A 118,243-nucleotide genomic window follows, 5' to 3' on the forward strand; every position below is an offset into this window, starting at 1 on the left:
GCAAAACTAAAAGCGAAATACTGGTCTGGTTGTGTTCTTGGGTTGACGCTGACCTGGCTTGCTGGCAAGACAAAGCGGGCAACGGGGGGTCCACACTTGAAATTTCCAGGCTTGGCCCATTTTCATGTGCAATCAACCTTTGCTGTCAAGACTCCACTGTGACTGGAACGGTACTGGCGACTGCTGCGCTGCAATTGAATCGAAATGCCAGCGTTCAGATGAGAATGGTACGGTAGAATCGCTTGAGGTTGATTGTAATCAGTTGAAGCGCCTGTTTGCGGCGGTGGAGAGAATACGACAGAGCGGCGCAAATTATTGACATCATAACGACGTTGGTCGCCTCTGTCTATGGATGATCCAGATGATAGGAGTCATCCCTTTCTTACGGACTTTTTTTTTAAAAAAAAAAAAAAAAAAAAACCGTACCGTGGCGGCGCATTGATCCTTTGGGATGGAGACCCCGGTCACCAAAACCGTAACCGGGGTAGGAAAACCACATGCGCCATCGACGGCGAGCAACAACTAACAGGACTCGAAGCAAAGAATGGTTGCCCCGTTCAAAAACGAGCTGAACAAAAAGTTTGAAGACCATGAAGGCAATCTCCACGAGCTGCAGGATAATACTTTTCTATTTGCATTTTCGCAACTGGTGAAAAAACTCCTCCTGCGTCTTTTTTTTTTATCTTATTTTTTTTCGGTCGGAAAAAATTGTTCACTGTCCAGTCAGGAACTGGGCAAGCTCGGGCTCAGAAGATGCTAGTGCGATATCCGTGACCTCCCTCCACTCCAAGGGGCGCGATCTAATGTCAGCTTTTGGGACGCCGTCAAGGATGCTTCTTGCGAGATTGGCGATAGTGTTCGGAACAAGTCCGGGCCAGAAACAGAGCAAATTTGACAAAAGAGACACCCGTGATCCGAAATGGGTTGGTTTCTGTTGCAAGAGCGGTGAGATCAGAGATAAGATGTTCACGAATTCCCTTGTCGTCCATATCAATACTGACGACTATCTTATCACACCAACACGCAGAAGTGCTAGTGTACGTAGGCCTGACCCGGCTCTTGTCGTATTTTGTCGTTTGTGATTGCGGTTACAATGATAGGTTCGGTCAACCCAACGACTTTTTTCTTGTTGGTCTTGGTGACAGGGCCTTTCCGCGCCATGTTTAGCTTGACCAAACTGTTGCCTTTCCTCCAGTCATTTGAAGGCCGACTGTTCGCCATTGTTGTTTTCGAAGAGCTCTTCCAGTCACGCAACGACTCACATGAGTTTGCGCAAGATGGGGTTTACCCACGGGCTCCTCTCGTGGTCTAATGGATGCAACCAAGAAACAAATGCTGGACCATTTGAGAGGTCGATGGCGTTCCCACACATGCAACCACCATCCCGTACGCATGATCTCTTTTGCAGCTGGCTTGAGCGGGGTTTGTAGTTGGCATGTAGCGCCTATACTTTTCAGTGGGCGTCGCCGGACAACTTTGGATGATGGTTGCAATGCGCCGCGCGCCCTCTTCCTTCAGCCCTTCCTAACGTGTCGGTGTCGAGAAAGCTGTCAAGCTCCGTTCCCAGATTTCGTCCGATAACGGCTCCGCGCCGTATCCGGAGAGCATGCTGATGGAGCAACAAACAAAAGAAATGTTTTGGATTAGTGCTGCAATTGCCATTTCCCCGCCGTCGCCGGTCGTGATCCCGAACTTGACCGTGGCAGCCGAGTCTCCAGACGGGTACCATTCGGCTCTGGACCAGGCTGTCCTTGATAGCTTTGACCGCTGCTCTCTCGCCCAGGCTCCAGCAACCGGCCCGATCCACTTTTCCTCGAACACAAGCGAGGTTGAGGACCTGACGGTGAGTCGGTGAGGTTCTCCCCTTGCGTTACCTACAATGCTCCCATCCGAGGTGGAGGTGGATGAGGCCTGTACCGACAGCCGACAATGGTGACGGGCAACGAGCTCGAGCGGGACGGGAAAGCCTGAATGCGCAACCTGCGACCTGCATACCTGTCCTTCGGGGTTACAAACAGGTGTTCGTCAAACCAGAGTCGGGCCCAAGAGAGGAAAAAGAACAAGCCACTTGTTCGCCGCGCTCCCGCCCATTGCTGGCCACCTCATGTTTCCGCATCTTTTTGTCGTCTTGACATTGATAATTTGACATGATCTGTTTTGTCGCCAAAACTCTTTCCACCTCGAGGAGCACAACCTGGAAAGTGCGCCTACGTACATGGTATTAGCGTCAGGTACAGAAGGGCTGCACTGTGGATTCGAGCATGGTCCCCCCTGACATTCGGTTCAAAGCTCCGTTTCCCTCTCGATGAACTCCGACAGACGGGGCGTGTGAGCGATTGCCGGGAGCATGATCACCATCTACATTTCGCTTCGCCTACGCCTTGTAGGTCAAGTCTTACTACGAAAACTGCTCTGACATGCTTCTCCAGTGTTCTTCGACTGCACACACATTTCACACATGATGTTGGTGTCATATGGCCAGAGTCACGGGCGGGTCCGGGCCCGTTCGCATGTGGGGCCTTTTTGATGGGTTTGGGTTTCTAGGACGGCGTGGACGGGATCTCGCACACCCTCGCCAAGACATCCACCTACCTCTTTTATCATCAACATGAATATACCAGGCAACGGCGACTTGGACCTCGACTTCAACAACCTACTCAAAAACCAACAAGATTACCACGTAAAAATCCGATGACCATTGAAAAGAACCGACGGTAAAGAGGGGGCGTTATCGTTCTCCGATGTCCGATCCTTTTCCATACCCAGAGAACTCGTTTGGGGCGATGTCGGATGGTATCTCGTGCCTTCCCTTGTCCTCAGACCTCCTGTGCCCCTCTCGTCGAGCAACCCAACCTGTCGATCAAAGCGATCACTGCTCTCAACACACCCACATCTCACACCATGTGACCTGGCACCAAAGACGCACTCAAGACACAGGCGTAGGACATCACGTTGATAACCAAAGATTGCCCGCCGGTGATTGGATCTACAATGAAAACTCCCGCGCCTTTATCCATCTCGACATCAACCACTTTGACAAAACTGCTCATTCACCTTTTTCCGAGTACCCAAGCCTTATCAATCGTGATCATAGAAAATATGACGGGATCTTGCTGCGCTTTGAGGACCCGGAGGCGGTCTCACCAAGACGCTCTTCAGGATGGTTGAGGGGAAGGCTAAAGTACTGACGATAAACGCTAGGGTGGTGGCACAACCTTAGCTTCATCTATAATCGTAAGTCTACTCGATTTCTGGGTGCACGTGCTATTTCGAGATTGTTGCTTGAGTCGCCTCACAGACATACTACAACGTCCGGATCTCGATTCAATCGCAAGCTATTTTCCAACGAGCTCTTTCCGACTATTGGTACCTTCAGGGCAATGAACCGATATCGTACTTTGGCCGGGCGGCGTCACCACTTGTCCTATCACAATCTTTCCTGGGAATCTTGAGCTTACGTTCACCTGCCTGCTTTCCTTTCCATTGTTCAACCTTGAAGTCCGGCAGGCACCTGACATGTTTTGCCGCTCGGTTCCCGTCCAGGCAGTCCACCTCCATGTACCTCAAAGATTCCTGTTCCGCCTGCGTCCGTTTTCCTGCCTTGAGCTTACTCTTCCAGTCAAGGCGTGCGGGTAGCCGTATTGTGGGCGACCTTATCTTTCCATGGGTATGAAGGCGTGGGTTATACAGGACACGCCAATCAGTGCAGATTGCAGGTCACCTAATAGTGTGTGTACTTGGCGGATTATCCTTTCCAGATCCTTTCACACGACCGTTTCTTGTTCGGCGGCTCAATTCTCATCGAAAATCGAACAATCCAGAACCGTTCAGCTTTGGCCAGTTGCATATTGCCTCGAGACCATTCGTCTCCCCTCACTATCTGTCGTCGGTAGCTCAATTCAAGGTCGTTTGCATCTGTAGGGCCTGCCAATCATGGGCCTGATACCCGATCATTTTGATACTTCTTTACACTGCGTTGGAAATCCTTGGATACCATTCTGTACATGAAAATGCATCAGCACATGCGGTCTACCACTAGGCGCACTATACCGAATCGAGGGCAGCTAATCGCAGAGTGACTTGAGTACATAATGATTGCGGCGACCACTTGCCCTCTTTCTTCCTTTGGTGTGCTTTCCTCAGGTGTCTGTGAGGACACTGGAGCGGTGATGGGTACGGCAGATGTACACCGTATTACGGCGTGTGAGACATATAGGATGGCTGCGGAGAGTCCCGGTTCCTGTCTGTCTTGGATATCAACCAGCGTTGGCCAGACGGTTCTTCAGCAACTAGCACAACTTTACATGAAGACGCGAGGCTACCCGGTTGCTGTAGTGAGGATAGTGGTTGGTAATTTGTCAGGGGTTTGGTTCAGGCTCGTCGGTAGATATGAACTACAGGTAGAGCCTGGTGGAACGGTGTTAACTCAACTCAATATATGTTGCGTGTCTGGAATTCTAACTAAACTCGTACATTAATAAAGCTATCGTTTGCAAAGTGCGTCCCTATTCGAGATCTTCGGTATTTGGAAGCTTGCGCAAGAACAGTTTGGCTCCGTACAGTGGATGTTGATTGTTATCAACACCAGCAAAGTCTTGATGGGGTCATCATCGAGGCGAATGGCCAGTGCTCGTGGTTAACTTTGGAATTCATTGCATCTTAATGCGAATTAGTCATGATGACTGCTTCAGTATATCCTCAACTCAAGTAGATAATTACATGTGGTTTTTGGGAGAAATATCCGCGGCACTCCAAAAACGGGATAGGTTGGAAATTATGCCTTGATATGTTGCCCTACTAAGACACTCACATATATCTCACGTCAAAGTCAACATTGAGGTGGACTATGCAGTTCAATACCTAGGGAGTCGATGATAGATGCGGTTCCTTTATTGCGGTATCTGTTCTCACCTCAAAGTGCCGTTGAGTGTCTTCCTTCAAGCCATCAGATCCTGCACTATACCTCCATGCAAACGAGACCGGACCAACCTTGATGGCATTCTTTTTTATTCTATTTTATCTTATTTTTGTGCCTAGATTTCGCAAGGAATAATTATTCCTCCGGGAAATACCGGAGAAACTCGCGAAACTGGTCAAGCTCTCCATCCTTGAGCGCCGGGTAGATGGCAGACCTGTACAGGCAGCTGGCATGACAAGACCGGGTCCGATAGTATACTCAAGTGTGCATAAGTCCACGTGGCGGGTAATGTCCTCGAGTTTTTCACTAAATGACACACATTTACTGGAATACCGCAAAGACTCGGGCCATTGATTTTCAACTTTCCTAGAAATCATACATCATCAGACATACATATACCCAATTCTGTACATTTTATGCCCGCAAAGAATGATAGGGGAGCCATGTTGCCATCCCGGAGCACTGTAAGTTTGATTCTTCTAGTATTCCGCCCTTTCCACTTTTTTTTTTTTTTTTTTATCCAAGGGCGCTAGAGGATACCGTAGAAACTCGCCAAACTGGCAAACCTCTAACGCATCAAAAAGAGGTTTTTGGGGTATATTACAGGCAGATCTTTGGTGCTCAAGTCCGAGCCTGTGCTTTGGAACGCAGGTAGGATAGTGTTGGCCAGTATTTAGAGCCTTCACTAACTGAGCGGAGATATGTACGGGAGTATGCCGCTTCCTGTGCTTACTGTCGGGCGCTCAAAGAGGGTTGGAGGTTTGCCTGTTTGGCGAGTTTCTACGGTAGGGACATCTAAGATCATTGTCTTGCATATAATTTCTGGCGGGCATGAATGTTGCAGTATGCTTACAGACTATGCATGATTTCCAGGAAAGTTGAAAATCAATGGTCCGAGTCTTTGCGGTATGCGTTTGTGGGAGGCATCATGATCCTTTTGGCAGATTTCTGCCATTGTCCGGTGCGCAGAGGGGGATCGCGTTTGACCAGTTTCGCGAGTTCTTGATTGTAGACTACGGGGTGTGCTCCCGTCCTTCCGTCTGACCTTACTGTGGGTATTTACCTACCTACCTAGGTATTCAATACGGGCAGGTTCTCGCAGGCAGCCGGTCATTGTGCCTTCCATGTTATTGTCAGGTATAATAAACCTGCAGTGCGGTTATTGGTGAATGCCCGTTCAGTGAGCCGAAGGCATCGGACGGATTCTATTGTTGCCACCCGTCTCTCCAGTCATCTCAAGCTCGACTCGTGCCAGACCTGTTTAAAGGTGTACCTCCCACTTGGAATTGGTCACCCGAACTCAACAAGGCAAACAGTGCTTGGAGACTAGACGGTGAGCAACTACAACAGATGAAGGGCCTATTCTGACTCCAGGCTAACGCGGATTGCACCAAGCTGGCCATTAAAAGGCGAAGACCCCTCCATCAACCTCATCTTCAACACACTACTAGATCTTCGAGAGACCAAACCTTGATTCGACAACCTCCCATTCACGCCATTCGCACCATCTTCCAAACGCAAACTTGGGACACACCCTCTTCCCCCATATCAGCTCCGACTTCCCTATCCATAAACTTCAGGCCTTCGCCATCTCTTCCCACTCTCACTTACATCTTGCCCTTCTGCCGGTTGGAACAAGTCCACCTTTGTCCCTTCTGTGTGCACGCACAAACTGCGCTGCTTTCTACCGCCAACAAGCGCTCTCTTGCATCATTCGACAATCACCAACAGAGATCCATCAGCCATCCGCTGTTTTCTTTCCTGAACTTTCGGGCCACTCGCTCTCAGAACCATGGCGAAACCCCGCAATCGTAAGGCCAAGGGCCGGCGAGGAGATAAGTCAACGCAGGCCACCGGCTTCACAGACTCGATCGAAAATAAACAGGTTACTAGTCACGGCAACGCGGAGTGGCCAAGCCAAACTGGTTCCGGTGATGGTGACGGTAATATTGATCGGTGGGATTCTTTGCAACCGGAGAATGTCAGCGATACGTCGAGGACATCCGCTGTCCCGCTCGAGAAAGATTGGAACAAGGAGAATACCTCTGTCAACACCCAAGCTGGCAAACGCTACCCTCTCCCAGGAACAGTCGTCGACTTTTCCGGACCGAGATCAGACTTCTTCCAGAAGATTGAGCTTCTTCGGAATCACAAGCCTGCCCGTTACGAAAGCCTTCTTGACTTGACAAACACTGTACGTAAATCCTTGTTCACGAAATCTTGTGAAGCAGCGGCTGATTTTCCTTTTACATAGACATTTAGCGTCAAAACGTCCAGCATACGCTTGTTCAACTACACGCGCGAATGGGTCTCTTTGGGTGATAAGAAGCCCGAGGATGTGTACGACATGGTACACGAGCGCGATTTCGTCCGGCAATTCCCCCGTGTGCACAAAGAGACTTCTGAAGCCGAGTGTTTAAGAATCAAGATGTTTTACCACAAGATGAACCAAGACAAGGCATTCCGCTTGATGCAAGCTACCAAGGATTACGAACCAAGATTGCTACTGGCACCTACTCCGGATGATGGTATCCTCAACACATCCAAGCCGATCAAAACTGAACTTGGGAGGAACCCTAACAACAGAAAGAACGGACTGGTACATATTATGAACATCCCGGAGATCTTCGATAATGTAGTGGACTACATCGAACCCGCCGTTGCCGACCTGACATCGTTGGCAATGGCTTGCAAAGACACCGCTCGATTGATCAGTGGTCGGTTTGCAGTTTGGGACTTCTCTTCGGGTAACTTCCATATTGAGAAAGGCTACAAGAACGAAAAGGGCGGAATCCGCATGAATACCTTGATCATTACACCAATCACCCAAGTTGCAGCTGCTAGCCCTCAAGACAAGCCGTTTGAGCAGGAGTTCAAGTTGTTGACTAAGATGGTTTGTAAAATTTGTATCAGTCTCACGAGTTTCCGAGACTTGATGCTGGACCAGATCCCTTACCTCAACACCAAGCTGGTGAGGTTGATGATCAAGTCAATGCCCAATCTTGAAAGCATCGCCATTACGCGCTGCAAACAGCTTGATTTTACCAAACTTGACTCCCTCCTTCGCATCATTCAGGAGAAGAATAGGCTTGCAGCTACCGGCCGCCACAAGAGGGTGCGCTTGGATTTCTACCCGTATTTCTTCGAGGGTCCAACTTCTGCGCCCAACACACTGGGATCTTTCGGGCTGACCTACCACAAGCCAACCTTTGACGTGCCGAAGGCCGTCTTTGCTCGGATTATAGCGTGCTGGGATCTTGCCGCGACACTCGGCGTCGACCTTCTCAGTGACAGCTCAGGGATTTGGCACTTCATTCGTCGTTTACCTGGTCCAGATCCATTCTGGGCTTACAAAGCTCGTGAAGCGGTCTTGACATGGGAACGTGGTCGCTATAAGGCCTGTTCTTATCGTACTTTCGACGCGAATCGGGAAATCACCAGGCACCTGTGGAACGATTTAGGCGCCGCAGTCTGTGGCGATACAGCTGAGAATATATCTCGTGAGCCGAAGGAGAGGGAGTGCAGTGGATGCTATACGCTTCTCCCAAATTACTTCTTCTCCAACACCAAGAATCTGGTCTGCTGGGGATGTAGAATGGGTGCTTTTGTGGCGAACCATGAAGACAGCCATTTCCGTGACCGCACCAATCGCGTCATGCAGATCTGGTTGGGTAACCGGAAGCGTTGGCTTGTTCAAGAACTCTTTTATCTACCCAATGACAGGGACGAGGAGAGAGATGCCCTCAAGATGGCCAAATTGACAGACAAAGCTTGGCGTTACGAATTCTTTGATTTCAAACCAGGCATGCCCCGATTTCCGCAGGCGATACACTGGGAAACGCATCTATCCTCAACCAAGAGGACAAGACAGCTTTTGTGGCCATTGACCGGACGGACAAATCATCGTGATGGTGGCCCTCAGTATGAGAACGCATACCTCGAGGCTGGACTGAATCCTATGTGGGATGAGCGGACGAAGAAGAGATATCGAGACGTAGACAGAGCAAATCGTCAAGATTTCTTTGGCATATATGTCTCAGATATGCATGCCATGCCTGATTGGGAGCCGTATAATCGTAACTGGGAGGCAAGAGAAAGGGGCAAGGCGGCTTTGGAGAGGAAGCCTTCGGCGTTTTTGGGGAATTGGTAGGAACCACATTGTCACGCTCAGGACGCATCGCTCAGATCCGGAGACGATAGTCGATGTTGAGGACTGAAGTTGATCTCGGCGGGCTTTCGAGGTGCTGGATGGTGTGCCCTTGACGCGTTTTATTACGCAATCAGATACTGTATATCATGTGCACCGTTCAATCGCCCATCTAGGTCGCGGGATATGGAAAGTTCGTTGAGAAAAACCCACAGTTACCCCGTTCTGCGGATGGCTAGTGCGAAGAAGAGGAGAGCCATGTCATCACAGATCTGGCCTCTGGTGCAGTTCGTGAAAAAGGTTTTTTTTTTTTTTTTTTTTTTTTTTTTTTTTTTTTTTTTTTTTTCCGTCAGATTTTGTCAAGCATTTGTGAGGGGAGAGGTTAGGGGGTAGGAAAGGGACTTGACACTAAATCATGACTGATGGGTTATATAGGGATGGGACTGCTTTCTCTTTTTTTTTTTCTTTTCAGGTGCCTCATCAGCTTTTCAGACTTTCATAGTTTATTCGAACTCCGCTCCAGGTTTACCATCCAACCTTTCTTACATTGGAGGGGTTTTGGTGTTTCCATGTTAGCAGAGCACTCAGTAGCCACGAAATTGACTCAGTGTCAAAAAGAAAAGGAGAGATCTCCGAAGATACCTGAGTGGCACTGTTATGTTTTAGGCCACTGCACGACAAAGGGAAAAGATTAAACTGAATGATAGCATCATCACCAAGGCTCAACCGAAAATATGCGACTAGGTATCCATGGCCTTGTGAACCCGACGCCTACTGGACAGCACTATGATCGCGTCAGCGACCACCGCCAGCAATCACTCACATGAAAGATATGACGCGGGAGCTGCATAAAGATAGGGGTATCATATTTACCTGGGCAGGCAACACTCGCTAACACGCTAATCATACAATGATACATACAAACAACACAAAACACCAAGGCAAACTGCGAAATCAAGCCTCACCGTCGGAGACATCCATAACCTCCTTCTCCTTCTCCTTTCCCTTCTCCCGTTTCCTCTCCCTCGCTCCCTTCTTCTCCATCTCATCCATCATCTCCCTTGCCTTTTCCTCATCCTCAGCCGTCCTGACCGCTCCAGGAACGTTCGTAACATGCCTCAAGTTTCCAAAACTCAAACAGTCACTAATCCTCTTTGTCCCGCTAAAAAGCATCACCATCCTTTCAATCCCACACCCCCACCCGCCCGTTGGCGGCAGTCCGGACTCCAGGGCCTGGACGTAACTCTCGTCCACCTCCATGGCCGACTCCCCTTCATCGTTGTACACACCGGGAGCTAAACTAGCCTCGCGCTTGGCGGCGTTGAGCTGGTCCACGAACTTTTGCCTTTGCGAAGCCGGGTCGTTTTCTTCTTCGTACATGTTTGCAAGCTCCTTGCCGTTGATGAAGAGCTCCGTGCGCGCGGACACGTGTTGGCCTGTTTTGGGGCAGACAAAGCTCTTGGAGAGAGGGGACATACAGACTGGGTGGTGGGTGATGAAGAGCGGTTTTGTTAGGGAGTAAGGCTCGAGGAACTCGCTGGCTAGGTTGTCGAGGAGCTTGGCGAGCGTGATGTCGGGTTTGTTCAGTCCCGGGACCTCGATTTTGTGCTGCTTGAGAAGAGCGAGGAGGTCCTCGCGCGATGAGGAAGCGGAGAGATCGGGGAGCTTGAAGCCAAGGGCGGATTCGAGGGCGGGTATGAATTCGAGTTGTTGAAAAGGCCGCTGATACTGCGACATGTCGATGGCAGGCAAAGAGTCGAGCTTGGTGGCGATCAGGTCGCGGCAATGCGAGGCGGCGCCGCAAATGAGTTCCTCGGTGAGTGTGATGAGGTCGTCCAGGTTGGCGTAGGCGTTGTAAAACTCGCACATGGTGAATTCGGGGTTGTGCGTCTGGTCGATGCCCTCGTTGCGGAAGGCAGGGCCGAGCTCGAAAACTTTGTCGACGCCGCCGACGACCAGACGCTTGAGCCAGAGCTCGGGGGCGATGCGCATCGCAAGGCTCTTATTCACCGAGGTCTCGGAGGCGGTGACGGTGAAAGGCCGGGCGGTGGCACCGCTGGCGTTTTCGGCGAGGATGGGCGTCTGGAACTCGAGGAAGCCACGCTCGTGAAAGAAGTCGCGAAGGTACTTGATCAGGTGCGATCGCAGCCGGAGGGTATCGATGGTCTTGCGGTTAACCAGCATGTCAATGTGACGGTGCTGGATCCGGACTTCCTCATCTTCTAGCTTGAAGGGCAGGGGAGCCAATGCTGGGGTTAGGAGCTCGGGCAGCCTTGTGGCTTCGATACTCAGTTCACCAGTCGGCGTTTTGGTTGCTCGGCCGGTGATGGCTGTGTTGGAAGAAGAGGTTCACGGTCAGTCATGCCACTGTCATATGATTGATGGGCAAAGAACAAGGGAAAGAAGACATATGGGACCAGAGTCACGTACAGACAATATCGCCTCTATTCAACAATTTGGCAAGCGCCTTAAATTCTCCTAGCTCGACTCCTGTAACTTGCAGCTTATTGAAGTTACAGAGTCCCTGAACATGCTCGAACTCGCCTTTGAGGTCGAGGAACATGAGCTTGTTGCCGGCCCGACGGACAGACTGTACCCGGCCATGAATGATGACCTCTTCGTCGGCATGCTTGCCCATCTCAACATCCTTAAACTTCTCCCGGAAGATGGGGATCCGCATGGGCGCACCGCCTTCATGGCGAATGCGGGGATACTTGAGGGCATTGGACTGTATCAACTCATGCTGCCGAGCCAGGTGGTAGAAGCGCAGGTACGCCGTGTTACGGGCGCCCACTGGCTTCCACTTCCAGGCGTACGGCCGCAAGAACTGAAGACAGGGAGTAGATGAATTCATTATTGCTTCTATTAAGATTGTCATGGATCAGTTAGCATGGCGGGTTGTCCTGGACCAAGAAGAGCTGTTGACAAAAGTGGTGGGGGGGGGGGGGGGGGGGGGGGGATGGGTAAAAGTTCAGAAATGGAGCATAGTGTGATCATGCACGCGCAAGCGCGTGTCAGTCGCAACGGTTCTAATGTTTTGGCAGATCATCATGAAGAGTAGTACATATGGGCATGTGATTGTATATCGGAAGAACTGTGTGTTGGTAGACTTACAATCATGATGGTTGCCCTAGTGTGTTTTGCCCACCTGGAGCTTGATGTATAGGCGAAAGATTTGTCTCGCCACGGTCCATGCCGCCTTTTATGTCGTACTCTTTTTTTTTTCTGCCGCTCGGGCCGTTGTCTGCGAACTCAGCCGAAACTGGAGCGGCTCTGTGTAAGAGGGGTCGTGGCCAATCAGAGCCCCCAATTGGCCTCACCGAGCGTTATCGGTTCTTCACCTTGTGTCCCTTCTTTACCGAACTTGGGCCTCCCGCTCACCGTGAGAGCGCGGAGGGCCGCAGCCGAGCATTAGCCGCGCCCGTACCGCCTTCTAGGTGAGTGGGTCAATGGGCAGAAAGCGGATCCAAAAGTTCTGTAAGCCAAGAGAGAAGCTGCCTGGAAGCTTGTTGCGCCCGCCCGCGAAAGAGGGTGTCGTCGCTTCGCTGCAACGGAGCCGCTGACATCAACCAACCCGCGACGCATCACCTTCCACGATCCCAAAAGTATGTAGGTCGCCTCCCCAAAACCCGGTCCCAGATCTACAACTAACAATACCAACAACCAAAAGCTCCTCTAAACACCACGAGCTTTGTCTATCCACAGCGGCACGTGAACCTTTTTCTTTCGAGTCCCATCTCACCAAATCCATCCAAAATGTTCGGACTCGGCAGGCCGCAGCCCACTTCGGCCGAGAAGATTGCCGCCGTTGAGAACGAGCTCAAGGTTGTCGCTGAGATGCACTCTCGGTATGTTTTCTTTCCTGCATTCTATACCCCCTCCCCTGCCTTTGCTTTTCCCATCTTCCTCACTTTCATTGTACCCCTACATTAAACTCTCTTCTTTTCCCATAAGCCCATTCCTTCCTTCCAACTCTATCAATCCAACCGTCCCCTACCAATACCCATCATACCCCATCACCATAACCACACCCATGACCATACCCACCGAGGCAACTAACTAACATGACACTCCAAACAAACAGCATGGTCAAGATCTGCACCCTCAAGTGCATCGACAAGACGTACCGCGAGGGCGACCTCAGCAAGGGCGAGTCCGTCTGCCTCGACCGCTGCGCCGCCAAGTTCTTTGAGACGCACCAGAAGATCTCGGACCAGCTGCAGAAGGAGACCCAGGCCCGTGGTGGAGGTGGCTTCGGCATGTAAAACAGCCTTGTAGGATTACTGGAACGGGGAAGGACACGACGACAACAAAACAAAAGAATAAAAAGTTATACCCACCCGCTCGCATTGATCCGGCTTCCCAACCCGCCCGCCGGCTCTTGGTTCTCGGCAGAGGATAAGAAAGACATGGAGCAGGAGAGGACATGAATAAGGTGCTGGGAGAAGCGGGGGGAGGGAGGGGCGCAGTGTCTATGAAAGAGGGTCGAAGGACTGCGGCCCGTGTATTATACACCTCAACGCCATGGCATTGTGACTTTGGAGATAGAGGATACTGTGGATAGGGAACACCGCACATATGCGGTAACTGATGGTTGAACATTGACGATATACTCGATTCATCGTCATGTTACGGTTGACCTGTGATGATTATCGATGAACACTGACGGTTCTGACTGGGCATTCAGCATGATCTGGAAATCAATGAGAGCAAGGATCAGATACGATTACGAAGCCGCTCGGATGGCATCAAGAGTGAAGACCATGTTCAGTCCCTTCTTCCACGGTCGCCCCATATACTCGATCGGTGTTTCAAGCACCGAAACTAACCAATAAATTACCTGCTGTAGCTATACCCAACTCCTTCCATCCCCAATATCTATTGATATGTATGCAAAATCCAGCCTCTTCGACAGCCAAAACCCGGGTATTGTTGGATTCCTGGCTGCAACAGACCGGAAAGTTCACAACACAAAAGAGAGCAAAAAAAGCAAAATCCAATAAAAAGATAATAAACAAAGGAAACAAAACAAACAAACAAAAAAGGCTCCGTGCATCCATTCATGACCTCCCACTTCCAGCATCCATACTTTTCTGAGAGAGAACCGACCTATGCGAGCTCCCCCGATATCCACAAATGAAACCGCAAACCACGCGGCACTGACTTCTTTTGTCTCTTCCAGAGACACCTCTATTATCCAAAAAAAAAAAAAAAAAAAAAAAAAAAAAAAAAAAAAAAAAAAAAAAAAAAAAAAAAAACCTAACCATGTTCCTCAACCTCCCAATCTCACCTCCAACAAACAGCCAACAACACACTACAACCACAACAACCACCTCCCCACCCCAACCACTCCCCTCCCGACCCCCAACAACACCCTCGCAATCATCACCACAAACCACACATACCACATAAAGCCCACCAGCACCCACTCAACCGCCAACCACCCAGCTCTCCTCACCCACCTAAAGCGCCTCCGCCGTCTCCTCACCATTCGGTCAATCATATCCACCACCCTCTTCACCTTCAGCCGCTGGTGCGTCATCAGATCGCCGCCGGCGTCATCCGCCTCCTCGGCCGCTCGCCTCGTCATCTCCGTCAGCTCGCCGCTGATTCGGCTCCGCAGCGCTTCGACGCGGTTGGTCATGCGCGGGGCGGTTTGTGTTTGGAAGACGGCGACGGAGGACTGGAATGCCGTTGCAGAGTTTTGGATGGAGGTGGAGAGGATGTTGGCGGCCAAGGGGAAGAGATCGATCTGGGCAATGGGGCGGACAAGGAGCTGTTGACGAGCGGAAGGGTCGGGGGAGAGGGCGACTATGTCTGGCCAGGAGAGACGGGAGTTGTTGTTGATGTGGCTATTAGCTGTTGTGGTGTTGGCGTTCTCGTCGGTCTTGTTGGAGGTGTTCAAGAGCTTGTCGGCTTTAGCGCGTCTGTCGATTTCCATTGCGTGGATGCCGGAGCTTAGGAGAAGCGCACGTAATCGGGCAATCTCCCGCTTGGACACGATGGTCTGGGGAGGGACGGGAGTGGCGTTCGCTCGGTCGGCGGCTATGGACCAGCATCCTGCCGAGGCACTGTTGACGAGTTGACGTCCTTTAGCCATGGATAACATGGCGTTCAGACGAGCGTCGGCGTCTTGTACACCACCAGCGTCTGTATTGACGCTGCTCTTCCGCGAGCCTTCCACGTCAGGTACGTCGGAAGGCCCCCATGGACGTAAGGAAGTGATCTCCAGCGGACCTGGAGATGACGTCGGCGATGCATTCTGAACGTCGATTTTGGGCGGTTTCAAGAGTTCAAAGCGGGAGGACCGACGGCTGAGCGGTTGCGAAGGGGGACTAGCGCTAAGCAAACCGTTCTGGTCGATCGAGCCGCCAACGGACTTGGACTTGCTATGACGCTTTTCCGCGGTGGGTATAAACTGTGGCATAACATCCAGGTAGTTCTTCTCCCCGTTCGCCTTCCCGTGGTTAGACGGACTACGACTGACTTTTCGTGGTGGCGACCTGGGTAAGGATCTGGACCTTCCTCGACTCTCCGCATCAGACTCATCCGAAGAATCATACTTGTCCAAGGGACCTGGGGCAGCCTCTTTTCGCCAGAACATATCGCTGACTTTGGAGACACCACTACGCAAAACACTATCAATGCGTTGACCCCGGAATAGCCCTTTCAGGCTACTGTTACCATCCTCCCGAAGTTTGTAAATCCCTGTGCTCTTATTCGACTTTTGGCTAGAGTCGGTTCCTTTTGTCACTATTTTGCGAAGAGGACTACGGGAGGTCTTCCGCTTGGGAGGTGAAAGCATGCCAGTTGCAAATCCTAGTGTGGTTGGAGACTCTACTGGTTGCCGATCGTACAGAAACTGCGTTGATTCGGGGTTCTCGTCTCTTCCGATGTGTGATGGGAGCTCAGCCAAACGCTCGTTACTGCGATCTCGGAATATGCTCCTAACTTTGGTCAGGGGGTTTTTGCTCGGTGAACTCGCTATCGGTGAGCTTGGTCTCGATGACCTTGCCGACATGTCCGTGCTTAGTCTAGGAACTAGTACGTCATGCACTGGCCGCAAGTCAGGCGAATATGGCGGTGATGTATCGTAATCCGTTGAAATCCGCCCATCGCCACTCAGTGACCCAACACCAGCCCGTCCAGCGAGAACCTGTGCCGGGGTTGGCTTGGCTTGGTACTTGGTATTAGAGCCTTCCCAATCAGCCGGCTCAGAGCGAGATGCCGGCCTGCGGCCTTCAACATTGTCAGCCCCGTCAGACGTCGATGTAATCCGCGGCCACTCCTGACCCTTTTCGGGCAGCGCTAATCCAGCATCTGGGAGCTTCAGCTGTTGCGTATCCTGGTCATGAAGAGGATGTGCTTCGATATCTCTTTGCTCCTGAGCGATCATGTCTTCCATCTGCCTTGCCAGTATGTCCTTACCACTACTGGAGATGGTCCCGTGTCTGCCCCGTCGCTTCCGATCGCTGTCTGTATCAGACGACTCTGAAAAGGAGCGTCTATGGATGCGAAGAATATCGCGATTGTATATGGAGCTGTTGGCTCGATGGTGGGATTCCCTGATCGCCCGAAGTTTCTGTTGTGCTTTGTCGCGAGCCCGACTGGCACTAAAGCCGTGCGGTTGCTCGTGATGCGCCTTTTGTGTTGTCTTTGGTTCCACAACTTGGGGTGACTGTTCCGTGCGAGCCTTGTCTAGAGTCGTAATGCTGTTGGAGTTGGAAAAGATCTTGCTTGAGCCTGGAGTATCATCTCTTGAGAGCGAACGGTAAATTTCGGCACCACCTTGAGGAAAGAGGCGTTTCCAATTCCTATCCTCTACAAGGAACTTGTTGTCGTCCTGTTCAAGCCAATAGATGTCTGCGATCATATCTGCCGGATCTACGGCCCAATCAACCCGTGGTCGTTTCAGTTTGGGTGTTGCTGTTGTCGGCTTAGAGCCAAGGGACTGGGGCGGGATTTCCTGAGAGAGAATACGAGTCGGAGAGAACGGAGGTATCGAAGGGTTTCCCGGTATTCGGTCCTGGCCCTTGGCGATCCATTTGGCTACTTCGTCAACCCATTCAGAAACCCTTTCAACATCGTTGAAGCCCTGACCCTCTCCATCCAAAGTCTTTTTCTCACGAGCCCGAATCTTCCTGTTGCGGATATACTGCAGCGGATTGTAAGGACGACCAATTGTTGTTTCGGCGTCATGAGTAGTTGGTCTTGTGGGGAAGTTAGGGCCACTAGGCGTCAGGGGAGGACTAACGGTGGAATACGTTGCTGATCGGGCGGCCTTCAATGGGGGTAGCAGTTCTAATAACCGTCTGTATTGTGCCATCAGCCCCAAGTATTCCCTTGCCTTCTGCGCTCTCGCCAAGGTCGACTGGGAAAAGTGGTACTGGTATGCTTCGAGACCGGCTGAAGCTTGCAGTGACCGTGCAGATGCGATGCGCGGGGAGTGGTCCGGTCTAGGTGACATATTCCGCGAAACTTTTCTCTGCTGCTGCAGGTGTTGTCGAAGACTTCCTCCGGTACTGTTTTCCGGCACTGGTCCTAGTCTTGGAGGCACTGGCTGAGAGATGATCCTTCGCGACGCTATCCTTCTCGACTCGCTCAGGTTAAGAGCCATGTTCACGATATGGGCCGACTCCATATCCAGGAGCGCCATGCTGGTTCGTGGGGATGGATTTGTTCCAATGACCGTCTCACCGGCCGGAGAGCCGCGGTTCGACGTGACCGTACTATCGTTGATGGAGGTTGGTTGTCGAACAGATGGCTCAGCTGTCGACCCTGAGCGCTGAACAAGCCCCAAGCCTACTTCGTTTGAGGGGCCCGTAAGTTTGTTCCGGCCAGGCGACCTGTCCAGGCCATTCTTAGTGATCCTTTTCCTGCCATGCTCTAACAAGCTCTGCCTCTTAGGTAACTGCAGCTGGGTATGTTGAGTATGCGCGCCGAGGGCGGGATCCGAAAGGAGAAAGGCGCCATTCGTTCTGTGCTTATGAGCACGGAGGGCGCCTTTAGAGGAATTTCGGTCATCGGCGCGAGGGTGATGGGAACGGAGTTGTCGCTGATCAGGCGGTATACTGGCGTCGTCGTAGTCATCCTTGACGTCGTTGAGATCCGAGGAAGTCACAGAGACGTCAGGGAGGTTCGTCGTGACCTGGTGGTCCTGGCGAGAGATGGCTGTCGAGGCATGATCATGGCGGTCAGAATCGAGGTCGGGTTGTTTGGTTGCTCGGCGCGGACGAAGGTTGGATGATGGGCTGGCATCTGGGTCGGTCATTGCTGTGCTGCGCCGTCCACATGCCACGTCTTCAAAGGAAGCGGGAACGGAGGAACTAGAGTCGCATGGAATGAATAATGACATGCATCGTCGTCAGTCTTGCCGTCGTCGCGTAAGTATGAAATGAAAAGGATGCAATCCGTCGTCTTGGCGTCCGAGGCGTCGTTCGGCTCCTCTTGTGTCCGGTTGAGGGTCGTCGCCAAAGTCTATCCGTCTTGTCGGATCGGTTCTCGTGATAGTCGCAGTGAGGTATCTGTAACGGTCTTGGTCTTGGGGAGGTCTGGCTGGCTGCGGCTTCAGTCTGCCCATGTGAAGACAACGGGCCAACGACGACGTCAGACGGGCAAGGTAGGTACCGATGCAGCTATGCTGGGTCGTGGGCTACTTTCTATTCGTCGTCGGGTGCATTATACTACTTCTAGCGGCGCGTGTAAGGCAGAGAACAATGACCCAGTGGAGTGTGACAGTAACAGGCCGCTGAAAGGAGTGCCTGCTTCGATGCGTTGGGAGGGACAGATGATGGGAACACCTGACGAGGTTGAAATCGACGGGAACGTCAGGTCCAGGGCATCCATACTACAAGGTCTACGGGGCTGTCTCTCCCGGACACTTGCAGTCCTCCGCCGCCATTACCTCCATGTAGGATCGTTCTCCCCAAAATGCCCTGTTCAGTGGAGTTCCACTCGTGCTCCCAAACCCGTCATGAGTGCCACTGAGGTGGTTCCACGGCGAGCATCGCCCTGCAAAGCCCACTGTTTCCTGCTGTGGCCCGTTGAAACGGCGCATCGTCCTTGCTGTGCAGTGTCATCGACCTTTCGGCGGCAGTTCCATCCATCATAGGGGGGCCCCCCTGGCATCCAGCCGAGCCAGAGCCTGCCTGCAGAAAAGCCAGGAAACGAGGAAGTGGGGCAGGGGCAAAGGACCCCACTGTTACCCGCTATGGATCACGTTCCGTTGGGCTTGGGGGGCACTGCCGACTGGAAGCGCAGCTCCCGTCCTCACAGGGCCTTGACTTTGACGCATCATGTCAGCACCTACCTACCTAGCACCTTAATCTGCATTCTTGCATCTTCACATGGTGACATTGTAACGTGCATGACACTGCCTGATAATTGGCCATCATCTTGTGGCTGATCATGCAGTAAGTACCTGTACAGTGGTATATTTCCATGTGGTCAACTCGGTCCTCTTCGTATACCCAATGTTAGGGCGTGTTCCATTCGTCTTTTTTGGGTCTTTTCACCGGGATTTTGGCTACTTTGGGTGAAAAGGTCGCACAGACCAATTTTCACCGGGTTACAGCCTTGGCATTCAGGCAGCTTGGTATTCTGGTGAAAATATGGGTGAAAATTGTGTTTCATATACTTTTATAAAATCTGTGAGCGTATGGCGATAAATCGGCGGTTCCAGTAGATGTGCGCTGTATTTGGGGGGTGTTGAGGGGGGTAATGTGTAGTATTTGCAGTGTTGAAATTGCATTATATATTGGGGGTAGCGAGTTTGGGCATTAAAATCTGCAAAAATTTACTTGGTTGCGACTTGCAAAATACTAATTTTTCTATTCACCCGGTGAAAAAGTGGTTTTGCATTTTGGTTGGCTAGAATGTTAAAAAGCGGGGATTTTCTTTTCACCGGGTTGTAAAGACGTATACGGACGGTGTAACCCGGTGAAAAGGTACAAAATTGTCCATGCCACTCGGGGAACACGATTTTCACCGGGTCTTTTCACCCGGTGAAAACGCTAAAAAAAGACGAATGGAACACACCCTTAGTGGCGAGGCAGGGCTGGTCTGCGAGAAAGAAAGAAACCCCACAGCTCTCGTTGCGATGTGATCAACAAGGGGTATTCCCAACCATCCAACCATCCTTTAGCAGTGAACTACAATACTATGGAAGCCATTGTTCCCGGCAGGGATGGCGTGTTTCAAGCAGAACAAGGCAAATGGATGATATGCCCAGCGTGTTTATCACTTTGATTCATAGGACGGGGCGTGCAAGAGATCAATATGTAGGCATGTGTGTAGTGTATGTATGTGCTGGACCAGACTGCCGAGTTCAACGCGTGTTTAGTACTTAATTTGTATCTTGACCCTGTGTTGGACAGTACTATAGGTTTAGCTGAGATTAAACCATGTTGAAAAGCAATCCGCTTATGTGTGAAGTTGTAAACGCAAATTAAACAATACTGGCGAAATGGTCCATCCCTCCAAGACCCATGTACCCATTTACCATCATGTACCCAGCACCACCAATATGAAAGATCAGTGTTGTGTTTTCGTTGACATCATCAACAATCTGTCCCGCAGGACCAGCTGTGTAAGTCGATATTTGCTCCAAACGCCCAATGAAAATACAAAACACTTTCGTAACAATGCAAAAAGGGTTAGAACACTGTTACCGCAGTGACAGCACCGTTCTTCAACACCTCAAAAACGAGTCCCGGAAATCCATACAAAGTAGTTGTGGAATCTGCGGGCCCATCAAACTTCTTGGCCGTGCCACCGGCGTCTGGTGCTGCCGCAGCGCCGTCTCCTTCCCAGCCGCCGAGAAACTCGATGCTGCTACCGGGACTGTCTCCCCAGCCCCTATTAAGAACCATGCCCCTTTGCGCCTTGCGCGCCTCATCTTCAGAAGGGTAGATGGACTGCCACTCTTTGCGCAGGCTCTCCTCGATTTGCGGGAAATCCGACTCTGAGTTGATCACAACGTCCGAGGCAGATGAAAGATACGGGATTTCCCATCGGCAGCGACGGTGCCGGTTAAAGGGATACGACCCAGGCACATTTCCGTGCAAAACAATCTTTGTGGCAACAAGGCTGTCGGCATTGGCTGTGAGAAGCCAGTCCCTGGGAACGTTGGGTACATTCTTTCCCTGCTCCTGGGAAGGCGGTACCGGTGATGGCGCCGTCGGCTTCGAGACCAACACATCGAATCCATGGTAGAAATAGTTGTAGAAGCACTCGCCTGACACGTGGCCTTCCACGCTGACATCACTGGTTTCATCATCGCTAGAGTGATAACCATCCGACCCAGCGTTTGCCGATGATTGATCTGTATCTGTAAGGTCGTCCTGATGCTTCAAATCAGCACTGTCTGGTCGCTTCAGGGCATCGCTACCAGTCCGCACTTTGTGGGCGAACATCTTATGGTCGTTTTTCCGGTATATGGCATCGGGAGGACCCAAGTGGGATACAAGGTCTTGCGGAGTTGTCTGTCCAAGCCTGATCCAAAAGTGCTGATCCGTCCACTTTCGAAAGACCTGCAGTTTCCCTGCCCCGTAAATCTTGATCAGAGACACCTCGTCAGGAAACACCTCCTTTCCCTTAGTGAGTGGCGTGAACGTCTTGAGACTGGGCAGCACATCAGTCCACAGCGTCTGTCGGGCTTGTGTCCACGAATCCCCACTGAAAATGCCCATGGTCTCGGGGACTTGCGTGGATGGCAACAGATCAACCACGTTCTTCTTGGCCGAGTAGCTCGCTTTCTTCATGAGGAAACTAAAGGCCACACCGGGCCATGACAGAACGTAGAGCCCATATTGATCGACGGCGTTGTCTGGCGTCTTCGGTCCATCAATGAACTCGCCATCATAGGTGGGACCAAGAAACCGCTGGTAGATGTGACGGAACGTAGGGCCCGCGGGGTTATCGGTTGACGGGGTGGATGCTGTGGCAGGGCGGACAAGGTCACGCTCCTTGTTGTCGGCTGCCTTGAGAAAGATATGATTCTTGGTAAAGTCCACCACCTCGATTAAGCGTAGTCGCTGCTCTGGGGCGTCGAATTGTAGACGAATGCCGTTTGCAGGGAGATCGATAATGACAATCGATTTTGTCGGCTCGATTGGGCTGTACTTGACATCGAGATTCGGGAACCGCTGGGGCTCTGTCTTGAGGCGAGTCAAGATATCGTGCAACGACGCTCCAAGGACCAACCAGCCGAGCGCTCGGCCAGGATAAAGCTGGGCGGAGAAGAGAAGGGGAGAAATCGGCGGCGAGGTAGGTGTCGACATGTTGAAACTTGTATGTGCTGATGAAGATGTTTGAGGTTGTACACCGCTTAAGGTGGTATATGGGAACGACGGAGATGGGACGAACTCGTACGTCGAGTCTCGTTCATCCAGTTGGCTTAGTGGCAGGACGGACGGTTAAGAACGGCGGAGAGCGATATCATCTGTTCGTATTGTAACTTGGTGTGTGGCTATACTGACTTTGTTTCAGAGAGCGAAGAAAGCAAAGATGAGAGGATGAAAGTTGTTCGTTGGTCGTCAGATGGGTGGTTGTATCATCGGCTGGCGAAGCGGCGCTTGCTGGGTGTTGTCCGTCAAGGTCCCCTCGTGATCTGGGGGAGGGCGGCCCCGACCATCGGCAGCTGCTCCAGATTACGTAGGTAGAAGTACCAACGTACCTACCTCGAATCACATGAAGGCGAACGGCAGGCGGCGGTGAAAGCGGCAGGCAAGACCTGGGGCGGATGGGGTCAGCACTACCTAGGTATGTAGTGTACGTTAAAACATCAGTGCTGGACTCTGGAGACGAGAGCGGCGTGATGGGATGGGGAGGGACACAAAGAGGGGCCAGGGCATTGAGGGGAGGTTGTGCTGACTGCTGGCCGCTGTCCGCTGTTGCTGACTGGTCAGCGTCACGCTCACAGCGATGATTGCGGACGGCAAGAGAGGGAACAGCGCAAGCCCAAGCTCAGCTGTTGAAGATCAGTGGTCTGTGCGTTTAGTTTACTTCCACCGGGAAGCGGTTGCCGCAGCAATCGCCCAATACGCTTGCAGCAGTGTGGACAGTGGAGACCGATGTTGATGCCTCCTGTCGCGCCAAAGCAGCACAAGGCAAGTAAGTACCCAGCTTGAACAAGAAGCAGCGAACGCTAACATTGGGAAAAGTGATATCCGCCATCCGACAAGACCACGGCACCTACCCAGGCGAGTCGCTCGCATAATCGACAAGCAAAGGCTGGGCTCGCGACGTCCAGTCGCTCATTCCCGACGGCGTGTAGATTCTGACACGCCAATCTCTTCACGACGACGCTGCCGTCTTTCGCATGTTTCCAGCTCGTCGCACATAAGAAAAAGACATCGACCGGCCGATTGAACGACCCACGATTTCGCTCCCTCTCCCTCTCTGCCATCAGCTCTTCGATCACCATCACCAATGCTTTTTGGATTGATTCTGGCCCATTGTGTACCTTAGCCCAACAGTCGTCACTTCGCATCTTTTCGTTTCTCGTCCCTCCTTTGGCCCAACTTTCTCCCCGATTTCGCGACCTCGACCCTTCGATAAAGCATCGTCCAATTGCGCAGCTCCAGCATGGAGCGTAAAAAACCATCAGCCATGTCGCGTCCACCATCCGCCGCTGGGACGCGTAGCAACAGCAGCATGCGACCTCCTCCTACCAGAAACACGGCATCTTCAACAGGCCGACCATCAGCCCTCCGAAATGCCTCCGCACCGGGAGGATCTCGCGCCGAGCGATCGGGCGCCGCCTCCCCCGCAGACTCACAGGTATCGGCAACAGCAGGTGCGAAGCGTAAGGAGCGCGATTTCGACCCGGAGGACGAGGGCACCACAAACATCAATGTTGTTGTGCGCTGTCGAGGACGCAATGACCGGGAAGTCAAGGAAAATAGCGCCGTTGTTGTCAAGACGGAGGGCCTCAAAGGCAGGATAGTTGAGCTATCAATGGGTCCCAATGCAGTGAGCAACAAGACGTATACCTTTGATCGCGTCTTCTCGCAGGCCGCCGATCAAGCCATGGTCTTTGACGAGGTGGTGAAGCCTATTCTGGAAGAGGTAAGGACTATCAAACCGATCAGGGCCTGTTCATGGCTGACTTGAACTAGATGCTTGCCGGTTACAACTGCACCATATTTGCTTACGGCCAAACAGGCACGGGCAAGACATATACCATGTCAGGCGACATGAATCAGACTTTTGGCATGCTTCCCGACACCGCAGGCATCATCCCCAGAGTCCTGCATGCTCTCTTTAATAAGCTTGAAGTGGATGACAAGGAACACTGCGTGCGATGCTCGTTTATCGAACTTTATAATGAAGAGCTGCGTGATCTGCTTTCGGCAGAGGACAACACAAAGCTCAAAATATTTGACGACAACTCGAAAAAGGGCCATGCCACGACTATTGTGCAAGGTATGGAGGAAAGACACATTTTAAGCGCGGCAGACGGCCTCAGATGGCTTCAAGAGGGCAGTGTGAGGCGTCAGGTGGCCGCGACAAAGTGCAACGACCTCAGCAGTCGTAGTCACACCGTCTTCACCATTACCGTTCATGTCAAGCAACAAACCGAGAATGGGGAGGATTATCTGATGGGAGGAAAGCTGAATTTGGTTGATCTCGCTGGCAGCGAGAACATTCAGCGCTCTGGAGCCGAGAACAAACGTGCTGCTGAGGCTGGTCTCATCAACAAGAGTCTGCTTACCCTTGGTCGCGTCATCAACGCCTTGGTCGACCGCAGCCCCCATATTCCTTACAGAGAATCGAAACTTACACGTCTACTCCAAGACTCTTTAGGTGGGCGGACAAAGACGTGCATCATTGCGACAATATCCCCGGCCAGGAGTAACATGGAGGAGACGATATCCACACTTGATTATGCTTTTAGGGCTAAAAACATTCGAAACAAACCGCAGATCAACGCGCTACTCAACAAAAAAACATTACTTCGCGAGTTTGCGACCGAGATCGAGAAATTGAAAAGCGAGCTGATTGCCACTCGTCAACGAAACGGTGTCTATCTATCGAACGATGCTTACGAAGAGCTGACTGTACAAAATGAATCGCGGCGGATCCTTACGGAAGAACAAGCGGCCAGAATCGAGACACTCGAAACGAATCTTCGAAACAAGCTCCAAGAGCTGTATACGATGACATCAACATTTATGGGGCTTCGAAAAGAGCACGAAGCCACAAAAGCACAGCTAGACGAGACCAAAGATGTGTTGGACCAAACCGAGCTGGTGCTGGCAGCTACCAGGAAGTCGTTGGCGGAGGAGGTGCACCTCCGAAGGGCGCATCAAACAACCGAACAGAAGCTTGCCAAAGTGGGTGATGAGCTTATCTCTACCGTCAAGCGGACCGTCCAAGATGTCGAAGGGCTCCACGCGAAGAACAGAAGAAGGTCCGACCTACATGCGCTCAATCGTAGCACGTGGGCCATGTCGCAATCGCAAGTCACAGGTATTACTGAGCTTGTTGAAAGTCGGATTGCAGAGTTTCGCAAGGGGCAGGAGAAGCATATCTCCAGCGTATCAGAGCGAATGCAAAGTTTTGTCCAGGAGGAGCTCGACAAGCTGTCCACAACCCAAGCCTTCCTCGATCAAAACTTGGAGCATTTCGCAGAGTCTAGGACACAGCTGTTGGAGCAGAAGCAAAAGTCTAAGGAGGAGATGGACAACGTGCTGGAAGAGATCAAGGTTGTTCGGGACACCGTGAAACAGCGCGTTGGAGAATCGCTCCAGGCTATTGCCTCGGCGGCTGAGCGGATTGCAGGTGATGTCCTGGGCGAACTAACTACTTTCCACAGTCAGTTACATGCTTCGTATAGTTCGCTTGGGAAGGAATGTAAATCCATCTTTGGGGATCTGCTTCAAACAATTAGCGCCCAAAAAGCCGAAGCTGAAAGACTCCGGCAAGAGCTCGAGGGTGCTAGTCAGACCATTGTGGAATCCAACGCAACTGTGTCAGCCCGAATTCAGGAGGTTTTGGAGGAGGAGCGAAGACAAGCGGCCGAGGAAAGGCAAAACCTTCTGCTACAGATCGGCTCCCTCATCAATTCGCAAGCGGAGATGCAAGAGTCTCGCTTGGCCGGGAAGACAGCACTTATTCGACAAGCGGTTATGGATTCGAACGCGACGTTTGAAGGCAGTATGTCCGAATATCTGGATGGCATGAACGCTTGGAACGAGAAGGACAGCAGACTTATGGAGGATGTTGTCAAGTCTCGTGATGCGCTCAAGAACAAGATGAAGGACGACTGGGCGGTAAGCTACCTGTGCTGTTTCTCATTTGGGAGACTCATTTACTAATGAAAGCTGCAGACTGCCGACGAGCACAGCACCTCTATACAGAATACCACAAAATCTGTCCATGCCGAGACGGTTCGTGTAGTCGATGCTCAACTCAAAGATCTCGATATACAGATGCAGGATCTTGACCAATTCGTCTCTCGCGCCCGCTCCGAAAACTCCGCGCATCATGAACAACATGTCGTCTCGATGGAGAACCTCACTTCAACAGTCGAAAAGTCATTCATTAACATTGCAGACCATTTTGGCGAGCGCTTCGACCGTATCCGCGACCTTAGTGGCGACATGGATAACGATGCGAAGATCCTGCGAGAGTCTCTTGAGCCGCTTGACGAATCCCTCCGTCAGCCCCTTGCCGCCCTTCGCGAAGACATCCAGAGCACCAAGATCCGCGAGTACGAGCCCACGGGTGACACCCCCGAGAAGAAGCGCTACGAATATCCGACGGACCTTCCGCGCACCGCGGGCCATGAGACGCTCATTGCAGGCATGCAGGACAAGCCTTCGACGACGCCGACGACAAGCCCAGCTAAACGTGCAACGATGGCTGCAGTATATAGTGATATCGTCGTTTCGCCTTCACGTTCACCCTCCAAAGTGCCATTGTCCATGCCTGTTTCACCCAGGAATAATCCCTTCGGCACGCCCGGACCCGCCACGAGCACCCGAATCAAGTCACATCCGATAGACCCGAGTCTACGAGAAGTGAATCCGAACCTTGGTGGTGGGACATTGGTTTTTGGCGAGTTGTCTTCCAGCACAATGTCAATGGCGCCGCCATCTGCACCAGTGATCGGTTTCCATGCCAACAATACGGAACACACTGAAGAGAGTGCGACGCAAGTACCACTCTTTAGAAGAAGTAATCGGAGACAGTCACCTCGCGGAATAGCCAAGAAAAAGATAACGGGTCATGCTGGCGGAATCATCACGGAGGGCTTGGAAAACATTCCGGTGACAACAGATGCCAGTGTAGGCATTGCCGGAAACAGGAGGAAGACTCCACGGCTAGGTTGAGTTGGTTTCGGATTCGGTTTGTTGGTGGCCTGGGAGTTTCGAGAGTTGGGTTAAGGAACAGGAGAAGTAAGGTCAAATTTAGTGGGAAGCGGTGTTTTGGCGTTGGGTGGACCATTAGGGAAGGATGCTTTTCATCATTCTTATTTAACCATGTTGGTTTGGTTGTTTGGCTGCTAAAAGAACATTCCCGATGACGGGACGGGTTGGTTGGTTTGGCTGTTGTCGCTTATGTTGTACTCTTTATCGAGCACTGATACCCTCATCATATATCAACTGGTTTCTCCATTGACAGTTTTGTGCTATCCGCTTCATCGCAGTGGTTTGGTGGGTTGGGAGAATTAGCCGAACCTTGCAATACAGGTTGTTGTGCGTTCAACCTACTTTGTCCAATATCTTTGCGTCATGATAATGGTATCGATATCCCATTATCAGGATCTTGAAGCTACAGATATAGGCATGACAACTCTTCAGAACCTCACACTCAAAAAGGAGTTAGAAGGGCAAAGCAGAGATCCTCAACAACGGATTCATAGTTCAAAAGGTTAGGGGAAGAAAGTATCGAAAAAAAGGAGTGCCCACCTGAGCGAAGGTGGATATGTTACTGACTAGAGTGAGATTTGAACTCACGCCCTTTCGGACCACGGATTTCTCGAATTAAGGGTTTACCTTAACGTGGCGCCTTAGACCGCTCGGCCATCTAGCCTGATTATAAATACAAAAGATTCAGTATCTTGTAAACGACCTCCAAATTCTGGTTACAGGAAAGGAGGAGATGAGGGAAAAGATTGTTGGGTTGCAGGGAGTTGGCATAGTTGGAGGCCGGGATGGGACGCGTATCAAGATCTGGAACTGGTTGCAGTTGACTGAGGAGAAAGGATGTTGTACCTTTTGGATGTTTTGAGATGTCTTGAAGATTCGCGCTATTAGGATCCAAAGGAAGCTCAAGTTGGAGACACCCGCTTCACTCAGTCGCATTGGGTAAGAAGAAATACAAGAGTTACATTCAAAAAATGAAAGTTTATGGAGGAAATAAAATTAGGAAAGATCGTACCCTGGGAGGGTTGCCTGAAGACTAAGAGAGATGGCAGTGGTAAGTGAGACTTTTGTATGGTAAAGAGCATCCGCATCAATTTTCCATAACAGCAGTTTTCCCAGTTCAGATTTTGCTATTTCTCGAAATCTTCATAAGATGGATATCAAGACTAATCTGTTTCAAAGGTCGATCTCATGTCCTCTAGTCTCATCATCCCCAAGCTTCATGTCCACATCCGACCCATACTCCGGCCTAATTTTCCCCCTCCCTCCTTCCCTCTCCCTCTGTATTAGATCCCCTCCTCTCCACCCCTTCCGTACCTTAATCGGCTGCAAAAACCCGTCCAAATGTATACCACCCTCCATCTCATCCATACTATCTTGATCATCCCTTCCCACTACAGAGCCTGCGGGAGAAGCAGGTGGACTCCGCCCATGAACAAGCTTCAAATGTCGATGCATGTTCGCTCTTCTCCCAAACCCTTCCACAGCTCTCGCACACTCAGGGTACGGGCAGAAATACACATCCCCTCCGGCCGCCGGCGTGACCGACCGTCTCCTCACCCTAAGCCCGCCACCGAGTGCGGGTGTACCCGCCCTTCTAGCTCTGCTCCTGCTACGGGCCGGGCTTTCGCTTCTACCGCGTGCCCTTTCTGTTTCTGTTCCAGCTTCAGAAGCAGCTTCAACAGCCTTCATGACTTCCTCGTCTTCTTGCGCATCATCGACATCAGGTGAAAACGTCCTCACAAGACTGGGCTGTCGACTAACCGTCCGTCTCTGCTCCAACGCAATATCAGTGGCGTCCACCTCCTCTTCAGAAGAGTCGGGGAGCGGGTCACCGGGGTGGTAAATCATCGTCTTGACACGCCTAGAGGAAGAAGAACAAAGGGTATGCATCGCCATGTCTTCCCCGAAAAGCGTAGCGCATCTCTGCGTCGCGCGAGCAATCACGCTCTGCGAAAACCCGGCCAGGGCAGCTGCCCCGAGGACGTCGCGCCAGTCGCGGAGACCCCAGCGTGCGACGCGGCCCATGCGGTCTTTTTCTTGGGCGGCGGTCAAGGCGGCGGTGCTGGTTACGCTTCGGCTTCTGCTTCTGCTTCTGCTTCTGGCCCTGTGCCTATTGGGACGTTCCGTTGTCTTCTTCTTCTTGGAGGAGGGTAGTTGGTATGACCTTGGTGGCCCGCGGGCTTCGGCTTCAGAAGCTGTTTCGTCGGCGTCGGCGTCGTCGGTAGTGTGGAAAGAGGAAGCCCGAGAGCGAAAGAAAGAGGGTGTCCGCTTGTGCGTCTCGCGGGCGACGCGTGCAAGCATTTCCTGCTCGGTCTCGCCCTCGAGGGGAATGCGTAGCTTTCTTTTACGCCCTCGCTTGCTGGTTCGTCGCGGCGGATTCGATTTAGCCTCGGACGCTGTCGCTTCTGCGGAAGGTGATGGGGAGCGCGCACGGGGTCTTCCCCTTAGTGTGCGCTGCTGCTGCTGCTGTCGATCAGGCCCTTCCGTCTCGGCGTCGTTGTCGTTATCCTCAGTGTCACTAGCAGAAGATTCGGACAGGTCGCGAAGACCGGCGGCGCGGGCGTTGTGTAGGATTGTCAAGGTTTCGTCCAGCTTGGAGAGGATGCGCCGCGATGCGGGACGGAGAAGTTTGTAGGACCTGTCGTCATCGACTGACGGGCCAGGAATGTAGGTAGGCGTAGGAGCTCGATGACGTCGACGTGAAGAGCTGAGGGTATGCGAAGCAGAGCCGCCTTGTTTACTGCTCTCGTCTTGGGAAACCGGCTCACGTTTGACCGGGCTCGAGAGTGGTACGCTATACCGGGCCGACTCGTCGTTGCGCCGTGGCGGGCTGGATAGCAACTGACTGGATTCGGCATGGTGGTGATGGTCGTTATCGCGCTTTTCTATCGAGTCCACAACGCCATCGTTCCCTTCGCCCACCGCGTGTATGGCGGAGTAATCATCCTCGTCGTCTTCTTCGGGGAAGCCTCTGCTTCGGAACTTTTCCTTGGCACATCGTAAAATTGTTGCCGAAATTTCTTCCTCTAGATTCTTGCTTGGGTAGGTCCGGACGGGCGGACGCAGCGTGAAAGCCTCGTGCTCGTCTGCGGTCCGTGGGAGGAGCTCATCATCAACCACCTCACCAGTCCTCAGTGGCCAAGCCGTCCATCGGTGGCTCGGAGCCCATTCCTTCTCTCTGCGCCGTGAACCGTCTTCGTCTTCAGCTTGATCGTTGGTCGCCTGAGCAATTGTTAGTTTTTGCTTTTCTAAACCGCCTCGGTAGACTCACCTCTTTGGTCTCCTGCCTTTTGGCTCGGGTTCGCAATGCGTGCGCGTTGTAGAGATGTGCTGACAAGTCTCGCCTGCGCAAGCCCTCTAACGCTTGGTAGGCCTTTCTTTCCTGCGCGGTGAATGTGAGCCATGTGGAGGGGGGCCCGTTCCACCGATTGGGGCGGGTTTCGTGCAGTTCATCTGATGCGATGGAATTGATCTCTTCAGTGTCCTTATCCCAATCCTCGTCGCCGGAATCCTCTTGATTTAAGTGTGAAGACATTGTATTGCCCAGTTTAGTGGGTGCTCTTCTCGCGTTGGCAGGGTTGTTGGGTGCAAATTCTGGTGATCAATCACTAAGGACGGGAGTGACAAGAGATTGAAGGTCGAAGAACCGCACTGACGTACGAAAGCATCCCAGGAGTAGTACCATAGCAACAAGGATGGAGATACTGATGAACCTCTGACTCCTCACTCAATTTTTTTTACTTTGTGCTCTCACCTTTCGTTGGTCCTATTTTCGGTTCGTTCCAACTTCTTTTGGGCGTTACGGTTTGGTTCGTAGCGACCCCTAACCCTCGGACCAAAGCCTCGTGGACGCTCGTTTTTATGTCACGATTATGTTCACATTTGCATCAGTTCGTAGGACGACGAGTAGGATTCAAAACTTGTCGATTACACAGAAAGGAAAAAGAAAAAAAAAATGAGCCTCTGGTATCCCATTTCAAAACATCAAGTGCTAAAAAATTACGCCTTGCCAGTGTTTTAACCTTACGCCTTCTGCGCCTTTTCCTTCTCCAGCTTTCTCCTCTTGGCGCGGAGCTTCTCGTCCTGAGCGCTCTTCTTGTTGTTGGTATACTGCATCTGCTCAAACAGCTTGCGCTTCTTCTTGCTCAGCATTCCCTTGGCGCGCTCCAGGTCCTCCGCCTCCTCGCGTGCCTTCTTTTCAAGGGCCTTGCGCTGTTCTAGCTTGGCCTTGGTCTTGGAGTCTACCTTTTTATTCTGCACCTTCTTGCCTTGGAGCTCGGCTTCTAGCTCAAGCTGACGCTGGAGGGTCTTGGACTCCTCCTCGTCTTCCTCAGCATCCTCCTCCTCGGCCTCCTCGACCTCCTCCTCGTCACCCTCCTCCTCTTCCTCATCGTCCTCGGCCTCATCAACATCCATGTCGTTCTCGACATCGGAGCCATCCTCAGCATTACCCTTCTCAGCATCCTCGAGGTCGGCTTCAATAGCCTCGGCCTCGGTTTGCTGAGCCTCAAGGGGCAGAGTAGGATCGTACTGGCCAGGGGCGGCCTTGACGAAGGGGCTAAGATGGGGAGGGAGAGCGGCGCCAGGAGCATAGAGCTCAGGGCTCTTGAGTTCCTCGTCGTTGACGCAATCCCATACCCATTGGGGCTGGACATATATCCTGCCGGGGTATCTCTGGTTGGGTCCGACCTTCTGGGCCGTCTGGTTGTCCTCGCCATCGCCATCCTCGTTGGTAGCGGCTTGTACGACTGGCCTGTCAATGATGTGATGGGTGATGGAGGGATCCGACTCGTCATTTGTGAAAGCACCCTCGCCGAGGACGGAATCCCAGCCTATCCTCTTGCAGCCAAAGGCACGAAGAATGAACTCGAGAGGCTGGCGGGGGGTCTCACGGGAGAGATAGAATGTGAAGTTGGCGAACAGCTGCGAAGGGTCACTGCTGCTGTACGCCGGCTGAGGAAGAACATCACCACCAGGGGCAACTGGCTCGAACTTGTCGATGGAGTCTGTGGGCTTCTCCTCATCGTCGGCCTCGGCATCTTCCTCGGTAGTCTCGTCGCTCTTGGACTCGTCCTCCTTCAGTTGCTTGATAATCTTGTCAACCTCAGCCTGAACCTTGGGGTCAGGACCCTGCTGTTGTTCCTCTCCGTTTGTGACGGCCTTGGTCTCGCCCTGGGTGGCCATGTTGACACCCTCGAGAGAGAAAGCGCCGAGCTCAGCACCGTTCTCGTCCTTGAGCTGGTCGAACTTGGGAGGATACTTGAGGCCGATGGAGCTGTAAAGTCGGTAGTTGACGAATCCGAGAAGAGTCATGTAGAACTCGACGAAAGTGCCCATGATGCGGAAATCGACATCGCCGACGATCCTCTGGTTGAACTTGTAGGGAACGAGCCAGAGAATGTCCTCGCCCTGGATGTTGGCCTGGTAGTAGATACCCTTGATCGACAGGAACGACTTGCGCAGGCTGTGGGAAACAATAAGGTAGTGTTGGAATTCGAGGCAGAGGCGCTCGCAGCGGGCGATCATCTTGGCGGGAACCGCGCTCGTGGAAGGGAGGTTGGCGAAGAGGAAGAGCATGGACAAGCAGTCATCGAGATCGCGGAGCGCGTCGTTGAAAGTCGGGTAGCGCTCACGGATGACGTGGTTGAGAGTGTACCTGGGCTTGCCAGTGGCCTCGGGGCGGGCAGCATGGCGCTCGAAGCGGGCGGCATCCGAAACATCACCTCTGCCAAGAGCACGGGAGATCTTCTTCTCGAGCACCTTCTGGTCACGGAACTTTTGAAGAAGGGGCTCGTGGAGGAGGTACTGAATGTCCTTGGTGTAGTAGAAGGTGGTCGAGGCAGTGGCCGACTTGGAAACCTTCTTCTTGTTACGGGGCTCGCGCGGGTAGATACCCTTCCAGATGCAAAGCTTGCGGAAGTCGGGAAGGCTAAGCTGCAGCTTTTTCACAGCCTGTGTGCGGGTGATGTAGTTCTTGGCCGCGCCGGCCTGGCCCTTCTTCTTGATTTTTGGCATTTTGGGGTGTGGTGGTGGTTGTGGTTGTTGGGTGTAAGTGGGAGAGTGAGAGAAGGAGAAGAGGACCAAGGATGGATCTCTTCAGTCTGCAGACTCGATCGTTATCGAAGCCAATTGTAGGTGGGGGCGCTCTGTGCACTTGCAATCAACTTTTTTTCTGACCATCGCGGTCCTAAACTTTTTATGCCACTTCTCACCGCCTGAGCTGATCAAAGATAAGATAACGTAGTGGATGGAAACCTAAGGGAAGAGGAGGCATCAGCCAGATAGGCAGATGAGGCTACTACTGGACCCGTCTGGCCCAGATTCCCGCTCCCGTCTGGAATCCAGAACCCCTTGTCCTACAGGGACCCGCCAGCTGTGGAGGCCAGCTGTCAGTCTGCCTTTGGCGGGGACAGCGATTGACAGGACAACTTAACGTAGCGCAACTGGACGGGCATGTCGCTAGAAGTAACTTGACCCCGGGACAAGTTCGACATCACAGCTCCCACCTCGTCGTATGGCGAATTGAACAATGAATGGCGGCAAGGTAACGTTAAGGAGGACGGCTGGCTTATACGCCGGTGCTGCCGTCCTGCGACTTGCCCTCTTTACTCTGTTCCCCGGTCTTCCAGACCTCCTGACTGGCCGTGTCGAGATCTCAACGCCAGTAACAAGCTTCAAGCGCCGTATGTTGTAGCTTTTGTTTTTCTCTTCGGCATTCGTCGCATCGTCTTCGAGGAACACAGGTTTGCTAACTACCCAAATCTAGTCCAAGAAGGCCTCTTCCTGTATAACCATAACGTCTCTCCTTACGATGGCGGCGTCTACCACCAGGCGCCTCTCTTGCTGCCCATCTTCAACTTGCTCCCGAGCTTCTCGGCGTTTCCCATCTTCACGTACCTTCTCTACATCGCTATCGATATTCTGAGCGCCCATGCTCTTTTAAGGATCGCAGAGTCTGGCGAGGCCGGCTCGTCTGCGCGCTTCACCTCCCCGCGCCGTGACAAGCGCTGGAGTGGTGCCATCATTGCCGCGCTCTTCCTGTTCAACCCCTTCACCATCGCGACATGCATTGGGCGCTCGACCACCGTCTTCACGACGTGTGCCATTCTCCACGCCATCGCCAATGCCATCTCCGGCAGACCCTTTCACGCCATGGTCGCCCTGGCCTTCGCATCATACCTCTCCATGTATCCGCTACTCCTCCTCCCGCCTCTCATTCTTCTTTGCTATGACAGGCAGAAGCTACCCGCTACCGGAGCGCCCAATGCGTGGATCAAGTTTACTGCGACTATGGTTATGGATGTACTCGGTGCTCTGGCAGTGCTTTTCCAAATGTCGTTCTTCCTGACCGGCTCATGGGAGTTCCTTAGTTCCACCTATGGTGTGCAACTTACACTGTCTGACCTGGCCCCCAATATCGGCCTGTGGTGGTACTTCTTTGTCGAGATGTTCGACTCGTTCCGTTCATTCTTCTTGGCCGTCTTTTGGCTGCATTTATCGTCATATGTTGGCGGGTTGAGCGTGCGCCTTCGCCAGCAGCCGCTTGTGGTGATCACTCTGCTGCTGGGTATCTTCAGCATCTTCAAGCCATACCCTAGCATCGCGGATGCGTCGTTGTTCTTGGGCATGGTGCCGCTGTATAGACATGTCTTCCCGTTGCTGCGGTATTCGTTTGTCATTGCCGCCATTATTATTTACACGACCTTTCTCGGTCCTGCGTTCTACCATCTGTGGATCTATGCTGGTAGCGGAAACGCAAACTTCTTCTATGCTATCACGCTTGTTTGGGGTCTTGGACTGAGCTTGTTGGTCTGCGATCTCGCCTTTGCTGTCCTGAGGGATGAGTGGGAGGTTGAGCGACCCGAAATGGCCGGCAAGGAGATCCGGCAGATATGAGAGGGCTGCAACAAACACAAGGGCAAATGTAATATAGCAGGTTCATACGTTTATTTACATCATTCTCATCAAGTATGAACGAACGAAAGACTCATGATCATCATGTCACCGATTCCGCACTTTGTCTCAGTCCACAACATCTCAGCACTTTGCGCACATACTCATCGATTCGTCACGTCTTCCAACGGTGCAAATACGTCCCCTTCCCACCTGCCCGCGTCGCGCATGCCCTTTCAAGATTACCCCTTCATGCTTTACTCCCAGCGCGCAAAAGTGTGAGGGCTGTTGGTGCATGCACGCAGCCTTCAAACTCATTCCTCCACTCGCGCTCATTAAACCCATAGGGAACCGAAAGGCAAGTCCACATGCTAAGTGTAGAGTAAAGCCATGTTGAGCTGGGACCAAAAGTGAAGGCCGCTGATAGAATGGAACATATCCAGACAGATAATCTGTGGTTGTCAGCGGCGAATGAGAGAATCCAGAGAAAGACTCGCACGATGGAAGAAGGCCCAGTAAGACTCTTGGGGTGAATTCAGGGTTGGCGTGAGGACCGTTTGGTGGAGGTTGCCGCTCTCAACTCGGTACGTTTCAATGACCACCTCCCCCCCTCCGTTTATTTTTTGCTTCTTCTTTATTCTTCTTTATAAGGTGTCGTTGAACTGTGGTCGTCTGTCAATGATCTCTCTATTCTCTTTCATTTACATCTCTCAATTACAATTGATTATCTGCTAAATGGCATCAGTTGCGCATGAGCTTTACAATGCATCGTATGGGATCTTCTTTGCTGTAACCAACTTCACCCTGTATCGCTTTCCCATCGGGTATCCTCATCCGTTCTCGTATCATTCCAAGTTTCCATCATAGGCACATATCATACACTCCCCCAAGGTTCTCCACCCTCAACGTCTTCATGCAAGACCAGCGAACATGGCTCCTGCCGCTCCAAAGCTACCCAAGCCTACCAGTGGCCTATGCCACGTCTGCAACGGCGCGCCCAGCAACCCTCGGTATCGGTACCAGTAAATACCAAGGCCGACAACGTTGATAGCCAGCAGAGTCAACCCGGCACCAGCCAGCAAGAGACTGCGTTCACTCTCACCAACGCTTCTCCTTATAACGAGCTGTGTCTCGGTAGAGTTCTCTTCAGCTACCCTTCTTTGCCTCAACGCCCACCACCTGCTCCATTCCCGTCCAAGCATTGGGATATCGTCAACTACGGCCCTCACAAACCGCCCAACGATACTGAACGCCGAGTCGCAGGCACTGACAGCGGGATCACTCTCCCTATCCGCCCACGGAAGCACCTTGCCGCTCTCAGGGAACGTCTTTCTCCTGTACTCCAGCACAAACTCGCATAATCCGGCATACTTTCTCTGCAACACCTCCTTCAACCAAGGTCTCGGCACGTCAGGAAGCAGCATGAGCGCCAGGTAAGCAAACGCAAGACACTTGGTCTCCAGCGTCACCTTGATCCTTCCACGACCCTCTTTATCCTCCTCCTCCTCCTCCCCGTTCTCTTCTTCCAGGAAATCAACTTCCCCAAGCACATCAAACACCTCCGCCGCCAGCCCCTCCAACTTGATCCTCCTCTTCATCTCTGGACTCAACTGGCCCTTGACACCGCTATTCTGCCCGCCGACCGCCTTCCTCAGCGCCCTCGGGATCTGCACCCAACCCGCAGCCTCGCGCTCCCGCTCCTCCTTCTCCAGCCGCTCCATCTCCGCGTCCGTGTCCAGGCTGCTCATACCCAGGTGCGCCGCGCGCGCGGCCATGGCGGCCCGCACGGCGAGCGGCTCTGTCCACGGTAAGGGGAACGGGAGAATGGCGCTGTAGGCGGGTCGGGTGGTTTCAGAGTAGTTGGCCGAGGAGACATAGAGGGACAGGGCGAGGAGCGGGGCGGCCGAGGAGGTCAGGAGGGCCTTGTAAGCTTGAGAATCGGCGTAGACGCGTGAGGGGAGGGTGGTGACGTCAGGGTGGTGGTAAGAGGGTGGTTGAAGGGTGGAGAGATAGTTGACGATAGGGTCGAAGCCGGAGATCCATGTTGCCGTGGAGGGGTTGTAGAGTGCCGGGAGGTGATCTGTATCAAGATGGATGGGATTTGGCCGTTAGCTTGAAAGAATTGACATGGGCAAACCGTACGAGAATGAAATTGCGCCGGAGGGAGGATGGAGCGGGCACTTGCTCGTTGGAGGGAATCGGGGCTGGGGTGTGTCTGAGATGGCGACTGGTTGAGTGACACTGGATATGGTGAGCTTACGGGATGGAACGGCAGAGGGGCTGCTCTGTACGAGCAGGTAGTCGGCGGCACTCAGGGTTTGCGCAAAGTACGTAACGGTCGCAAGGCATTCGGCGTCGATAGAGGGGAGGCCGAAAGCCGGACCCCAGACATGGAGCTCTAGCGTCATTTATTTGCTTCGGAGGGTCAGGTAGGGATTGGGAATAGCCCTATAAGGATGGGGTGGTTATGTTGATGGATGGGCGGTTGTTGTTGGACCTTGTGGCACGTATCGTGGGGTATGTCAAATACCGGTGGGCTTACTGGAAGATGGGGAGGGGGGATCGAAGCTCTGCCGAGATTGATGAGATTACGACAGAGACGTTAGGTACCAACCTAACCCCAGCAGGGCAATGCGGATACCTGATAGCGATTTAATCAATGGATTCTGATGTTGAGCAAAAGAAAAGGCTTGAAATCTTCCCAGTCGTCTATTGGTCAAAATCCGATATGATGGTGCGATTCCGGCTGAAACAGTCGCAAGTTTAAGAGCAGGACGTGACAACGAGGCCCTCCTTGTCGCCCTCTGACGTGAGCTCTCGTTGTCCCCATCCGCAAATTCCCACCCCGCACAATCGCGAACTCACGTGTAGATAGGATGTGATAGAACTCCCCTTTTCCACTTCTACTTTCAAGGGGAAAGAAGCGAGCAAAAGCACGGGCCTTGGCCCTTGCAAGGTCCCTACTGCGTACACTAACATCTCATCAGAATTGCCTGCGGCACCAAGGAACGACCTGATGATGATCGACGCCCTATTTTAGGCTTGCCTCGGCTGTTGCATTCCCACTGCACACTGCACAACTTTGAAATTCTCAATGAACTTGTCACAAAAGAGACAGGGGCGGGTAGCGGGTATGCCCGAGAAATCTAGAAGCGCAGAACGTAGTCAGCCAGTCACAGACCGCCTTGCAATTTTCTCTTGTGTTCAACAACGTGTGGTGCGCACGTGTGCTGTTTTGATAGAAATGCGCTCTCGTCCTTCTGATTTGTCAATTCAACACAAGCACACAAGGAAAAACAAAAACAAAACAATAAGGGTTCTTCCCTTGGTGCATGAATATGCGGATACCGTTCGCATAGGTCGCAAATTCTCCGATGGAATTCCACTCTTGAAAGCATGACAACAAGTCAACAACATCCCTGCTCCATCTTGCCCTTCCCATCTACTGCGTACATAGATATGTAGGACTCTGTTTCGTTGAAGATGGGGTCTTTTTCAAACGTGAGATATGCCGAGAAGGAAAAACAGGATCAATGATACAGCAATCCCCATCAGTATCAGCGGCTTCATTGTTTCCGACGTCTGAGACACACCGACCGTCTTCGGCCTCCACTTTCTCTTGTGCTTTTCCCGTCGTTCCTTGTCATTGTCGTTATCTTTCCAATGTCGTGCCCGTCTTTGTTCGGCATGCATCTCCGACGGTGCAACTTGCAAAGATGCATCGGCGTATCGGGTTTGGAAAGGTGGTTTTGAATTTTTGCTGGAGCGCGTCATGATGGTTGTGGATCTACTTTCCCACATGCATGCCTGGAGAGCACTGAAGAGGTACCCAGGTTACCATCCGCGGTTGCTTCGAGTTTAGCACGTCTCCTGGTACTCCTCTGGAGTCTGGCGCGATCATACAACGGCAAGCGAGATCCCGAAATATCCATGGCAATTCGCTCAAATCAAACCTGTTGTGTAGGTCGGAGAGAAATGAAATGTGAATATTACGATGCGTGCACATCACGCCAAGATTCGAAACAACTCCTGTCAGCTAGATTTCCCTTCGGTCGTTGGAAAGAGACCTTGTGGCCAGTGAGGATCTTGTGTTTTTGGTGTTTTCGCCTCTGGTTAATTTCCTCCTTGACCCTACATATGCTAGTAGGCCATCTATACAGTGTAGATCGATGCTCCCCTTTCTTGCGCTGCGCATAGTAGCCATATGCTGCCACATACGGTCCTCATGTCAGGTACGCGTAGCAGCAACGGGAAGGATCGGATCCCTTCATTGGACAGGTAACATTGGGCGTTGCAAATTGTGGGGAATGAATCAAAGTTCAACCTCATCGTTTACCGCGGCTGAAAAAAAGAAAGAAGGAAAAAAAAAAACAAAGAAACCATCATATCATCACTTGGCTTTTGTCATAAAGTGGCTATGGCATCATAGCAATCAAGATGGCAAAACTATAAAACCCATGTGCTAAGGTCGTAAGAAAGGAGAAAATGTTGTCACGAATACAACTCTGTCTTGATATCTCTCTATATCGTGCACATCCTATACCCGTATGACCAAGATCTCACTGGCCAAGTCACCGAAGAGGCCAAAGGCGCGCGATGCGCGGTTACAGTAATGTGCCCTGTTAATGCAACTAATGCCGGCAGCCAGATTTCTTTGCAAAAGGGGGGCTTTTGCAAAGGATGGTACTAGTGCACAGACCAATATATGCTGTGGGGCTACTAGATTACGGGTCGACTACCCTAAAGGTGGGTCACTTCGACCCTCTCGCACCGCCGCTATTCGTCCTGCCCACCTAAATCAGATCCCTGTTAATGCAAATCCCCCCCGTCAGTATTGCAATTAGCAGTTAGCAGTCTTCACCACCAGAGGGAATGCGGGCAGCCGAAATCTTTAGCAAAAGGGGGGCTTTTTGCATTAAGGGGGCTTAGCATTAACAGGGCACATTACTGTACCAGGCTCGTTTCCTGTCCACGCGATCGATATCAAAAGCCAAACAGAGCAAGGAAGGAAGGGAAACTTCAGGGACAGGGGGGCAGAGAGGAGGGGAAGGTAGTATGGATGGACAGAGAAGATCTTGGAAAGAGAACGACGCTGAAGATGAATGCATCGGCACAGTTTGATAGGGGAGAATTGTCTATGCCATCTGCTAATGGATCTTCGATCAAGAGATCATCATGTCTGCTCCTCCAAGCCAAACGTGAATGAGGTGCATAGAGATCGCGTTTCATCAAGAAAACGATTGTCGTATAGCTGTACAATACGCAGCAATACCAACCACGTAAAGAGACAGCGATGGGTCTTGACAGTATGGAGAAGATCGTGACAACCCCTAGGCAAATATCACGCACTTAAGCGCGGTCTCTGAGACTTTTGTCCTCTGCTCCCATTATTACCGTTATTGTTTGTCGACTTTCTCCATACATACTACTCCCCTTCATTTTACACGACTCTTCCTTGGTGAGCTGAGGCCAAGACCATTGTTGCGCGGTGCCATCACCAAGTTGGACGCCAAGAAGACGGAGTCTCCTCTTTCTTGAATTGAGATGGGATCCTTCGGCAACGCGGCTGCGCTAAAAGGGACATGGGGGCGGGGGGGTATTATGATGGCCTCTTGATGGGGAAAACAAATGGTAAAGTCATGGCAGCCTGCCGCTCTCTCTTACGCACGATACAACAACAGCGTCGGTTTGGACAGCTGCTTCAGGCTTGCTGCATTAATAAGCCGCAACACCGTCCTCCGAACATGTCGCCTTGGCAAAGTTTACGTGCCATCGCGAGGTGGTATTCGTAGCCGAATACTGACGTTTCTTCATGTTTAAACCTCAAAGCCTCGCTCGCTTCCTCCTCCACCTCTCTGGGGAAGTTACAGGAGAGGTAGGGTAAAAGGGGGGGGGGGGGGGGGGGGAGAGAGCAAGAGAGGGCAGAATTTTCGAGCGGATGGGTCGAGAGTCGACAATGAGCCGGCATCGTCCGGCGGTTTCATCGGAGAGTCGTGATCTGTAAAAGTCAAAGCAATGGTCGACGACAAGTGAAGTAACGTAGAGTGCATAGGAACGTAAGAATGAATCCAACTGACAAAACTTGTGGTGTGTTGATGACCTCGTAAGACTGTAGTAGTGTTTCATTGAACATGAGCTAGTGTGAAGAAAATAGACAATTGGCTCTGTTTCTCGGAGGTGTAACAAACACCGAAAATCTGGCGATATCCATCTCTGAAGGATGCAAGTCTCAGATCTCATCCTTTCATCGGCGACCATATCTGAGTCTGTCCTTCAGTCGGTCTCCGTACTCGCCGACATATCCTATCTTGTTGCATCTGCCCATTACCACCTCACGAGCTCCAGCTACAGCAAAAAAAAAAAAAAAAAAAAAAAAAAAAAAAAAAAAAAAAAAAAAAAAAAAAGCCCCATCAGCATTCAGCAAATCCTTGCTTTTGCGCGCTTTACCCTAGTAGCTACGTTGTCGCGCGTGCCCTTATCTCTTTGATCGCGAAATTCCGAGGCTGGTGTTGAAAAAATTTCCAAAGAAAAATTCTTTCCGATAAGTTGATGGTTGCTGTTCTCCCCATGCTTCTCCATCCTACCCTTCTCCAAAGTCACCCGGGCCAGCAGATATTTTACTTGGACTCCATTGCAATGATGTAATTCGAGCTGAGACCGGGTCTCGACCCTCGTCCGAGACCAGTACCGTAATGTAGCACATGAGTGTGGAGATGACCCTTGGCTTTATTTTGCATTGTATGCAGAAACTGAGTGTGACCTGGGTCTCCCCACTCCCTGACGGCAGACGGGCTTCAGTTTCAGTGAGAGAACAGAAAGGGATGAGGAGGAATGAACAACGCATGCAGGTCATCCAGTTCCAAAAATTAGAAGAGAGCGAGCTCGGTTTGGATATGCGATCGATGGGAGGGTGGACAATTCAATGCGTGTTTCACGAAAGACTATTCTGATCTCAGGATTGTGAGCCCAGGAGTATAATGACATGTCAAATAAATTCCTGTTTCCCGCATCCAGATGCATTGGAATTCACATGATGAGGAGCCAAGGAGAATCGCATAATGGTAGATCACTGAATGATTGTGGTATTCGGGTGGTTAAAAACCGATCCGTTCAGAGAGTGAGGCACTCAAGGTGCTCGTGGTATCAAGTTGCGATAGTACATGTGAATGTCGGAAGACCGACTACAGAAAAACACCTTCCCAATGAGTTCCCAAACCCGCCCAGAAACCCCCTTCCGATTCCTTCCATGCCCCCCATTACCTCCCAGCCAATGCCCGTACCAGCGACCATGGTGATGTCTGACGCCGATGCCCATGCTCCCATAGTGATAGTGATACAGTTCCCAAATACAAAAACAAAAACAAAAACAAAAAATTAGAAAAAGTCGGTGGTTTTCGCAATGCTCGTTGAATCGTCATTCCAAATCGGAAGAATTAGCGAGAGTAGTCATTGATTAAAAGGTCGGTATTATGTGGTGGTACAGTGTCGAAATGCAAAATTCGCGCCAGACGGATCCGGAGCTCAAGCTCGCGGAGGTTGTGGTTGAAGTTCCCTCGAGCCCAGCTGGTGAATTGTGTTCCAAAAGACCTGATGAGTGGTGGTAGGCATCGTGATGCGGCAGGAATGTCGCTTGGGTTGATTCAAGAACGACCGGGGAAAAGCGTACGGTCATCGACCAACCGTTGGAGTGGTTGATATTAGTGATGGCATGTCGAGACCGACGGTGAGAGGCTGCTGCGTTGATATGCAGGCGGGCATGCTAACGCACTATGGCGTGCAGCTCGTGATGATTGATGCGCCAAAGGGGAGCCACTCAGTATTAAAAAAGCTACTGGGGCTCTGCAGTGGGCACTCTGCAGCCTTGTGCTCCGCGGCCAGTGAAACCAATCTTGAGAAAGCTCGGCCCGGCCGCAACCCTTGTGAAAAGAGGATAGAGCATAGACAGACAATGATGAGAACAAGGAGACATGAGAGATGCCAAGATGTCATCGAGTTGCTTTCCATCCATGTTGAAGCGAGCTGCTTAACCCCTCTTGGGAAGAGGGGGAAGAGGGGGAAGAGGGCGGCTGGGAGGGGGGCCGGGGCAGGGAGGAAGCTGGGAAGGGCGCTGAGCGGCGGCAGGCATTTTGATGGTTTGTTTTGGTGTTGTGATAGTTGTTGTTGTTGTTGTTGTTGTTGTTGTAGATATTCGTGTGGATGACTATGTAGTCAAGTGCCGAGTTGAGTTCTTTGGAGGTTGGCGGCGGTGGTAGATATAAGCTGTCGTTGGTAGAAGCTTGTGTAATCCGAAGACTGTTTGAAGTGTCTTGAGTGTCCTGATGGTGAGCTGATTGGTGTTGTTTAATCTGATGATGGCTATCCAAAGGTGGTGAGAGGAAGGTGGGAGGGCTCAGGCTTATATGTAGGAAATGTGCCGAGTAACGACCTCAACATTGCCCTTTACGGATAACGTGGAGATGGGCAGGGTGGCAGGCTCTGTGAATTCACAGACAGGGCTGCGGCCAGGCAGTTAGTTGTTGCCAGGGTCTGTGGATCGCAGCCCTCGAACGAGAAAAGCCCAGCGTGAATGGAAAATGCCCGGCGACAATGGTACGCATGGTAAGCATGGTACGCATGGTACGCATGGTACGCATGGTTGTATGCCTGGTACGTACCGTCATAGGTATCAGGAACGGGCGGGACCTGGCAGCTGAGACCGTGGAGCAGTACATTGAACGGGGGTTCAGGTACAAGCGATGTAGCGCTGCTGGCGCGATGAATTGCTGCGCGCGTTACAAAAATAAAGTTGCGCATCGCACTCAAGGGGTGTCGAGCCTTGTACCAGGACATGAAGGACGCTAACTTGCGGTGACGCAGCCATGGCTTGGCGTAATTGAACGTCTCAAAGCAGTGAAAGGTTCCTGAATTGTGCCTGGAAGGCTACCAGAGCGATCCTGGTAATGAATGACCTTTGAGTGAGTTCGCGCTGCGAGAAAAATGAAACACAGCAGACCGACCGGGGTGCCCTGCTGCATGACACCGCTTTCCCCCCCCTGTCTTGCAAGAAAGGCGATTGGGGAAAGAGAAAAAGTGCCCTTTGTATAGTACCTGCCGCAAGTACCTGATGACTGGAGCAGGCCAAACAGCCTTTCATTTCCATGTTCACCCATTTTTGGCTGTCGTTGTCGCTGGTCCCGCAGGACTCCAAAAATACGATCGGTACGGGATCGTACGGGGGCCCGCGCTGTAATAATGGGCTAATGAGTGGGATTTTGGGAATAATGGGAGAACAGGCAAAGTCCTGGAATCGGTTTGCAAGAGAAGAACGTCCTTGGTGTTCTGGAAATAGCGGTCGGCCTGCTTTCCCATGGCATCCATGACGACGGCAACTCCTTTGCAATCAGACGTCGTGATTGTTGTCCTGATCGCACCTGGGGTTTGCTTGTCTGTCACAAGATGTATTGGGATTCCTTCGCGTGCCGGTGCCATATGGCAAAACATAGGTGGCCATGCGACCGGGCCTCCGGCGACCCGCGCTGTCCGTCCGAACTCTGCCAGTGCTCGCCCGCCAAGGCCAACCCGCCGGCTACATATTGCGCTGGAGAATGAAGATGCGGTTGCCGTCGTGGTCGGCCGGCCATTGAGAGCGGGCCTAGCCAAGACCTCATTCACATCCACACTCGGCAGGCGGGATAACTTCTGAAACAATCTTGCGTCCACTGACAACAGTCATCGACATCATGTTTACTCAGCTGTACTGGATGGGACGTGATTTCATCCTGCTTCTACATTTCTGTGAGAAAACGGGAAGTGATCGATGATCTGCCACCATTCATTTGCGCATTACCCGCATTCAGGTCAGGCATTTTGACACTCAAGGACGTTCAAAAAGAGCAGCGTACATTGGTGCGCACATTGCAGCTGAAAGTTTTTGGCGTTGGCGTTGGCGTTGGCGATTCCTATCGTATCTTCCACTTGGAGTATGCAAGTTTTGCTTGCCTTTTTTTTCGAGCGTATCCACTGGCAATCTCAGGTGCTTCATTAGACTCAGTAGTGTACTGTGTAGAGGTAGAGCAATTTGGCACAAAATCCGTGCAAAGCTGCATAGGGGAAAATTCCACTTGGCTTCAGTTTTTACTGCTAGCCTGCCCCCAGCAGTCCCAGGCACGCCAGACCAGCGTTGTTTCTGTTTTCGGGGTCTCCCCAGGAACCAGGAACAGGTTGATTTGCCCTGCCGCTGTCGCCGATGCCGTTGGTTTTTTTCCCCTTAGTACCTTATGCTCAGAATGCTGAGGAATTTTTTGCCACTTTCTCATTTCCACGAAACCCGCCAAAACAGGCCCTAAAAATTCTTGAGACTCCAGCACCCTCCTGGGACAATTAGGTACATACCACAACTCCGGGCACTGTCCACCGTCCATCTTCGGCCCGCCCGACCACCAACGTCTCAGTCTCGGGCACGAGAAAGCGGCGAATCTGTCAAATGAACGGCCGAACTCATGCTCAAAAACGGGATGTGGTTTACCCTTCGGACGCGACTGTGATCGCACAACTGTCCTGCGGTCGAACGAGCCAAAGCCGGTTCCCGGCTGACCGTCGGTCAGTGTCCAACTTAAGACATGTAAGAAATGTTTCAATGAGCTGCAGGAGCCGTGTGCTCGACTTGAGACAGCACCGATCAACACGTAATACCGTATAATCTCGGGGCCTTCGTTCTCGGATTCTCACAGTGGGCGGTAGAAATCATCGGTTCTAGCGAATAGCGATTACAAAGAGTACCTTGGGGTCTAGGTTTTCAAAGAGGTTCAAGCGTATCTGTAATGCTGCATGTCACGGTGTTTTCTCGAAAACGTACACCCTCCGAGTGTCTTTCAAAAGCATGCACCGCTTCTGCTAGCAGTAAGTTCTGCATATCCGATCGTCAGCTGGCCCCCTTTTGGTTGCCTTTTCAAACACTCGTAAATTACCTTATGCTGTCTTCACGCCATTATAATATCAACAATGATGGCGGTTGCCTTGTTGTCACCTCGTTTACATAGTGCTCGCAATGCCTGTGTTACAACCAACCACACGCCACCGTTGCAAGTGGCTGACTTGAATGCCTACGCGGTACATTGTCCCTGTAGGCTAGTTGATAGCTCACAAAACTACCGAGACTGGAAGTTGTGTCGGCGATGAGCTGGGAGGGACGAGGACATGCCATGGTCAGCGCGATGCAAGTGTGTACATCAGTGTAGGAGATTCGATCACATTGCCTTCTCATTGACGTCATTAAACCGTAACCTTGAGACAGCTTCCTCCCCCTCCGCACTTGGGAATTGCTTTTAGGGGTGAGACCGACGCCGGATCGGAGCCCCACGATGTTGAGGCTGATAGTCTTTACGCACTAGAGTGGACGTCTGAGATCCAGACCGCGCCGCCCAAAAAAAAAAAAAAAAAAAAAAAAAAAAAAAAAAAAAAAAAAAGGTCCGTCCTTGTGTTGTTCGTTTGCCCGGCGGCGAAGCCGACAGAGCGGCCCGGAAATGAAATGCACTGCAGTCCTCAGCTAGTCGTTTTTCGCTGCGTGCGCGGAGTGTTGGACGGAATTGGAATGGGATGGAGGAGCGGAACGGGAGCATCGCCTTCCTTGGCTCGTTCCCAAGAGCAAGAGAGAGCCATCGCAAGTAGCCCCATTCGACAGACGATTGCATGACGGGAATGCCTCAGAAGATTCCTCTTGTCAGTAACCGTCTCGTCAGGAACTGGGCCAGGACGGGCTGACGGTGCGACCTTCGACTGGATTGGCATCCTTGGAGAACGCCACGCACTTTGGTTGGCGAAGGCCACTTCCCCGCATCACAACTTATACAGTGTTTGCGCCCAAAGGAGACATCCCACCACCTTGGGGGGTGAGCCTGTGTCAGCCGAAGTCTGGTAGGTTGATAAGAAAGAGCTGGTCGAATTGGGTCAGCTCGGGCTGAACAGCCTCTTCGATTATGCCATCTGGTGGCTGGGAAACCCCACTATCAAGTCTATCTTTTGCAAATCACCCATAATGACCTACTACAGGGCTTCAACTGCAACGATATGTCGCGATCAGTGGTGTAAAGAAAGCCGGGGAAGTCAGAAGATGTAAGGCAGGCAGGCAGGCAGGGATAAGGAAGATCCTATCAAGGTACGTGTACACTAGTTTACTCATCTAAGCGCTAACCCGCCATTTTGGCAACTTCTCCGTCTCAAGTCGAAATATCAAGACATGGTCAACACGAATAACCTGCATAAGGCTCACTGTGCTTTAGGTGAGACTCTGCCCCCAAAGGGCGTGCGCTGGCTGATCGAACTTGCATGTCCTATCGAGTGTGTTCAATGTGGGCCTGTTTCAGACCATTCGTACCTAATCAGCATTAATATTTAGGCTTTATGGCGTAACCGACTTTAGCGAGCGCTTATTTGGCCATAGCATTGACAAACAACTTGGGCCATCATGATCATACTGTAGTATACTATGCTCTACGCGGACGGCTGGAGAGGGAACTCGAGTCACTGGCGCCTATCAAAACCTCTTGACCGTGACCGCGCCTGTCGGTACCATGATCACATACACACAGCACGCTCGGGAGTGCAGGAGGAAGCGCATTGAAGCCAGGCAAAGCCGCCGGAGGTGCTGAACGGGATACCGTCGCAAGGCTCGCAACAACGGATTCCTGGCGTGGCATGGGTCAAAAGGGTAAGCGATGTGTAAGTGTACGGCAGAAATAGAACGGAAACGAAGGGGAGCGAAACACATGCGAGGGCCAGGAAATGTAGCTCGACCCTCTCAGTCCTATCCGGACACAGATTGAGTACCGTACCCAGCCCTCTCCAGCCGTGTCTCGAGGTGGATTCGCTGACCGCTGACTCTGAGTCCCTTTCCGACCCTTTCCCTCTCCAGTGGGTTGCGCCCTTTGCGGGCAATACTTCCCTTTGCGGCCTGCTTCGCGGAGTATGTAGTACTTCGAAATGCGGTTCCTCAGATGAAGGTGAACTGTCTATACCGAACCTGAACCCTGATGGTGACCAAGAATAGAATATTGTGCAAGGGAGAAGAGGGGGTAAATTACCAAAAGCACGGGGCGTCACCCTCGTATCTTCGCTATCCCTGGAGCCCTACCCGGGCTGAGTTTTATCGATCACGGCGAGCGTGAGAGTCAGCATTGTTGGGGATCTTGTGTCCAGGGTCTCTGCATGTGGGATTGCGAATGATGACAAGCATCATTGGGTGGTGGTAATTGCTGCTGACAAAGGTTTCTAATGCCGTTGCTCGTTGTCGTTGTCGTCCTGCGACGGCTGACCCGGCAGGCTGGGACCTCTTTTGTGGATCCTGTCCTCCGCACAAAGCTTCAAGCCCCACAAGTCGTTGGGTTCTCCAGCCCTCTAGCGTAGGTAGTTCTAGTACTGTTAACCCTGCACATAACGATCAGCTGTATAACGATATTCTGGCTATAACGCTCAAGATCAGGGTAACGGTGCAGATTAGTATGGGAATAACGATCAACCTTCGCATTACGATTTCGATCAGATTTTGAAGGCGAGCCGCACCAAAATCGTTATACCTAGGGGGTTTGGTCAGTCCTAGGACGTCCAGTAACAGACCGTTACAGCTCGTGATAACCCGGAGTGGGTCCTTCTGGCTGTTTCTAGTCTTATAATTGGTCTAGAACCCCAAGCTAGCCTACCTTACAGTAACGATAACCTGGGCATTACAATCAAGACCTCGGTAACGGACTTGATCGTTATGTGTAGGGTTAACAGTAGTGTAGTGTACGGATTTGCCGCTCAGGGTATTGCATTGCTCCAAAACGGGCAATGGACAACAACAACAACAACAACAACAACAACAACAACAACAAAAACATCAACAACATCACAGCATCACGACATCTCGCCGCTGCGCTTCCCGTCAATCGTGTTTAAACCATGACGCATGAACACCCAAAGGTCCCAACCGCTTCTTCACATGCCAGATTATCATCTCTAGTGCGGGGTCAGCACAGCAAATCGACCTCCGCTTCGTATCGTCGGCACCCGATATCTAGCACTGCCAGCTTACCCCTCGCTCGGTGATGTTGCCAAGAATTTCGTGGAAGAAACCAGATGGCTGGCAATAATCATGGTTCGTCAAAAGACAGACAGGTTACCATTCAGTTTTGCAAAGTATCATTTGTACAGTACTTCGGCCGCCATCTCAAGAGTTGTCGTACCCCTGTCCATGATGTTGTGAGAGTTGGTTTTCATGTGGCTTACATGTTTATCCCGGCAAGAATATATAACAGTGTAGTCATCTGACTCAACTCGCCCAGCTTTTCACAACCTCCTTCCCTGTCTCGGTCGTATACGGCCAGATACAGGCACCGATTACAGAGCACCGGAACCAACTACTTTTCACCTCGGCTGGGTTGGGGCTCTGGGGATTGGCTGTCAAAAATTTTCCAACCTTCTGGAAGCTGCGGAGCAAAAGAAACGGCAACGTGTCGCCGGGATCCCATCTCTTGGAGCGTTTGATCAAGCTATCTTCACTCTGCCAGGTTCACCGATACTCATTTTTTTTTCCCGTTCACCTTGACCACCACACCGCCGGCGCAATGTCGTCGGTGGCCCGCTCCGAGGCCCTGAACCATGGAAACTGTCATGCATCTAAACAAATTTTCACATGGCAGCAGGGACAGACCTCCGACAATTCCATCGTGATCGCCATAGGCTAGGGATGAACACGCTGCGTCCAACAGCGAGGCGCGAGGCGGCTTAGACATGATGCGATAGCGGAGAGTATCAGGCAACGGGGCTATATGCTGACCGATAACAAGGCACTCACTCTGGTCGGGTTGTTGCGACGAAGGAATGTGACACGTCTCGGACATAATAAATGACTGCCGCACTCGAAGACAGCAGCCACATGCGCATGGAGAAAGATTCCCATCACATCATTTGGCCGGCGAGAGTCGCACGGCGTAAGCAGTCCTCCACCGCCTTCTTACCACCGCAGTGGTAACACTGGCCCACGGAACCACCGGCACACCGGCCTCAACCGTGGGATATCGGGCGGGGGGGTTGACACAACCACGACAGTCCTACGGCTCTTTCGGAATAGCAAAGGCTGTGATGAAGGGAAGCTATCAGAATGTGCCCTGTTTCCAGCAAGGCGCGCTTGCCCGTGGGCTTGGCTAAGCATATCCACCGAAAAAAAAAACGAGGGCGCCAGCTGCGCAGCTCCAGGATCCGCACTATGTATACAGCCAGCAGGCACGCACCAATGGTATGTGACCCGTGGTAACAAAACTTTCAATCTGTGCCGTCGTCTCTGTGCAAGACTAACGGGCACAGCATCACGACTTTAGTTCAGATCAGTAGCGTAGTAGCGGTAAGATATGGCACTGCTCCCTTGAAATTATCTGGGTAGAGGTAGCATCTGTACCTTTGTCCTACCCATCCCTCTGCCCTTCCCCTCCATCTGTCTCGTCTCCCTTATGGCTACCGGATGCCTGATCTGCGCCGTCTTGTGTTACCAGAGCCGCATTACCCTCAAGGCTGGGGTTCACCACTATCACGCTGTGGCCTAGGATGGGTTATTTGTTGTCGGCACGTAAGTATCCGCGCACTAAGAACCTCCAGGGGAACGACTCAGCCCGAAGGCCCAAGGCCACCCTCCAGTTCATCACGAGATCCCGCACGATATGTGCTTCAATGACGTGATAGAGTTGTCTTCTTATGGTAAGGTGTCGGTTAGCAGCGGATTACCGATATGGGCGCGCACCTGGGGCCACGTGGAGGCGTGCTCGCTTTGGGTTAGACGCCGACCCTGAATCTCTCCAAGTCAGGAACAATTGAATGTTCATCTCAATCGTACGTATTGATGATAGGTACTGCTTCTTCTGATTGGGTAATCGCGGCCTCAAAGGTTTCTTCTGCTCACCCTGGTGTCATGCGGAGTGCTTTTTGGTGCGCGACGTTCGCCCAGCCCGGTCAGCTGCTACGGAGTGTTTCGAGCGAAGCGACCAGGTACGGCACTAGGCACGCCAAACACATCGACCCTTTGATACATAGCTTCATAGCTGGGCCGTCAGGGATGAGGGCTCGGATTATCACCAATCAAAGGACAGAGCAAGGAGGTTAACGAGCCGAGGAAGATCATGGTCTCACTCCATTTTCCAAAGCTCACCATCTCCAGGCCATTCTCGGGGTTTTCCAGCTAGCCTGATCAGCTAGGGCGGCCGAGATATCCAATTTCTCGCCTGTATCTCTCAACCAAAGCAACGCCAAGCGAGAATTTCACGATTGATGCGCCCCACGGTCTGTATCCGCCGGTCCAAAGTCAGACGAACTCGCGAACCTCCATCTGATTTTCCATCGGAGATTGGGGAAACGGGCGACGAGAGAGGAAAAGGCTGGTTGAAAATGGAAAAGACTGATGGAAGCGAGACTAGTCGCTCGTAAGATCATTACAGTATTTTACACTAACACCAACTCGAGGGACACTGATCCTGAAACGAAGTGTTTCGTTCGGTTTGAAACGCATCAACATGATACGGCAGGGCTTATCATGTTCAGTGAACAGCCTGGGAGGTGTCTTCTCTGGAGTTGACACTGTTCACCACGGCGAAACGGACAATTTCCTCTCGGAGTTGGCGACACTGGGTGGTTGGCATCCCGTTCCAGCAAACTTACAGCTGCTCAGGGGTAGTGTATGCACTATTTTGCGCCATATGCCGTACCTGACAGAAGAGCGATCTAGACCCCTGTCTTGCCACGTGGGAAGAGCTGCTCGTCCGCACCGAGCGAACAACGTGGACCTAAATGAACACCCCTGGCTGGACTGGACAAGACTACGAGCCGCTAACGATCTGTGGTTGGTGTAGCTTGGTCCGAACTTTGTCGGTGTCCCTCTTCTCCGATCTCGTCTTTCACGTTGGGGGAGGGGATCAAAATTGATGCGCAACATCATCATGGCAAGTGTGGTTTTTAATGATCAGCGCCAGCACTAAGTGCTGCTGTGTCGATACATGTTCTCATGATGGAGATGAAGGCCATTCAATAAGCTGTTTGTTCTGCTACCGCCTCGAAACATCTTGTGGTTGAGGTGCCATGGTCGGTTTCCTCACATTATCTCATGAGCCGCAGCCAAGAGCCGAGTCAGATGTTGGAGCCAAGATATTCCCGTCATCATCTCCGGGGTTCATCGTTATGATGTGGTTTGTCTTGGTGTACTTTCTCCAACAATAACGACCACCATGTCCAACGTTGTCACCAAATTTTGTTTGGACGTCTGCCTGGCTTGCCGTCCCTTCGCCCCGCATACACTAAATTAAAATTTGCTGATATCTGGGGGTGTCTTACCATGGCTCCATGTGGACACCACTACGGCGAGACTACCTACTTCGGTCAAGCTTACGGCGCTACAGGACGCTACCGCTGACGGCGATGAGTGTCGATCATTGAAACTTTGGAAAAGTGTGGGTGGACGTTTCCACGTATTCAATGTTACCGCGATTCGGTTGGTTCCGACTTCGTTTCTGGAGCGAAAATTTCACGCTTCATCTCAACAAACTTACGTACCATTATCTGACTAAACTCAACCCATGCCTCTAGAGAGGGCAGTGAACCGAGTCCCGAGGACGACGACAATGAGGCTAAGTGAAAAAAAAAAAAAAAAAAAAAAAAAAAAAAAAAAAAAAAAAAATGAAAAGAGGGACCAACGTTGGGGAATTGCCGCTAGTGCCAGACTATGAACCCTCTCTTCCCACTTTGCTAAATTTCGTGCCTGTGTCAATGTTGCCAAGGGCTGTGTTCTCATGATTCAAGTGTTCGATGCTGCGACACTACGGACATACGGTGGGTTCCATTGCGCTGGTAGCTCCGACGTTCTCGCTGCCCAGGTACCCGTCAACGGTGCTACTGTACCACAATCTCACAGAGATGGAAGAGAAAACAGTTTCTTTCCCAACCAACACCCGACATTATGAGGGTATGTAATGTTGGACCCTGCTTGTTCCTACTCCTAGCCCTGTCCTGTTCTTGGCAACCTGGAGTAATGTAGATGACTTTATTTGTTTTTGTCATCAAGCCGGGTGTCGGTCGGTTGTTTCGGCAATCCAAAAGGGTTGGTGTGTCCAAGGTTTGTTTGGTAACATCCGCCGCGTACCAGATCTCGCCTGTGCAACAAACACTCACATTAAATCTACCTGATGGGGAATAACAGGGTACGACACGCCATCTACTAAACAAGTTAACGATCATTCCTCCATCGGGACGTAGGCAATGTCTCTCCCATTCAATTGAGGCATACATACACCAGCCACTGACTGCTACACACTGCACATAATACAATCTTGTCTTGGCTTTTGCCCCATTTTAGCCTGTTTTACATGACGTTCGTGATGGTTGCGGTGAGGGTGGCCGCCTCTTCTGCAACCGCTTGCGCAAACGGAAAACGGATATCAGATATCAGGCGATGATGCACATATGACCGGTTTTGGTACACAGTACCTGTGTACACCGGAACTAGGTGATAAACGAACCTGCATCACAACCAGTTCGTCCTCCTTCGCCCTTGGAGGATTCTCCCTCTACCGTTCGCCCCTCTGTCTGTTTGGCAGTTGTGTTGTGTTGTGCTTGTTGAGATGGCGCCATATGTATGATCTTGGTCGGTTTAATCCGGCCATCTTCTTGGCACAAGTGCAGTGCCCTGATATCACGCCCAGACCATGAGGCCATATCGCCAGCTAGCATTCTAAATGTCATGTCACCGTAGCCTTCAGCTACAGCGTCGTACTTGCACCATGTCTCGGATGCCAGCGATAGAGTCAAGTGCACGATTACTGCACAGACGTCGTCTAGCTTTGTGTTGCTTTCGATTTTCCAGCGACCCTGACAACTGCGTATATAGTAGCTTGGTGATGACGCTAAGGAGATTTGTAGGCGAGGCGAACGAGCGACTTTACTACATCGTGCGATATTCTACAATGAAAACTTCATGCTCACCCAACTGACAACCCACTCGAGAAATTCCATCACCGTTGCACAGCAATCATCATACCACACATAGTTCCACATCTTGCTATTATACTACACAAGACAAGACAGTTAGAAATAACAAAGAAAAAAAAAAGAAACCTATGAACCGAAACAAAAAGAATATAAGAAACAGCATTATCTAATGTAGAAGTGGAAACTAAAAGGTAGTAAAAAGTCTGGAAACGCTTTGTTTGGATGATGTGGAAAAAAACACCAAAAAGCATCTAAAAATCTGCAAAAAAAAAAAAAAAAGAGGTTCAAGCGACGCGAGCAGGATTTGAACCTGCGCCTCCGAAGAGATTTGATAGGTTTCGAATGGGTAGTTCGAGTCAAACACCTTAGGCCACTCGGTCATCGCGCCTTGGATTTGGTTAACATTTTGTATTGGATAACTTGTTTATATGGAACGGCCGAAGAGATTTGATAGGTTTCGAATAGGTAGTTCGAGTCAAACACCTTAGGCCACTCGGTCATCGCGCCTTGGATTTGGTTAACATTTTGTATTGGATGACTTACTTATATGGAACAGCTGATCTGTCTCTTCCTCCACGACATACAACTGCCATAATACATTCTCTCTACCATCAAGCATATGCATCTACAGAACCATTACGCTTGAATGCATCATATACTACTTTCCCTTTTCGTTTTCCTTTTATTTTTCATTCTCTTTTTATATGTTATATATAGTTGATTCTTGATTTGTACTTTATCTGCTGTGGATGCAAGTCATTCATCTGGGCGTGTCACCAAATTCCAGTTCGTACTACTTCGTCCAGGCAGAGAGCATTCAATTCTATGCTGGCACCAAAAAGTGACCTGTCATTTTTATGCGTTGCAAGTGTATGTGTGAATGATCCTATCACTAAACCCAAGCCAACGACATTACATATCATCCCTTTTTTCGTTAGAGTTTCTTAAATTTATCCTCTGCCTGGTCACTCTAGCGTAGTATTTCCTCCCCTCTAGATGCCAGGGCATACCGCATTTTCCCCTTTCCCCCTTATGGATAAACGTGAAGCTAGATAAACCTGGGGAGATGATGAGCATCGTAGTCCTGCGGTACCGCGTGGGGGTGCTTCACAGCGTAAACCGATATCTTGTGGTCGCTATCTTAGTCAGGGCCCCTATACCAAAAATACCAGCGGATAGCTCCCGCGGAACTCATCATCCCCCACAGTGTTCTTGTCTATACTACGCACAACTTGAAGGAAGTCTGAAAGATATGCTACGGCTACCCTGTGAGAGGTATGCCAGTGGTGCATAGGGAGGGAAATTATCAACACACCATCTTCGGGCTCTGAATCCGACCTTTCTAGCTCCAGACTCTGTGTTTGTTCAGCTGACAACACCTACTACGACGCTGAGTCCGCGTCCTTGGGTCATGAAAAGCTGTCCGATATTGCAACATTGACAGTGTCGGAGACAACACAGGGGGACTCTCCAAGAATGTCTGACTCAGCGATCCAGCATTTCGACAACCTCAAACCGGAATCGGACCAAGCCAAGACCATAAATCGCCGTTCCTGATCCTTTGGGGATTTTCTAGCAACTTCAAGACAGATGGGGAAATGTGGTACTCCTGCCTCCACTGTAAAAAAGATACATCCATAAATCCCCGACAACCGTACTGGTACCTCTGCTATCTTCCAGTAATATGATATAGGTTTTGAAAACCGTCACCACCCAATGAAATGCTGACGAAAAACCGAGTGATAGTCAGTCCACCAAGATGCGACAACAATGTACGGTTATCGAGATCTTACTTGAACATCAGGGACCAGTGGAGCGCCAAGGTTGGCCACTGTCCAAGATGCATCATGGCCCCCCCCCCCCCCCCCCCCCCCCCATGATGGATTTGTAAATCATATGCCAGCGGCTTGATCGGCATCCATGAACTGGAACTTCGGTGTTGTTATTGATGGAAATTCAACGTGAAATTGGATATTCTCCTTTTGCCCCAGATCCGGTGTGGGCTGCATCAAGAGTCGTTCGGTGTTTATTACACGAGTTTAATTTCGTCAGGGGGAGGCGTGTTTCATGTGCCTGGGTTGGTGGTCGATCCCTAAAAAGGGACTGAAAAGGCTGCCGATTGCATCATCTGGAATGAGGCCTGTAACGTAAGGGTACGTACGTACCGTGTTGGTAAAACTACCCCAGACCAAGGTATTTCCGTACGGATGATTCATCCTTGGAGTTGCAATCACAGTTTCTTATGTGGTGTGATTGCCCATCACGTCCTGGCAGCATGGCAATCTCTGCCAAGGTATCCACCATGCCCTTTTCGTGCCCTGGGAAGCGAAATCTACCAATCGGTTGAGCGAAATGGAATGTTTTGAAGGCCAAGAAGAACCTTGCCTTGCTGAGGGTTCCGGATACGACAGGTACAACAGGTACACCAGGCATACCAAGCATCTGGAAAAACGCTAGGTGCACAACATCCGTAGATCGCATTCCAGGCTGAATTGTTCGTTTCAAGACCGTGGGGCAATAAGCCGTTGATGACATCAGAAGACAGGATGATGAGCTGGCCTGTCTAACCTGACCACGGTGCCTGGTGATGAGCGGCGGAGAGGTCACTCCGAGTCCCGATGAAATCCAGGGAGCCTGAAAGAACTGTCAAAAGCAGGCGGTGTGATGGAAGGCGGAGGAGGGAAGAGAAGCTTGCTTGGGTCCTCCTGCTTTCCCATCCCTTGTAAAGTGGCATCGTGATAGCCATGAAGGACTGTCTTGGTGGACCAACTTCAGCCGAACCGCCAGCTTGGCAGCCGTCTCAAACCGCGTCGTCCTCTCCTACGGCAGCCTCGGGAAGTTGTGTAGACGTGATCCAGTTTTCCATCATCGCCTGGCCGCCAGGCTGGGCCGTCAGAGCCTTGCCACTCGAAGGCCCAGTAACGGTTTTCTCAACGTCCCGCCGTTTCACGACAAGGCAGAGTACGCGGCCGTAGATGGCAAAGCCCTCGTATGATATGTCCATAGCGAGCTTCTTTTTGTCATCACGTTCTTCCTCCTGAGCAGCGGGCTGCTTAGATTTGCGACGCTTCCTTTCCGGCGGCCCTTCGCTCCCAGCATCGTCGCTGTCACCGATGAACAGGCCATCATCGTCTGATAGGTCCGAGGCAACCGCTTGGGTCTCGTCATCGGTGCCACCCTCATTCTTTGGTCCCGATGATTGTTGACGTCGTCGTTTTGATCTCCTATTGGCGGGGTCGGATATGACGTCCGTTTCATCAACGGTAGGGATATCGTTTAGATTGACCTCCTGATCTTCGCTACCATCCTCTCGTAGAACGGGCACATCATCGTCGTCGGCTGCCTCCCGAAGTAGAGCGGCCTCTACGTCAACGTCGATAGGTGCTTCACGTGATTCTCCCGTGAGCTTGGACGAGTTGGATTTTAGTTTGGTCTGGACCTTGTCTCGAAAGTGCTTTTGCTTGTGCAACAGGGAGTGTCGAGTGTCTGTTTCCGCAAGAAAGACGGACACTTCAAAGTCATCTATGAAGATGTCAGTTTACAGGTAGTGCACATCAGCCATAACGCGACGGATCAGGGAGGCAGGTTGTTATGGTGTTGGGCCGAACAATAGCCAGACATACCCTCGATGACCACGTCCTTGATACTCCGCTTCTTGCTGCTCTTCTTGCTTTGCGCGCGTTCCCTCTCCTCACGCAGCTTTGGCAGTACTAGTGGACGGACGGCCTCGATGACCTTGGCAAGCATAGGATTCCTGGGGTTTAGAAGCCATGAGTGTGCCAAGGCCGGGTTGTCGAGGTAGATACGACATTCGAGCACCGAATACTTTGTGATCCGAAGGTAACGTCTTATCGGCGCCATGGATAAATAATATCTAGTACACGCGTGGGTCATACACTCTGTCTTGTTAAGTGGCGGGTATGAGACGGATGTTGATGACGATGTATTCTTTGTTGACAAAGGAAGCAGTGGGGTTGGCGGTTGCCATGTCGTGCACCCGTCCTTAGCTCAGCGGACCGGGCAGCCTTGCAGCGCCGACGTTTACAGGGGCAGAGCGGGAGCTAGCGAGGAGCTATGCAGCCTGACGGGGGCTGCGCTGCCCCTCTGTGCGATATCGCGTCGCGAAAATTCACAGCGCCTTGGAGGTTTGCGATTCCTGTCGAGCATTTACTGTATCCAACCCCAACATGAGGCGTCAAACATGTCGAAGAACTGGTCTTCCACGCTGAGACTGCCAAAGTCCACTCTTCCGTAAGAACATGAACCGTCTCTCCAGACATCTGTGCGGATACTGACATCAGACGAGACAGTCCGCGCCCTCTCCCCACCCACCACAAAGAATACATCAAGAAATGCGCCGATGACTTCTACAAGTGGCAGGCCGCCAACCGCCCTGCTGACGATACCTTCCTCCTCCACGATGGCCCTCCCTACGCCAACGGCAGCCTTCACGCCGGTCATGCCCTGAACAAGATCCTCAAGGACATCATCATCCGTACTAAGGTCCAGCAAGGTGCGCGAACGATGCCAGGCGGCTGATTCTCCGAGCGCTCCGAACCTTTGACTGATCAGCTGTGTTACGTCAGGCCAGCGTGTCACCTACATTCCAGGATGGGACTGTCATGGACTTCCGATCGAGCTCAAGGCCGTCAGCACCGAAGAAGGTAGGACCATGACACCCCATGCCATCCGCCAGGCAGCGCGCAGTCTGGCTGCCAAGACAGTTTTGGAGCAGATGGATAGCTTCCGGACATATGCCGTCATGAGTGACTGGGAGAACCGCTGGACAACCATGGACATGGCCTTCGAGATCAACCAGCTGCGTCTCTTCCAGAAAATGGTCAGTCGCGGCCTGATCTACCGCAAGTTCAAGCCTGTGTACTGGTCACCGTCTTCCGGAACTGCCCTGGCGGAAGCCGAGTTGGAGTACAACGAGGCGCATATCTCCAAATCTGCATACGTCAGATTTCCCATCACCAAGGATTCCGCTCGCATCCCTGGCCTGGAAGGCTTTACCGGCAATCTTTATGCCGTTATCTGGACGACCACTCCCTGGACCCTCCCCGCCAACAGAGCCATCGCCGTACACGATGATCTGCTCTACCATGCGGTCCGCGTGGGTGATGACGCCTATCTTGTTGCTGAGGGCGGTCTCGAGCGCGTCGCCAAGGTCTTGATGGGAGAGGAGGGGACTCCCGAGATTCTAGCCACTGTGCCCGGTAGCCAGCTCACCCAGCTGCAGTACGTCAATCCTCTCCAGGGTAAATCTGCTGCTCCTCAGCCATTCATCCACGGCCCCTTCGTCACGCCAGATTCGGGAAGCGGTCTCGTTCACTGCGCCCCAGGCCACGGTTTCGATGACTACCTGCTCTGCAAAGACTTGGGAATTCTTGTTTCCGCACCTGTTGATAACGATGGTATCTTTACCGAGGAAGCCTACCCCGACGACCCAAGCCGGCTCAAGGGCATTCCTGTGCTTGAGGGCGGTTCTGCTGCCGTGCTTGAGCTTTTTAAGGACAATGTTCTGAACGTGCACACGTACAAGCACAAGTACCCTTACGACTGGCGGACCAAGAAGCCCATCATCATCAGGGCCACGGCGCAGTGGTTTGCTGATGTGGACAACATCAAAGAGTTGGCATTGAAGGCTTTGGAGGAGGTCAAATTCGTCCCCGAAAGCGGGAGAAGCAGACTCGAAGCCTTCGTCAAGGGACGGAGCGAGTGGTGCATCTCACGACAGCGTGCATGGGGTGTGCCTATCCCTGCACTTTACGATGCCAATGGCGATGCAGTAATGACTGAGAAGACCATCGAGCACATTATCTCCGTCATTCAGGAGAGAGGCACCGATGCCTGGTGGTCTGATGACCCTCATGATCCTGTCTGGATTCCCGCATCTCTTCGGGGCAAGGGCCCCTTCACCCGTGGTAGAGATACCATGGACGTCTGGTTTGACAGTGGTAGCAGCTGGACCCAGACGGATAGGCAAGCGGATGTCTATCTCGAAGGCTCTGACCAACATCGCGGCTGGTTTCAGTCGAGTTTGCTCACTCGAGTAGCAGCTATGGCGGTTCAAGGCCCGACAGCTGATGGTACGACCAATGCCGTTGGCCTGTCACCATTCAAGACACTCATCACTCATGGCTTCACGCTGGATAAAGCCGGCAAGAAGATGTCCAAGTCACTAGGCAACATCATTTCGGCGGACCAGGTCATGGATGGTTCCTTACTTCCTCCGCTGAAGGTCAAGAACAAGGACAGGGATCCGAATGCGCCTCCCCCGAAGGATGCTCTCGGCCCCGACGCCTTGCGCTTGTGGGTGGCGAGTAGTGATTACACCAGTGACATTGTCCTCGGCGAGCCTGTGCTGAAGACTATCCATCAGTCCTTAACCAAGTATCGCACCATCATCAAGATGCTGACGGGCTCGATGGAACAGTCAGCCAGAGCAGCTCCACTTACTGCCTTGGACCACATTGCTCTTGTCCAGCTGAAGGATGCTATGGCGGAGATTGAGAGACACTACCAAAACTACGAGTTCAACAAGGCTTTCAGCAGTCTCAACAGATGGATCGCCAACGATCTGTCTGCCTTTTACCTCGAAGCCCTGAAGGACAGGCTGTACTGCGCCGATGGCGGTGGTGTCCTAGAGCCTATCTTTATGGGCTTCCTCAGAATGCTGGCGCCTATCACACCTGTCCTGGTCGAGGAGGCTTGGGAGCATCGACCTGCTTGGATGAAGGAAGACCCATCCATTCTTCATCCTCTTCATCAGCTCTATAACTCGCCCTTGATTGATTCCAGCCGTCTGAGCTACGATGAAGGCGTGCTTCGTAAGGACATCCCGGTCCTGATGGAAACTCACGCCGCCATCAAAGCCGCGTCCGAGCTGGCACGCAGGGGCAAGGTTCTTGGCTCGTCCCTTGGTTGCTCTGTTGTTATCAAGGCTCCCAAGGACAGCAAGGCACTCTCTGTCCTGCACAAGTACAAGGACGAGCTAGATGCCATGTTTGTCGTATCCTCTGTAGACCTCGGCGGTGCCATAGAGGGAGAGCCTTCCTGGAAGTACGTCCAGGACTTCGAGATGGATGGTCAGGGCTGCCAGGCGTGGGTTCTGCCTCCCAAAGACCATAAATGCCCCAGGTGCTGGCGATTCGTTGCTCCTGCTGAGGACTCCTTGTGCGTCCGGTGCGAGGATGTTGTTGGCGAGGGTGTACAATGAAAGAAATTAAAAAGTTTCGACCATAAACAGATAAGATAGACTAGAGTAGACGAGCCCGTACACAAAATGGATACCCCTCCCCCCTTCATGACATCCTCTTCTTCACGTCTCCAGCGCGGGCAATCCTGTTCACATTGTTCAGCCCAGGGGAGCATTTGCATCCCAAGCTGCGTTGTAAGCGCGAAGTGAAAAGGAACCTCGACGGCCCAAAGTTGGGGTACAGCGGTGCGGAGCCCCACCCAGGCCGCTAAGATAAGCACTGGCGCCCGCTGCGGGGCGGAAATTTTTCATGGATCAGTTCTGGCGATTGGAAGGAAACTCCAAGAATTCTTTTGTTTTGCAAAGTCAAGCAGTTCATTCTGTCGCCCATCTCCAGATTTACCTGATTTCACCCACCACCACAAAGCTTTGTACAGCTCGTATTCTCTGTCAATTATCTAACTCAGCCCCGACACCACATCCTACGAAAGCAAATCTTCCAGCATGGATATCTTCAAAGTCCTCTCGCGAGGCATCAAAGCCCAGCCCAAGAAAAACCAGCCAGGCGCACCGCAGCTCCTTCCCTCCGCCGGAGCAAAAGTCAATCCCCAATTCTTTCACGACAATGTCGGCGGCGCCAACGCAAAAAGAGGCAAGAAGAGAAAGAGGAAGGGGGCTCAGGCCAACAACGCGACCGAGAGCGGAGACGAAGACGACGATGCCAGCGACGTCGATTACTTTGCGCCCAAGCCCACCCCCGAGGAGCTTGCCGCCAAGAAGGATGCCGAGTTGAAGGCGGACGAGCCCAAGAAGCAAAAGCCCAAGCTTTTGGAAGAAAACGAATGCCGACAGATACTCAAGTCCCATCGGTTAAAGTTCACAGTCCTAGCCGGTCGCGTGCCACAAGACGAGGAGGCTACGGAGGAGAAGCCGCCCAAGAAGCAGAAGAAGCAGAAGGAGGACAGGAAGAAGCAGGAAGAGGAGGAAAAGAAGAAAAAGAAGAAAGACGAAGACAAAAAGCAAATCTACCCGCAGCCGCTCAACTCGTTTGGCGAGCTCAAGTACACTTACGGCATTCACCCCGTGTTGGCGGACAACATCACGCGGCAGGGATTCCGGGTGCCGACTGAGGTGCAGATGGGCAGCTTGCCACTGCAGCTGCGACCAGAGATGGCGTTGGAGAAGGCCACAGATGTGGAAGACGTCAAAGTTGAAAAGGGAATCGACTTCCTCGGTGTTGCGCCGACAGGCAGTGGCAAGACTATCAGCTTCTTGATTCCCGCTATCGATGCCATTATCAAAAGGAGGGCCGAGGATTACACCCCTGAAACAGACGAGCATGTTCTGCAGGCCATCGTGGTTGCGCCTACGAGAGAGCTGGCAAGTCAAATTGTCAATGAAGGAAGGAAGTTGGCTATCGGAACCGGCGTGCGCGTGGTTCTCATGAAGAGGACGCTGCGGTTGGTGGCAGAGTCAAATAAGCAGGAGGAGACGGAGCAGGAAGCCAAGGAAGAGGTTCAAGACAGTGACAGCGACAGCGAAGCAGAGAGCGAGCCTGAGGAGGTTATGAAAATCGAGGAAGAAGAAGAGGAAGAAGATGAAAGCGATTCTGACGCCGAGAAAAAAGCGGAGAGCAGGGCCAAGGGTGACCAGAAGTCCAAGAAGGAGAGGCCGATCACCAGGGTAGACATTCTTGTGACAACCCCCAAGATCCTCCTCAACTTCCTCTGCGGAGGCGAAAAGGAGAAGGGCAAGCCCAGGATCATCAAGAAGACGCTCCCCACCGTGCAATCCCTCATCCTTGACGAGGCCGATGTTCTCCTTGATCCCATCTTCCGCAAGCAAACCATGGGTATCTGGCGTGCCTGCACCCACCCCAACCTCGGCATGACGTGCTGGTCGGCCACCATGGCCTCCAACATCGAAGCTCTCCTCACCAAACACATCGACAAGCGCGCCAAGCGCACCCCCGAACAGACTCCCAAGCCCCTGATCCGCCTCGTCGTTGGTCTCAAAGACACCGCCGTGCCCAACATCACGCACAAGCTCATCTACACGGCCACAGAGCCCGGCAAGCTGCTCGCCCTGCGCCAGCTCCTCCACCCCGTGTCCTCGGCCGACTCGGGCCCGCCGCTGCGCCCGCCCTTCCTCGTCTTCACCCAGACTATCGAGCGTGCCCAGGCGCTCCACGACGAGCTCAAGTACGACATCCCGCTCGAGGCGGGCGGCTCGGCCCGCGTGGCAGTCCTGCACTCGTCGCTCCCGGACTCGGTCCGGTCCAAGATCATGGCCCGCTTCCGCAGCGGCGAGGTGTGGGTGCTGATCACTACGGACGTGCTGGCGCGCGGCGTCGACTTTGCTGGCGTCAACGGCGTCGTCAATTACGACGTGCCCGTGTCCGCCGCGGCGTACGTGCACCGTGCCGGACGCACGGGTCGCGCCGGTCGCGAGGGCGGTGTGGCCGTCACCTTTTACACCAAGGACGATATCCCCTTTGTCAAGTCGGTCGCCAACGTGATCGCCATGAGCGAGAAGCAGGCGGGCAAGGACATCGACGAGAAAGATGCCGTCAAGGCCGCCCAGGGTAGCGTGCAAAAGTGGCTGCTGGATGCGCTGCCCAAGGTGGCCAAGGAGGATAAGAGGAAGTTGAAGGTCAGGGGGGTGGAGAGCAGGCGGACAGGCGGAAAGGCGACGATCACGACTAAGAGCAGTTGGGAGAGGCGGAGGGAGAATAACAGGCGGGAGGCTATTGAGGCTAGCAAGAGGAGAAAGAGGGAGGCGCAGAAGGCGCAGAAGGAGGGCGGTGCTGCCCCCGAGAAGGAGGAAGAGGAGTGGACCGGCTTGGATTAAGAAGCTGGGCGTAGCCGTTGGGGCGTTCATGCAGATAATATTGTCATTGTGTTGACGGGCGGATTATTAAAAGGATAGATACCCCTACCGTGTATATGCTGGTACTTAGACAAAAAGAATGATTTTCTGTGGGTTTACATTTTGTCAACTTGTCCTAGGAATGAGTATCGCGTACCTTGATTCCGAGTGATACCAGCATGAGGGGAAAACAAACACAGACAGCGACGGAGTAGAAGAAACCCCTGATCCTTAAAAATATCATAACATGATATCACAGCATTGCCCATTCTCTCTCTCCAACTCGCATCTCTCAGGTCAAACTTCCCCCAAAGCCACTCACAAGCCCTGCGGCCTAAACTTCCACCTACTCGGCTCAAAGACAGCCTCAAATTCGACAGCCGAATACGTTCCAATAGCACAACTCAAATCATGAAACCCCTCCAAGCCCGTAACCGGCAAGTCCTGTTCCGCATCACCTTCCTCATGCAAATCCCACTGTTCTGTGATTCTCCCTTCCCTCGTGAAAAAGACATTCACATCCAGCTTTCCGCCGGTGTTAGTAAACGTCATACCGATACCGTACGTCTCCCCCCTTCTGAACGGCCTCGTAAAATCCTTGCCTCCCCACCGATCGTTGACGTACTTGTGCCCGTCATCGCCATGCACGGCCAGCGACCCGCGGTGCCAGCCTGGCATGCGGAAGGCCGGGTAGGGAAGGGCTGTGAAGCCTAGCGCTAGGGTGATTTCGTCGTCGTTGCCTCCTCCTCCTCCTCCACCGCCGCCCAGAAAGGGGTGGTTATTAGATGCTGCCGCCGAACGAGGAGGAGGGATTGATACCTCGTAGTAAATAGACTTTGTCCTCTGGGCGGCGGCCGAAGGGATCAAGGGCGAGTCATACTTGACACAATACAACGGCGGGTAACTGATAATGCATGCATCACCCGCCACCTTCTCCGTCTTTCCCTTCCACACGCCCTGGCTGACCCAGTCGAGCTTGCCGCGGAACTGCGGGGACGCCATGAGCCGGATGTTGTGCGTGCGAAGCGCGTCGAGCGCCACTGGGTCCAGATCCATCGGTGCCGTCAGCGGATTTTGGACGCACCAGGCTTCGCCCGCATTGGCTTCTTCTTCCGTGGCGTTGGTGGTATGCGAGCGGTCGTAGCCGGTGAAGAAGGCCGGAGGAGGGGGGAAGAGAGCCGTGTCCGGCACGAAGGATTCCCAGTCGTGTTGCTTGTTGGCGGCGGACTGGAACTGGGAAGGTGGAGGGCCGGGAGGAGGCTGGGTGTAGTCGTCGTTCACCGGCGGTCGGTGATGGGAGGGAGGAGGGCCAGGAGGAGGGGCGTAATCGTCATGGTGTTGACGTTGGGAGGGAGGAGGGCCAGGAGGAGGAGCAAAGTCATGGTTGCTTTGGTTCGGTCTGGTGTGGGTAGGGGGAGGACCAGGTGGCGGGGCAAAATCATCATTTGTAGAGGACTGGTTATGTCCACAGCTCGGAGGAGGACCGGACGGAGGAGCGTAGTCGGTGCTGGAGTGTTGCTGGCTATGCCCAAAGTTTGGAGGTGGTCCCGAAGGAGGGGCATAGTCATTCTGACTGCTGTCGCCATGAGCTGGCTGTTGCTGTTGCTGTTGCTGCTGCTGCTGCTGCCATTGAGGCTGCTGCTGATAGTGGGACTGCGCCGGTGAAGGCATGTTGACCTTTCCTGAAGCCTGTGGTGACTGTTGATGCTGTGCTGGTCGAGGACCGGGCGTATCGTCGGCCTTGTCTTTGCTCCCGAAACACATGGTAAAGTGCGTGATGGATGACTGGGCTAACTCCCGTCTCTTGTAAAGTAGTCGAGGTTGCCGATTGGGTGGGATGTCTTACACACCACTAAAATTTTGAGTACCTCTACGCAGCAGGTGCGGGCGAAGTGGAAGTGCTCCGATCTTTAACCCGTTCAGGGGAGTCCAGTTGGCTGCTCTTTTGTATTGAAGCGGGTGTTTGTAGTACGAATCTGGCCAGTTGGTCATTGTCTAATGTTGGTCCATTTCCGTCCGATCGGACTATCGGACGCTTTGGTAACAAGCACTCCTGCAACATAAGTATGCACGCATCCAAGTTATACCCGACTACATCATGGTGATACTTGCTTAAGTCAGTAGGTGCCAGTTAGAACCAGTCAAATTCCATTAGCATACTGAATTCCAAGTGACGATGAGAAACGAAGGAGAAGTCCCGTTACCTGGTACAGTAGGCCGCTGTACCCCGCAGGACATGCCCTGAACAGGGTGTCATGGTTCTCCACCCCCAAATAACCCACTAAGGCGCAGGGGCAGCGTTTAGTCTAAGCCCCCTGGCACCCCATGACGTCGTCGTTCGGGTACGGATCGGGGAAAGTGGAGGCCTCCGCCGGAAAATCGGGAAAAATCCACCGCAAAAGCCGGAGCACTACCGGCCGATGTCCGACTTGGAAAGTCCGAGATTTGGGGCCATGCGGACGTTAAACCGGGCGTCGCACTCCGCAAGCCCACGCGGTCGTTCACATAGTGTCATTTATGCTCGATGTATGCCTGGCACTCATGTTCCATCCTCAAGGACGGTTCTCGTCTGCTCTGCTAACTTACAGCCTGAGGCTCTCCTAAAAGCCATAAAATTTTACAAGGGGCGAGAAATCGGCAAATGCCCGAAAAACTCCCACAGAATCATACATAGAGCGAGATACATCACCTCTGCCACAGCCACTCCTATGCCAATCCCTCACCAAGACCCCCCCACACCTCCAGCCGCCGCCGCTGTTGCCGCCGGCACAAGCATAACACTAAACGTCGGTGCTCCGCTCCCCATGCCCTGGATATGCTGCAAATACGCCTCCATCTCCATGTCGTCGCTAACCGGTAACGGCAACTCTCCGCCTTTTCCATCCTTGACGATTCCCTCGATTGCCAGGCACACCACGCCCGGATAGTTGGCCACTGCGGTGCTGCGTAGTTCCTGGACGGAGCGGCCCGATAGGGTGGCGATCCAAATGCGCGAGACCACGCCTTGGAGAGGCGAGGATGCGTGAAGGCGGAAGTAGATGGCCATGGAGGACGAGGTGGAGGTTGACGAGGTAGTTGCCACTGGCTGTGAGACTTGGACTGGGACCGAGGCGGTTTGCTGGAAGTGCTGCTGTCGGGCTCTTGCTTGCCGCTGGATGGCTTCCTGCTGGATGCGTTGTTGCTGTTGCTGTTGCTGTTGCTGTCGCTGCTGCTGCTGCTGTTGTTGCTGTGTATACATGGTGAGGGGTGGCGGTTGGGTATGAGACTGGGTTAAGCCATGGTTCGAAGTGGCATAACTTTGCTGCATATGGTTACGGTTGGTTGTGTAATTCTGCGTAGCTTGGGAATGGGTTTGGGGCCGACTTTGAGTTTGAGCAAGATTCGGAGTGTGTGAAGAGGCCTGGGCAGTAATTGTATTGGCACCGACGTTGGCGCCAGCACTGCCCCTTCCACTGGCAACATGAGTGTTGGCAGAATAACTTCCAAACGAAGTGTCGGCTTCAATTGACTGTTGCAGCAGATAATCCGGATCCAAGTTGCCGTTGTCCGCATCTTGGGCATCCTGATCCGCTTCGCTCTCCTCCGAGCTTGACGATTCCAATGGCGCGAGCCGCACAGCTGTATGCGGCACCGTTGCCGTGGCCATTGCCGTTGCCGTTGATGGCCCCACCGTATTATTCTTCGGGGGTCGGCCACGGCCCCGTTTGGGTTGAGCGGCCTTCGCGGCCTTCTCAGCAGCCTTCTCGGCTCTCTTCGCAGCCGCCTCAAGTTGAGCGGGCGTCGGGACCGGCTTCGGTTTTGGAGGAGCACGCTTTCTAGGAACCTTGGGAGGCGGTGGATTCAAAGCATCCTTCTCCAACTTTGCTTGATCGCCTCTGTATCTTCTCATTCCGTCACGGGCCAGCAGCTCGATAGCCCTCTTCCTCTCTTTGGCGTTAGGCCAGTGCTCACAGCCTGGAGGAAAGAGTTCTTGCAATAGCTCCGTGGTGTCGAACCATTTCTGTACCATTTCATTCCACTTGTCGATACCTTCGACATGCTTGAACCCAAACTTCTCCTGACCCAGTAGCAGGTAAAGCGTTCCGCGAATGTATCTACCCTGCTCCGGATTCAGCCCGAGGAGGTTGCGGGCTTGTGCTAGTGTCATGTGTGACTGCATCGTCCTGATCCGCTTGGTCACGTCGCAGCAGATAACATCGATCGCGATCTTCTTCTGCTCCATGTTGGCTTGATCCCACATGATGGCGCGGAGATGCATGCTATCGCGGATCATCTGCTCCTTCATGGCTTCCCACTTCTCGGGCCCGGCAATTGTCTTCTTGATTACGTTGTTCTCCCTGCAAATCTTTTCAAAGTTCTCCCGCAGCGTCTTGTAGGCCGCAGCGTCGAGCTGCAGGATGACCTTGGCTTCGTCTAGGGTTGTCTCGGATGGAAAGCGAGGAGGCAGACCACTCGGGTCTGGAGGCAGGCCTGCCCACCCCTTGGTTCTCCGTCGTCGCTTCTTGAGAGCCCAACGTTCTGCCGACTCTTGCTCGAGCACTCGGCGCCTCTCTTCTCTGCGAGCACGTTGTTCGGGGGTCAGTTCGTCATCTGGGCCAAGTGGCAAACTTGCAGATGCTGATTTCTGGTGTTGCTGTTGCTGATGTTGGCGTTGGCCATGTGTGTTAGACGACCCTTGTCCATTGTCTTCGGCGGCGTTTTCCTCCTCCTCATCATCTTCTTCGTCCTCCTCGCTACTTACCTCTTCGCTGTCGTTGTCGCTATCATCAGCGGAATCACTGTCGCCGTCACTGCCATTGTTGTCGTCATCATCTGTTCCGTTAGCCGGTTGCCCAGGCGGCCTGATGATGCCTTTTCGTAAGTCTTGGATAGTCTTCAAGCGCAATTTCCAATTGTACTTTTGGCGGATCCTGTTGAGCGTGCGATCGTTTATGTCGTAGCCTTCCTCATTGAGGACGCGCACCATCTCGGTTGCTTTGAGGTTCTGTTCCCATAGTTCCTTGACTCTGGCAATCAACTCGGTGTTGCTGTAGGCTTTGTTGACCCTGATGGGCCAGCCCCATTCCCTGAACTTGTACCAATAGGTACGCCGGCTGGAAGTAAAGCGTCATGGTCAGTAAGCCAAGCAAGGTAAACTACGTGGGAAAGTTTGGTGTTGAGGAACAGGCTGTCCAAAGCTGCAGTTTTGCTGCGCGAGCTGTATACACCGCCCAAGACTCCCATTCGTTGTACTGTGTACGGCGAGGGAGATGGACGAAGAGTGTTGTTCACGTACCTGGGGGTAAATCCATGGTTTTCTGCCATGTATCGGGCAACTTGGGCAAAGCTTCGCCTTTCTTCAACGTAGAGACGATGGCATATGTCTTTATAGGGATCCCAGTCGTAAGTCATGGTGCGAAATTCCCCTTACAGTCGTGGTTGTGGACGCGGAGTTGGCGACGATTTGCTACGGCGGTTGAGGGTGCGACAATTGTGAAATTGAGTGCGCGGGTCGATCCACGCGAAGCCACGGGGCCAAGCGACGAAAGGTTCCATCTCTCGCTCCCCACCCCCACCAAAACTGATCCACCAAAACAAAGGCAGGCGGGACCGCTCGTAACGCTTCCTTAGCAACAATCCAATGATACAGCGAAGCGTGGAATTAAAAGAAGAACTACTTCTATGGTAACAGGGCATTCGATTGCAGTTGAACTTGTGTGTTCAGGCCTTGATTCCGTTGTTTTATCTTGTTATGAATATGGTAGTGGTTTTGGTGGATCAGCATTTGAACGGGGGGGCGAGCATGATCTTTGCAGGGGAGCGCCGCGTTCTGCTGCAGCTGCAGTGAGGCCGGCACCGACTGAACGACAGACTGAACTGTTGCCGTACGCTACCGTATTAGTGTCAAGGTAACACTTCTAGCTGCGCACTGTTAGGTAATAAGTACGGCCGGGTTGCCCCTTTCAACGTTCTCGCTTCGGGCATCAAAGATAAGAGGTGACCACATTGATACTAGTGAATATCAGATGTCAACATTACATTAGACTGGTTCATATGCAGCACAATTCGCTCCCAGGTCAATTCGTGATTCCATTATCGCATAATATTCTACCGCTTGGTGTCCAGCAGCCATCATTAAGACATCGGGCCAGTCCCATTTCGTCAGAGCCGTACCCGTACCGGTAATTGTTCCCCAAAACTGCTGCCACAGACCAGAATCCAACCAACCCCGCCAGCCCAGTGACTGATGCACATTGAAGCAGCAAGTACATAAACAGCTCAGCTACATCCCGTGATCCGGTATGCTGGCATCTAGAAAGCAAAGGTATAAAATGTCCTCCCTCATAGCTTCCGCATATTCCTTATGAATCAACCATATCCTTCGTCCTCTGTGACATTGACCGTCTTTGTGGCGTCTCTCTAAGCACTCTGGCCCGGCATGGTCGGGTTAGGGGAGTAAAATGACACCAAGGCTATGATGACGTATGTCGCACACAACAGTGCCCCTTCCAAGTAGTTACTCCTGCCATCCAACACCAAGAAATTGACGATAAAAGCTGAGACGAACAGACAGACCGTCTCGAACAGCGTGAAGTAGAGCGTCATGTCTTTGTCCATGCACCAACCAATAATGACGACAAGCGGCGTGATGAAGAGGGCGATTTGGATAGAACTACCCACAGCGACGCCGATCGCCAGATCCATCTTATTCTTCATGGCAACGGTAATAGCCGTGACATGTTCAGCGGCGTTGCCGACGATGGGAAGGATAATCAAGCCAATGAAGAGCTCTGGAACCTTGGCAGTCTCAACCAGGTCGTGAATTGAGTCAACCATGAACTCGGCGCAGACGGCTACCAAGACGGTAGATACGAGCAAGAGGATGATAGCACTGACGCGGGACAAGTCGTCGGGATGATCGTCGTCTTTATCGGGGATAGCGCCGTCAACAACAGCCGACATTGGAATCTGCGAAGGCATCAAGGCACCCTGAGGACGGTACAGTGATTGGCTGAGGCGGTCCGGCAGCGAGTTCGTCCTGCGAATGCCGTAACGGACGCGCGGAACAGGGCCGGAAGAGGCCGGTGGGGAGTTGACGGAATCAGGGCCAGTGACAAACACAGCCGGCGCCAAGTTCCTGGCAACAGGACGAAGGGACATGCCGCGAAGACCGGGAAAAGGGCGGCGGCCAGCTGACGTCTCAGCCTGAGCGTTATCGGCAGAGCTAGCAGGTTCCACGGCAAAGTCGACACGACGGGGCTCGCCAGGCGATAACAGTGTTGGCGCAACATCCGGCTGAATCTCGGCGTTTTCATCGATGGTTTGTCCATTCATGCACTCCTGAGATCCGTTGTGGTGGTGCTTCTTGTGCTTGTGCTTGCGATGCTTCTTCATGTGTCGCTTATACCTGTGCCGCCTGCGGTGATGCTTCTCGTCTTCTACAGCCTCTTCATTTCCTTCAGTGGTAGGGCTATGCAAATTGACGGCCAGTGCGGGTCGCGACGACGATGCCTCTTGTGTGGCTTCATCATAGCCAGGGACAGCATCACTGGTGCCGAACGAGGGGGTCCTTTCGTGACCTGCAACGACGCTCTCGCTCGTAAGGTTAGAAATGATGCTGGACTTTCTCCTGCGGTGACCCCCACGCATTACACGTTTCATTCTCTTGGAAACTGTCTCGCGGGAATAGTCCGAGTCCGACGAGTCCGAATCCGTCGAAGAGTCGCTGCCAGAGCTTGAAGAATCGAGCCAGCCGGCGGCGGGTCCCGGAGTAGACTCCTCATCAATAATATGCTGAGGGGTGGATTCGTAAAGGTAAGAGTGAGACAAGAGCTGAAAGAGAAGATAGATGACGTATACGAGCAGAAGAATCTGTGAGAAGTCAGCATTGGGAGTTTGTCGTCAAAAATAAGTCAAAGCTTACAACACTGGTGCCGCGGCTGATCTTCAGAGTCTTCTTGTCGGCGTCAGTTTCGTCCGTGAAAGAATAATGAAAGGCAGTCTGCAAGAGCGTCAGCAGGTCATAATCAAACAAGATCACAGGAGGATGAGCATACAGGCAGGACGAGGCTGATAACACTCAAACTGAGAAGACAAGCACTCATTTGGGTGACGGTGCTGTTGTAAATCTGCACAAGTTGGGTCAATAACAAGGCTCCATTAATGGTTCACATCTCAAGCAGGTGATTGAACGAACCTGTTCACGGAAACGAAGACCGCCAAGCAAGAACGACATGCCCAGGATGAGGAGCAGGTTGGCCAAGATTGAGCCAAGGAGCGAAGCCTGTACGATGCTGAGCTCGTCCTGAAACCGTTGTTAGCAACGTTAACCCCATGGTGTGCGATTAGAACTCGGAAAGCTTACTTTGACGAGGGCGATGCTGTAAACGTTGAACGAAACGGACTTTGTAAGCACATGGACAAGTTTGGACAGGGAATGGCGCACCTGGACTGGCAGGGCAAAAAACGTACATGCTACCGAAGGTGTGTTAGCACAGCAGTCCCAAAAAGTTAGGGGACTTTTTTTTTTCTTTTCTTCATTTTTGGGCTTACAAAATGATCAGCTCTACAGCGTTGCCGAACGTGACATTCAGCAAGGCGCCGAGCGAGTCTCCAAGCTTACGGGCCACGCTTTCGGTGGCATAACTGAGGAGGCCGGCAAGAGGAACGATGGCAAGGGCATTCATGGCGAAGATGAGACCGGGCGAAGAGCCTGGTAGCTGGCTGACAACAATGCCAACAGGAACAAAGACCAACATCAAGTTCACGAGCTTGTTGTGAAACAAGACCTGCTTGAGGACCTTCCCAAATCTAACTGCGACGTTCGGCTTCTGCTTCTGCTCTTGTTCCTGAGCGGCAGCAGAGACGGTAGTTTCTAACTCAGGCCCCTGCCCCGCAGCTTGGTGTGATGCAGCCGTCGGGGATTTGGCGCCATTACTGCTATCCTCCTTGTGATGGCCGCCGGTTGACGAAGAGTCTGTGGAAGTCTGGGGCTGTTCGTGCGCGGAGGGTCCATTCCCGCCGCGGCTGCTGTCGTTGAGCGTGGCATTTTGACCGACTGTGGGAGTGGTGTCGGTTGTGGTAGTGGTGGTGATGGGAGGAGAATTGCTTATGGGAAGCAAGCTGACGGGGCCTGGAGCTCCATGCGTCTTGGGGTTTACCCAGGAGCGAATGCGATTTGTGTACGAGGAATTAATCAAAGGTTCCTTCATCGAAATGGACCGGTCAACTCGTTCGAGGGAGGGCGTGTACTTGTTCAACCGCACTGCTCTGCAACGGAAAAGAAAGAAAGATAACTGAAGGCTCGAAAATGCAGATGCGGGGGGAGAGGGAAGGGGGCGGATGTTGTAAGTCCGAAAGTTGTTGATGCCAAGTGGCTTGGGGATTATCACTACTAGGTTGGTTGCTTGGGCCGGGAAGTCGGACAGATGTAGAGACAACGTTGGGCAGGTAGCAGATAGGCACCGGGGTTTATAAGGCCGTGCCAAGAAAGGGAAGAGGTGAACAACTTAAGGTGGGACGTGGGTGGAAGGGGCAAAGACCGGGGGATCGACAGCAGGCTTGGCGTTGACTGTCGTTGCCTGGTGGGGCCAACTGGACCTGGGACTGGCTGGATATAGGCAGTGCCCTGGGAGGCCGCTGCGAGACGGGAGGCTGGCTCGCTTCACCAATCGGCACGCTAGGCCGAATTCGTCACTTCAAGATAGGTGTGAAAGGGTTCAAGCGTGCCACCCGCTGACCTCATCCCGGACTCCAATGCGGCGGAGTTTGTTGATAGGTATTCTCCGCGGCGGTGAGGGCTGAATGGAAACAGGGCTTGCCGTGAGTCGCTCCTGGGTACCCTGACAGCTGTTGTGAGGTGGTATCCAATGTCACCCAACTTACTTTGGGGCACGTGAGCGTTCCCTTAGCTTTTTATCTACTTTCCGTCTTTTTTAGATTCACGATTCAGATCCAGATGCGTGGGTTGCCGTAACGTGGCGTATGGCTGGATAGGTGTATCGCTTGTCGTGATGTGGAAGAGGTCCCTTGAATTTATTTTACACTACACTACCTACTGAGGTGGACAAGAGGAACACATGGAAGAAGTGGGAACACGCAATGACCCATCGAATGGGACGACCAAGCTTCCCCCGGTTTTCCTTTTTCAGCAGTCATTTGACCGGTCGCATTGATCATTCAATGTTGTTATAGCACCACCAATGAAGCTCACAACACAATGCTCATATCGGACGGTGAGCAGATAAGCTATGGTTCTGGTGTCCAATAGTCGCAATCCGAAAACTCGTGCGATCAGCAGAAAGATGGACGAGATGGAACCTTCGAAATTCTTTGGCAATGCCGCTGACGATGTGATGCATACCTATGTGTATACAAGTAAAGCGGCGGTCAATGCGACAGCTGCACAAGCCCAATGTGACAGTTTGGCTGGGTCCAAGCAAGAAGTCGGCAAAGCAACATTTGCAGGGTGGCTGCCACGGTTGCTTCGCATGGCACGCTTTAGGGTAGCTTACCTTCACCTTTAGGTACCTCTAGTGCAAGGCCCATCTACTATGTAAGCTTTCCTGCCATTGCAGCACGTAACCGAGCCTCCGACCCCCTAGTGAAATCAGACGCTGATACTGAGACCAAGGTAACTTGTTGATGGCAGAGAAGATACTGCCGTGATTGGCGGCCTGGTTCGATGAAGAGGATTCATTTATAACGACACCACCCACTGCAGCGCGAGGCATCGCTTTATGTGGTTGCAAAGCCCATGCGCTGCAGGTACCTAGCTGCGGTCGCCGGTGCAGCTAAGGTCCGTTCCCCTTGACAAAGCCATCCGTTGTCGTGGTGCAATACCCAAGTCGTAAGACAGGCCTTACAGTAGGTAGTCTTCATGGTCGAATAACCCGAGCGACTCACCAAAAACGCAGAATTCAAGCTGGCTTCAACGTGGTCGGATGACAGGCGTCGTCCGTCAAGCCTAACCCGTGCGTCAAGTCTCGCAAGATGTATCACCGTCAAAAAAAATCATAGTAACTTTTTGTTTGTTTGGCATCAGCTCTATGTCGTGAAAAATCTATCAAAACCAACACGCTTCGTGGCTTTCACAACACAAATCGCACATCTTCTGATTCCCCCACCGATAATTAAGTCACTTAAGGAAGCAACCTCTTGGGCGTCCTGGGGTAGTACGCCGCAAGGTGGACACTAGGCAGGTTAAGGAACCACGCAACCACGCGGTCAAGACCGATGCCACCACCACCGTGGGCAGGCACACCGGCCTGTCTGAACACATCGACGTAGTCCTTGATTCCGGCGCTTTTGGGGTCAACGCCCTTCTGAATGATGCGGGCCTCGAGCTCCTCGGGGTCATTGATACGCTGACCACCCGACAAGATCTCCTGGCCGCGGAGGAAGAAGTCGAAAGCGTTGGTGACCTTGGGGTTGGCATCGTCGAGCTTGGCGTAAAAGGGTCTCGCACCCTCGGGAAACTTGTCGAGGACGTAAAAGTCCGTGTTGAACTTCTTGCGGACAATGGCGCCAAGGGCCTTCTCCTGAGGGGTGCTCATGTCTTCATCGTCGGTCACGTTACGGAACTCCTCGGGACCCTCATCGCGCAAAAGCTTCTGACCCCTAGAATTCAGCCGCGTCAGCTACCACGGTGAAGGTGATTTTCAGGGGCAGGTGGGGTTTGCTAGGGAAATACATACTCAGCAAAGGTCAACCTGACCTCCTTGCCAGGCTCGGGGAGAAGGAATTCCTCCGCGGGATAAACGGAGCGAACGAGCTCGATCTCGGCCGCGCAGCGTTCCTTGATGCCGCGGAAGATGTGAAGCAAGACGCCCTCAAGCATGAGGAGAACCTCTCTGTAGTCTTTCTTGATCTCCATTTCCAAATCGAGACCAGTGAACTAGGACACATGTCAGCCCCAAAATTGCCCTTACATTTCCAACATCCTTCGCCTAGCTTACCTCAGTCATGTGTCTTGGGGTGTTGGAGTTCTCAGCTCTGAATACGGGACCAATGCTGAATACGCGCTTCCTGCCGCCAGCAATCTCAAACTGCTTGTAGAACTGAGGAGATTGGGCGAGGAAAGCCTCCTTGTCGAAGTAGGGCATGCGGAAAACGTTGGCACCACCCTCGGAGGCAGCACCGATCAAGCAGGGAGGCTCAAACTCCTTGAAGCCGTGGCTCTTGAGGTAGGACCTGAACAAATCCTTGACTTCCATACGGATATCGGCAATAGCCTGCTGAACAGGGGCGCGCTTGTGCATGATAATGTTGTCGAGATGGGTGAGCATGGTGGCGGCGGGGATGGAGGACTCGGCGGCGATGGAAAGTTTATCGACACCATCCTCGGCAGCCTTTTCCGGGGCGGGCTCCTCGTCGCTGAAGTTGGTGATGGGACGGTTGGCGGCAGCCAGAGTCATGCCGAGCATCTGGGGGGCAGCGGCGAGAACGAATATCTTGCGAATGTGCAGCTCGTAGTTGGAAACCTTGCAGCTCTTGACGGGCTCGAGGGGCTTCTGGACGGTACCCTCGACGACGACGAAACTCTCGGGGTTGATGCCGGCCGCGAACTTGACCATGGGCTTGCTCACAGGCGTGCCTTCGTTGTTGGCAACAAAAACACCCTGGATGGTCCAGGCGCCCTCTTCGCGCAGCTCGACGAATGCCATCTTGGCGCTGTAACAGTGTAAGAAGCCGGTCAGCCCATCTTGCTGCGTTGGTGGCTGTAGAACAGACAACAGGTCCGGAGAAGCAAACCTACCCTTGGATTCTGGCATTCTGGACCCAGGCCCTAACAATGACAGCCTTGCCGACGTGCTCCTCGCCAATGTTCTTCAAGTTGACATCCTCGACATCAGCCGACAGCTCGAATTGTCCCTTCCTCTCCTTGACGACACCATAGTTGTCCTTGGCGAGATCCTCGGTCGGTCCGGTGGTTTTGCCGGCAGCCTTAGCAGCGGCCTCACGCTCAGCAGCGCGGCGAGCCTTCTCGGCCTCCTTCTTGGCCTTGGCCTCAGCCTTCTTTTGCGCCTTCTTGGATGGACCCTCGCCCTCGCCCTCAGCGCCTTCGGCAGCGGGGGCGGCAGCGGGAGCAGCGGCGGGAGGCTGCTGTTCGGCGGGGGGTGCGGGAGTGGTAGCAGCGCTGTCGGCCATGTTGCTTTATCGAATTCGATACTAGCGTGGTGTAGTAAAGTGAATTGGGCGCGGAGACAGTGGAATTCGCGGCGGAAAGGTGAATTTTGGCGGGGCAGTTCCAAGCTTCCGTCGGAAGGGAATCCAATGCCCGGCGGCGGGGTACGGTGACCCTGATAAGCACCGGACTCAGCAGGTGGCCTGACAGTTGTGAGTCAACAATTGGCAGTGGCGAACGGCTGCCAGTACGTACCATTTCGCGATTTTGTTTACCTTGGAGGTCAGGTAGGTCTAGCCATCGGATTCAGGGGCTGTGAACGGTCTGGTCTGGCCATCAAGGTCTCCCCATTTATGGTATCGTGTTTGGACTTTGGACCAGGCACGCCAGGGCTCACAGGCCGTGCACGCTCAGTGGTCCGTTAATCAGTGCGTTGCAGGTTGGCTATGTACAAACTCCTTTCCACTTTGCAGTAGAGGTACATCATACAACTCGAAGAGCCTCACTCCCACGACTTCATCGCCACAGTCCAGTGTTTACCTCTAATGGTCATACCACTCAATCGCCACCTTGTGCATATGGGTCCTCGCCGTCGGCAGCATGCCATCGCTCAACTTCGCCCGCGACGAGCAACATAGGATAATGCCCACCCCTATCGACATCTCCTCCTTGTGAATTATCGGACGCCAGTTCCTCGACATCAAACCAATCTTCTACTCCGCGTGCTCATGAGGACGTGAAGATGGAAAGTTAAATACGGCAAAAGTGTAAACAGGCTTCGCTAAAAGAAATCATAACCATATGATCCGTGACATCTCAACAGGTACATAGAGGTGATACTGTTCGCAGAGGAAAGGATATCGTACGCCCCTTCATGCATGCCAAACTAGGTGATAGATAATCAATGACAAAACCACTCACTACCATACATATCCCCCGCTTGCCCTACAAGCTGGAAAAAGAAAGTCTCTGAAACCTTTAACACCAAAACAACTCCAGCTAAACAATAGTAGAGGGCATCCCACATTTGATTGTAACTCCCTTTGCCAACAAGGAGTAGAGAGATACGAAGACAGACAGAAAAATGCAGAAAAAAAAAAAAAAAAAAAAAAAAAAAAACTTATTACAAAAGTGGCACAAAAGATGTCTTCTTGTTTCGCAGCCCCATCCTAGCCCCCGTTATGGCAACCTGCCCATGGAGGGAACATCCGTCTTTCTCCCCGCCACACACACTCGGTCTCCCTTCTTTAGCCGTCGCAATGAGTAGATATAAGCAACATTCGTAGCTGTGGGTATATCCGCATCCGAGGTTGCCACTGATTTCTGATACAACAGTGAGATGACTCGATATAGACCTATCGCTCAGCCGCCAATTGAGATCAGGGAAATGGCTTTTAAGATCTGTTCGTTGCTCGATCTCGAATGATTACAAAGGCATATTGACGAACTCCCGTTCGCAAGTAAGCTGCGTGACCAAGACCCAGCCGTCGAGATAGCCGACCGTCAGGTCCGGCGCAAGCCACCACAGGGCCGCCGAAAAAAAAAAAAAAAAAAAAAAAACGAAGAGAATGTCCAGCCCTTTTTCATTGATCGGCTGCGAGCGAAAAGCTCATATATCGATGGTATATCCGTTTCGCCATCACTTCAGTTATTTTCACCACCCCGAGCCTTGCCGCGTCTCCTGAAGAAGTCCATAACTTTTCTTGCAGGACCGCTGCTGCCGGAGTGATCGTGAGGTCGCGCAAAGCCATCTCCTTCATAGTCCACAAAACGTTTGTTCTTTTGCAGAACACCTCGGTTCGCCCGATTGTTACCCTTGCGGGCATCGTATAATCCGTCCTGCTGTATCATGGTCTGCAGATGAGGAGTCGACCCAGGTGCCTGAGGCATGCTGTTGACAGATGGGTCCGATCCAGCGTTAGGCATGGTCCCGGGCATGAAGCCTTGGCTAGCGGATGGTCGTTTGTATTGGTATTGAGTGTTGACCGCTGGTGAGCCCTGTTGCGAATCCTGAAGCTGAGTGTACATCCCGTCAACAGTGGTCGCGCTCACATTTTGTTCCCGGCCCAGAAATTGGTTAACGGATGAGGGCTCCTGGATGGGCAGGTCCTGCTGTGAATCGAGAGCTGGAGGTTCATCCTCTTTGTTGTAGCCGAAAGCCCTTGATAGCGAAGGGGGGATGAAAGAGAACCGCTTATTAGACTTCTCCTGAGAGCCATTGGAACCAGTGATACTGCCTCCAGAAGACTTCTTCCCCATTCCCATCGAGAAGGACCGGCGAGATCGCTTAGAATCCAAGGACGGCCGAGAGCCATTCTCACCGCCTGGCATTGAGTTATTCATGCTAACAGGGGGATACCTCTTGGTCTTCTCTCCAGCCTGTTGAAGCTCCTGCTGTCGCTTGGATTTCCTACCTCCAAACAACGAGCCGCTCCGGCCAAAGAGCTTGCCGCCGATTTCGCCCATAGTGCTGGACCTTTTGTGGCCCTTGACAACGCCATCTTCCCGTACCTTGTCAAACCTAGAGCCCGTGCTGATGCTGGGCCTGCCATAATCGGCGCTTTCGCTCGGTTGCTGCTCGGCGGGGGTGGTTGTAGGTACGCCAAAGTGACTGCTGCCGGATCCTTTGGAAGGTTGCTGGATTCTGCCGTGTACGTTAGCGTCAGCGACTTCAGGTGGTGCTGGTTGGGCGTACGAAGGTCTTCCTGACTGCATGGACCCGCCAGTAGTAGGCCTTTGGGTTGGTGCACCTGCTGCCCCTGACAGATACTGGTTGTCGGCGGTGGGACGGCCGTCACGGCTCGGCCTAGGAGGAGCCACTGCGTTACCCGCAGTGGGAGCATTTCCACCATTCTGCTGAGAACTTGGCGGTCTTCTCGAGGAAACCGGGGGTTTGTTGTTGTAGGCGTCTTTGGGGGCGGAGGGGCCCTGGGAGAGCTGCTTATCCTTGGCCGATGTGGTTGGGCGACTGTCTGAGGATTCCACTGGTGCCTGACTCTCATTACGGTTTCTGTTGGCGTTACTGGAGGGCTGCTGTTGTCCCGCAATATCACCTCTTTGAGTTGTGGTATTCGGAGCAACATATTCGACCTGTACTGTCCGACGCTTGTTATCGCGCTGCTGTTTAGCGTAAGCAGCCTCTGCCTCGGGGTCCACGGTGCCTTGCTTGCTAACCAAGCCACCGATGGCCGGCGAGGCGGTTGACTTCTTCGGCGCCTCGCGTACCGAAGCGCTACGAGCAAGGTGAGGAGACTCTCCCTCGTCCTCGGCAGGTACTGTCGTGTTTTGGATCTCGCTAGGTGTGGTAGTGGAGGACGTGATGAACTCGACAACATGCGAATATTCGCTCAACCAGCTGTGACGGGCTACCTCAAAGAGATCCGCTCGCTTTCGCGGATTAGGTACCAATATCCTCCGCAATAAATCCCTAGCATGTGGCGTGACATATTCGGGAAACGTGAGAGGCGTGTTGACGATGTACTTGTATAACAAGTTGATGTTATCGCCTTCGGGATTCGCCGGATCGTCGTCGAAAGGGAGATAGCCAGCAAGCATGGCGTACTGAACTAACGTCAGTTATGGTTCAGGCGGCAGGACGGGGGGGGGCTAACTCACCAGGATGACGCCGCAGCTCCAGACGTCTACTTTCCTTCCGGTGTAGAGGGAGTCACTAACTACCAATTCTGGAGCTGCGTAGCATGGACTGCCACAGCTAGTCTGCATAAGATCTCCTTTTCGCCAGCCAGCGTCATTGACCTTATCGAGGCCCATGCGCTTGACAAACTCGCGATCCGAAAGGTTGAGCTCTTCCTCCTCGGAAAGCTCCTGGTTGGGATCGAAGGTATTGGCAAACCCAAAATCTGTGATGATGATGTTGCGGTTTCGATCTAGAAGCAAATTCTCCAGCTTCAGATCACGATGCACGATACCCTTCTTATGCAGATACCCTACGCCAGACACGAGCTGGGCAAATAGTCGCCGGGCGGCATTGTCCTTCAAATACCGGTGATTGAGGATGTAGTCAAACAGCTCGCCTCCCGATGCATACTCGAGCACAATACCATAATGCCTGTCAGACTCCTCCATCTTATGTAACCGAACAATGTTTGGATGGGTCAGTTGCTTCAGAATCGCAACTTCCCGCATGATCTTTGCCATGCGAGATGGGTTGTTGCCTACTGTGTCCTTTTTGATGAGTTTGATGGCGACCTGGTCATAGGTAAATCAGTAAGCAGCATATTTGTGGGGGGCAAGACATTCGTCCTACGTACCTGGACGCCGCCTTCCTGCTTCCACCCAAGCTTGACCTTGCCGAATTCACCCTCTCCAATCGTATTGCCGAGAATATATTCGCCAAATTTGGTGTGCTTTTCTCGCTTGGAATGATCGTGTCGGCTTCTATGACCACGCCGACTTTCCTCTCCGTGGTCGCCTCCAGGAGCCGCCACAGCCTGCGACGCGGTCTCTTGACGGTGGTGGTGGTTGTAGTTACTCGCCTGCTGTGCCTGTGCCTGTGCCTGCGCTTGTGCCTGCGCTTGTGCTTGCGCATGAGCTTGTGCTTGTGCTTGGGCCAATCGCTCCCGCTCCCGCTCTATATCTATTTCGGGCTGTTGTATTAGTATGTTGTTGAGGATCTCGCTCGCTTCTCTGGATGACTGCTGTCTCGAGCTGGTGGCATTGGGCTGAGAGCGGACGGGTAGTGATGTCGCCGTGGGATTCCCTCGCGAACTGGTCGTTCTTTGATGCGCATCCTGTGTCATTTGATGTTGTCGACGGCTCCGAGCGGCAGCCTCGTCTACGACGGTTGGGTCCATGGTGCCATTCGTATTAGATTGTCGAGATGCAGCGGCCCGGTCGGCCGCCTGTTGGGCGCGTCGAGAGCTGGTGTTTGGGTCATGGCGAGACGATGTTCGAGGAGGTACAGCGGTAGGCATATTATTTCGCCTTCTGTCCGAAGACGACGGTGGTTGGTCGGAAGCAATGGAGGTCACGGGAGCCGGGATGGACTGGGCAAGGGCGGTGCGGGCGCTCATGTGAGGCTCAAAGCCGGTCGGTTGGTCGTAGGCGCTAGGTCTTCGGGATTGTTGTTGCGATGATGTGTGCGGCGATGATTGTCCGGCGTTGTGCTGGTTTGCATAGTAGCCGGAGCCGGGGCCTTCTCGCGTTGTCGGGCCGGGGTGGAACGACGAATATTGGCGATTGGACGGCGACGTGGTAGCGGATACTGATATGGACTGGTTTGGCGTCGTTTGGAAAGCAGTAGACATTTTCCGCCCTCTGATGCGCAGAGGAGAGAGAGACGGGGGGTGAAAATGGCCGCCGGTGAAGACAGTGAGGTGCGAAGCGAAGCGGCGGACCGACTAGTTCTAGGTAGAGGAGACACTGGGCAAATGTTTTGATGTTGTGTGGGCAAGGAGCTGGCTCTCGGCTGCTACTCTGGCCCAACGCAGGTGGGCAACGCTGTGATGGATTGCCCAGTCCCAGTTGGGTCTCCCGGGGGGGGGGGGGTCTGCTTGTTCTGGGCTTGCTCGACTTGGTCCGGTACCTCTACTAAGTAGCAAACCCGAGAAGCCAGAGCTGGGGAGGATGGTGGGAAGGAAGAATGAAAGCGACAGGAGAGATTAAAAAAAAAAAAAAAAAGCGACGATGGTGCTTGACACGTCCGGGACGGGCTACCACTTTGAAACACAGTACGTACGACCAAATAAGATAAAAAAAAGTTTTTCGAACCGAATGCCTCAGGCTGTTTGCGTACAGACGGGAGCCAACCATAGAACTAAGCAACCGCTTAGCACTACTAGGTAGGTAGCCGACCTTACTAGCGGTAGTAATGCAGTAGAGGCGCCTTTATTGTAGCTGTTTTCACCAACAGGCCAAACCAAATCTTACCTGTACGTATTGCCGGCGGTCACTACTGAGGTATCTTGGTCCCTGAGTTTCGCAGTTTCTGAGTAGTATCGCAAACCGGTGTTGAGGTTTGAGTGCCTCCTGTCGTCGGATGTCAAAGTGGTGCAAATGCAATGTCGGCAACGCGTGGTAGTGGAAAAGAACCCAGCAGTCAGGGCCCGGGGAGTCCTTGTTTGCTTTGGACTCTTCTCAGTCACAGAACAAGCGGTCCGATGGAGTTGGGCGAATCCGAGTCGGCTCTTGGGAGACTGCGACGGGCGGATCCGAGGGTGTTCCTGACACTTTGCTGTACGATGACCGTCCTTCCCGCTCCGTCGAGGCCGGCATGCGACCGGAAGGGAAAATGTTCGATCGTGTGGTGTAGCAAAGGAGTCGCGTTTTTGACTTTAGTTTGAATCGTAAGGCAAGAGAACTACATGAGGAAGTGCAAGCTGCCGTTGACAATTCGGCGCACCATTCCCGCAGTGCACTCAGGCGGACAGCCGAGGGCATTTGCTGTTGAGCTAGGTTGTTACCAGGGGCGGGCACTATCGGGTACATGTGCCCACCGACGCGCCAGGCGTCGAGAAAGGTACAGTTGTAGGTACCTTCTCCGCTGCTTTTACACAGCCGTACCTACCTACCTACAGGTAACGGGATGACACCCAATCTTACAGCAATCAATAAAACACGACCTCATGTCATCCATCACAGTTGTATATCTCGGTCCTTTCTCATCATTGGCAAGTGTACTGGCGGGCAACAGTTCCGTTTCCACGCCCAACTAGACCGATGAATAAGGGCGCAAGACTCGGCGGTTGATCTCGTTCTTCCCTTATGTTACCTTTAGGGTCCTGCAGCTCAATGCTTGTCTGTGCAGCACCTTGGGATGACCCACAAATGCTACCTTCCCATGGTCGAGAGCGGGCATGGTGAAGGTTTCAATACAGCAGCCCTTGACATGGAATCGTTCATTCCAAAGGAATCCATCTCATGAATCTGGCGAGTTTCAGTCTGTGACCACCTACTTTAGGACAGACAAAGGCCTTGTCAGCTTCCAGAATGGAATTGTTTGGGTCATGCACCGGCCGCGCATTGCCGTCATCTCGATTCCAGTCCGTAAAACCCACTCGCTCACCCACTTCATCCACTTACCACATCAACTCCAACCGACCTTGAAAAAGACGGACCAAATGCAAGAAATCTTCGTACCCCCCGCTGCTCAACACAGCCCGGTCCTCAACCCTGGACGTCGACTTGGGCTTAAGCAGAATAGGAGATGACTCTCTCTCACCAGCTCCGCTCTTTCTAATTTCAACGGTCTCCAGACAAACCACGCTATGTACCGACCTTCGAAATCTGAGCCAATGATCTACGCATTTCCTGGCCGGCCCTGCCGTATCCGAATGCTCTCCACGGCTTCACCACACTACAACTCAACTTTTGAAGTCGAGTAACTCCGTCACTGTCGACCTTTGTTTGGCTGTGGTTTGGCGGCTTTGGGTACCAGCAAGGTAGCCGGAAGCAAGCCCTCGCGCTTGTCCAATTCGGGCTGGACTCTCACGCATCGCTCATCAGGGAAGCGCAAGGGTTAGGTTCGCAGCCTGCAGCGCTTGCATGAATGTGCAGCGAACACAGGCACATCTTTTCAAACCCGGCGTCGAGGTTAATCGGCTCACAAACTGCCTACATTCGCAATTTCAATCACTCAAACATATCAAAAGTCCATCTGGCGAGGGGGGGATTGATTGGCAACCAGAACCCCGAGACTGCGACAAAAGGGGCTGCTCTCGTTAAACGCCTTCTGCGCCTCTCGTCGCGAGGTATGGCCGTGTTGACCATGTTTACCGCCAGATTAAAATCCCGTACGCAGGAATCCCCTTTCCATCCCGTTCCATAGGAGAATCAGGGAGCATTGGAAAGCATTGACCTCCCGGACCATACTGATCGCCAATCGATCCATATTCCAGGGATCTTGGTCTTCCATGGAACCGGCCAAACCTCTTTGTCCAGGTCAACATTGGAAAAATGCGAACGCCCAGCATGGTCCGCATCCTTGCAAGGGGAATGGTGTGGCTGCCGCCCTTTTCACTCATGAAACATCTGTAATGACGTTGTATGACAGCAGGAGAATAACCAGGCCTGGGTTTTACCCATATGGACAGATATCAGACCGGATGCCAATAGAAACTTGTGCAAAAAAAAAAAAAAAAAAAAGGGAGGTATCGATCGTTCACGAGCCAATTGGTTCACCGTCGCATGGCGTCTATTTTTCAGATGTCACCACGGTTTACCGGGTCCAAGTGAACGTCAGATCGTTTCGCCATTGCCCTATTTGTTCCTTCCAGCGACGATTTGCAGATTGCGACTCCAAATCGAACCTTCTTTGTCTGGCGCCCAACCAGCCGGGGAACTCTCGCTGACACACATACTGCAGAGGTATGTATGATGTATACGATGTCGAGAGATCTCAATGAAGCCCAAAAATGGGCAAATGGCCGCGGCCAGCCAACACCCAACCGGCTGCCGACCCCGGATTTACACACGACTCGTACATCAACATTTCACCGTAAACCTGCGAACACCTGAAACCGCCCAAAAGTTTGGAGTTCATGGCGGAGAAAGACCAAAGGGCTACTGAGAAAGGAAATGTACCTACAGAACAAACAAGACACGACGACGCTACTGTAAGGGGCACGGTGAGTGCTTGCAGGTCAAGTGTGACAACCCTCCATGTCCAATTCAAGATCTGGGAATACCACATTACGTATGTAATGGACATGTGAGTGGTTCGTACCCAGCTAGTACTTACATATATACATACATAAGGCGGACTTGGAGAAAAGTCAAGTCAGGAATTAAGTTTAGGATGTGCTGAACAACAACATGCATAAACAGATAGATACCCTGACGGACTTTTACTTTTACGCATGGCGGCTCTTCAAACTTCAGGAGGTCTCCTGCGACAGATGACGGATCCACTGCAAAGCTTGAATTAGCACCCTGAAAATTTCAAATTGTAAAAAAGAATCAGAACGGTGGCGTCTATACAATTCTTCCACAAGTATCTTTCATCGTAACATGTTAGTAGATAGATTGCAGCTCTATGTTGCCTTGTGTCTGGTCCGAAATCGACCTGGAAGCGTCGAGGCGGCGATGTTCAGGGCAGTACTTCGTTGCGCCTTGTCCAAATGTACTGTACCATCTAAACAGCCAATAACGGGTTGGTCACCTTGGCGGAGTGGTTAACGCGCTGCCTTGCAGGTGACGTTTCTTTTCTTTTTTTTTCTTTTTTTTCTTTTTTTCTTTTTCTTCCCTCCTTCTCAACCTGGACATCAATTTTGAAGAATTGTTTAGGTCAGTGTGTTTTCAGATTCGCAGGTCATTCAGCTTTTATCGGTTGGCCTGGTCTCATTCGCTCTTCAGTTACTGACTGCCGTCGGGTACTTCGTTACATGGTCCTTGCGTTAGTACTTAGTTTCTTTCAAACTCTCACCCACCCATTTGGACCGCGCGCCGAGCGACTGCGCCACGTGTGGCGGCGGAGCGGTCCATCAGAGGCTGACAAATGCGGACCACATTTATCATAGAGACTAGGTACGTTTGGCCGGTACGTACAATACGATACTGCTGGTTTTCTGATCAGTTTGGTTATTCGATCATGAGATGGATAAGGAACTCTTGGAGGGTTTATTGGTCTTTTCAGAAGGAACTGTCCTCCGTTCAAAGCAAATGATATAGTAGAGGTAAAATAGTAAGGGTTCATGACGCTACAGAAGTCTCTGATAGGTGTCCTGTTATGTTTCTCTCCGTCTCCTCCAAAGCCTTCAAAATCAGGAGATACATAGGTATTACTCTGACAGCGTCTACCCGATATAGAGCGAAACGCTTTTCCAATATTCAGTAAAGCTATAGATGTCTGGTACCAATTAACGGTCGATCCAGAGCTGGATCTATATGAACTTTGCATTCAGCTGCTTCTTCCGTTTGCAGTGTTGATTACCCAATTTACACGGCAGTAACCAACATGAATTCTTTCACAGTCTAAAAAAGATCATGCCAGCAATGGCTCTCACAATATGACATATAGAGAGGCCACAGTGATAGTTTTATTTTCGTCGAATGGGTTGTCCAATTGAGTATGATTCCTCATTTTTGAGGGCATCGCAAAATGTGACCAACCTCACGGACAATCACCTCACACTATTCTCACAGCTTGATAGTAACATTGTACTCATCCAACCCAACCGCCACCGCCGTCAAAGCACCCATGTATGCAACCAATATCCCTACCGTCGCCACCCGGCCGACATCAAGCGTTGGCACCGTCATATTGACCAGTCCCGTGAACAGGTTTGCCAGCAAGAAGATGGCTAACCCATTCCGGTTATACGCCCTCAGCACCTTGCTCGTTGCCATGTCATATAGCTCCTTTTCGGTCTTGACATCTTGAGCGCTGTAGAAGGAAGGGAAAAGCAGCGCATCCACAAGGTAAAAGGCGAGAAGCAGGACGGCGTTGGAGGCGGCCACCCAGAGCATATACGGCAGGTTGGCCATGCGGCGGGACACGGACAGGCCAAAGCCGTACTTGTAGTCGGTCGCGAAGAAGTAGAGAGCTATCCAGACGAGGGACCAACCGGTCATGTTGAGCAGGAGAGACCTACGTTGAACGGTGCCGCTAGTCTTGTTGTTGCTGCCGCTGATGCTGCGGCTCAAGCTCCGCGGAAGAACGAGCATGCCAGTGTCTTGGCCGGCAAGAAAGATGGCTAGATAACCAAAGAAGCTGAAGATGCCTTCCCTGTTCATAGACAAGAGATCATTTCGCGGTCCGGTCAGGATGTAGGCCTTTAGCGAAGTGGTCTCCAAAAGCACCTGATACACCACGCCCAACAGGAGGGCCAGGCCAGCGTACGAGGGAAGAACCTTGAGCGCGGACTGGAACAAGGCGACGAAAGGTGGTAGGAAGCCCAGGGTGAAGAAGAAGTTCCAGTGCACGCCGTACTCTGTCACATGCTCAGCGTAGTCCAGCCCCTTGACGCTCAGCAGGCGGATGAAGCCCAGCACGAGGAGCGGCAGAGAGTGGCGCAGCGATTTCTTGAGGCGGGTGCGCAGGGGTGCGGCCTTGCCCTCGGCGCGCTCCTTGAGGACCGGCCGTGAAGCGACAACGCCGGCCGAAAATACGAAGGAGCCCACGCCCATGTCCATCAGCGAAGTGCCCCATGTCTCGACCTTGGCGAAGCGGCGGGGGAACAGACGAAAATCAACGGCAAGGATGCAGATACAGGTGACGATAAGCATGTTGCCGCGGTAGTTGGTCAAGAAGGGCTTGGTGGAGAGGACCCCAAGCGGTTGCTCCGAGGAGCTCTTCTTGGACTGGGCATTGGGAGGAAGCTGGGGCTTCTTCTTTCGGGTATGAGCGGGAACGAGATAGACAAAGGCGGCGACTGTGAGGAGAAGCAGGTTAAGGAGCAGGGGCGCGGAGGAGTATAGCGTCACTGAGAGCAGGAGAGCGCCAACGTTGAGGAGAAAGTCGATAGCATAGCCTAGTGGTGTGTAGGGCCTGAAAAAGGATTGTCGAGCTTGGAGGACGGACCAAACGAGCGAAACGACCTAGGAGAAAGACAGCGATTAGCCCCGGTCATTCGACTTGTGACATGATTACACGGACAGCAGCCATCTATTCCGATCCTCCCGGGGGGGTGTTGTTTCATACAGGTGCTACGGCGCAGACTTGTGCGATTTCCGAGACGGATCCTCCTGACAGGTTTGAGACAAAGTCCTCTTTGAGCTGCTTATAGCTCTGGGTTGTTGTCGAGTCGATGGCCATGGAGGGCGAAGGTCGAGCAGCCGTTCGACGTGCTCAACAAGGTGCCAACGTTCGAGAATGACGGGATTTGATGGGCGGCCGTGGGAGATGGGAAGGGTGAAGCTCAACGGTTAACGACACATTGCTCCGGGCGGGAAGTGATTGGCCTTTTTTTTCCTCTCTCGTTTGGAACGGATGGCGGAAACCGAGAGTTGTCAGAATGAGAAAAATGGTCGCGATGACAAGTGGAAGTTGGAACCAAGTTTCCCAGCTGGTCTCAGCCTTCCAGTTTTGTCATGCGTGGATGGAAGCGACTGAGCTGTTGTTCAACGACGACGTCGACCAATCGTGGAGGGGACCTGCCTGAAGCTTGAAGGTGCCAAGACCAATCCCAACGGCCTTGGGGTCACCTTATAGAGCCGCAGGAGCGAGCTGCACAGACCACTGTGCATTTGAGGCTTACAGGGGGCGGCACTTCACCATGTAAACACGCACCGGGCAACCAACTCGAAACATGCTGTCTCCGACTTGATCAACTTTCAACTTCACATGCTCTACCTATCTAGCTTCCAGCGTTTGCAATTCCAGCGCCCATGTCTCACAGTTCGGTTGGTCTGCCGAATGGCAAGAATGGAATCCAACGCCCAACCTCGGTTCTCAACATATTCTCCTCGGTTCCACATTCTGACGGCGCCTCTTCGTCTTTCTTTGTTCGGTCGTGTCCCATTGCAGCGGTAAGCTGAAGAGATAGCTCGGCCTGTTGCATCAGACATTTTACAGCTCAGACTCTACACACATCGTTTTGTCTTTGTTCAGTATCCTCCATATATCACCGAAGAGCTTTGTCATGCAGGACTGGATCTGACTCCACGGCTCGAGGAGTTGGTTCCTTTCAAAGCAGCTCCTTTTCTTTGACTCCGTCGCCCGTCAAGGAAGACGACACAGACGCAGACCGACAAAAGACAAAAAGATGGACGCGTCCGTTATCATTACCATGCTCTCACCAAGAAACCAGCAACAACCTCTTGGCCGATCTGCACCAAACATATACTACTAACTGGACCTCGAACCACTACCCGTCAACCAGTTCATCTGTCTCATTGAGGTTGCCAGGACTCAAAACAGCAAAGCCAGCTAATCATTATGGAGACACGGACAAGAACACGACCAACACTAGAGCCAGTGCAAACTAAATTATTGCACCATGGATCGCCACGTCGTCGGCCGTCTATTTTCGAGCCAGCACTGAGGTCCCATTGTTTCCCAAGTCCTCTCCATTCGAGCACGCCAGGACTGGACCAAGGAATGAGGCGGCACGAGCGAGCAATGCTGGACAGTCTCGATCAGCGGAGACCTTCTCAGGCTTGTAAAGACTCTGCTCACTTGCTGCCCCCAATCCCCGAGCAAAGTCCACCATCACGAGAACGCCCGTATGATGCCTACTCACCTCCTCCTACCTTGGCAGCTCGGACTCGCAATCACCTCCTGTACGGACTTTCCGATTCCCACCTTTCACCTACTAGCACTCATGCGGGTATAGGGCGCCGCCAGTCGATGCCCACGGGTGTGCCATCAGCGTTACCCACATCGATACCTTCGGCAGCGCTACCATCACCCGTACGGGTCGTGCATCAGCAAATTGGCATAGGCCGACAGAAGGCTCAGGAGCTTCATGGAAGGCATATCTTTCAAGGATGTTTTGTGAAAGCACTCGATCTCCGGAAATTTAGCGAGAGCTCAGCAAGTGGCGATAATCCAGCTCCCCAAGAGGTGGTGATGGATGATATGGGTCAGAAACTTAGATATGCTGCGAGAGCATGGTCACCTGGAAAACCTGAAGGTCGTCACTTTATCAAGTACTTTTCCCAGGCAGAACTGAGAAAGGCCATACCAAAAGACGCCCCGGAGCCATTGGTCGTACCCAGGCATGCAACAGATCACCCAAGTCCGAGGAGAGCTTCTCTCAGCACCTCTCAGAAGCGCCGTTTGGATAAGGAGCATCGTCGATCGTCCGCCCCGATGCAATCAGCAGACCCGTGGAGCGAAATGGCACTACCAATTCGTAAGTGCCTTCATTCGTGCCCTCCATTAGGATGTTACTAATTTCGTCATAGACTATCATCTAGCACGCTATTTCTTCCCGCTTGTTGCTGTATATCTGCAGAGTGGGAATGTCGAACCTGAGGACATCTTGGAACTGCCGATGCCTCACCCAAAGGCGTGGTATCAAACCGTCCGCTACGCGAGTACTGAGCAGGGAGAGTTAACGGATGCCATTAGGGAGAACATCAAACACTTAGGAGGGAGAGTGTGAATGGAGGGAACTGTCTCATTGTGCATACCAGAAATAGCTGTACAACGAGTGTTGGGCCGTGAAATAATCTAGGACAAAAGGAAAGCGACTTATAGTCGAAGCATCAATGTCATATGATCCCGGACGGGAACTCCGCTACCACATTTGTGGCTTTTATCCTTGTGCGTCTTTGTTTGTGAACCTCATCCTTTGCCTTCCAGAATCCGCTTCCACGAGCAGATAAGCGAACCACGACCAACAGTAACTCGCCGATTATCACTTTCCCGCTCAACCACCAACTGCACTCGGGGACACCTACAGAGGCTATTGAACCCTTTGTCAGGGTACGTTGGTGACATCTCAACCAAGCTGGCATCTGCCCCTGCCTTTTGATCCGCATCCCTTTTCCAAATGACAAGCTCCTGAAGCACTAGAGGAGAAAGCCATTGCCCGCTTGTTGCGGCCAACTTACACGTGCACTTGGTTTTATCTCCATACCATCAAGGTTTGACGAGTGCTGTACCTGTACCAACCGGGGTTGCCCTCCAATATACACGATAGTCTTGTGGCGGCGAATAAATGGCAACATGTCTTTGAGGACTGCCTCGCCCATGTACACTGATGACTGATACTAAGCCTCGGCTACTCTCATACGAGCTGTGAACCAGTATCAGAACCAACGGTTGAGGAGATACAGCCGAAAGAGACATCTACAGAATATTTCTAGACTTTTCTAGGACAGTCAAAAAACAGGCATACCCAGTTGGTTGTCCTATCTCACTGTGTTTCGCAGCTACAATGAATGCCCCAAAGTCATTCATACAACTGCCCCTTTCTATTCTGAACTAGCTCCGTGTTGCTTGTCTTCTCAGGGGCATTCACGTTACCCGCGTTTGGCACACAAAGGTTAGTTTGTGAGACAACCCAACATGTAGCCAGCCTTTCGTGCAGTGAAGGTGTTCATCTGGCTAGATGACCCCGATGAATGTTCGGTCTACATACACCCAAGCACATGACATTCAGACCTACCTTTTAGCCAACTCACAGAACATGTCAAAGAAAAAAAGCTGTCCTCTGAAGACCAAGTTGTAGTTATTGTCTACCATCTTCGTCATACTACCTTTCATGTCGTTGATAACAATTCTCTGTGTAGCTTATGGCCTGTGTTTTCCTGGCCTACATCCGGGACTGATTCTAGAGGCTAGGTTCTCGTGTCTTTCCGTCCAGAGCCCTACTTTTGTTGTCTACTGACTGTAAGACAACTGTGATGGGACATGGCTTCTGATCCCTCCTTGTTAGCCCAATGCAACGGGCTATATTCATCAATCACACCAACGCGATTATCTTTTCAATATCAGAATTTTCAATCTCTTGTGTCTTCCGTACACAGTTCATGATTGACCTAACGGAGTAGGGCCACCCGAGGCCCTCAATGCGAAAGTACAAATATTGGTAGGTACCTTACATCTACTCTCAGTTCCCATTTACATGACCTGTCCATCACTCTTCTCGGGGTCGTATCGCTGAACTCTTCGAGGACCCCGCTTTCCAGTTTATTCGAACAGGCACATTCTTGTATCACGGCAGGTTGCTGATGCCAAGTCTAAGACCGCGTATACGCATTCAATAGCCATATCTTTACTCACTACATCTACTTATCTACGATTTGACAGCATTACTGGACTCCTCTTTTAAGTTTAAAGATCGAGGCACGCCTTGTGTCAACGACTGGTCATGATGCGTGGAATCAGCGTAACCTCGATGGATGATGAATGTCTTGATTGTTGTCTTCTAACTTATCGAGGGAGCTGAAGGCTCCGTTGACGAGCCTTATATACGGCTCATGCTCAGGGGTAGCTGCTTCCCTCAACGGGTACTGCTTCCCTCAACGGGTCTCGTAGTTCCCTCACGGGAAACCCCGTGTCAGGTCAGCCCAAGCGTGGGAGTCACGATTGCCATGTCTGTCTTTACCTCTGAGGGCACGAACATCAACGTGCATCCTCCATATTTCAGGCTCGTTTGGACTTCATCTTCTCCAATCTCCTGCATCTTTTTACTATCTCGGGACATTCGTCACTTCTGTACCTGTCGCGGTACATCCACCCAGTTTTACCTTTGACAGTACACCTTCCTATCTCCCATCTTCTGTCCGCTCACCGAGACCAGCATGATCAATTGCTTGACTGGCACCGATCTCCAAGGTTTTTGTCTGTCGCTCCTTACCGCACACCGTGGTTCAGCATCTCGATCAATCTCTCGTTACGTACAACCATGTTCACAAGCACAGTCTGCTAAGACACCACCACCTGCATGACCACGCCGACACTAATCTCATCGAGATTGTGCTTTTCATAGAGGTTTGGATGCGACCTTGACGCAAAAACACGAAAAAAAATATGAGTGATCGTCGTGGACATTGTCTCATGAGGCCTTTCAAGAAATCGCTCTCACCTTGATTAGCTCGCTGTAAACCATCGAGCCGCAAGTTATGGTTATGGCTCCCTTCACCAAGATCCTCCCTCAAACCCCAGCACCTCGATCTTCAGGCCAGGCCCCGGAAGCCTCAAATCGCTAATCTTTATCCTATCTCGATCCTTCGAGACGAGATTTTCCCACACAGTATCCGTGAGTATTCTTCAATTTGCTCTTTCTGAAAGCAAAAAACTGCACAGTGTACAAGAACGTGTTTCCACTCCATTGATGGAGCCCGTTTTCTCGTCGAACTCAACGACAAAGCCAAGACCATGGATAAACCCACTCTCCACAGTTTAAAGTCCACACAGTTTCTACACTAAAGATCTTGTGAATTGATGACCCAGAATCAACACTATCGACGGCAACGCAAGGTCAGGGGCAGCGCATAAGTCTACGTAAGTCTCACTACAGCGCATGCTAATTTCCGGGCGGATGGAGTAGCGCCGGGGCCTGCATCGAACTCAGATCAGGATATCCGGATGGACTGAGGAGTTGCCTTTGCTACGTAGTGTGTAGTTGATTTTGGCGAGTCTTTGTTCACGTAGTACGTATTAGTGTAGACAGCCGAGAGCTAGATTCAGGCTCGAGGACCACAAAGATGTCAAGCGGAGGAAAAGTCTTTCCTCAAGCGAACGAAGGCTTTGGAATAAATATACATATGCTCCTCGACAACTGAGGGTCCTTTTCTGTATCGGCCCTCCGATCAGTTTCGGACTTAAAAAAAAAACGTCACCGGAGACATAGTATGACAACAACAGTCTCTCTCCCCCCACACACAAAGACACCCACAGCTCGCTGTGGATATCTTTCCAAATCAAAACCACCCGGCCACTTCCCTAACAGGCTACTTACCGACACACGCCATCCCACATCAACAAGGTCCAGGCCTGTCCTGCTGAGGAACTATCGGGGAGGGATGTGTTTCAAGGGTCTTCCCCCTTCAGCCCTTTTGACGTGGTCCCCTGAACCTAGATAGTGCACCTTGAACGGAACTTTAGCGTCGTACACTTCCATGGTTCTCCGTTTTCCGTCTGCAGAACCGCAGAACGAGTGGTCCATCTTGCTTTCAGTTCTCGTTTCTTGCCGTTTTCTCAACGTCTGTTGTATACAATCACCCGCGAAGTACCTATATTAACTTACAGAGTGCAAAGAAAAGAGACTCGAAGAAATTAGACCTTCGATCTGTTGGACGCACCAGAACTAGGCGGCCCTTCTCAAGGGAGAGGGAATCGAGGAATTGTTACCTCCCTTCCTCACGCGTTACTACTGCGAGCGCCACAGTTTTCCCATAACACCGGGACCTAACTTAGGCCATCCTTGCCAAACTGCTACACAAGTCTCACAAGTGGCATGTTGAATGGACACAACGCAGGACTGTGTGTTGACATGTCGACCTTACGTAAAGCATGCTTTAAACAGATATCATGTATTGGAAAACTTCATGATCATGGAGTCCAGGTCAGTTGCCGAAGCTGGAAATGCAAGCTTGTGTTTCAATGTATGTAGAAAGCCCAAAGACTTTGCCAATTTTTCCAACCATCCAGCACTACCTAGCACGATGGAGAAAGCAGGTACAGCTCAGACAAAAAGATGGCCAGATGTAGGTACGTACATGCCTTAGTAGCTAGTATGACTACCTCTAGCTACCATGTGTGTTTTGCACAGCTGTATCTCGAGAGACATCAGGACCTGCTCCGGAATTAAAAGCTGGAGATAGAATAGATACTGGGAACAGGTGCCGGGAAATGATCGTTACCCAGCCCAAGGTATCCGCTTTATCCCGGAAAGGTTGGCGAAGCCGAATATTCAGGGTATATATGATGTCTCTCGGGCATCAAGCGTGAAGGTGGTGGGATGAATCTCAACCCAGAAGAGGAAAGAACGATTTATGGCCTGAGAACATTAGAATCCCGGCATCCAGCGGTGTGTTGATTGCTGCCGGTTCATTGCTGTTCTTCAGCATTGTGATTACAGCATGCTCTTTCATTTTGGTTTATTCTGTTCAGTCGTTACATACCACCTCTTTGGTCACCTGTCTATTCACACTCTGGTTGATCAGAGTATGCAAATATGCCTTTTACGCTTCTCGCTTTCACGATTTCTCCCAGGATCACTTAGGTAGTTAGTTCAACGGACAAAGCTGGAGCTGACTAGATACTTTGCCTGTAAATACACAAGTAGTAGACCGGAAGCCCACTGATGCCTACATGTGCAGATATAATCTCATGCGAACATTGTTCTTAGCAGACTCACTCCCTTTCTTTGCTTCCCCACTCAATGGAAACCCCCCTCCAAGTTGCTCCAAGTTGCTCCAGGTTGTAGCAGAGTTTTTCCCTTCTTTGTGCGCACTCCCAATTATCAATATGCTTACATCCATCATCCATGTCACTTGTTTTCGACGGTCCAGTTAGATGCCCATCCGAGTTTTCTGCGCCCCATAGTATCTCTTTGGGCCCAAAACACCGGAGTGGCAGGCCGACTGTAGCGGTCTGAGTGAGTGAAGTTAGGTGATCCCATTTCCAAGAATGACCGAACGAAACAACGAAGGGATCTGTATTCGTTGAAGGTGAGAGATTGTACACAGAGCAGATACCTACCGCAGATAGTCCTCATCTATGTATGCCTCAACTATATCCGATCCGTTTCGTCTCATAGATCTCACTACCAATAACCCCAGGCACCTATAGACAGGGCGTGTACGCCATGTAACCGTCCTCGCCTTAATTTATCGTAGGTACTGAAGAACTCCCCCCCTCCCCCTCAACGTGATCCAACCCTCTCGTATGAATCCGAGCGTGTCTCGCATGTTCCTGACGGGACTACGGATAGATTCGGCGTAACCCACACACAGACATAGATAGGTAGAGCCACAAGAGCACACACATATGGTCCGCCTCCCGGTGCTTCCTCTAGCCTGCCTACCTAGGTACCTCGGGGGCCTTTCCTGCGAACCCGCGGACCTGCGTCTCAGAAGGGGGGCAAACTAACAGGTACGCTATACGCATCGTACATATGTACCTTATACGTGTCGTGACGAGCGTCGGCCAAGTGTTGCTTGTTGTTCCCCGGGATCTGGGTCTTTCTCCTCCCCCTTACATGCGACCCCTTTTTGCCTGCATATGTCCCCTCCCTCATCTTCGGTCCCTTTCTAAGAGGCCTTCCAAGGAATCTATCGCCATTTTTCTGATATCTGGGTACAACGGAAGAAGACAGAGGAGGAGTGCTATGAGTGGCTTCCAGGACTTGAGATACCCCATCTGAACCAGTCTTGAGTTTGACTGAAAGAGAGAGTGTGAGAGGTGATGTGAGTGGAAGGGCGGAGGACACTAAGGCACCTTGGCCCAAATGCATTGCTGAGAGGGGAGGAGGGGGTGGAACAGAAGGTGGACGTTGAAAGTGTGTTTTCTCAAAGTCCTGTAGACATACGTCAATGGAGGTACGGTACCATTTTCAGGTTCCTCTGGGTAACAAGAAGTCAGCAGTAACAGTATCTGGCACGCTTCGACTTATGGACCAACTTGATTATTGAATACGTTAGGCGTTGCGATGTTGTCTTGTTGTCGTTGTCTGCCTTGAACGTTGCCGTTGCCGCTCAAGGAGAGTTCGAAAGCAGCAAAGCAAGGAGTATCCCCGGGCCAGTCTGCCTCATAAGCATCAGGTGAGGTCAGGTTACTTTTTAAAAGTAGATTGAGCTTCCTGCACACTTTGATAATGGTTACCTACCTCACTGTGTAGCATTGTGCAGTATGTATGCCAATATCACAATGTTACCGTTGTCGGCAGTGTTACTACCCTAGGGTCTGATTGTCTTCCTTCTTGCCGGTCAATCTGGACGCCTTGAGTTTGTTGTACTGTGCAACGGCATGGCACATTGACATGTATGATGGTGTCAAAGAATGGCGCTGAAGCAAAGAATTCGAAAAGCAAAAACAAGGGGGAAGATTAAAAACAACCCCCCCCTCCCCCCCCCCCCCCCCCCAAAAAAAAAAAAAAAAAAAAAAAAAAAAAAGACGTAAAGCCAATAGGATAAAGCCATTCGTACCGTTTCAAGTCACCCCGTGGCCGTCCCGCCTCTCTTTCTAAGCTGTCTAAGCTACACAATCATCGTAGCCCTCAATTTTTTTTTTTTTTTTTCGAGATACGTGAGGAAACCTTACAAAAGAAAAGAGCAGAGATAAAAATAAAGTAAAACACCGTATCCCGTGCAGTGAGACCAGTGGGGGTTCTGCAGGTGACTTCACCAGCGCACCTACATGGTACTTTTTGCATGCTTCCTCCGAAGCCAATGAACAACATTACTGGCGCAATAACTCATCACTTTGTACCCTCTTCGGGTCCTCAGCTTGCGACCTAGCGATGTGATGACGCACGTGCTTTAGGCTCTACCCGTTTGTGCCGTTAGCGAGAGAAGTGCAAAAAGGAAACGGTTGAGGGGAAAAAACTGAACAAGACGGAGGAGAGAACTGAAATGTGCCCACCTGGGCCAGGCCTGAAACGAGGTCTTCAACTGTTTCGTTGATAATCTCACCCCGCATCATATTTTAGTAGCTGAGAGAGAGAGAGATTTCTGTTAGGCACCCCTCCCCAGCCTCCGTTGTCAAGCAGTTTCTCACAATTCCAACATCTCCACCTGCCCCAGCTTCATCTCCGTCCTTTTAACCAGGAATGTAAAGAAACAAACCGAGAGACCGGCCTCTTCGTCTTTCCTGACTATGATGGACGTCGAGGTCGGTGCTACTTCATCCGGTGCGGATCCTGGGGCTTCCTTTGCGCACCAGTCACATTTTTCCCAATCATCGGGCTCCCATCCCCCGCTCGTTACACGCTCGTCAATCGTGGTCCTCCTCTCGTCGCCGTGTCTTTTCCCACGACTACGGCCCCAACCTCTTCCGGACAACGGAGCGCTGCCCCGATTGCGGATCCAGATTACGGAACCCACTTGCGGTATATTGTGGATCACCGGATTGCGGGATTGCGGACTCTCCGCAAAAAAAGTTCGGCTCGTGGAGGGGATTCCCTGGCCTTCGTCTGTCTCTCTCCATCTCTCGTTTGCGGGCTTTTGGCAATAACGACGGACGAACCCCATCCACTTCCACTTCGGAGCAACGGTGCAATTTGCTACAGCATGCACGCTGTCGGCTCTCCTGCCCAATCTTCCAAGAGCTTCACAATCTCTTCCTCCACTGTGGTGACCTAGTCTCACTCCCAACTTCACAATCTCAACAACAAACTGCCGCGCTTGCTGTCCCATTTCCCACTTCACGATGCCGGCATCTTCCCGGTACAACCCCGCAGCCGGCCGACGAGGGACCGCCTCCGCGAGGCCTAGTCTCATCAGCTTGTCCGCATTTGAATCGCCTCTCTCCTCACACGCCCTTCACAGGTAAACGAATCTGCGAGTAAGGTCCGGTTATGTCGGCTTCGCTTCCCCCCTCCCCCCCCTTCTTCTTTTTTTTTTTTTTTTTTTTTTTTTTTTTTTTTTTTTTTTTCTTCTCGTCAGAGACCAGAAGCCAAGTAGGTACTCAGCATCGAGCCGTGCACATTTTTTTCCAGCTTGCCATCCGATTAGACATCACTTCCCGTATCTTTGATCTCCAGCGCAAGATCTCGTCGAGATCAATGCTCTGTCTTTGTGTCAGATGTGCCGCCGAGGGAGCACCAAGGAGGTTGGCTTAGTGTCTTAGCACCTGATCAGTTTGATACGTGGGTAGAACATCTGATCGACATTGCGATAGACGGCGGCGTAACGGTCGGTTCGGGCTCCCTAGTGCAGCGAACGTAGCTCCGAAGTGAACTGCAACCCAAAACCAGATCGCCGAACTTGCACTATGTAGATGTCGAATCGCCCACCATCGCTTATTTAAGTGTTCCATCACCACTTCGTCAGCAGAGTATATCGAGATCATCCTTTCGTACAGCAGTCAGGCTCTGCAGATGAGAATTGCGGCTCGCTTGCCCTCACATCTTGGCCCGGTCCATCTTGTCGTACTTCATGTCACTGGCGCTGTTGACATTATGGGCCCTTCACGGGAGGCGCCTCATTATAGGTACCGGCGTAATCATTTACGATTGTGCTCTGTCATCAGCCGGTCGAGCTTGTTGCAGGTAAATCGAAGTTGACCTTCTCACCACCTCAGGCAATGCTACCAACCCTTTGATGATGGTGGTGTGAGGGGCCTGGTCTTGCGCAACAGCGGATAGTACCAAGATTGTTGTATCCTTATCAAACACAGCCATCTCTCAAGGCTTTGGTGTGATAAGAATGGTATGGTATAATGCATCGCCTTGACATTTTGCGACGCTGTAGCATCACACATAGCAATTTGGTCGATATACCCATGCGGTTAAGTCTCAATGCCGATTTCGCATCTGGCTCTCCGCACAACATGCCCAAATGTCGTAAACGATGGAATCGCTTCTTCTCGCTTCCGGTTTGTTTTCTTTTGCGTTCGGGCATTTCCCCTCATTTTCGTACACTGCCATAAACGATTAGTCAAGGTTAATATGGTTTTTGTTATTGACAAGCAGTAACTGTCGTCAGGCAACGAGCGTCAAGCAACGTCTCCCCTGTCAGCTTTCGATATAAATGTATACGGTGCCCTAACGGACCCTCACATAATATGTAGCTGCCGCTGTAAAGCCTTCCGATAATGAAGCTAAAAGTAATAGAATGTGATGTTTGTAGTCGCAGGTACAACCGCACACAGCGCTCGCGACAGCACCGTCATGGACAGCTTCGCAGGAACCTTGCTCTCCTAAAGCTCCATATGCGAGGCGCCATCTCGAATGAAACCCACGATAGATTCGATGTCGCATAGTCCCTGTTTTGGTGATGCCCATACATATACATGTAAGACATGAACTAGTTGATGCTGTGCGTGGCGCGAGGATGGCGAACGAATCTTCAAAACCAAATCACAATGGTGGCGGCGCCGCATTCTGGGAAAGCTTGGTTTCGATGGATCCCGAGAGCAGCAGACGGAGTCGATCTCCACCTAAAACGGTGAGGAAAAAACAGCAGAACTCGAGTTTGTCCTTCAACTTTGAACTCACCTAGGTACGATAATACTAGTGTAGTAATCTTGTCTGGCATCTTCTCCACAGCTTTTTTTTTTTTTCGCATGCCCTCACTTTTCACTTTCTTGTCATTCCTGCCCCAGGTCCCCGCTGGTGCACCACTTTCATCACACTGCTCCGAAGAGTTGAGACTTGAGGCCCAAACCTAGACGCGCCATGAGTGGCTGGGGATTCTTGGGTGCTGACCTCGAATTCATGTGGCCTTCCCGAGACGTTGGCTTTTTTTTTTCTTTTTCTTTTTTTTTCTAAGCGCCGCTCGACAGCGCCAAGTTTGACAGAACCCGGCTTGTCAGATTGTTGGGTTGCGGCATTGATCGAAACAGGAATGCTGTGGTCCAGGCCCTGGAAACGACATCCGGGAACTTCGTTGTCGAATGTGAAATGAGCCCCACCGTAAATGCTCCTCAACATGGAGGCACGCCTAGGGGTCCGTTTTTGTGCGCCGAATGCGACTTCCGAACCCTGCAAACCACCCCGCCAACCATCACCACTACTTGTACAAAGTCGCTGTTAGGAGACGCAGGTCCAAGAGAAAAGGGTTAAGCGTCTTGTGGATGAAGAGGTAGGTGGGGCCGGGGTCTGAGCGCTCGAGCTTTGCGATTGAGTGGCTTCGTTCGTCGTTGAAGTCCGTAAGAGGCCTAGAGAAGCCAATATCCTCAGCAAAGGGCTACATTTTGGCAAAGGCCCCGAAATGGAAGGGTACCCAGAGACATTATTAGTTTCCGACACCCAATGTCACCTAGAAAGACTTACTGTATGTACAGCGCATTAGCGAAAGATATGCCCCGTGTCTGGACTTGCCGGGATAATCTAGCTGTTCTAGGGGCGATGTAACACCCCACGCCCTATTGACGCGATCTAGCGCTCACATTTAGCCTGACTGGGCAGGCAGGTAGGCCAAGGCACGGCGATTTTCAAGCTCTACCGAAGGTCAAGCTTCGGCGACGTATTCGTGCTCAGCAAAGGAACGTTGTCTGGATCGAGTATCATGATATTTGCTGCCGAAAAGCTACCTAGGCTCGAGCTGTAGTGTACGCATTTCTCGGATGCTTGTTGCTGTCGTGGGTTGGCTGGGGAGGCGCCATGCGGGGGCCGAGTTTGTTTTTGTGATTACTGTGTACACGTCGCCTGGAGGCTCACATCTGGGAGCGGTAACCGAACAGCCGAAACAGTGCGTTGGGGTGAAAAGCCGAATAGGAAGGAGGAAGGTTCCTGCTAGGAGCAAACGGTTAGCGAGGTCAATCTTCAACACCCCTATGGCCGAGATATGGACGGAGAAGGGGAACACTGTACGGATGCAAGCTTGAACCAGCCATGGTGATTCGGTGGAAAGGATTTTTCTCGAGGTAGTGCCGGGGGGGGTTTGTCCTTGTGTGGGCTTGATTGAAATTGAAGCAACTCGAATTGCAAGTGGTGATCAGAGAAGTGGAAGGCAAGGCATCCAAGGCAAAACGTTTCACCCGCCACTGAGCATACATGCTGTACCTGCCCATCCGATCCTTGCTATCTCCAAGAGACTTTTGCGAGTGGAAAGGTATCTAAGCTTAGTTGAAAAGCGTGTAATGGTCATGTCTCATTAATCGATGCTATTGTGGGAGAAGGACGAGTGAGGAAAGGAAAGTTGCAAGGTCAACAACGCCAAGACTTGAGGTCGCGGACTGGACTTGCCGTCAGCCTCGAGGTACTGTAGCCATGATGTATGTACCTACGTCGCTGTATGGACTCGCTGTCTCTGTAGTGTAGACAGGTACCTACCTATCTTCGGTTGTATTTTGGATGGAACAAAACAGGCAGAAGACAGCAGACAGCAGAGGCAGGCAGTGCCTGCAGCTCGGCCCGAACAGACTGCAACGTCTGTCCATTCAGTTCCATTTCTGTTGACTGAAATCCTTCAGCAGTGCAGTGAGGTTCACCTGCTTTCAAATATTATCATACAAGAGATGGGAGGTCAATATCAGTGTCCGCGTTGGGTTTGTAACTATGTAGGCATGGCTTCGTTTGGAAGACTCTTCTGAAAGCCACCATCAACGAAGCTACGGCCGAGGCCCCATGACGGGAAGGACATGCACGTCATGCTTCACAGCGGCTATGAACGCAAGATGGCCCTGCCGCTTTCGGCTGGCTTGCTTGATGCCGATTGTCAAGCCGTTCTCGTGATAATTAAATTCTGCTTCTTTGCGGGGCAGCCGATCCCGCCCACCTGCTCGCAGGTGTTGTAACTAAAATGTCGTGTAGCTGCGCTGCAATGGATGTCACTGCAAGATGCCGGTGCCCAAGTCATAAAAATGTCAAGTCAAGGGACTCTTGTCACTTCATCCGGAAACACAGGGACCTAAAAAGAAAGAAGGGGGAGGAGGAGGAGGGGCTGGGCTAGCTTGCCGGCAGTCTTGATTAGACCAAACATAAAGAGGTCCTGGCACCCTTCGGGGGTGAGGGGGGCTGCGGACGGTAGGGCCGGGGACGGGGACGGGACCAGGGCCAAAGGCAAAAGATTTGCCAGGGCAGGGGAACTAAACAAAAGCCGGACGATCTTGGATGAACTCCGGGTCCAGCGGGGCGATTACATAGAGCAGATAAGATGGGGACATCCGCATGCAGTGTATAAATCGTGTGCCCGTCTGACTTGCCGTTCTTCCTAGGTACTAATTTCTCCAAACTTCGAGATCCGGATTGATGGTCCATCCCAGCTTGGACCCAATTGCTGATTTCCAACACCCAACACTTTATTCTAGTATTCATATGCTGTTTACACCACCAATCATATCTACTCGATTATGCCATAACATTACAGCAGACAGACTAATAATAATGAGGGGTTTTGCACCATTGACGACCATCCCTGGAAACGGATACGTGGCCAGGATACCCCAGCCTACTTACACGACCATCACGTCACCTGAATCGACCGAGCCGGATAAAGTGACTGTGTACGATTCCAAACGGCCTGTGTGGAGCCAAGGTCCATGTCACCTCTGGCAACCCAGATTAGTGGTTAGGGTAAGGTGTTAGATTATATACACTAGTTCCGGGGGTCCAAGGGCCCGGTGAGAGGCCATCGCGTATAAAAGTGAAATGAGCGCTTCGAAAAAGGTGGTTTTGGCCTCTCGTTATCGTGGCTCAAAAGGATAACATTTGGTGAGGACTTCAGTTGTGGTTTGATGCCAAGCTTGGAGGTCTTGGCCGGGGCTATGAGAGCCAGCGATGGTATATCACTCCACATAGACCGTTTGGAATCGTACACAGTCGCTTTATCAGGCTCGGAATCGACTGATCAAAATCAAAGCTTGACTAAAACATCAGCCAAAAAGGGAATGGCTTTCATGGAGCGTGATCTCGACACTCTGCTTGTTGACATTTCCCCTTGCAGCCCTGTCAAACATGCCATGTAACACACCCCGTTGGTTGAGCGCCCCTATTCCTTTTGCTTTGAAGCATGATGGCTTGCAGTAGACCTGTTGTGTGACATGATGAGGCCCAGCCCTGGCCAGCAGGTTCCGAGCCCAGTCCAAACGGTCTTCTACCGACACGACATGTATTTTACTACGTGGTGGTCGGTTGGGCCTTGTATCCGTATCTGGTACTTCGTGCATTTCATCTCATGTCCCGATTAGGAAGCTTTCTAGCATTTGATTGGCCATCAAATCGACTTCTCCCAGCTCGTGATCGGCACAGCTTTGTGACGCCTCACCTGGATAAAGTACGGTGGCATGGATGGGGAGATAGCTTCCATCGAGGTGATGTCTCGGGTTGTGTTAAAATCAGATATCGCTGTTGTGGGAGCTTCCCCGTCGTTCTATCCAAATCTAATCATGGAATCTGTTCTACACCCCAATCTCCTCATGCCTCTGCCGCTCAACTCTCGAGAGCTCAGAAAATTATTATGAATCCTGCAAAACACACTTCCTCGTCTAACCTCATTGTGTCGAGGCGTAGACGAGATGAACCAAAAACAAGCGACCCCTCCCAGGGTGTCCGTCTATATCCCATAATGAACGTAAAAGAGATGAAATGGGGAAAAACAAGAAAGCCAAAATAACATGCACACTCATTCCCAGAACCGTCTCACCGAATGCTGTGAGTTCTGGTCGCCCATATTCCCAACCAGTCCCCGCCTCCGCATGCCTGCCAAACAGAAACCGAGAAGGGAGTCAAAAGCTCCCAGCAAACCCAAACGCTTTTGTGTATAACCGTATTCCAGGTTTTAAAAAGCGCCAGCAATAAACTCTGAAACCGATGGACAGGGACTGACCAATGCATCTTGTTCTGCCAGAAGCATTGCCCTCCACAACCTCCACCCTGCCCCTCCACCGACGGCTTCACAGAGAAAACACGATATTCATTCTCGTCATTCAGTCATTGAATTCGTATTCTGCATAAATCTGCCAGGCGACTCAATTGCTGCCCGGACCAAGCCCCCCAATGGTCTACCGCCTGAATCGGCGGCTGCTGTTGCTCTTAGCCATACGCACAGGTGCAGCATTGGAAGCAGCAGCAAGCCAATACCGTTAACCTTGCAGAGATGGGGGTGGAAGGTCCGTGGGTACAGCCGCAGTTCCGCCGTCGGTGTGCTCACAGGTGTTGTGCGAGACTGCGGTGCCGGTGGTAGTCAGGCGTCGACTCTGCGTGACACCGCCGGTCTTTCGAGAGCCTCTTAAAGGCTTCTCAGATAAGTCATCCAAGCCTGGTCCGGATGGTGTCAACATGGTCTGACTGCGAGGAGGCTTCTCTTGCAGACGGAACGTATTGTGCTCATCACCATCGGCGCGGCTTCCCCATGAAGTCTGTGAGGCGTCTTCAGTTAGTTTTGTCTGTCGCTTATGTATGCCGACATTTCGGAATGACTTACATGTTTAAGTGTAAAAAGAGCGTATAATTTGATGAGGCCATGGAAATATCCAAAGAGAATCGAAACAGGCAAATAGATAAGGTCTCGTGGGTTCTTGCGGAAGAGTCCAACCAGCTTGACGACCTTGGTGAAGCCAAACATGAACACGATCTCAGCCGCCAAAAGAGTGTACCGGTCGTTGACATCCCAGCCCTCGGTGGCCCACCAGCATGAACAGAGCAGGAGCGGGTCGACAACAAAGGCCAAGGACGTAAAAGTTGCGATGTGGAGAGCGTAAGTGCACCATGGTTGTTGACTGTTTATTGAAGAGTGTTAACGAGGAGGAACAGGGATTATGGGTGGATACGGGCGCCTATTGCAGGTGGGGAACAAGGTCGAGAATGGGGGCAGGGGTAATAAAAGTGGTGGTGCGCACAACACAGTCGTGCCGTGCACAGTGACCTAAAAGGGTATTGCTAGGGTTCGGTTGGGAGCGGCTCAACTCACGTAAGCACGTGTCTCTCGTGCACAAGACTGGTCCAGTTGCTTCTCCAGTTGCTTCTCGCCCAGCGGGAACACTGATACAGGAACTTGACGCTGGTTTCCAACGTCGTCTCGATCTCACACTCGGGCTCATACTGGATCCAGGTCTTCCACTGGTGCGCGACCAACCAGCGAGTAACATAGTTGTCGTCATCAGCGTTGAGGATGTACTTGCCCCATTTCTCGCTCTTGAAGCCACTAAGGAACGGATAGCCCTTGAGAATCCTCGAGCGGTAGGCACCGGTACGGCCAGACATGCAAGAAGTACCGCCGTCGATGTTGTGGGTGGCTGATATCTCAAAGTTGCGGCGCTCAATATACGCCGCCCCAAGCCAGTTGAAGATGCGGGTTGTGAGGTCGCCATCGATGCGCTTCACCCGCTGGCAGGTACCGACTCCGCCGATTTGATCGTCCTCAAATGGGGCAAGGAGCCACGGCATCAGTGTCGATGGCCACTCGACATCATCGTCAGCCATGACCGTTATTTCGGTTTCGACATGGTTATCCTCCAACGCCTTGCACACCTGCAGTCTTTTGTTTGCCTTGTCCACATGAAGGACTTCGATTTTTATGGGGTGGTCGCACGCCGGCTTCCTCAGCGTGGCCGCCATTGCTGTGAGCGCTTCATACTTGTTCCACGTGGTTACGAGTATGAGCTTGGCGGGCTTGCATGCTAGGATGCTTTCAAGCGAGGTCCGCAGTTCCTCGAATTGATTGTGGATTGTGGGAATAACGACAGTGACATCTGCCGAGGTGAACTTGGGATCCTTTTTCGGCTGCACGGACTTGTAGGTCCAGTGGCTGACACAGTGGACTAGAAGACGCACATAGCGATGAAGCCTGAGTGAAGCGGTTAGCTCGTAGGTTTGGGTGGGATTGGAATTGCACAAGTCAAGCATACCATATAACAATATGGAAATAAAACCAGAATTTGGCAGACCATATAAAGTCCAAGTTTGGTATTATAAAACCCATTAACTCAGCCATGCTGAAAAATCAATGCCCGATAAGGGATAAACCAAACGCGCACTGGATCTGCTCTACTCAAGGAACCCAGCCCGAAGATAGCACAGCCTGTGTAATCGGGAAGAGATGTCCAGAACAGATGGGAGCGGACAAGTGAACAATCTGTTGTTGACGTCCGAAATATGACACTAGAACGAAGGATCCGAAGAAAAAGCAAGACCGAAGGCGGGAGTTGCTGAATTGGAAAAGGGGACGATGGGTGAAAATGTAGGTTGGAGCTAGGAGGTTTCTCTGATTCTTTCCAGTCCTCCGGGACAGGTTGCCGGCAAGCTTGGTTTCCCGGTCGAAAGGTCAACAGGTCGAACTTGTCGGGGGTTTGGATAGGGCGAACTCGTCACCACCGGGGGATAGAGGTTTGCCGTTCTCGAGCGAAGGGTGGGTGGGATAGCGAACGACAACAAACGTTGAGAAGGGGGGATAGCTCGTTAAGACAGACAACTCAATGCTTGACTTCCAGGAGGACCCCTAAACTAAGCGTTTGATGATGGGAAGATGGAGGAGGCTAAAGCAGCAAGGTCATTGACGAAACCAAATGGTCTGTCCAAGACAATGAGAAGAAAGAAGTAGACTAGAACTGTAAGAGAAGTTCAGAAGGTCGGGGTCCAGACGTGGAGGAGGGGGGGACGGGGACCAGAGATATATAAGAAGAGACAAACAACGAAGCTGCAGAAGACGAAAGGAGACAAGATAGGACACATCCCACAACGGGAGACGGGAGACGGGAGCTAGAGGGGAATCGGCAACGACGCGCGTTGGAGACTCGGTCTCGAGCAGACCCAGAGGGATGCAGCTCTCGACTCCATCTAAGAGGTCGACGGTTCCATCATGCACAGCACGAACATGGGGTGGTGGATGGGATGAATTGGATGTGACTTCAGTCTAGACTCACGGACCCCCAGAACCGCGGCATGGGGAGGAAGACAAGAGTGGAAATAGGCAATGGATAAGTTGGGGCATGTTGGACGAATGATGAGGGGGCACTGCAAGTGGCCGATACGACCATGGTGCCAGCGCAAAAGAGGTGGGAATAGCCAGAGAGAGAGACAAGGAAGTTTCGACAATGAATTTGCATATTGAGGGAAAGTGGAAAGAGAGAAGAATCGGAAGGTAGTAGTAGCCGAGTCGGAGGAAAACTGACAGGGCAAGAGCCAAAAAGACCCACGGGTGGACAGGGCCAGGGAAAGAGAGTGGAATAGGAAGATGGATACTCTTTGCTGTACTGGACCTAGTGTTGTAGGTACCTGCAGTGCAGAGCAGTAGCTCGACCAAGTACACACTGGCTTGCGTTGTGTCTGTCGAGAGTGTGCGAATTGCGGCGGCACAGATTGGACGCATCCATGGTTGTGAGTGGGAGGGAGGGTTAGTACGCTGCAAAAATGGCGACCCAGAGTGGAATTTCTCTCAGAGTCGGTTGCAACACAGAACGCTGCATTGACAGATGACTCCGTGCGTGCAACAAAAAGGGATCGAAGGACCAGCATTTTGATCTGTCTGTTTCTGCTCATCGCTGCTGCTTCGGTCTTCAAAAGTCTAAAACTTTTGGTTTGGTGGAGTCGTTACCTAACTCCTTCCCCAGCCAGTCTCCCATTCTGGACTAGCATGGGTGGACTCGAACGAAACTGCGGCCAGAACGGCGAGTTGTCGACGGCGTAACAGACTGCAAACCTGCGAGTCGGGACAACACGCAGTCATGAAGTATTCATTGCAGAGCTCCAGGCGCTCCGTTACATACTATCAGGTAAACCCTTTGTGTACATAGCGTGACACTGTGATTGATCGTCGAATTTCAAACTCAAGCGGCCTGGTCCAGAGAAGGAAAGGTAGCCTTGTCCATGCTTTAACCCGGGGAAAGAGAGTTTAGAGAGCTCATTAATGCGTCTCTCACTCATTTTCTCCCCCGATTTTTTTGTGCCCCTCTATCTCGAGTAAGTGCCAAGGTCGGGGTGGCACGGGCCATTTCAAAACGGTAGGAGGAGGGGCGTGCGTGTAGCACTCCAACTGAAGTGCAGGTCAAGTAATGAAATAGAGGTACTTAGTTCCGTCAGTAGAACTAAGTACACTCAAACCGGGCTTGGATTGAAACTGACCACAACGAACTAACCTACAAGAGAAACGGAACCCACCACACTGCCTGCCTTCAGAGATTGTAGATTGTGCAAGCACAATGGTCTCATTCGCACAACCCTCACCACTTCCATTTTCGCGGTTCTGCCACTCTACCTAGGTACCTAGCACTGCACCTCTCTGCATCACCGAAAGCGTTCATTAGGTAGTACTTCCTACGACATTTTTCTGCCATTTGGCCAGTCGCAAGACATCTTGGACATTCACATGCAGACATCACAAACAGCGGTTCCAGGTTGCGCGGTCATGGACGGCAACCATCGAGATACGGACGGCCACACACCCACCCACACTTCCCGTCCAGGACCCCAACGGCAACGGGCGATGCTGCAAGATGAAGGCGCCGAGCCTGGTGGCAAGTCAGGTCAGAACTCAATCCCCGCCCCAGGCGTGGAATTGGCTGCCGCTCACACCTACCACCAAATACCACCTCAATCTAAATGTCAACAACGTCTCCCGCCATCCGCATACCAGGAGCAGTCCAGTCTTGGGCCTTCGTCCGCTCTTCAAAGGTCCCCTCCGTGAACTGGACTCTGCGGTCTGGAGTGTCTGTCTTGCCCGATATGGCTGGAGCACGTCCTCTCATCTGGGCCAATGATATATCCCCTATTCTTTCCACTCTTTGATCTTTGCTATCTAGTCTTTTCCATCTCAACATTCGCACCACAAGCTGCTGTCCGGCAACAGCGAGAACGTGATGGCTTGAGCCCAAGCCCCAGTGACCTCCGCGATAGCGCTGCACTGTGCGCGTCTTGCAGTCCGCGAATCAGCTCTCATGATGCTGCCTGAAATCATATTTCCCCCCCGGGCATAGAAGAGACATGGAGGTCCTTGCAATAGGGCTTACGGTCGAGCAAGACCTAACAAGGTAGGCCCTACAGCAAGCGAGGTGAGTGGACTTTGACACAGACAGCGTCCAGTTTGCTGTTCAGGGGCCACCCCCAGGCCACCCTAGCCTGCTGTGAACATGTAGGTACCTGACTTTGAATAGACAGTGGACGTGGTCCTCGCTATACAATACAGCTGCGAATTCCCTACGAGGCCAGCAGCAAGGCCAGCTGCAGCATATGTAATTGGTGACGAGCCATTGACAGCCCAGCTGTTGTCCGGTGCCTTTACGAAACAACGGCGAGGCTTTAAAATAGCTTGAGCAGACATGCGGAGTCGTGTTCGTGGTCCACTACCACTGTCAGCGAGCAGGCAAATACCTGATTACTACTTGGCCGTACAAGAAAATATAGACGACACTGGATTGTGATAGCACAGCATTCACAGGGTAAGCCTGCTACACGTAGGCCCTCCACCCAGGTGCTCCCCTGACTGCGGTGTACATACCAATCCTGGCGGTGACCCTTCAGCCGATTCCGGAACAAGTGTCACGGCAACACGGCTCGGGCCATACCGAGCTCGACACACTCCTGATTTACTGTTCACCGACAGGGCTCAGCCTGAAAATTCGTCAGTCCAACATTCTGCAACCGTCCGTTGTTCACGAAACCGTGTGTGAAAGAACCCAGATGACGGCGGAGATCCTGAAACCATCCATTCCGGCCTTGGATGTGCTCAAGATACTATTTTGGCTCACATCCGACCAAGCATTGGTCCATCATGGGCTTCCATCGACGATCGATTCGCTCCGATACTCTCCACACCATCTAGCTTCGCACACAGTGTACCTGTTCTCAATGCTCAACCGATTTTCTCGCGACCCGAACGGTGCCCTCAAAGCTCGTCACTTATTTCTTTACTACAACTTCTTCACAGAAATATCCTCTCTTACAATTTCGGCGAGCTTTGCTTGACGGTCATGGTGTTCACTTCGATATGCTCGTTTCGTCAGCATTTCGCCCGTGATATACATTAAAGTGAGCCAGCAAAAGGACAGCCTAAGGGTGCTTCGGCAATGTGGATCCAGCTCAGGGTGTGCCGGTAATTGCCAGTGTCCCAGTAAAACAGCGTTCTCGGCGCGCATGGCTCGTGCTGATTAGGACGGGGTAGCTCCGTGCTATGCCGGGGGTTGTAACCACTAGCTACGTAAGAACTACGCCAAACCGCTAATAGATCGGCCCTGAACGGCGGATCGGGTCGAGCCTCAAGATGAGGAGCGAGAACAAGATGGAAGAATACCTATCATGCTAACTTCCAACAAAGCTTTCGGCTTCGGCTTGATGAATAGGACCATGAATCCCAACGCATACTGGAACGACGGAAACCGGCGAGCCAACCCAGGTGGAATTGACGGTTGCACCAACGTTCCGTGGAACATGGTGCGTATTGCAGCGTTCATGGATCCTGGAGACCCCAAAAGAAAGGGTCCCGGCAATAGAACGAGGTGGCTTGTCCTGACGATGTCACGGTTCCAGGATTATCCTTCGAGAAGTGCGGGCTCATCAGCTAGGCGAGCCAGGGTAACTCGGGCGGACATAAGCCTCGACCTTCCAAGGATCCTGTTTATAACGGTTTCCCCAGTGTCCCAAGACTATCGTGGAGTGGTACCCAGGTACACTACAACCGCACACCGAGACACAACCAACCGTCAACCAGCTTGCCCAACCTCTGTCCAAAGTCTTGCGCACGGACGGTATGTTGGAGAGCAAGACGAACGAAGCGATGGTGCCTAAAATTTCAACGCCGTGCCGGTTTTTACCGTCTGCTTCCTCATCCCTCCAACGACACAAATGTTCCTCCATATTGCAAAGCAAAGTCAAAAGCCAGATGGAAGCGATGAATGTTGCCGGCCCATGCAGGTACATCTTGTTGGAGCATGACACAATCCGCAAAACTAACCGCAAAGTCGCCTATCTTGCATTCGCAGCACATTGCTAGGTCGTTCAGCGATGTTGCATGCATGCTAACCATTTTCCCTGCCCATCAGGTTGCGCCAAGAACAAACAGATGGGATAGAGTGTTACGTCCCTGAGTGGCACTTCTTTTGCATGTTGAACTCGGTGAAACCTCCCGTCCTGCGCCTGCCGAAGCGAAAGGGTCATGTAGTATGAAGCGCAAGAGGGCAGGGAAAATAAGGTATGGTCAATCCTTTGGTCCAATGCCTATGGGGCATATGATGGCTAGGAGGGTTCTTGATGCAAGGTCCCGACCCTGGCTCGACTGCCGGTTTGCGTACGGAGAAGCTGGCCGAGTCGCAACATCGAGCTGTAAGGGCATTTACGAACCGTTGAGGTATGCCTGCTGTTCGTTATTCAAGGCATGCTGTAGTCCCGTGGCTAACTATGGACGAAGTGGTCGAGTCAGATATCAGTAATGATAGGAGGCGACCTCAATTCATGACGCCAAAGGCAAGAGTCCAGTCTGCCGCCCGCGCCAACCACGAGCACACTGCATTTTTCAGACTACCTAGCTGTGCCCCCCTCCGCGGCTACCATGATCCAGTTTGAGATGGACAGGATTAACGCTGAGGTTTCAATCGAATCATTAATGGCTGGCACCAGCTCGACCAACTGTCACTAGTATTACGATCGTAATACTGTCTTCTACGAAGAAGAAGAAAGATCGATAACGACACGACTTGGCCTTCGATCGAGATTGCATACATGACAAGCAGCGTGAACAGCGTTATCAGACGCTGGCACGTCCCTCTTGGCGGCCATCTACTGGTACAAACATTGTGGAGGATGGGGATAGGGCACACCGTGCAGCACAACTCGAGTTCACTTTACGGCCCTCAGTAACCAATGCTGGGACGATCCGGCCGCCAACGAAAGATTCTCAATGGCACAGATCACTTTCCGAGACTGTATCATCAATTGTATGGTACCACAAATACTCTGTCTGCGGGCAGGAGGAAGACACGCACCAAACAGGCCTAAAGTTTGACAGTTTCATTACAGCATATACTATGGAAGTACTTCTATGGCACTTGTAATCCCCGCTCAGACTGGGGACCAACAGAACACTTTCCTCCCGTACGGAACACAACACCGTTTTTCGCCAACCAACGGAACCAAGGATGTTCGGGCCGGAGCCCGAGTTGTGGGATTTGTGAAGCTCTCGAAGTCTGACAATCGACAGCCCTCAACGCCAACTTATAGTTCGAATTCTTCGAACATGGAAAGCGGCCGAAACTTCAATTTCTCGATATCTGGTCTTCTGGATATCATCGATGAAAGGGGCGCCAGTTACAAACGCCTAAGCAGGTTTCGAATGTCTGAAAATAGACATCCACGCCAAGATCACTACGCAGTACATCCGGCTTCCTTCCGGAACTGAAAGTTGACCTGTAACTCTGCAACCTTCGAACAAAAGGTAATTAACAGAAGGCCCAAAGACCCCCTGTTGAGTTCAGGGATTCGTTATAATCCAACCCTTTTTGTTCAAGGGACACGCGTCGGTGATGATGGTGAAGCGGCCGGTTGTGCTCGCCGATACTATTTCCGTGTCTCATGCATATCGGGCTCCACGTAACTGGCGAGAACCGGGAGGAGGCCGATGCCATGCTAGCACAGCAGCAAGGTACAAATTACCAACCACTCGCCGATTCCCTGACGGTCATAGATTCCGGAGTGTCGTGTGCTTGCAGCAACGGGATGGGGCATTCTGTATGACACCGACGAACAGGCTGTTTGTCGGCATCCGGCTGGTCAATTTTATCTCTCGACATTGGTACCAGCTCACTTAGCATGCTGCCGGCGTGCTGACGTGCGATGCGCACACCTGCCGCCGCGCCGCAGGCTACATGGCACCATCTTCCCAAATGAGGAAAAAAAAAAAAAAAAAAAAAAAAAAAAAAAAAAAAAAAAAAAAAAAAAAAAAAGAGAGAGAAATGGCTGCCGTCGTCTGAGGCGGGTCAGGGTTGGCAGCGCGGCGGTTTCCCTCCCCTTTCACGGCCTACAGATGGTTAGGAGCAATGTCGACTGCTACACAGAAAGCATCTATCGCTACGAAGCGGGTCTGTATCAGGAGGATTTGGGCCTTCTTGCCAATTGTCACGACGACGAACACTATCCAATCCAGCATTTGTATCGACCGGAAATGTATTTGGATGGAGATGCCTGAGTGTCCGTCTCGGCCTGTCCCGAAACATACCGACTGCAGATGATCAGATCTTGAGGTTGTTTGTTCACTTCTTTCGGCTTATTGGAACAAGATGCAGAGGCCCGAAAAATATCTGCTTTCGGCGCTCCGTAACCGCGCCTCGGCCGGCTGGTCAAATCGGAACGGGACATTACCGACTTTCTCGCGAATAATAAGCGATGCCCGGAGACAGACGGTGGAGCAATCCATTTGCCAAGACTAGGCCGGCAACTCTCCGAAGTCCGTCAGCTCAGGGACCCTTATTGTCGTCTCTGCAGCCCTGTGGCGGTGGCCGTACCGCGCCGAGCCGGTCCGTCCGATCTGGATCGGGAATGGAATGTCCATCCTTGCCACCGAAAACGCAAAACATCATGATATTCGTCGACGCGGACGCTTGGCAGGTTACAGAACGAAGCTGTGTTTCGCCAGCATGGCGAACGTCGTCGAGCTGCTGTTTCAGATCCGGATGAAGACACCGTTGCAGACAAGATGGACAAGTCAAAGAGCTTCGGATGGAGCTCGCTCACAAATGACACGCACCCAATGAAAGTATGATATGCACCGGCAACATTCGGTCAGCGAAGAGAAGCTCGTGCAGCGTTTACCCCGATGCACGCACCCCGATCCAACAATGCACTGGACACTGGTCACCAAAAATTAGCCATATACTGTCCCTTTCCATGTTCAAGCTCCTTCAGTAATCAAATTGCAAACAAAGATTTAGCCTGAATCGGCAAACTGAACTAAAATTACTTTACCATCGTTGTGTCGATTGATACGAATAGAAGCAGACGATCCACAGTGGCCTCGCGGTGACCTGCCTCCTATCAATAACCCATTACCGGGGTTATACATTCGGTTATCGATACAAGCACGGGTCTTTGGGACTCAACGACAACAAATGTTTTCTGATGCCTGTGCTAATTATTTCTGAATACGCAGTTCCAGATTGCCCCGTGATACATATGATTAGCGAAACCATAAAGCTGCCCGGATCGTCAAATGCCGAAATGGGACGAACATCCGACTGTCCTCAAACATCAAGTTTCCGGATCGAAATCGTATTTGCCTAACGCGCCCCAGAATGGGCAACGGCATTCGCATTCGCAATCCATCATATGTGAAAGAAGCTCTGGCGCGACCGTCGATGTCTTAGATCTAATTGGCACGTGGCTGTTCCCTGCTCACACATCACACCCTTCCCAGGGGGAAAACTACCCATCTGTTGCGGGCTGATAGGTTGTTTTTCTCCAACTTTCTCTTGGCTTGTGAAAATGGCCGACGTTGATTTATGGCCCTGCTACCCTAAGAAAGAAAGCACTGGGATGTGGTGCCGTTTGGAAGCATTCTTGCGAGACGACGAACCGTTGCTTGACAAACCACTACTAGGAACCGATCTCCATGGTCATCCCTAAGGGTAGATATCGCTGATCCCTTTCTTGGCGTTGTGACTGCAACATCATCAACATGTCGCTTTCAAGACATGCGATACGAACAATCAAGGGAACTGATGCTCGTTCTTTCATGCAGGAACATTCTTCTGTTGTACGTGGCCGTCAATCCCGTCAGTGGTCACTTGTTCCAGTGGTCTCCAAGCTTCCACACTAGCAAACATGCGCCCGGGCTTACGTCGGATGATGGTGATAGATATTCCGGAAGTGTGAAATGGATGTAGTGTAGGCAAATGGACCCTTTCGCAAACCCTACCGCGCGGTGAAGCTTAAGAGGTTTGGAGACAACGATGCTTACTTTTGAATGCACGCAACATGCCCTAGTTGCTGCCAACGCAATGGAAGCTCCACTGCGGTCATAGCTTTCCACCAGTTGCCCCTGCTGGGAGCGGGAGGTCAGGGGTAATGGACCTGCACTATCGCCTGTTTTGCACTGGCGTGGTTCCTTTTTAGGATGCGTGTTGAGGACGTAGCCAGGGGGTGACTTCCATCTTCATTAGCATCACCTAAGGTACTCGACCGCAGACGATAGTATTGGATGGATGCACTACCCGTGCCTGAGTATTTGGCATACTTGGCAGCCTTCAGTTGGCAATCAAGAATCCAATCCACGCGCGCAACCGCGAGATTGCTAGGAAAAGGTCGACGGGAAGACATGGCTCGCGGAACCATTATCGCTCTCCCGGACGATCTGTATGATGCGCATTCAGGGCCTCGATGCTGTTTCGATACACTCGGCATGAGAATCGGCGTCGTCCGCTCTTCCTTGGAGTAGCTGAGACCGAGAAACAGCACGACGCTCCATCCACAAAAGGGAGAAAGACGGTGAATATCCGACGTAGCGCCCCGAGTTCCTCCCAAATCAATGACAGATTGGATACGCTAAAATGACTTGAAACGTCCTTCCATCCCACTGCAAGAACAGCATCGACTGCATACTATCTTGTGTCAGTGGACCGCAAACGCGTGCCTGTTCATATTTTGTTTCATGACTTGTCCAGTCTCGAACTCAGTGCTGAGAGAGGCCGCAGTGGTCCAGCGTCGGTGTTGTCAGGTTCTATGTTGGTCTGCACCTTTGATGGGAACGGGATCTAGGAAGATCCGTCGGAATTTATTGCTGTGTCCTGCCTGGACCACTGCAGAGCCTTGAAACCTCCAAGCCCACAGAAACTCCTCTAGTCTGGCCTCGTCGGCTGAAAGGCTGGCCAGGAGCTGTACTCGAGATCCTCCTTTGATTGGATCCTACGACTGGCGGTCAACGAGCCATACCCGAATCATCAACTCGCCATGCCGTTTCAACAGGCCCTCTGGCGGACCACTTGGCCAACTCATCGAATAGAATGGTTTCAAACTGTCCAGGTACCGAGGTGGGCTCTTCTCGAATCGCCAATGCAAGATGACCTGTCCCCGCTGGGAATCCATCCACACCAGCAGCTGGTCCTCATCATATAGCACGAGGTGTCTACAGAGAGAGGCGAGATCCCTATTCAGCGAGGCTCAAGTGACGAATTTACCCTTGTTCCCTCTCTTAGGCAGACTTGGTTTCCTGTTTCTCCATATTTAGTGTAAGCATCAGACTCACATATGATCGGATACAGGTACCTCCAAAGGGCTTTCCCTCTCTGGACTGCAGCTCTCAGCCATGGGTGGCCTCCTATGGCAAGGCGATGATACCATCAGTCCATTCTAGTGGCTATGTGCCGCTATCCTTCCATTACCAACTTGGCCATCCATTCAGCCCCTCGCTCTCCAAGATTGTCTTGAAAATGTTGTCACTTGTTTGCCTGCCATTGAAAGGAACACTCCCGCCATTCTACATTGACCCAAGGACACTCGAAGAATTCCGGGGCATTTCGAGGTTCAAACTCTTGCTCTCCAAGATTTCCCAGTTATCACATGGACCTCATTTGAACTCTGATGCAAAATGACCTGCTTTCATCCCGTGTCATCTTGGACTGACCATCAAAAACTGCGAGCTTCTCTCCATTGGTTGGCCCGATGGGGATCCCTCTCGAAGTCAGCAGTTCCCTCTTGGTCCTAGGAGCAACCCCGCCCCCCCTGTCGAGTTGATCCGGCTCAAGAGTGGATTTGCAAGTGATATTCTTACCTCCATTCTTCTCTTTTTTTTTCTTCCCCTCCTAATCCTCGTCCCATCTCGTTGAACCCTGTCGAGCTTATAAAAACCATACGACAAGCAAAGTATCGCCACCCTCAGCAAA

General features: G+C 52.0%; 28 protein-coding genes and 2 non-coding genes across 30 annotated transcripts; 10 read left to right on the forward strand and 20 right to left on the reverse strand.

The window, feature by feature from the left end:
- Positions 1–6,710: 6,710 nt before the first annotated feature.
- B0T23DRAFT_438033 (uncharacterized protein) lies at positions 6,711–9,248 on the forward strand (the record flags this gene model as incomplete). Its single annotated transcript, XM_062840645.1, has 3 exons — positions 6,711–6,757; positions 6,905–7,112; positions 7,173–9,248. The coding sequence occupies 3 exons, from the start codon at positions 6,711–6,713 to the stop codon at positions 9,066–9,068; spliced, it is 2,151 nt and encodes a 716-aa protein (XP_062695533.1). The 3' UTR covers positions 9,069–9,248.
- A 206-nt stretch (positions 9,249–9,454) lies between these two features.
- On the forward strand, positions 9,455–9,890 carry B0T23DRAFT_79666 (uncharacterized protein). The gene has a single exon (XM_062841809.1). It carries the CDS (start codon positions 9,488–9,490, stop codon positions 9,758–9,760), a length of 273 nt encoding a protein of 90 aa, XP_062695534.1. The 5' UTR covers positions 9,455–9,487; the 3' UTR covers positions 9,761–9,890.
- Positions 9,890–12,244, reverse strand: B0T23DRAFT_79663 (class II aaRS and biotin synthetase). The gene is made up of 3 exons (XM_062841808.1): positions 12,180–12,244; positions 11,496–11,927; positions 9,890–11,395 (listed from the first exon to the last, which is right to left on the reverse strand). The coding sequence occupies exons 2-3, from the start codon at positions 11,917–11,919 to the stop codon at positions 10,020–10,022; spliced, it is 1,800 nt and encodes a 599-aa protein (XP_062695535.1). The 5' UTR covers positions 11,920–11,927; positions 12,180–12,244; the 3' UTR covers positions 9,890–10,019.
- Positions 12,245–12,821: 577 nt separating this feature from the next.
- On the forward strand, positions 12,822–13,330 carry B0T23DRAFT_310212 (mitochondrial import inner membrane translocase subunit tim-10; the record flags this gene model as incomplete). Its single annotated transcript, XM_062834573.1, has 2 exons — positions 12,822–12,913; positions 13,150–13,330. The coding sequence occupies 2 exons, from the start codon at positions 12,822–12,824 to the stop codon at positions 13,328–13,330; spliced, it is 273 nt and encodes a 90-aa protein (XP_062695536.1).
- Positions 13,331–14,494: 1,164 nt separating this feature from the next.
- On the reverse strand, positions 14,495–18,336 carry B0T23DRAFT_426402 (uncharacterized protein; the record flags this gene model as incomplete). The annotated part of the gene is made up of 2 exons (XM_062839984.1): positions 14,495–14,527; positions 14,587–18,336. 2 exons carry the CDS (start codon positions 18,334–18,336, stop codon positions 14,495–14,497), a joined length of 3,783 nt encoding a protein of 1,260 aa, XP_062695537.1.
- Positions 18,337–20,344: 2,008 nt separating this feature from the next.
- Positions 20,345–22,345, reverse strand: B0T23DRAFT_410706 (uncharacterized protein; the record flags this gene model as incomplete). Its single annotated transcript, XM_062839411.1, has 2 exons — positions 20,345–20,540; positions 20,735–22,345. The coding sequence occupies 2 exons, from the start codon at positions 22,343–22,345 to the stop codon at positions 20,487–20,489; spliced, it is 1,665 nt and encodes a 554-aa protein (XP_062695538.1). The 3' UTR covers positions 20,345–20,486.
- Positions 22,346–23,188: 843 nt separating this feature from the next.
- On the forward strand, positions 23,189–27,691 carry B0T23DRAFT_410707 (putative kinesin-related protein bimC). Its single transcript, XM_062839412.1, has 3 exons — positions 23,189–24,134; positions 24,185–26,341; positions 26,399–27,691. The coding sequence occupies exons 1-3, from the start codon at positions 23,652–23,654 to the stop codon at positions 27,401–27,403; spliced, it is 3,645 nt and encodes a 1,214-aa protein (XP_062695539.1). The 5' UTR covers positions 23,189–23,651; the 3' UTR covers positions 27,404–27,691.
- A 314-nt stretch (positions 27,692–28,005) lies between these two features.
- Positions 28,006–28,106, reverse strand: B0T23DRAFT_t110. Its single transcript has one exon. It is a non-coding gene; the product is annotated as a tRNA-Leu (tRNA).
- A 463-nt stretch (positions 28,107–28,569) lies between these two features.
- Positions 28,570–31,247, reverse strand: B0T23DRAFT_410708 (RNA polymerase I-specific transcription initiation factor-domain-containing protein; the record flags this gene model as incomplete). The annotated part of the gene is made up of 3 exons (XM_062839413.1): positions 30,714–31,247; positions 28,757–30,664; positions 28,570–28,575 (listed from the first exon to the last, which is right to left on the reverse strand). Exons 1-3 carry the CDS (start codon positions 30,975–30,977, stop codon positions 28,570–28,572), a joined length of 2,178 nt encoding a protein of 725 aa, XP_062695540.1. The 5' UTR covers positions 30,978–31,247.
- Positions 31,248–31,349: 102 nt separating this feature from the next.
- Positions 31,350–33,647, reverse strand: B0T23DRAFT_373929 (Pescadillo N-terminus-domain-containing protein). The gene has a single exon (XM_062836821.1). The coding sequence runs from the start codon at positions 33,455–33,457 to the stop codon at positions 31,466–31,468; it is 1,992 nt and encodes a 663-aa protein (XP_062695541.1). The 5' UTR covers positions 33,458–33,647; the 3' UTR covers positions 31,350–31,465.
- An 83-nt stretch (positions 33,648–33,730) lies between these two features.
- On the forward strand, positions 33,731–35,422 carry B0T23DRAFT_79730 (GPI transamidase subunit PIG-U). The gene is made up of 2 exons (XM_062841810.1): positions 33,731–34,125; positions 34,209–35,422. Exons 1-2 carry the CDS (start codon positions 33,972–33,974, stop codon positions 35,336–35,338), a joined length of 1,284 nt encoding a protein of 427 aa, XP_062695542.1. The 5' UTR covers positions 33,731–33,971; the 3' UTR covers positions 35,339–35,422.
- Positions 35,423–36,009: 587 nt separating this feature from the next.
- On the reverse strand, positions 36,010–38,243 carry B0T23DRAFT_373932 (Tom37 C-terminal domain-containing protein). Its single transcript, XM_062836822.1, has 2 exons — positions 37,596–38,243; positions 36,010–37,415 (listed from the first exon to the last, which is right to left on the reverse strand). Exons 1-2 carry the CDS (start codon positions 37,741–37,743, stop codon positions 36,247–36,249), a joined length of 1,317 nt encoding a protein of 438 aa, XP_062695543.1. The 5' UTR covers positions 37,744–38,243; the 3' UTR covers positions 36,010–36,246.
- Positions 38,244–42,878: 4,635 nt separating this feature from the next.
- Positions 42,879–43,654, forward strand: B0T23DRAFT_79795 (uncharacterized protein). Its single transcript, XM_062841811.1, has one exon. It carries the CDS (start codon positions 43,044–43,046, stop codon positions 43,533–43,535), a length of 492 nt encoding a protein of 163 aa, XP_062695544.1. The 5' UTR covers positions 42,879–43,043; the 3' UTR covers positions 43,536–43,654.
- A 10,591-nt stretch (positions 43,655–54,245) lies between these two features.
- B0T23DRAFT_373945 (uncharacterized protein) lies at positions 54,246–54,592 on the reverse strand. The gene has a single exon (XM_062836823.1). The coding sequence runs from the start codon at positions 54,562–54,564 to the stop codon at positions 54,337–54,339; it is 228 nt and encodes a 75-aa protein (XP_062695545.1). The 5' UTR covers positions 54,565–54,592; the 3' UTR covers positions 54,246–54,336.
- Positions 54,593–54,602: 10 nt separating this feature from the next.
- On the reverse strand, positions 54,603–54,701 carry B0T23DRAFT_t109. Its single transcript has one exon. It is a non-coding gene; the product is annotated as a tRNA-Ser (tRNA).
- A 2,412-nt stretch (positions 54,702–57,113) lies between these two features.
- On the reverse strand, positions 57,114–58,174 carry B0T23DRAFT_426410 (uncharacterized protein; the record flags this gene model as incomplete). The annotated part of the gene is made up of 2 exons (XM_062839985.1): positions 57,114–57,835; positions 57,937–58,174. 2 exons carry the CDS (start codon positions 58,172–58,174, stop codon positions 57,114–57,116), a joined length of 960 nt encoding a protein of 319 aa, XP_062695546.1.
- Positions 58,175–58,425: 251 nt separating this feature from the next.
- B0T23DRAFT_79867 (tRNA synthetases class I-domain-containing protein) lies at positions 58,426–61,777 on the forward strand. Its single transcript, XM_062841812.1, has 3 exons — positions 58,426–58,564; positions 58,624–58,826; positions 58,900–61,777. Exons 1-3 carry the CDS (start codon positions 58,515–58,517, stop codon positions 61,533–61,535), a joined length of 2,889 nt encoding a protein of 962 aa, XP_062695547.1. The 5' UTR covers positions 58,426–58,514; the 3' UTR covers positions 61,536–61,777.
- B0T23DRAFT_79899 (P-loop containing nucleoside triphosphate hydrolase protein) lies at positions 61,688–64,532 on the forward strand. Its single transcript, XM_062841813.1, has one exon. The coding sequence runs from the start codon at positions 62,019–62,021 to the stop codon at positions 64,362–64,364; it is 2,346 nt and encodes a 781-aa protein (XP_062695548.1). The 5' UTR covers positions 61,688–62,018; the 3' UTR covers positions 64,365–64,532.
- B0T23DRAFT_373950 (uncharacterized protein) lies at positions 64,492–66,623 on the reverse strand. Its single transcript, XM_062836824.1, has one exon. It carries the CDS (start codon positions 66,144–66,146, stop codon positions 64,701–64,703), a length of 1,446 nt encoding a protein of 481 aa, XP_062695549.1. The 5' UTR covers positions 66,147–66,623; the 3' UTR covers positions 64,492–64,700.
- A 211-nt stretch (positions 66,624–66,834) lies between these two features.
- On the reverse strand, positions 66,835–70,126 carry B0T23DRAFT_373952 (uncharacterized protein). The gene is made up of 2 exons (XM_062836825.1): positions 69,658–70,126; positions 66,835–69,475 (listed from the first exon to the last, which is right to left on the reverse strand). Exons 1-2 carry the CDS (start codon positions 69,771–69,773, stop codon positions 67,102–67,104), a joined length of 2,490 nt encoding a protein of 829 aa, XP_062695550.1. The 5' UTR covers positions 69,774–70,126; the 3' UTR covers positions 66,835–67,101.
- Positions 70,127–70,419: 293 nt separating this feature from the next.
- Positions 70,420–73,927, reverse strand: B0T23DRAFT_373954 (Sodium/calcium exchanger protein-domain-containing protein). The gene is made up of 6 exons (XM_062836826.1): positions 72,915–73,927; positions 72,727–72,742; positions 72,559–72,666; positions 72,419–72,490; positions 72,286–72,363; positions 70,420–72,233 (listed from the first exon to the last, which is right to left on the reverse strand). Exons 1-6 carry the CDS (start codon positions 73,571–73,573, stop codon positions 70,782–70,784), a joined length of 2,385 nt encoding a protein of 794 aa, XP_062695551.1. The 5' UTR covers positions 73,574–73,927; the 3' UTR covers positions 70,420–70,781.
- Positions 73,928–75,375: 1,448 nt separating this feature from the next.
- On the reverse strand, positions 75,376–77,764 carry B0T23DRAFT_373958 (aspartyl-tRNA synthetase). The gene is made up of 4 exons (XM_062836827.1): positions 77,119–77,764; positions 76,319–77,033; positions 76,058–76,257; positions 75,376–75,980 (listed from the first exon to the last, which is right to left on the reverse strand). The coding sequence occupies exons 1-4, from the start codon at positions 77,508–77,510 to the stop codon at positions 75,503–75,505; spliced, it is 1,785 nt and encodes a 594-aa protein (XP_062695552.1). The 5' UTR covers positions 77,511–77,764; the 3' UTR covers positions 75,376–75,502.
- A 1,281-nt stretch (positions 77,765–79,045) lies between these two features.
- On the reverse strand, positions 79,046–82,950 carry B0T23DRAFT_373962 (uncharacterized protein; the record flags this gene model as incomplete). The annotated part of the gene is made up of 3 exons (XM_062836828.1): positions 81,759–82,950; positions 81,103–81,696; positions 79,046–81,048 (listed from the first exon to the last, which is right to left on the reverse strand). Coding segments are annotated over exons 1-3 (3,503 nt in total), but the record flags the coding sequence as incomplete, so codon positions are not given.
- A 2,670-nt stretch (positions 82,951–85,620) lies between these two features.
- B0T23DRAFT_373967 (uncharacterized protein) lies at positions 85,621–86,140 on the reverse strand (the record flags this gene model as incomplete). The annotated part of the gene is made up of 1 exon (XM_062836829.1): positions 85,621–86,140. One exon carries the CDS (start codon positions 86,135–86,137, stop codon positions 85,844–85,846), a length of 294 nt encoding a protein of 97 aa, XP_062695554.1. The 3' UTR covers positions 85,621–85,843.
- A 1,322-nt stretch (positions 86,141–87,462) lies between these two features.
- Positions 87,463–89,299, reverse strand: B0T23DRAFT_80020 (GWT1-domain-containing protein). The gene is made up of 2 exons (XM_062841814.1): positions 89,087–89,299; positions 87,463–88,983 (listed from the first exon to the last, which is right to left on the reverse strand). The coding sequence occupies exons 1-2, from the start codon at positions 89,198–89,200 to the stop codon at positions 87,583–87,585; spliced, it is 1,515 nt and encodes a 504-aa protein (XP_062695555.1). The 5' UTR covers positions 89,201–89,299; the 3' UTR covers positions 87,463–87,582.
- A 362-nt stretch (positions 89,300–89,661) lies between these two features.
- B0T23DRAFT_80037 (uncharacterized protein) lies at positions 89,662–90,424 on the forward strand. The gene is made up of 2 exons (XM_062841816.1): positions 89,662–89,913; positions 90,062–90,424. Exons 1-2 carry the CDS (start codon positions 89,729–89,731, stop codon positions 90,234–90,236), a joined length of 360 nt encoding a protein of 119 aa, XP_062695556.1. The 5' UTR covers positions 89,662–89,728; the 3' UTR covers positions 90,237–90,424.
- On the forward strand, positions 90,138–91,649 carry B0T23DRAFT_80032 (uncharacterized protein). The gene is made up of 2 exons (XM_062841815.1): positions 90,138–91,241; positions 91,294–91,649. The coding sequence occupies exons 1-2, from the start codon at positions 90,323–90,325 to the stop codon at positions 91,491–91,493; spliced, it is 1,119 nt and encodes a 372-aa protein (XP_062695557.1). The 5' UTR covers positions 90,138–90,322; the 3' UTR covers positions 91,494–91,649.
- A 3,778-nt stretch (positions 91,650–95,427) lies between these two features.
- Positions 95,428–97,592, reverse strand: B0T23DRAFT_373974 (uncharacterized protein). The gene has a single exon (XM_062836830.1). It carries the CDS (start codon positions 97,296–97,298, stop codon positions 96,915–96,917), a length of 384 nt encoding a protein of 127 aa, XP_062695558.1. The 5' UTR covers positions 97,299–97,592; the 3' UTR covers positions 95,428–96,914.
- Positions 97,593–98,441: 849 nt separating this feature from the next.
- On the reverse strand, positions 98,442–99,418 carry B0T23DRAFT_373975 (uncharacterized protein). The gene has a single exon (XM_062836831.1). It carries the CDS (start codon positions 99,280–99,282, stop codon positions 98,557–98,559), a length of 726 nt encoding a protein of 241 aa, XP_062695559.1. The 5' UTR covers positions 99,283–99,418; the 3' UTR covers positions 98,442–98,556.
- Positions 99,419–105,529: 6,111 nt separating this feature from the next.
- On the reverse strand, positions 105,530–107,379 carry B0T23DRAFT_310864 (nucleotide-diphospho-sugar transferase; the record flags this gene model as incomplete). Its single annotated transcript, XM_062834615.1, has 4 exons — positions 105,530–105,805; positions 105,871–106,165; positions 106,357–107,232; positions 107,294–107,379. 4 exons carry the CDS (start codon positions 107,377–107,379, stop codon positions 105,530–105,532), a joined length of 1,533 nt encoding a protein of 510 aa, XP_062695560.1.
- Positions 107,380–118,243: the final 10,864 nt, after the last annotated feature.

The sequence above is a fragment of the Neurospora hispaniola genome (genome assembly GCF_033458365.1).
Source record: "Neurospora hispaniola strain FGSC 10403 chromosome Unknown B0T23scaffold_2, whole genome shotgun sequence".
NCBI classification, from domain to species: Eukaryota; Fungi; Ascomycota; class Sordariomycetes; order Sordariales; family Sordariaceae; genus Neurospora; species Neurospora hispaniola.

Bases quoted from the DNA above. Each gene is read 5' to 3' on its own strand.
- B0T23DRAFT_79666 (XM_062841809.1), top strand. From the start codon at position 9,488: ATGGGTTATATAGGGATGGGACTGCTTTCTCTTTTTTTTTTTCTTTTC.
- B0T23DRAFT_79663 (XM_062841808.1), bottom strand. From the start codon at position 11,919: ATGAATTCATCTACTCCCTGTCTTCAGTTCTTGCGGCCGTACGCCTGG. The intron at 11,396-11,495 runs GTACGTGACTCT...CTTCCAACACAG, and splicing joins GAATAGAGGCGATATTGTCT to CCATCACCGGCCGAGCAACC.
- B0T23DRAFT_410707 (XM_062839412.1), top strand. From the start codon at position 23,652: ATGGAGCGTAAAAAACCATCAGCCATGTCGCGTCCACCATCCGCCGCT. The intron at 24,135-24,184 runs GTAAGGACTATC...GACTTGAACTAG, and splicing joins TGAAGCCTATTCTGGAAGAG to ATGCTTGCCGGTTACAACTG. The intron at 26,342-26,398 runs GTAAGCTACCTG...TGAAAGCTGCAG, and splicing joins AGATGAAGGACGACTGGGCG to ACTGCCGACGAGCACAGCAC.
- B0T23DRAFT_373929 (XM_062836821.1), bottom strand. From the start codon at position 33,457: ATGCCAAAAATCAAGAAGAAGGGCCAGGCCGGCGCGGCCAAGAACTAC.
- B0T23DRAFT_79730 (XM_062841810.1), top strand. From the start codon at position 33,972: ATGAATGGCGGCAAGGTAACGTTAAGGAGGACGGCTGGCTTATACGCC. The intron at 34,126-34,208 runs GTATGTTGTAGC...ACCCAAATCTAG, and splicing joins AGTAACAAGCTTCAAGCGCC to TCCAAGAAGGCCTCTTCCTG.
- B0T23DRAFT_373932 (XM_062836822.1), bottom strand. From the start codon at position 37,743: ATGACGCTAGAGCTCCATGTCTGGGGTCCGGCTTTCGGCCTCCCCTCT. The intron at 37,416-37,595 runs GTAAGCTCACCA...ATCTTGATACAG, and splicing joins CCCCTCTGCCGTTCCATCCC to ATCACCTCCCGGCACTCTAC.
- B0T23DRAFT_79795 (XM_062841811.1), top strand. From the start codon at position 43,044: ATGTCGAGACCGACGGTGAGAGGCTGCTGCGTTGATATGCAGGCGGGC.
- B0T23DRAFT_373945 (XM_062836823.1), bottom strand. From the start codon at position 54,564: ATGCTTTTTGGTGTTTTTTTCCACATCATCCAAACAAAGCGTTTCCAG.
- B0T23DRAFT_79867 (XM_062841812.1), top strand. From the start codon at position 58,515: ATGTCGAAGAACTGGTCTTCCACGCTGAGACTGCCAAAGTCCACTCTT. The intron at 58,565-58,623 runs GTAAGAACATGA...CAGACGAGACAG, and splicing joins CTGCCAAAGTCCACTCTTCC to TCCGCGCCCTCTCCCCACCC. The intron at 58,827-58,899 runs GTGCGCGAACGA...GTGTTACGTCAG, and splicing joins CCGTACTAAGGTCCAGCAAG to GCCAGCGTGTCACCTACATT.
- B0T23DRAFT_79899 (XM_062841813.1), top strand. From the start codon at position 62,019: ATGGATATCTTCAAAGTCCTCTCGCGAGGCATCAAAGCCCAGCCCAAG.
- B0T23DRAFT_373950 (XM_062836824.1), bottom strand. From the start codon at position 66,146: ATGTGTTTCGGGAGCAAAGACAAGGCCGACGATACGCCCGGTCCTCGA.
- B0T23DRAFT_373952 (XM_062836825.1), bottom strand. From the start codon at position 69,773: ATGACTTACGACTGGGATCCCTATAAAGACATATGCCATCGTCTCTAC. The intron at 69,476-69,657 runs GTACGTGAACAA...CTTTACTTCCAG, and splicing joins AACCATGGATTTACCCCCAG to CCGGCGTACCTATTGGTACA.
- B0T23DRAFT_373954 (XM_062836826.1), bottom strand. From the start codon at position 73,573: ATGAAGGAACCTTTGATTAATTCCTCGTACACAAATCGCATTCGCTCC. The intron at 72,491-72,558 runs GTTCGTTCAATC...CAACTTGTGCAG, and splicing joins GTCTTCGTTTCCGTGAACAG to ATTTACAACAGCACCGTCAC. The intron at 72,234-72,285 runs GTAAGCTTTGAC...GACTTCTCACAG, and splicing joins TCAGCCGCGGCACCAGTGTT to ATTCTTCTGCTCGTATACGT.
- B0T23DRAFT_373958 (XM_062836827.1), bottom strand. From the start codon at position 77,510: ATGGCCGACAGCGCTGCTACCACTCCCGCACCCCCCGCCGAACAGCAG. The intron at 77,034-77,118 runs GTAGGTTTGCTT...ACACTGTTACAG, and splicing joins CAGAATGCCAGAATCCAAGG to CGCCAAGATGGCATTCGTCG. The intron at 76,258-76,318 runs GTAAGCTAGGCG...CATGTGTCCTAG, and splicing joins CCCCAAGACACATGACTGAG to TTCACTGGTCTCGATTTGGA.
- B0T23DRAFT_80020 (XM_062841814.1), bottom strand. From the start codon at position 89,200: ATGGCCATCGACTCGACAACAACCCAGAGCTATAAGCAGCTCAAAGAG. The intron at 88,984-89,086 runs GTATGAAACAAC...TCTTTCTCCTAG, and splicing joins AAGTCTGCGCCGTAGCACCT to GTCGTTTCGCTCGTTTGGTC.
- B0T23DRAFT_80037 (XM_062841816.1), top strand. From the start codon at position 89,729: ATGCTCTACCTATCTAGCTTCCAGCGTTTGCAATTCCAGCGCCCATGT. The intron at 89,914-90,061 runs GTAAGCTGAAGA...CGGCTCGAGGAG, and splicing joins GGTCGTGTCCCATTGCAGCG to TTGGTTCCTTTCAAAGCAGC.
- B0T23DRAFT_80032 (XM_062841815.1), top strand. From the start codon at position 90,323: ATGGAGACACGGACAAGAACACGACCAACACTAGAGCCAGTGCAAACT. The intron at 91,242-91,293 runs GTAAGTGCCTTC...ATTTCGTCATAG, and splicing joins CGAAATGGCACTACCAATTC to ACTATCATCTAGCACGCTAT.
- B0T23DRAFT_373974 (XM_062836830.1), bottom strand. From the start codon at position 97,298: ATGCATTTGGGCCAAGGTGCCTTAGTGTCCTCCGCCCTTCCACTCACA.
- B0T23DRAFT_373975 (XM_062836831.1), bottom strand. From the start codon at position 99,282: ATGAGACTAGGCCTCGCGGAGGCGGTCCCTCGTCGGCCGGCTGCGGGG.